This window comes from Mesocricetus auratus, unplaced genomic scaffold (assembly GCF_017639785.1).
Source record: "Mesocricetus auratus isolate SY011 unplaced genomic scaffold, BCM_Maur_2.0 Super-Scaffold_100045, whole genome shotgun sequence".
In the NCBI taxonomy this organism is placed as follows: domain Eukaryota; kingdom Metazoa; phylum Chordata; class Mammalia; order Rodentia; family Cricetidae; genus Mesocricetus; species Mesocricetus auratus.
The window spans coordinates 2,239,363-2,383,541 of NW_024429222.1; the positions used below are offsets into that span (position 1 = coordinate 2,239,363).

General features: G+C 45.2%; 2 long non-coding RNA genes across 2 annotated transcripts; both read left to right on the forward strand.

Moving 5' to 3' along the window:
* Positions 1–7,480: 7,480 nt before the first annotated feature.
* Positions 7,481–21,478, forward strand: LOC110342635. Its single transcript, XR_002384762.2, has 3 exons — positions 7,481–7,624; positions 8,567–8,708; positions 21,329–21,478. It is a non-coding gene; the product is annotated as an uncharacterized LOC110342635 (long non-coding RNA).
* A 3,013-nt stretch (positions 21,479–24,491) lies between these two features.
* Positions 24,492–99,304, forward strand: LOC110342642. Its single transcript, XR_002384768.2, has 5 exons — positions 24,492–24,536; positions 45,410–45,611; positions 47,564–47,672; positions 50,742–50,796; positions 99,104–99,304. It is a non-coding gene; the product is annotated as an uncharacterized LOC110342642 (long non-coding RNA).
* The last annotated feature ends 44,875 nt before the right edge of the window (positions 99,305–144,179 follow it).

The following is a 144,179-nucleotide window of genomic DNA, read 5'->3' on the forward strand; positions in this document are numbered from 1 at the left end:
AGGGGAAGGCACACTCGGTGGGTTAAGTGGGGCAGATCTTAACCAAGCAGCTAAGAGCCCCCGAGGAAACTCTGGGCTCAGCCACGTGGTCCAAAAGATCGGTCACCACAGCCCCTGCTCCCTCACTTCCCCAAGTAAGGTGAGGGCACATTCATTGTGTTTTTCTGTTTAACTTCAAAACTCAGCACTTAAAAGCAATAATCTTTGCTGTTGCTTCCAGGTGTCAGGAAACCACTGTGCTACCGTGAAGGTTAAGCCTGGTGATGGCTGACCTGCGCTGCCACACCTGGCCTGTGGGGGCGCACTCCATCAATGTAGCTGCTACAGTTGTGAGTTCCAGGTGCTGACACTGATTAGAACGAACAAAACTTCCTCTCACTGAACTTGCTTCTTAACCAAGAACGGAAGGATATGTTATTATGCAGTGTTAGTGGTTCCTTCATTTTAGGTGAGTTCTGAGGAGATAAAGTGTAACGTTTACCTTGTTTTTCTATAGCATGCTGCATAAGGGATTGGGGAGACAAAATGACCGTGTGATTTTAGGAATTGGCCTCTCTTGTTTCTTGCTCATCGTTCCAGGTGAGGATGACTCCTTGGCTTGGCTCCTTACAGGCCAAATGAAACAGGGATGAACAATACAGTTGAGTCAAAGCCTCGGAGGCAGAAACCTGAAGGAGGCATGGACCCTGGAGGCTGGGGCAAGAGCCTCCAGGGTCTTCCCTCGGCAATAAATAATATCCCAGGGCCTCTGAGCACACGGGGCAGAGGTCTATCCTAATTAACTTCCAGAGAAAAATGACTGTTTGCAGGTGCCCAGGACCTTGTCAAACACGCCCTCTAATGGATTTCTTGGAGGAGGAGGCACAGAGGTGTCCTAGGCAGTGACAAAGCAACCTGCACTGCCTTTAACCTTGGGGCAGGGCTGGTGGCCATCGTTGCCTGCCTAGAAAAGAGCAGAAACTAGGGCCAATGACAAGCACACAGGTCAGGCGAGGAAGGGCCTGCGGGGCAGGGGAGGAAGGGCCTGCAGGGCAGGGGAGGAAGGCTTCCCAGGGAACCTTTCCTTTTCTTGTTCCTCCTCAGGCTCTATTGTTCTCTGGGTGGCTCAGACCAGCTCCCATGCTGGTGACTTCAGGCTTTTGTCCTCTGGGAGTCACTGGCACTCTTCTGAAGCAGTGGGTGGGGCCTGTCCTTGCTGCTTGAGCTACTGGCCAGCCTTTCATTGTCCCGGGTTCTGTGTGGGGTGAATTCTGGTCTATAATGTATAAGAAGCTGACTCCTCCCTTGTTTCATGTGAGTGTCTGTGCTGTCCTAAAGGGAGCACTCTGGTACCCACTATGATGGACGGTCACTTCTGTCACCTGCTTCCTACCTCAGACTCCAAGAGCTACAGGTGCAAGGCTAAGAATAACACCAGCCCAGTCCCTTGAGGTTGAGTTTTCAGTCCCTTTCAAGCTGGTTTTCGGAGATTTGTTTATTTATTATTATTTTTAGTTAGCGTCTAGAATGATGGGCTTTCTGGGAAATTTCACCCACAATCATCATTGTGCTTTGTTTGTATGCTCCCAATACCCCTTGTTCCCCTGCCCCCACCCTCCTCTCCTGGCTATCTTTGTCTTTCCACATAGTTTAAGGGTAGAGTTTAATCATCTTTAGTCATCTTCCTATCCCTATGTTGTGCTGTGGAATGTTACTTTACACTGTGTGAAGATGGGTCACTGTGGTTGGTTTAATAAAAAGCTAAACAGCCAGTAGCTAGGCAGGAAGTATAGCAGGGACTGCTGGACAGAGAGAGCTCTGGGAAGGAGAAAAGTGGAGTTGCCAGGCAGACACAGAGGAAGCAGGATGGGCAGTACAGAGTAAAGGTAACTGAGCCACGTGAAAGAACGTAGATTAAATAATATGGGTTAATTTAAGTTATAAGAGCTATTAGGAAAAAGCCTAAACCAGGGCAGAGCATTAGTAATTAATAATAGGTCTGTGTTTTTTTTTTTTGTGAGCTGGCAGCCCAAATTAAAATCTGCCTGCAATGCTGTGTTTCTACATCTGACCCAAAGAGTAGTTTGCTATTCAACCGAAGCACTGTCTCCTCCCAGACACCTTCATAAGCCTCTCAATGTCCTACGTCTTCCCTGGGACAGGTATAGATTCTCTCTCTCTCTCTCTCTCTCTCTCTCTCTCTCTCTCTCTCTCTCTCTCTCTCTCTCTCTCACACACACACACACACACACACACAGACTCCATGTGTGGAGCTAAAAGTGAGTGGCCTGTGGCCTGGCTCTTCCGGTGAGGCTACAGCTCAACATCACAATGAGGACATGCTCTCTGTGACATTTTGAAAGAGTTAAGAGAAATTTGCTCTTGGAGACAGAGGACAGGGCACACTCACTACTCTAGAGCTTTGCCGGTACAGTTCTTGGCAGAATCAGGAAACTGTGGGATCTGACTCCCTGGGTGGCTCCTGGTCTCAGATTCCTCAGTGAGGGAGGAGGATGAGAAGATCTCTGTTTCTTTTCCCTCTGGCATTTTTCAGTTTTACGTGTACCTCATGACAGCCCCTGGGACTGATCTACTCCGTCTGTTAACTAGATAAATTACATCCTCCATGGAGACTTGAGAGCCAGGGTTAGAAGGCTGCCTTGGACACCTGCTTCAGTCGTCCTCCTTAAGGGGCACTGGAGGCTTGCTCTCTCCCTTTGACTCACATGGTTTGGGTGAGAGTCATCTCTCCTGAGCTCTAGGTTGGATAAGATTAGGTATAATCCAACATAATTCTGTTGCATTTGTGGATTGGCTCACGAGATGTTATATTAGTTACTTTTCTGTTACTATGATAAAATACCATGATCAAAAGCAACTTAAACAAAGTTTATTTCCCTTAGGATTCCAGAAGGCTAGATAGATATCCACAATACCAGGGGGTATATGGTAGCGGGAGCTCAAAGTTGAGAGGTTACATTTTAGCTGCACACAGGAAGCCACGAGCACAAGCAGGAAGTAGGGAAAGGCTATAAATCCCCCAGTCCTACCCCTAGAGATATGCGTCCTCCAGCAAGGCTGCACCTCTGTAGGTTTCATAGCTTCTTCAAACAGCACCCCCAACTGGGGGACCAAGTGTTCAAACACCTGAGTCTATAGGGGACATTTCTTTCTTTTTTAAAAATGTTTTTAATTGAATTTATTTATTTTACATCCCAACCTCATATACTCTGTATCCTCTCCCATATCCCCTCTGTCCCCCTGAACCCACTGAGTGGGATATCCACCCCGCCCGCACCTGTCACTGACCACGCCTAAGTGCAGAGTTGGATATCTCACTACAATCCACTCCTCCCCCATTTCTGCTCAGAAAAGGTCAGGCCTCTCATGGACATCAACAAAACATGGCGTATCAAGCTGTGGTGTGACTAAGAACCTCTCCTTGTATCAAGGCTGGGCAAGGCAGCCCAGCATGAGAACTAGGTTCCCAAAGTCAGCTAAAGAAAGAGTTAGAGACAAGGCCAGGCAGTGGTGGCACACGCCTTTAATCCCAACACTTGGGAGGCAGAGGCAGGCAGAGTTTGAGGCTAGCCTGGTCTACAAATTGAGTTCCAGAACAGCCAAGACTGTTGTTACATAGAGAAACCCCATCTCTAAAAAGCAGAACCAATAAACAAACAAACAAATAAAAAGTTAGAACAGCCCCTGCTCCCACTGTTAGGAGTCCTTCAAGAAGACCAACCTGCATAACTGTCACATATATGTAGGGTCAGTCCTTTGCTGGCTCTGTGAGCTCCTATGAGCCCAGATTAGTTAATTCTGTGGGTTTTCTTGTTGTGTGTGGGGACATTTCTTATTTAACACACAACATCTGGTTCATGACATGAGTCAGTTAATGAGAATCCATCTATTCAAGAACTCTGTGCTGAAGATGCTTGGAATAACAGGTATGTACACCATTCCCAGCTCTTTGGAGATTGTATAGAACTCTATAGACCTGAATTCATCTGCTATGGCCCAGTGGTATCTAACTGACACAGAAATGCCTCCCTTGGTCTTTAGGTAACCAAGTTAAAGCTGAAGCTGGATTTCTCCTGCTGCCTGCCATGGCTTCTTTGCTTGTACATGGATGCCTTGTACAATGTTCCTGTTTCCTTGTAGACATTTACAGGTGGTCTCACAGGTCTCATTCCTGAGCAATTTGTCAGGGTGTCACTGACTTACTGGGTGGGAGATCATAATGTCCATAATGATGCCATCAGCTGGTCCAGCCTCGCAGTGCTGAATTTCTCGGAGTTCAGTTTTCCTCACAGGTAAATGGATCCCAGTTCTTGTCCAGTGGAAAATGGGATCAGCCTGTGTTAGCTGTGAGAGGTGACACAGAGGTTATCAAACAGGCACCTTAACCATTTGGTGTGGCAGGACTGTGTTTCCTAAGGGCTCAAGGGATGCCATAGAGGCCAGGTGGGCCTGGGGGTTTGCAGCTCTATTTACCCATATAGAAGATGTCCTGGCAGCTGAGGGGCATTGGCAACCAGAGTCTTGTGCAGGGGGGCCAAGGCAGGGGCCCTGGGAGAGGTGGTTGGACAATGTTGTTGCAGAGTCCCACCAGGTCAAGGAACAGCCAGTATCTCCCTGAATTACTCCATAAAACCCTAAAGAAAGCCAGTGTTGAGAGGCCTTTGGAGAAGTGTATGGAATAGAGAGAGATTGCATTACCCCTGCCTGACTGTGGGGCCTTGAAATGTCCTCCACAGACTTAAGGTTTGAACTCTTGTTCCCTGGGTGGTAGCATTTTATCAGATTATGGACCCGTTAGTCAGAAGGACCTGACTGGTGGGAGTAGGCAGGACTTTGAAGTTGACTGTGGAACCTTGGCTTTGCGTGCTTCAGGGTCAGCAGTGATGTCAGAAAGGAGCTGCTAACACCCACTCTTGCTGTTGTGAATGCTGCCATGCCTCTCCTGTAACATCCCTGGGTGAATATTCATAGAGATCAAAGTCAGCACATTGAAGATAATTGCCAATTCTAATTTATTTCTGCATCACTCACAATAGTTAAGAAATGTAACCAGTTCACAATAGTTAAGAAATGTAACCAGTTTAGACAACACCAACAGAAAAATAAAACGTGAATACACGCCCACACAAACACACATACACAATGTACACAGTGGTGCTTTGTTCAGCAAGATTGGTCCTGTAAATATGACAGGGAAGCTACACCTATGACATCTCAATAATATGGCTGCCTAAACAAGACCTGAACAGTGACAAAAACCAGTTGACAGACAACACAGATGGGGAGAATCTCACAGGGCTCCACTCCTAGATGAAGAGAGAGAGAGAGAGAGAGAGAGAGAGAGAGAGAGAGAGAGAGAGAGAAGAGAATTAGTGAATTAGTGAATTAGTGTTCCTTAGGAATGAGCCTCCTAAGTGGCTATCCAATACCAAGTAGTCAGCTCTTAAAGGATATACACATAAACAACACTGAACAGATTCAGTAGGGTTGTATTTATGTATTTATTCATGCACACATATATAACAATAATAATTAAAAAAGAGGTCATGAATTTGAGAGGGAGTGTGTGTGGGGAGGGGATGGAGGGAGGAGAGCAAGGGGGAAATGACATAATTATATTTCAATTTAAAAAGAAGCAGAAGAAAAAGACATAGCCAGCAGTGGTGGGGAGAGGAGATGAGAAGGGTTATGCTCAAGTGCATTTGTATATATATATATGAAAATGTCATAATGAAGCCCGTTATTCTATGTAATGAATATGTCTAATAAAATCTGCAAGACTTTCCAGTGTAAGCAGTTTCCACAAGAGGTGATCCTGGGATCTCAAGAAGGCCGAAGAACTTAGCCTCCTGGCAGTCACAGGTAAGAAGCCAATCAAAGGGCTTATGCAGCAGGGTGATGTCTGGTTCACACTGCTCAATCAGGTACCACGGTCAAGGTACCTCATTCTCCAACTCTATCTGTCACTAACTGAGTTGCCCGCCCTTTCCCACTTGTATTGCGTTTTATAAGTGAACTGCACAGGAAACTGACCCTCAATAGATTCTAAGATGTCAGCCAATCTCAGGTCTGAAAATTGAACCATGCTTTGAAAAGCTAGATGAGGCAGGGTGTGACGGCATAAACCTTCAATCCCAGCATTCAAAAAGCTAGATGAGGCTGCACATGGTGGCACACACCTTCAATCCCAGCATTCAAGGGGCAAAGGCAGGAAGATCTCTGTGAGTTTGAGGCCAGCCTCATCTATGTAGCAGTCCCAGGTCATCCAGGGATACACAGTGAAACCCTGTTTTAAAACCAGCCAACCAACTGGCCAACCAACCATCTAAACATCCAAATAAATGATAATAAGAACCTCAAAATCAGAAAGTGAGATGAATCACATGCTGAATCTTCCTTAGATGTCTGAGTTAGACTTACAGTACCAACAACATGCAGGGGTTAAACAAGGAAGGCACACGTTAGAACAGCACAGCACATTCTTACCTCACTAGGCGGCCAGCACCACCTGGCCAGGCTGGGTATCTCTGTAGAAGAGTTAGCCAGAACCTTCTGTAAGCATTCTCTCTGCTCAGACCAACGTGTACCTGAGCAGGTGGCTGATATTCAGTGAAGTATGGTCCCTTTACAAGCTGTGGAAGTGACTTTATTAACACTGTCCTCCGGTAGTCATGGTTCACGGTGCCATGGGGCAGATCTCTTTTGTACTTTAGACATAAGAGAAACAAAATATGAAAATGAAAACAGCATCAGTGACCCAGGCATTCTTGCCAGGCAGATGTGCAACCAGAAAATCCAAGAAATAAGATGCAAAAAGAACTTTTGAGCTGGCCATTGGTGTCCCACACCTTTAATCCCAGTACTCAAAAGGCAGAGGTAGGGGGATCTCTGTGAGTTCGAGGCCAATCTGGTCTACAGAGTGAGTTCCAGCATAGCAAGGGCCATTATACAGAGAAACCCTGTCTCAAAAAAATAAAACAAAAAACAAAAAACAAAAAAACAAAAAAAACCCTCTGAAACAACAACAACCAAAAACAAACAAAAAAAAGCTTTTGCAGGAAACAATTTCTGAAGAGGAAACACACATATTTGACATCAGTACTAATTCTTTGACTCACTAACTTGAAGTGACTGCTTCCAGAAAGAAGAGACAGTCATATCTGTGGCTTCCTGTCAAATTTCAGAATTTTAGATTATTGGAAAACATTGAGACCTTTTTTTAAAACTCATCAGAAGGATTTTTAAAAGAAAGAATAACATAATAGATCCTGATAGTCTAAGCTCCAGTTACCCAGAAACTAGGCGCTGAGACACAGGCTTGTCATTGAAGCTCGCAGGAATGCCATCCCAGAGAGATGGGTTTCAGGAGGGCAGTCCAGCCAAGATGAGCTATTGAACTGCTGGCTGCTACAGTTGCTTTACTGTGCATGGGGTTCTGAGGCACTCTGTGGGGTGTCTGCCCGAAGGACCAAAGACAGAAGCGTTAGGCCACTATCTTCCTTGCCTCCTGCTGGGTCAAGATGGTCTCTGCTGCATTTCCGGGCCACATGTGCTGAGAGAAGAGCAGATGTGAGTGGCTGCCCCAACTTCAACATTAGAGACACCCTGGGCACGAAGGACCAAGGTGAGACACATGGTCTGGCTGCTCCTACACAGAGGGGGCCAACCCAGGAGACACACTTCTGTAGTGGTGGCTTGGAGGTGGAGGACAATCTGTGCTCACTGAACTGTGGGTGTGGGGTCCAGGGAGGGCAGGTGCAGCATCACACAATTCATTTCCCTTCATAGATATCCATATTTCCTATAATATGAGGGTATCGTCTCTCCCCCGCGCCCCCCCCCTGTCTTGTGCTGAACCCAACACCTTGCATGTGCCGGACCAGTCATTGGGCTGCATCCAAAGCTCTGAAAATATCTTGTCTATATTAAAAGATTGTTTTCATAAAAATTAAACCACAATGACCTCAGAGAGTTATGTGTTGAAATTTAAATTTGCACCCAGATAAGAATGATAGACGTATTTATTCCCTCCCAAAGCAGGCTCTGGAAGCAAGAGAAGGATGTGTGCAATTGTCAGAGTCGAATGTGAATGTGAATCACATTTTCCAGCCTTTAGATTTTTTTCATTATTGGCTTTGCTTTGCACAGTGCCTATCATCTTTGAGGCTGTCCTAGAGTGTCCCCACCCCCCCGCCAGAGTGGCTTTTCCCCTAGTCATTCTCCACTGGCTTTTGCCACCCGGAATCTGATATGAGGAGAGAACTCAGCAAATATTCAAGTAAATATTTATGGAATGATATGAATAAATAGAGTTAAAAATAGAACATTTTCTTATTCTACTCTTGGAGTAGATGCATAAACAAAGCAGGACGGATTTTGCACAGACTGAATGTCACCCTTCTGACCTCACCAATCAAGTTCAGCACCAGCCTCTGTGTTTTTCAGGACCACCCCAGGCATTCAGCTGTGGTAGCCTTTATTCTTGGTTTTATTAATGCCAAGATTGCTAGAGTGTGGGCTTCTCAAGGGCAGGGACCGTTTCTTATTAGTCTTTCTGGTGTTCCAGGGAAAGTTCTATGCCCAGACACACCGCGTCAATTAGACTCCACTGTAGACTCTGCCGTGACATCCTCAGCCATGCCACCACAGTGAAGAAAAATCAGCTGCAGAGTGAAATGGCTAAGAGGACATGCCCTGAGCAGCTGTGGGTGAGTGGAGGAATTCAACCTTGCCTCAGTTTCTCTAAGTCAAAACTGAGAGCTGAATTAAGTTTTAAGTGGGTTACCACTCTGCCTTCTGTGTCTTGACATTTCTAGTGGGTAGAGATCCTTTTTTCACAGTCGGGCCATATGTGGCTTGAGGATCCTTCACTTGCTTTAGTCAGGCCCTACTAATCCACTGGAAGCATTTCTAAAAACATTCATCAGCAATGTCACGACTTTCTCAAAACCCTTGGAAGCACTCGGATTGCAGCCCGAGAGGCAAGGTGAGATCACTTGGAGAGCTTGGACTGTTTACATTAATGAATGTGAGCTGTGCCATAGCAACAAGGTCAACCGGGGAGTGTAGCAAGGAGAGGAAAGGTGCCCAGTGGCAGAGCATAACAAGTGGAAAATCACAGGTGAGCAGATGCGCAGGTCCCCAGAGAGAGAGGGCACTGAAGGGTCCAGCGCAGCAGCCACCTGGTAATTGTTCAGTCAAATGAGAGGATGGGAGACACTATCTCGGGTATGAATGAGGCAGAGAGTTGGGATTGAACAGTGCTTGAGACAGGTGTTTGAAGAAGATCTATACAACAGCAAGGAAATAGAACTTGCCTACTTCCCATCAATACCTCCATCAACAGATGAATGAGCGGATAATGAAAGTATGCTAATGCACATAATTGGATTCTATTGAGCCATAAAGAAAAACAGAATTAAGTACTTTGCAGGAAAAGTGGGCATGGTGGTACATACCTTTAGCTGCAGCAGTTGGGAGGCAGAAGCCAGTGGATTGCCACAAGTTCAAGGAACTACACAGTAAGAGCCTATCTTAAAACAAACAAAACAAAAAACCAAATTAAAAAAAACTCGGTAGGAAAAAGAATGGAATTTGAAAATATTATATTGTGAATGAACCTTGGCACAGAAAGACAAATGCTTCATGTTCTCTTTCATTTGGAGCACCTAGCTTTGAATTTTTATGTACATGCAGTTACGTGGGAGTGAGGGTAGGCACAGGTCGTCGCTCTAGAAAGAGGCATGAGAGGGGAAAAGAGGTTTTAAGAAGGGAAGAGAACGTGACATGAAAGGAGAGAGGGGGTACTGGCTGGGGCAAAAGGGAACTAGCAGAAGGGGGAGACAGGGCTGGGGAGGGAGGGAGAGCCCCCCACAATATATAAAAGAGCAGGAAGGAAGCCCGCTACTTTGTATCCTAATTGAAAAAAATAAAACTAAAAATCCAAACCAAATGATAAATTAGTGGGTGAATTAGTACGATACAGCAGCTAAATGAACACACCATAGAGATGGTTTATTCAGCTAGATTTCAGCTGCTTAATGTTGAATAAAATAAAGGCTGATTTTAGAAGATGTGTAGTGTGAGTCTATTAATAGCAACTTAGTTTCTCATATTTACTCTTTGAAACATATAGACTTTGTATTATAAAAGTTGTTATTAATTGAAATTGTCCCTTGAAAATGTCATGCACATATGTAACCTATTTTAATTACTCCCAGCCCCAGCCTCGCTTATCTCCCTCATACCCTGCCAACCCCCACCCCCAAAAAAAATCTCTGTGCAGCCACTTAGGCTCCCATCAACATTGCAACCATAGCTGCTGTAATTTTGAATTGCATTTATTACCTAAGATATCAAAACAAGAAATGTTAATAATCCTCGTAATTTATGCAGAGGTGAGATTAATTGTAGAATCTAAAGCAGTTGTCAAATAATTTAAGTTACTGAGTGATGTCAGGACTTCTTTAGAATAGAGTTTTCAAAATTATACTGTGTTTTGTACCAATAGCTCTTTCCTTCTCATGGGGCGCCACAAGACCTCTGTGCACAAAGGAATAACACCCCTGTGTTTTTCTTTACAACAAGTTTTATATTTTCATATTTATTTTGGGACAGTTTTACTATGTAGCTTTGGCTGTCCTGGAACCCTCTATGTAGACTATGCTGACTTCGAACTCACAGAGATTTGCCTGCCTCTGCTTCCTGAGTTCTGGTATTAAACCATGCCCAGCTAATATTTTTATACTGTCCTTTTGCTTTCAGCTTGAAAACTTCTCTTTAGCATCTCTTAAAAGGCAGGTTTTGTGATTGATAATGAATTCGTGAAGACTTTATTTACCAAAGTCTTTATTAATTTCTGTATTAGGTTTTTTTAGAGGAACAGAATTTATAGAATGAGTTTCTATGTATAGAAAGAGTTCACTAGACTGGTTTAAAGGCTGTGGCCGAGTTAATCCAACAATGGCTGCTTTGAACTAAAGGTCCAAGAAGTCGGTAGTTATTCAGTCCACAAGGCTGAATGTCTCACTGGTCTTTAGTATACTCTGGAATCTTGAAGAAGTAGGCTCTGATGCCAGTGAAGGAATGGACTTGCTAGGAAGAGTGACAACAAGCAGGCAAAGATTGAGCAAGCTTTCTTCTTCCATGTCCTTTATATAGGGTGCCAGCAGAAGATGTGGCCCAGACTAGAGGCGGGTCATCCCACCTTAAAAGATCTGACTTAAAGGTTGATCTCTAACTCCTAGGGTTTGGTCTTCCCACTTCAAATGATTTAATTAAGACAAAAGTCCTCACAGGTATGCCCCATCATTTGAGTTTTAGTTAATTCCAGATGTAGTCACGTTGACAACCAAGAATACCATCACAGTTCCTGAAAGACAAAATTTTGTCAGATAATATTATTCTGGACTGGTGGTTTTCTTTGCATGTATCATTTCTCACTCTTGGCCTACAAGGTGTCTTCTGAGAAATCTCATAAGGGTCCCCTTGTATGTTACAAGTCACTTTTCTCTTGTTTTCAGAATTCTCTTTTTTGAGAATTGGACTACGCTGTGTCTTGGTGAGGATCTCTTCATATTTAATATTTGACATCGTCTGTCTTCATGGATCTGTATGTTCATTTCCCTTTCTGGAGCTGGGAAGTTTTCTGCCATAACTTATCTAAACAACCTTTGTATTTTCTGCTTTCTTTGGATGCTACAATATGATTTTTGGTTTGTCTTATTGGTTTCCTGTAATGTCTGTAGGTTCTTTTCCACTTATTTTCATTTTTTCTATATTCTGAGAAATTTCAGACTGTTTTGTTTTCAAAGTCATTGACCCTCATCTTTGATAGAATATATTCCTGAAGCTAAATATGGAACTTTTAATTTCAGCTATTTTATTCTTTAGTTCTAGGGTTCTTTTCAATGGTTTATACCCCTTTGTTGAGCTTCTCTTTTGGTGTATGCGTTGTTTCTCTGATTCCATGTAGTTGTCTATGGGTTCCAGTAGCCCAGTGAATTTTTTTAGAAGACAATTATTTTGTATTTTTTTTGTGGGAAGCTCATAAATTTCTGTCTGGTATCAGTTATTGGTTCTTGTATTTATTTCACCCATTTAGAGGTGATGCTTTCTTTTTTCTCCCACAAATTGTGGTATATTCATGGAATCAAATGTTACTCAACAATGAGGAGGAACAAATGACGATTGGAGAGGGTAGTGAGGGCATAATTTGGAGGTAAAGATGCTTAAAATATATTGCATGAAATTCTTTTTTTTTGTTTTAATTCTTTTAACTTTAATTGATTCTTTGTGGATTTCATATCATGCATTCTGACTCTGCTTAGCTCCTTGTCCCCTTGCATTCACCCTCTGCCCTTGCAACTTCCCCCACCCCCAACAATTTTTAAAAGAAAACCCAAAAACCAAACAACCAAACCAACCAACCAACCAAACAAACAAACAATAAACAGAAAGAAGAATCTCATAGCGGAAGCTATAGTTTGGCCCATCGAGTCACACAGTTTACCATTTAGTCCATTCATCTTTACTTGCAAGTGTTCACTGCCATGAGTCATTGGTCTGGCTCAAGGTCTCTGGCTTCTGCTATACTACTGGGACTCCTCTTGGATAGCCTGTTGTTGTCCTGTGTCATGGAGATCTTGCAATTTTGGATCTGTAGGTTTGTTCCCTTTACATGCTCCAACAGTTCATAGATGAGGTGAATGTTGGGGTGGGCTAACTCATAGCCCTGGTTCTGGGCCTGGGTGGTCACTGGGTTGGTCAGCCCACCAGCTTTCCCTTATCATCACTTCCTGGGTGAGCCCTCCAGCACTGCCTTGGCTAGCTCACCCAACACAGTCTACACCAAGAAGAAGGGCTGGTTCACAGGTCCTCACATCTGGGCTACCTGCACTTATACCACCAGGGGCCAGCTCTATTGTTTTGCTCAGGTGAGGTACAGGGCCCTCTCTCCTGATTGCTGTAGGGGACATACAAGGAGGGGGGCAGGGTCAGCTCTCCTGCTCTCACCTGCACCCCAATAACAAAGCGAGCTCTAGTGTGCTGCCCAGGCAGGATGCAGGAGGACCAGTATCCTGTGTGCTGCTGCTGGTGAGGGTCAGGGCTAGCTCTGCCATTCTCATGACCCTGGGGTTAGCGCTCTCACCTGCTGCAGGTGGTAATGGGTAATGGGAGGCATCTTTCTCTCATCTATGGTACCACGTGGCAGGCGAGGATGTGGTCAGAGCTTTTGCCCTCATAGCCTCAAGGTTTGCTCACCTGTCCCTGACCTCAGAGTCAGCTCTAGTATGCTGCCCAGGTGGGTTTCATGCTTATGATGAGGGATGGGGCCATCTTTCCTGAGTGTGGGGGCCAGATCCCCTACTGCAGTGTACAGTGACGTGCAGGATTGGCTATCCCAGGGCCATCGAAGGGTGGGGCTGGCTTAGCAAAACATGGTTCCAATGACCACCCTGTGCTGACACTGGCCACGGACATCATCACAGATTCCAGCTGCAGTAGGACCAGGGGTCCAGATATGGCTCTTGGCAGCAGCTCCAGCCTAGTCATCACCATGGCCCCAGTGGCAGCACAGGCCACCCAGATCAGTATGGCCCCAGCATCAGAATGGTCCTCAGACACTAACATGGTCTCAGTTGGGTGACCAGATCCCTGTCATCCTCATGGCCCTTGGTGGTAACAAGAGTCAGAGGTATCAACTCAGACGCTGGCTGTTATAGGTCCATGGACCCAGATATGGCCCTTGGCAGCATCCCTGGCCTAGATGACACCATGGCCCTGGTGACAGCACAGGTCCTTCAGGTCAACATGGCCCTAGTGGTGGCACAGCACTCAGGCACCCTCATGGCCACAGGTTGCAGCCTAGACCCCAGGCATCTGTGTGGTTTTTGGTGGCAACATGGGTCCTGAGCATTAATATAGACCCAGGCTGCAAAAGGACTATGGACCCAGATATCGTCCTAGGCAGCAGCCCAGGCTCAGATGTCACCATGGTCCCAGGTGGCAGTGCAGGCCACTTGGATTGGCAGCATGGTCCTCAGATACCAACATGGCCCAGATCCCTGGCACCAGCATGGCCTTTGATGGTATCAGGAGCCGCAGACATTAACTCAGACCCTGACTGCAGTAGGACCATGGACTCAGACCTGGCCCTTGGCAACAGCCCTGGCCTAGGTGATGCCATGGCTCCAGATGACAGTATTAGCCATTCAAATTGGCTTGGCCCTGGTGGCAGCACAGCCCTTGGACACCAACGTAGTTTCAAGTTTCGGCCTAGACTGCAACCTGTGTGGTCTAGGTGGCACCCACGTGGCCTTTGGTGGCAACATGGGCCACATATATCAATACAGACCCTGGCTGCAGTAGGGTCATGTACCTTAGCAACAACCTGGGTCTGGATGTCACCATGGCCCCAGGCGGCAGCACAGACCACTCAGATCAGCATGGTCTTGTTGGCAGCATGGCCCTTAGATACAAACATGGCTCCAGGTGTTGGCCCAGACCTCAGGCCTCTGCACAGCCCTCAGTGATGACGGGAGCCACAGACATCAACACAGGCAGCACCTTGGCTGCTTCAGGGTCTTGAAGGACCAGACATCACTTTGGACTTGGGTGGCTAGCTGGCCATTCACGCCAACCTGATTTTTACTACCCTCACCTCTTCAAATCTCCCTCTCCCCCCAGCCCATGAAGTGTTCTGGTCCCCCTCTCTCTTCCATTTCCCCACTCTGTAATCGCTCACCATAATTGTGCCCAACTGTCCAGTGCCAGGGCTCCTGGTTGAATCTCAGGTGGCACTTGCTGAGTCCTGCCTGTACCAGCTACAGGGCATGGCACAGAGCTGTTGCTTTTCTTTTGTATTTCGGGGTCTAGAAACCACAGGTGGTGCACTCAGTGTGATGGTGCTCCTGGCTGATTGTGCCCCACCACCTCTCTACAGGCCAAGAGGACCAGTGGGGGAGCATCTCCATCCTCTGCTGGCTCAGACCTCATGGTGATGCTTTCTTGATGCGTGTGTGTGTGTGTGTGTGTGTGTGTGTGTGTGTGTGTGAGAGAGAGAGAGAGAGAGAGAGATCCTTGTAACTTTGTGTCTCTACATATTTGAAGAAATATGAGTACTTTTCAGTTTTTATAGACTGGATGTTTTAAGGAAAATCCTTCTGCTGTAGAACCACCCAGAGACTATGTGCTGGCTGCAAGATGCATTCATAGATAACCTTATGTCTAGAGTCTTTTTCTGGGGTGTCTGGTAGCTGGTAAAGTTGATTCCTGGGCCTACAAGGGCAAAACCAGGTGTTTGGATCCATTAGGGCAAGTCTGGAGCTTATATCTATGGGGCTGAGCTTGGAGTCTGGAATTGTACATGGGGGTACAATGCTGCAATCTAGGTCTGGAGCCCAAGATCGTGGGTTCTGGCCTGGGCTGGTCTGATGTTGAGGACTTGCTTTGGGGCAGGGTGTTGTTGGTGCACGCCTTTAATCCCAGCACTCGGGAGGCAGAGGCAAGCAGATCTCTGTGAATTTGAGGCCAGCCTGATCTACAGAGCGAGTTCCAGGACAGCCTCCAAAACAATACAGAGAAACCCTGTCTCGAAAAACCATAACAAAAAAAAAAGTACTTGCTTTCATGTCATCTTCATATGGAGGGTTATTTCTTCCTATGCTGCATCCCTGTTATGGAGTGGGCAGGGTGGGTAATGTGAAACTCTCCCTGTACCCTCTTTCAATCATTGTTTTGGTTTCTGTACTGCACCAGGTCTAAACTCTCAACTGAGGTTCTATAACTGTTCTTATGTCTGAATGGTCCTTCAGATTGCTGTTTCTGCAAGGATATAGGAGCTAGAATCTCCTACCATCCCAATGACTGCACCTCATTTATAGTAAATTTAGATCAAATGAAACAATATTGTACATTGGTCACAGTCATATAGATACACACAGAAAATAGAGAAACACACATTTACAAACAGCCTTTAACACCAGGTCATATTTACTTCTAAGCAGGCAACGAGAGCATCTTACTGCTTCTTAGTCACATTGTGGGTGCACAGTCCTGTTAAATTATCTTTACTCATTTAACCAGAAACAAGTAGTTAATCCTCATCACATTTGTAGAAGGTAAGCATCAAATGAAATGTATTTATCAAGAAGAGGAACAGCAGAAGTAACCAAAACAAATAGAAAGCAATCGATGAAGATACGAGCAAAAATCAGAGAAAATGTGGAAAATTTGATTAAATTAAAATAGAGTAAGTGAAAAGTCTTACTCCAGAGAAGGGGACTAGCTGCTGACCAAGGGCAAAAAGACAAAACACAAGAATGAGCAGCATTTATAACTTTGGAAATGTACATAGAGTAGATGTCACAGAAATAAAGGTCAAATAGAGACCCCTGAGTAGACAAAACCATTAGAGATAGAAATAAGTCATAAAAGATCTACTTACTTAAAAATTTTCTGTAGTTCAATTGTATTTATAGGCTAATTCTGTGTAATTTTAAGGAATATCTGGCTCTGTTTTTTGCTTATGGAATCAGATGAAAATCCATCCTTGTTACTTTCATACCACAGAACAGAAGCAAAACTTTACAGGTTGAAAATGACTAGAAACTTAACCACAAACTGTGTTTATTTAGAAATTGTAAATAAATTATTAGCAATACAACTGAGATCGAGCAATAAGTATGTAACAAAATAAATTATGATAAGTAGACATTATTTCAGGAATTTAATGAAGATTTAAAATTAGGAAATCTTTAACTTAATCTAGCACATTGGCAGAGTAAATAGGAAGATTTTCATGAAGGTCTCAATTGGTGGAGAAAAGGCATTTAATAGAAACTCAGTGGCTGCTGCTACAGAATTAAAGCCAATCTGTTGAGTCCTGAATCCGAAGTGATGGTATTTATTCATGGAGCTTTGGGGAGGTAATTAGAGTTGGACGACTCATGAGAGGGGGGTGCTCATGCTAGGATTAGGGACTTTATGATCTCTCTCTCTCTCTCATAAATGAATATGAAGAAGGCACTATCTATAAGCCAGGAGGAGAGATATCACCAAGAATTAAATCTCATGATGCCTTGATCTGGGCCTTCCAGATTCTCAAACTTTGAGAAAATTAATTTCTATTGTTTAAGATGCCTACTGTATGGTCTTCTTTTCCTCCACCCCAGTTGTTATGGCAACACAACATGACAAATACATTTGTTTATAATAAAAGTTGGAATTAAGCTGCATGTGGTGGCTTACACTGATAATCCTGGTGCTTGGAGTCTGAGGCAAGAGTATTACTATGAATTTGAAGTTAGCCTGGACTACGTAGTGAGTTCCAGGCCAGCTTGGGCAAAAGAATAAAGTCTGCCTCAGAAAAAAATAGTATTAAGCCAGGAAACGAAAACCAAAAAATCCCCTAAGTGATACGTGTAGCATTTATATTAACATTTTGCTTGTGTGGGGAGCATGCATATGTGGGATCGTATGGTGTTAGAATGTTTGATTTGACAAGAAACTGCCAAGTTATTTTCTAAAATGATTCTACCATCTTGCATCTATTGTATGAGAAATCTGGTTGCCTCTCATCCTTACTAAGCACCTTGAGCTGTCAGGTTTGTTTGAATTTAATTTTGGATCAGTTTAGGTTCAAAGTAAAATCAAGACAAGAGCACAGAGATCCTCCAAATACCACCCCCTATGCATACACAGATATGTGTTTTCCTCCTACGTTATCTATATTCCCCATTTGCTACAACTGGTAGATGTACATCAATCAATTCATTGCCACCATCCAGTATTAAAGACATGTGTTGGAGATTTTTCTTGGTGTGTGCTTACTATGGGTTTGAACACATTTCAAATGACAGGCACCTAGCTATCCCTTCCACTCCTTACCCTGGCAATCTTTAATGTTTCATTGTCTACAGTCGTGGTATTTTTGTCTGCTTGTGGCTGTTATTTTGAACCCCTGATTTAATTAGGGTTGCATGCTCTCCTTAACTAAGTTTAATTAAGATTACATGTGTGAGCATGGATGGAGGGTTGTGTACTTTGGAAAGAACAACTTACTAGCGACTACACCACTAAGGAGTACAGCTCCCTGTCTCCCAACAACCGTTCACTGCCTCCAGCTTCTCATAGAGGCTGGACCTCGCGAGCCCTACCTGTACTACGGTAGATATATTTATATTATTTATTGCTTCTTGTGGGTTTTTGCATATTGCAAAAGTATTTTAAGTATTGGGTCTGATTCATCTACTTTATCAATATTCCTTTTTAATTTTTTGACAAAGTGTCTGCCTATGTAGACTAAGCTAGCCCAGAATTTGCTATAAAGTCTAGGCTAGGCTCAGGCCTATAATGTGATGTAATGCCCACTCTAGCTGTGCTGAAATTATATCCTTTTCATGCCCGGGGAATCTAGAAACTTCTCTTGTCTGTTTCTGGTATTCATAATTTTTGCCTTAGTGTGTGTCTTTCTTACTTAGGGTAGCTAGAGGCCTCTCAGCTTTATTTAGCTCACAGAGAACAGCTTTGGATTTTATTGATTTGAAAAGACTGAAATTATTTTATGTGTGTGTCTGCTGTGCTTGTATGTATCTCTATGCACCATGTGCAGACCTGATGCCTGCAGGGGTCAGAAGAGGATATCAGGTCCTCTGGAACCGGACTTAACGATGATTGTGAGTTGCTGTGTGGGTTCTGGGAATCAAGCATGGGGCTTCTGCCAGAGCAGTCAGTGCCCTTAACCCCCAAGCACTCTCTCCAGCACCCGATTTTATTGATCTTAATCTCTTGATTTCTAGTGCTTGATTCCACCAGTCTTTGCTCTGGTTTTATTTTTTATGTTTTTTCTACTTATTTAGTATTTATCTTGTGTTTTTGGTTGTTTATGTTTTCTGAGTTTGGGATTTACAGTGCTGTTTTTTAGAAATTTCTCTCTCCCTCTCTTTTGTTCTGGCAGGTTCCTCTGCTCCAGGACCCCTTAGCATCTCTGTATGATATGGCTTTTGACAGGCTTTATCTTCATCTACTTACAATACTTTAAATTTTAATTTGAAAAATTTGACCTATTATTGGGGAGTGTGCTGTTTATTTTTCTACTGTTTTGGGATTCTTCAGAAATATTTTTATTATTTTCTAGTTTATTAATTAATTAGTTATTAATTTCTAGTTATTCTACTGTGGCCTGAGACTAGATATTATGTAGTTTCTATTACTTTAAATTTGTTAAGGTGAGCTCTCTGGCTTAAGATGTGACATCTTGATGAGACTCCCATGCAAGCTTGAGGATAACATGCATTCTGTTGCTAATTGGGTGAAGCAATGTGTTGGGGGATGAACCCTGGTGCGCACACTCCTGTACCCCAACACGCTTAGCTGTTCTAGCAGATGCATTGTTTACCTGGCTGTGATCTTGATTTCACTTCCACTGTGTGTCTTTTTACTTACTTATTTGTTACTTTGTTTTCTCTTTTAGTACTTTAATGAGCGTGTAGTGGCTGTCCATTAAATTGGATTCCGTGTAGCATTTACGCACACGCATGTGTCTTGTCTGCCTCCCACCCGCCCCAAGAATAGTTATCACTAGTCCACTTTCCTCTCCTCATTTTTCCGCTTACGCATAGGACTCAGGGTACTTGTCTTTCAGTGTCTTTCACTTAATGTTATTTACTCTTTATTTATTTATTTATTCATTGACAAATGGCAGGGCTCCAATCTCCTTTACGGCTGAACAACGCTCCATTGTATGTTTATATCACATTTTCTTTAGCCAGTCATTTGTTGTTGGGCATCTCAACTTTTCTATACTGTATCACCATGAATAATAGCACAGCAACTTTGGGCACTCAGGCAGCTCCTGAGCACACATTGCTTTTATTGCCTTGGTCATACACACAAAAGTCGGACAGCTGAATCATGTGGTTGTTCTAATATGGAGCTTTCTTTGTAGACCAGGCTGGCTTTGAACTCACAGAGATCACCTACCTCTGCCTCCCAAGTGCTGGGATTAAAGCTGTGCACCAATATGTCTAGCTTATAGCAGTTTTCTGAGGACCCTCTATATTGTTATCCATAATGGTTGAGCCGATGCAAACCTACAGGCATAGGTTATTTTTTCTGCATCCTCACCAGCAATCATTCAAATTACCCTCCTTTTTGCTTTTCAAAAGACTTAAAGGTTTTAAATTTTTTTATTGAATTGCAAGTTTTCTTTCTGTATTCTGAATAAAAGTCCTTAACCTGATACACCTGATATTTTCTCTGTGTATGAGTCATGTGGTTGCATTTTATTATCAGTGTCTTTGGAGGAACAGAGATTTATATTTTGTTGTAGTTCAATTTGTCAAATTATTCATGAACTGTGGTGTTATATATATATATATGAAATGTTTACCTGGCCCAACAACCTAAAGACTTTAGTATTTTCTTCTGGAAGTTAAGGTGTTATGCTTCTATCTGTGATCCAATTTGAAATTTTCAAATACACTGCAAGGTGTGGGTTGAGGTTCATTTAGTTCTCTTGGAGTCTTGCACCAGTTTTTGTTAAGACAAACCTTTTTCTATTGAATTATTTTTTTGTCACTAACCATATAAGGATCTCTCTAGAACTCTACTCCATTGATGGATGTGTGTCTGTCCTCACCTCAGCAACCCTGAGCCAGCAGCTGTACCTTCAGTCTTTTAATTTGTGAAACATTTTATGTAATGAGTGTTCTACCAGCGTGTATGTATGTGTATGTGCATGCCTGCTGCCCTTGGAGGACAGAAGGGGGCATCAGATCCCCTGGAACCCGAGTTACAGATGACTATGAACCCACATGTGGGTTCTGGAACACCTCTGTAAGAGCAATTGGTGCTCTTAACCACTGAGCAATCTCTGCAGCCCCACTCTCAGCCTAACTGCCACATAGTAGAGTCCACCTTCCAGAGAACTGACTTATTAACAAGTTCGAGTCTTCCAATCTTTGAACACATTTCCATTTTCAAATGTTATTTAATTATTTTCCAACAAGTCGATAAATTTTAGGGAGAGGAAGGAATTATTATCCAGAAGCAATAATGATATGAAGAAGCAATAATGATATACATCTGCAGTGTCTACTGTTTCACACCTGGAAGTTGGGATATAGCCTGGATCATTTTCTTGTATGCAGCTGACATTCTACAACTCTTTTTGAAGAATGAGTTGACATGCCGACAAAGCTTGTTATTCTATGAACACACTAACACGCAGGCCACGAGACTGTTGAACAAAATAAATAGGTAGCAAAAGAAACACTTTTTGATACTTGGAGCATATGTTATTCCATAACTATTTATTATTTTCCAGAGAGAATAAGAGATTAACAATCATCTGAGACAGACAAATGCTGAAGCTGAGTTGTAAAACCACTTTGTTAGCCGGGCGGTGGTGGCACACACCTTTAATCCCAGCTCTCGGGAGGCAGAGGAAGGCAGATCTCCGTGAGCTTGAGGTCAGCCTTATCTACAGAGCGATTTCCAGGACTACCAGGGCTACACAGAGAAATGCTGTCTCAAAAAACCAAACCAAACCAAACCAAACCAAAACAACAACAAAAAAAGTGCTTTGTTCCAAGTTGGATAAATGTGTTAGTTGTAGCTGACTCCTTGTTGGATCAGGAGACTGGTCCACAATGCAGAGCGGGGGCTGTACCTCTGTGGTCAACAGTTGACAGTCTGTGTGTCTGCAATGGAAAGATGCTTATAGAGGGTCCATATCCTCCTCACAGGCCATTCTCCATGGTATCCTCCTCAGTGACCCTTTGAAACATCCAGGAAAGTCCATCTAGCACAGCTGGGAAAGCAAAGGAGTCAGAGAAGGAACACAGTTCTGAAATACGAAAAATGGCATCCGAGTTGTGACTCAGCACTTGCCATGATGGTGCCATGGAGAAGTTCCTTAACAAATTACATGAATTTATTCATTGTGTGCGCACACACACCCGCACATGCACGCACATAACATAGTGCACACGTGGTAATCAGAGGACAACTTGGGGAAATTGGTTCTGTCTTTCTACTGCGTGGGACCTGGGGATCAAACGCAGGTCATCGGGCTTGGCGGCCAGAGCCTTTAACCTCTGAGCCATCTAGCTGCTCCTGAGAAGTGACTTTTTATTTCCAAATCTCAAGTTCCTTATCTGGAAAGCAGGGAAGCTCATAGGGACTCTGAAGCCTGTTCCAAGTCATAAATGAAACAAGATATGAAAAGAGCTCAGAAGATAGCAGCCACTCTGTAGTGACACTTGAACAACATTGGCACACATCGTTCTGGAAGTCTGACTACACTGTTCTCTGAGATCCATGACTAAGGCTTTATAAGAGTGTTCTGTTGACTTCATTTGCATTGTTACTCTTTCTTGGCTTGTTAAATGATCTGCTTCCTGTAAATAAACCTTGACTGAAACAATCTTCTGCTTGTAAAGGCAACAAGCAACCTAGGCAAAGCCTTGGTGGCTTCCCAAACCTGCGGAAAAGTCCCAAGGAACAGCAGCGTGCCTCTCTTGATGCAGTCCTCAGTGACTTTTCTTCAGCAAGGTCCATAAACAAGCTTTACTCCACACTTAAATTTTAGTGTCTGTTTTTCTCAGTGCCGGGTGGCACGTTTCCCTTCATCCTTGGAAGTGTAGTCATTAAATGCTGGAGATGGATAGGTCCTGGGCTTGTGCATCTGGTGCGCCACCTCTGCCCGCTTTGCTTAAGGCTGTTAAGCTTTCCTAGGGGCCAGGAGCTACTGGGGGGGAGGGTCGAGGTGGAGCAGGTCTGGGGAGAGTCAGTGAGCTCTTGGGAATGAATCCTTCCCACTAGAGGGCAAAGGTGGATTCCAGTACATTTAAGACTGTTCTCTGAATTACTCTTAGCAGTCCTTGGAGGAGGTTTATGAAGAGACATATGCTCTCAGTATTTGACTAAACACACAGACACTAAAATGTGGTGTACTCACAAGCTGTGCACAGGTACTGAATGCTAAACAGCTGGAACTCTTGGGCATCTGCTCAAGGAGAAATCTCAGCCCTCAGTACCACAACCTTCCTCGTATAACACCGGAGAGCAGGACAGAGAGTCTCAGTAGACAGGGGAAGGGTGGAGAGAGACGAGGGGAGAGCAGAACAGGTGTGGGAGGGAGGGGAAGAAAGGAATAGAGATGAGAAATAAAGGAGAGACAGAGGCAGACAGAGAGCGACAGGGGTGAGAGGGGAAGGGGATAGCACAGTAGAAGCTGTTTACAGCATCTGGCTGATTTAAAGGAAAAGCACAACAAAACACATAAGGATCTAGCCTGGGCACGTGCCCTCCAGGACTGGCCCAGACCTCCCCTTAGCCAGATTTGCATTCCTCATCTTCCCTTGAAGGAGGTGCGCCATTGGCTCGAGCTCCTCCTGCAGCCTTTTGTTGCTGCCTGCTGCGGAACCCCAGACCTTACTGTCTCAGATACTGGGCTTGGAATGACCATGTGGCTCTGAGCCTCCGCTTTTCTGTCGGGTCCCATGTGCTTGGCCAGGAGACCCAGGTTCTGCTTCAGACTCGTTTCTTCCTTGAGTGAGTGACGTGACATCCTAAACGCAGATGGACTGCCCTGAGCTCCACAGCTGTGAGCAGGCCACTGTGGACAGCTGAGGTGTGATACTGAGGTAGATTTTTATCATTTATCTGGGGAAGTTGCAAATTGTCTCAGTCACAAAAGCTGATATGACAAATTCAAACAACCAGGCTCCACAGAATCAAGGGGCGACCCTAGCTAGTTCACCGATGTCTAAGTGTTGAACTGTATGATGTCTAAGGATGCTTTTGCGCCCAACTGTACAAGTGAAGCGCTCTTATGCATAGGCAGTGATTTTCCTCCGAGTGAAAGCTTACTCTCTCCATTGGCACAACCAAAGAAGACCTGAGTCTGCTGCTCAAGAATCTTACCTGTGTATTTACCAAGAGTTGCTCTGCTGCTGGGTCCTGAGACAGACTAACAAAAAAGGTACTTCATCCGGGTGTGGTGGTACACACTGTTGACTCCGGCACCTGGGAAGCAGAGACATGTGGATCTCTCTATGAGTTTGAGGCTAACCTGGTCTACATAGTGAGTTCCATGCCAACCAGGGCTACATAGTAAGACCCTATCTCAAAAGAAGGGTCTGTGAAATAAGTTGTGTGCAAGGGAGCACCCCCTGCCCCCATCAGCATTTCCATTAGTTAGTTGAAGAATGTCTTTTCGTGTGGAATTAATATTTACTAATAATTCTACTTTACTGGGCAACTGCTTCACTCCTCTGTCCCTCGTTTTCAGTCGGGCAGTCATGGTGGAGCCATACTCCCAGGCGCCTCCATATTTGCAGCCCAGCTCAGAGGCTCTGATGGGAAGGCTTATGATGTGGGAAGTCCTGTGATTATGTCAATAAAGCACTGTTGAGCCAATAGGGAACCAAGATAGGAGGGACTAGGAGACCGGAAGGACTCTGGGTAGGAAAAAACACAGAGAGTCAAGATGTAACGCCATGGGGTAGGAAGCCTGGAACTATTCTCCGGTAAGAGAAATACTTAGATTAACAATTATGGGGTAATTACTTAAATCAGAGCTAGCCAGTAAGAAACAAACAAGGCCAACAGCTTCATAATTAATATAACCTCCTGTGTGTTTATTTGGGACTGATGGGGCTCTAGAACTAGGCTGTCGGGAAGGCTTCTCTTTACAGGCTTACATGAAGCAACACAAGCTCCACTTTCCTTGACTGTGAAGCCAGGGAAGTGGGAGCCCCAGGTCTTTGTTACAGGCTGTGGGAGAAAGCCACGCAGAGGATAAGCTAAGCAGACAGGTAGGTGGATCATTACCGGAGCCGGAAGGTCCAGCTCATGGATTAGAGCAGATGCAAGGAGACGCAGAGGCGATCTGTGTTACCCTCCTGTTGCTGTCACAACAAATGAAGATAATGTAGTGGGTTAGGGCACCATCTTCTCTGGATTCCCCATCTTTGGCTCCTTCAGTCTTTTCATGCCTCCTAGATACAGATGTCTCATATATGGTTGAGCACTCCACTGACACGAGTTTACTGCTCAGGGAGTAAGCAGTCACTCAGAGGGAAAAAAACCACTGCCTAGGGTGCAGTGGCATGGCCACAAGAGCTGGTATGATGGGGGTACAAATCCATTCTTAGATATCATGTCATTCAATACGTTGAAATCAGTGAAGGCCATTCCTTTATTCTGTTCAGCCTGGTTGTTGGATTTGTGCCATTTAACTCTTATGCCCTCTGTGTGTATGTGTATATGTGAGAGTGGGTGTGCATGTGCCAAGATGAGCACATGCCAAGTGAGACCCTGTCTAAAAAAAAAAGCCTTTCAAATAATTTGTGTGCAAGGGAGCATCTTGGCGTGTGTCGAAGCAGTCAGAGGACAGCTCCCAGGAGAAGGTTCTCACCTTCCACATTTATCCAATCAGGAATCAGCCAGTTACTCCACACTATTTGCGACAACACTGTACTCATGAACTTATCTTGCCATTCCGGTTATTACTGTAGTTCACAGGGTTTGTAGCTGGGTAAAATTGTTGATGACATCTCCCCTAGTGATCTATATAGCACCTGGTACTGTGGAACGTGCCAGCAGGGAAGGAGGTTCCTGGTCAGTACCAATTTTATATCTTCCTGTCCTGCGACCAAAGTGTGTGGTGTCTTCGGCAATAGGGTTTCGCCATAGAGTTCTGGTGTGCAACCAAGAGCAAAGGCGATAGTGTGTATCGTTATGGAGGAATCTCCTTTTCTTCTGGCTTCTACAGGATGAGTACATTTCTGGCTAATGATCCCTTCAATGTTCAATTTTTGCTTCCTCCATTCCACCTCTCTGAAATCCCTCCCCTTCCCCTTTGTGATCACTACTTAGTGTCTTCAAGGTCATGTCAAGGTTGACTAGCAATTTGCCTTCTATCACTGTCACCTGTCCTTGCTGTGTAACACACATTTTCAGTTCCTGGGGATAATGCTGCGGCTGTCATGGGATCTTTACTCTGTCTGTTATGCCAGTAGATAATAATGAGATAGCCTGAATTAATATCTCCCAGATAGTCAAAGTGCAGGGTTATGGGGGTTGAAGTGGGTTTAACTAAAAGGATCCCAGGGGTGAAGGCACAGTTGATTCGAAGTCCACTCATTGCTGGCTGGAGAATATGCTGTATACACTTTACAGTGCTTAGGTCCTGGTCATTCAGTTCCCCCGGCTTCAGAGTCCTTCGCATTTGCCACTCATTTTAATGGTTAAGACACTTTTGTGTCTTCCCTCTTGGCTCCTCAAACCCTCACACATTCACCATCTACTGGTTTGGCAGCCAGCACCGGTACTCTGATGGTCCAGATGTCTTTGGGTCTGGTACTCACTCATCTTGCCCTTAGCTATTTAGGCCTCACCTCTAACCACCAGTGCTTGTTCCACGTGCTCTAAGGGGTGAGGCTGGACCAGGCCAAGCTCCTGCACACGCCTGCTTTCCCTCTGCTCTATGCTGTCAGGGCAGCATCAGCTCTGCCTGCTCTGTGCTCATCACAAGTTTGTCTTGATCCAGATGGATTTCAAAATCTTCTGTTCCCTCTTCACACACATTTCAATCATAAGAAGAGCTCTTTGTGACAATGTTTGTGTTTGTTCTCTGTTACCCATTCTTCCTCTTATATCTTGTATGTGTCCTTTTGTAGTGTTGTTTTCCTCCTAAGTACCTGGATGTGCAGCGGGAGGGGGAGCAGCTCATCTCCACTCTCCCAGTCCATCCACAGACTAGCAAGCACTCAGCGCAGCATTCAGAAGCAAGGAGAGACCTACTTATTGGGTGCAGGGGGTGCTCTGCACACAATTGCCATCATTCTTTGTGTCCTTATGTCCGACTTCACACTTGGTGCTGCATATATTGTTTATTAAAACTTCCAGCGACAGGAAACACTGTTGATCTCATCCAACATACCAGGAAACTGAGGCATAAGAATGTTTAATTTATCTAATGTCACAGAGTATAAAGTGACACAATGGGGACAAAAACTCAGCCAGCTTCTCAAACATGTAAGCAATCCCCTTGTCTTAATTATTTTCTACTGCTGTCATAAGACCCAATGACCAATACAACTTATAGAAGAAAGGTTTTCCTTGGGAATTACAGTTTCAGAGGGTTGGGATCCATGACTCTCGTGGCATGGAAGCATGGCAGCAAGACCAAGCACTAAGACAGTAGCTTAGAGTGCACATCTTGAAATACAATCATGAGACTGAGTGCTAACTGGGAATGGCATGGTTTTTGAAACCTGCCAAGGCCTGTTCCCAGTGACACACCTCCTATAATAAAGCCACACATTTTAACCCTTCCCAAAGACTTCCACCAACTGGGGACCAAGTATTCAAACATGTGAACCTATGGGGGCTTGTTCTGTTCTAACCACCATGCCTCTGTACTGCCCTAAAGGGTCGACAGAGATAGTATCTGTTCTTAGTGGAGGTCCCGGGCATTCAGATCTTCTTTCTGGGAGTGAGTCTGACCCTTTGGGGGTGGGTAGAGAGTCTTGGAACTCATGATCCTCCTGTGTCAGCCTCCTGAGTTCTGGAATGGTAAGGTGTGCCCTCACATCTGGATTCAGGTTGAGATGTTTGCAGTATCATTGACTCTCTCTGGCCTATGGTCCGGTTGAGCTGGATTCTTCCAATGGTGCTTCTTTAGGGGAAAGACAGGGGCAGGATAGTCTTGAACATCTTTACATACAGAGCTGGATAGGGCATAAAGCAAATCGCAGCTGCGGCCATTGCTTTCTGTTGAAAGTGGGGGAAGTAGGCAGTTTCTCAGCTGTCCAGCCTTCGCCAAGGTAAAAGCAAGGTGGACGCTTGACTCCCGTCACCTTCACCTATTCTTGCTTATTTGCTTATAGACTATTTTAAATCATACCTTATTTGTTTAAAGACTCACTCAGTAGAAACAAATAGAAGTTATTTCCCTTCTATTTATCTTGTTTAGGGGCCAGAATTAATTGACAACTGCATTTGTTTCCTAAGACAACCATGAGAAACACAAACTGAGTGACATAAACAAAAGAATGTCTATGTCTGGCATTTTGGAGGCTAATGTCCTGAGCCTTGGCAGTGCTGTCCCCTTTTAAGGCCCTAGAGGAGAATCTAGTCCCTGGCTCTGCTTTACGCCACAGTCATTGGCATCCCATAGCCACACCCCTCAAATCTCTGCTTCCTCTGTTACATAGCCTTCCCAAGCTCTCCTCTTAATCTCTCTTCTAATAATTCATTTGGCAACATAGAATCTTTACATTCACATAGAAAGTGCACATACCTCTCTCTGAACAGTAGAAGCCTGTTAGCAAACTAGGACCCCACTTGTATCAAGGTATATGCATAACCCTCTCTGGATTATAGAATGAATATCTTCTCTCCTTAATGATCATCAAACTTAGACAGATTCTATTCCTAATACCTCCACGTAGAAGGCTAGGAGGACCAGTCCAGCCTGCATTAATTTTTGGGAGTGTGTAAGGCAAAGTATATCCTTTGAGTGAACTTTTAGAGAAAAATCCCTCTTTATCGTCTTATGCCTACATATAATTGGGCATGCACGTGATTAAAATCAGATGCATTATGGAAAGGGACACGTGCAATGAGCAAATCCTACAGAATTCAAGTTTGTCAATCAAAACAGAGAACTACCCATGCTATGCCTTAGCAGCCAAAGTTGTCTTTCCCTTGAACCCCATAAATGAAGCCTGTGGAATAACCAGGGTCCTGGAGTACCCTCATTCATATGGCCCACTGTCACTCATGAAAATGTATTTGGCCTGTATTATCACTTTGCTTTGAAAAAAGTCTCCTTACAAACCAGTGAGCCCTTACTTCAATCCTTTGACTTAGAGGTCAAGCGGTTAGAAACACCTATCTGAGACCCTGACCAACAGTAATGGCATCTTGGGAAGGGTAGTTTAAGGTATAACCTGGCAAACAAGTTAACACAGCCTTCTCAGAAACCTGCCATTACAGGCAAGCTTGAGTGTATATTTGATCGCATTAAGACATGGTTAGGGGCTTAGTAGAACACACTTCTAGGGCTGTCTTTGAGGGTATTTCCAAAGACAATCAGATTACAAACAACTGAACTGATTCTTTGATGTCAGGATCGGGAGTTGGTGAGTTGGAGGTGGAGCCTATTTAGAGGAAGTAGGTAACTGAGTCGTCCTTGGGGTATTTCTCACTGTGGCTCCATACTGTAGACCCCTTTTTTCTGCTTCAGAAGCGAACAGCTCTTGCCAGTACATGCCCCGCCACTGTGATGTTAGGGTACATGGTGCCAAGCAGCCATGGACAAATCCTATGAAGTCATGGACCACAATAACTCCTCCCTCAGACTGTCACTGTCAGGTAGTTTTGGCCATGGTGATGGAAAGCTTCTTTGTCACTTTCTTAGTCTCCGGTTCTTCAGATGTCTACACTTTTCAGAGGTCAACATACTTGTCATCATCAGACTCATTCAGCCTGGGGTCTTAACTAGGGGCTTCAGGTGCTGACTGCTGAGTGAGCTGCCTTATTTGAATCCTAGACCTATTGGCTATGTGACCCTGAACAAATCTCCCTGCCTCAGTTTCCTCATCAGTAAAATGGGGATGTTAGCTCCTTGTGCAAGAATGAAAGAAAATCACTCCTGTAAAGTGCTGAGAACAGATCCTTTCCCACAGCAAGCCCTGGGAAGCACCAGCCTCCACAGTGTTTTGCTGTTCCCTCAAGACCCCTAGCCAGCTCACATGCAGGTGACAATTCTTTGTCTCTGCAATTTCCATGGCTGGCATCAGGGAATGTGCAATCACAATGCCCCCCATAGTGCCCCAAACACCTACAGTCACCAAGAAACAGCTATGATGTGGAAGGCTGAGGAGGGGATGTTTGGAAAAGTCATCTCAGTAGACAAGGGGGTGCTCTCTTCTCTCTCACTCCAGCCCAGCTAGGAGGACCGCCAAGGCACCCTGTGGTAGCAGGGAGGCTGGTCTTGCATAGATGGGAAGGCCAGCTCTGATGCTGGGTTTGTGCCTGATTAGTAAAGGTGACAAGCTACAGTTCTCCGTCCAAGAGCTGAGAGCAGGCTGTGCCGTGTGAGCTGTATTTTTGGAAGGTTGTGGCCAGTGGATGGATTTTCAGGAAACCAAATGTGACTTAGCCAGGTAGCTTGATAACACTCTAAAAATCAATGTCCCGGGCACATAGAGACCCAAGTAGAAGGATGGCAATTCATTTCTAATGGTTGTTGTAACACATACACCACCATACTCTTTTTGTTGTACTTCCCAAGTGTGCTGGTTGTTTTTTTCTCCAATTTAACACAAGCCAAGGATGCCTGAGAAGAGGGAAAAATATCTCCATCAGATTGGCTTGTAGGAAAGTCTGTAGTGCATTTTCTTGACCGGAGATTGACATGGGAAAGCCCAGTACAACGTAGGTGGTGTCAACCCTGGGTCATATGAGAAAGCAGACTGAGCAAGCCATGGGGAGCAAGCCAGTAAGCATCTCCCCCCGTGGCTTCTGCTTGAGTTCTTGCCTCCAGGTTCTTGCTTGAATTCCTGCCTTGGTTTCCCTCAACAATGCCAAATAAGAATTTCCTTTCCAAGTTGCTCTCAGTCATGGTCTTTATGGTCTGAAGTGAACCTACAGGGATGTGTTACTTCTGGAAGTTTCAATGGAGATTCATGTCTTTGTTTTCTTTCGGATCCTAGAGGCTACCTGCAGCTTTGGCACAGGGCCCTGCCCTCCTTCAGAGCCAGCTACGCAGCATTTCCCCATCTTTCTTCAGTCATCACATCTTCTCCTTGATTAGTATGTGACATTGCTCCCAAAAGACAATATAGACTCATCTCCTCATCATCTCAAGATCCTTCATCCTATCAACTGAGTCCCCCTTGCATTGCAAGAAAATACACTGATAGTGTTGGGGCGTTGAGGGGCACATATTTATAGCTGACTATAGGAAACTTCTGGGGACCAGGCTAATGCTGTAATTTAAGGGTAAGGAGAGGTACTGTCTAGACCAAAGGAGAGGAATATACCCCATTCCTCCAAAAGTGGATGGCAGGGCGGGGAGAGAGCACTTGGTTGTTGGTCATTTGGAATGTACCAGTTATGTAACCACACACAAACAGTACTCATTTTTCTTCATTTTCTCTACTTTTTGGCACCACTCTGCAAGAACTAGAAATTTTACCTAGCAATTTCCAAAGATGTTCTGGGCAATGGCTTTTATTAGGTGACAGAAAAATACAAGTGATCTAAAGTACCTGCTTGATTATCCTGAGATAGAAGAAAATGAATCAGAGTCCACAAGAGACGTGGGAGTCACAGAAGAGAAAAGGAAACCAGCGTTTGGTTCCTGACTTCCAGCCCCAGCTTGATGGATAAACAGGCTGCACCAGGAGATTAGGGCTCCTGGCCTCATCACTGGGCCAGAAGCCCCCGAAGACAAGAACGGACTCTTTCATTTCTCTTCCCTTGAGTTGGTGCCTGGTCCACTTGACCTAAGGAGTGTCTCTTTGGAGATGATGAAAGCCATGTGCCTTTGGGAGATAGAAGCCAAGTCTATTTTCAGCTGCCTCCTCTGGCAAAGTCAAGACTGACTGGCTTTTGTACCTGGAAGCCACTAAGCAAAGCAATGCAGACGGATATCACACGCAGCACAGTGACTGAAGGGACAGATTTCTCTGTGTACCAAGGTTATGTGGCTTCAGAACACAGATGCATTCAACCCCAGCTGTTGACCTCAGCTACTATTGGTCTGTCTTTGACAGAAATAGGCAGGAGTGGCTGAGTGACCCATCCTGGCTTGTTACTGGTGGTCAGAGTAATGAAACCTTGAGTTAATCTGTGTGGTGAACCAAGGGACCCAGATATTCACCCTTCTACACTTCCTCTCTGTTATCTCCCCTGCAGAACGTGCTGTTGGGAGCTCCCCAAGCTGAAATGTTAATGGTGAAGGCTGTGGTCAGAAGTCAGACCCACCTGGGTTTTTCACCTTTCATTAGTCAACTAATACTTCTGTGACCTTGGGCAAGTTCATGTCTGCTAGAACCTCAGTTCTCTCTACGGTTAAATAGAAGTGATGAGGGAAACCTCCAGCAGCAGCTGACCTAATGCCACCAAGCGGTAGGTCCCAGACATGTAGCTGCTACTGCTCTCATCAGAGCATGTCCTCAACTAGAGCCCGCAACTTACGGGACAGCTGCGAAGGGTGTAAGTGTGCACAACAGGAACACAGGAGGAACAAACAATACTGAAGGAATCTCCCCAAATTAATGTCTCACTCCAGGATTCTCAGAGAACATCAGGCCAGAGGAACTGCTCACAAATGCCATGTAGCGTATCGCTTTCAAACTGTAGAAGAAACAAAGATTTAGAAAATCTTTGATTTGAGAATTAAGAAGATGAAACCCCAGTTTTCACTCTCATACACATCACAGTGAAGTCAGTGTTCCTGTATGAAAATAGCTCTGACTGCAGCAGGAAGTACAGACAGCAATCTGCCCGTGGTTGCCCAGTTCCATGTCCAGGGCAGCCCAAGATTGAGGTCCCTCATCTGTGCACATCCTGAGGTGGCAGAGGAAAGTGCACACCTCAGCAGCCATCACCCCTGAAGATCCTCGCAGTCCTAGTGACCACTGCAGGGGTCTTCCCAGTCTTCACTGACCAGGTTGTCTGGAGCCAGAACCATTGCCTGATCTGGCCTTTGTAGCTACTGGGCACACCTTCCTATACTGGACTAGGAGCCACTGCTCTCCCATCAAGTCCAGCCAGTTTATACACAACTAAGCTCTTAGGTGCCACTCCTAGTATCTGCTGATGATACTGCATGTGTGCCACAGGGCTGCCGTAGTCCCTGCTGTGTGTAAGGCTGTGGGATTGGTGATCCTGGCAGCTTCACATGCACGCCCACGGGACATTCACCACAGCTGTGCCTGCCATATCTACCATGTCTAGCTCCTGACCAGGAGTCTTTTGCTCTGTGTGTCTATGTGTTAGCAGACACAGTCTCTACATGCACCTCGGAGATGGCCCCACACCCTCCAGCATAAGCATCCATGCCCATCTGGGTTTGGACCCAAAGGCATGCATTCCTCACTCTGCTGGTACCTTCGGATCCTAGGAGAAGGGCTTTTTCTACCCAGGCCAGACTGTGACATTTGGAAGCAGACACTAAAGGAAACAAGGCAGAGCTACAAGAAGCATGGAAAACCAGAGAAGCACAGCACCTGGGAACACAGGATCTGCAGTCACTGAGCAGAGAGAAGGAAGGGTCTACAAACTACTGGACAGTGATTGCAAAGTAATCATTCCAGAGAAGCTCAATGACCTATGAACACAGACAGGCAAGCAAGTGACCTGAAGAGATTTGACAATGAAACTGAAAGATCAACAGAAAAGAAAAAACCGTGTAACTCAACAAGAAGAAATTCTGGAGCCGAATAACATAATTACTGAAATTAAAAAGCAAACATACAATCAAAAAGCCCAGAGAATGTCAACAGCAGAGCTGGTCTGGCAGAAGAACCTGAATTCAAAGACAGATTGGATTGAATGATGCCGAGAGGAAAAAACCAAAAAAGCAATGAAAACGGTGAAGAGGCTACATATGCACTACAGGGACTTAGGGAGAAGAGAGAAAAAGGATAGAAACAGTGACCGAGAAGTCCTCAGGGTTGGTGGGAAACTCAGCAGTCAGACCCACAAAGCTCACATGTCTCCCACAGAACCACCATAGGGCATGTAGGACCACCGAAGGAAAGCCCATTGCCATTAAATTGACAGAAGTCAAGAAGATTGGAAGTGACATGGAAGGGATGGCCTGTGAGAGACCCTCAGTGGCTTGCCCATGCCCAGACAGGATAGACCATACAGTCAAACTGCCAAAGGAGCTGACCGCAGAGGTGCACACCTGTCATCCAGCACTTAGGAGGCTGAGGCAGGAGGATTGTGAGTTGGAGGCCGCTGTGGGCCACATAGAAAGACCTTGTCTCAAAACCAGCCCCCCACCCAACCCCTCCCCACTAAGTCCAGACCACCAGGAATTCCATGCTGGACAAAGTTCTATTTCCTAAAAGACTCCTGCCCTAGACAACAGCTAAGAATGGCCACCCCCAGATCTGCCTTCTAAGAAAAGCTTCTGCGACATTCTTCAGACTGAAATAAAAACACGAGGACAGCAACATGGATGCAGATGTAAATCTCAGGGGCAAAGGTCAGTGTGTGGTTACTACAGAGTAACGCCACCTCACAGTAGCTGTAGTGCGTTCATCAAGATGGCTATTTACAAAAAGACCAACTTTAGTAAGCGTTGGTGTGGTTGTAGACAAAAGCTAACTCTCAACATTGTCACTGAAAATGTAAATTGGTGCAGCCATTATGGGAAGCAATGTGGAATTTCCACAAGAAGTTACACATAGTATTATCAGATAAAAATTATGGAGAAGGCCCAGTGGGTAAGGTACTTGCTGTTCAAATGCAAAGGCCTAAGTTCAAATCTCCATAACTCACGTAACACCGGAAATGGAAGTGGATAGCTGATACCCAGCACTTCTACCATGATATGGGGAGTGGAGACAGGAGAATCCCTGTAGGCTAGCCTGTTAGCTAGCCTGGCGTAGGCAGTGGACAAAGTTAGAGACTTTATCTCAGAAAGGTGGAAAGACACCCTGTGTCCTTTGATCTCCACGTGCATGTATGTGTGGCTCATGCATGCCCACACTCACACACACAAGTGTGGACACACGTATGTACACATAGACACACCATGCATACACACAAAGATGATAAAAATTACTATATGATCTAGCAAATCCCACACTGGATATGTTCCCAAAGGAAACAAAATCAGCATTCCAAAGGGGGATAGCATGCCCATGCTCAGCTCAGCACTGGTGACAGCCGTCCAGATGGGAAACGACCTACATTCCCACTAACAGAAAGGAAGTGTGGTGAGTACGCAGTGGAATAGTATGCAGCCCTTAAAAAGAAGGATAGCCATCAGTTTTAGCCAGCTTTCTAGCACTTTGAAAACTCTTGGAATGAAGTATAAAGAGGAAATGTTTACTCTGACTCATAGCTGCAGAGGTTTCAGTCCAGTCTCCTGTCTCTTACCTTCGAACCTGTCATGACACAAAGCATGTCAGAGAATGCAAAGACAGACATGATCGTGGGGAACATTTTGCTAAGTTGATAAAGCTAGAAACAGTAGAACAGGCATCACATGATCTCACTTATTTATGTGTTGTACCTACAACAGTCAACATAATAGAAGCAGAGAGTAGAATGGCAGCCTCCAGCACTGGGAGTAGAGGGAAGTGGTCAGAGTGTGCAGTCTCTGCTTTGTGGGGTGAGAAAACGCTGATGTTTCCCTGTATGGCATGGTGTCTATGTATGTGGGGACACCAGACCTTGAGCAGAAACCCACTTCCCCTTCGGCCTGGGAGCAGGCAGCTTTGAGATAATGTTTACTGAAAACAATTCAGTGCTATAAAGCTCTTGATAGGGCTCAGATAAGGGCTTACTCACTGAAACACCATGACTTTGACACCCCCTATGGCTAGATGCCTCTTCCTGTCCCCCCTGCAGTGTCTCCCTGATTCTGGGGCCGGAGATTAAACCACCAGCCAGGAGGGTGAGAAGTCTGGAAAGAATTGTATGTAGATGGATGGCAGAAGTCCTTAAAAAGGGAAGCTCTTTTTTCTTGGAGACTTCTCCTAAGTGGACTTCTCTCTCCTAAGCGGATTTGGGGTGCTCCTAAGCTGACTTGGGAAGCATAACGTTTTCTTAAAGCAACCGACTGGTCTCTGTGTCATCTATCCCGACCAACTCGCTACATTCTCTGATGCAGGCCGCACAGCAGGTGCGGCATATGTACTCTTGTATGGATCTCGAATGACTTCCAAAGGTTCATGGTGCTATCGGAATGTGGTGGCGTCTTTAAGAGGTGGTGCCTAGTGCCTATTGGGACCCCAGTCTTGTCTCTTTCTTTGCTTCCTCAATGCCACGAAGTGAGCATATTTCTGGTCCACACTTTGCCATGCTTGGCTTTGTCACATGCCTGAAAGCAAGATGCAGGGGATTAATGAGCTAAACCATCTTATCTTTGTAATCATCTATTTCAGGAATTGTAAGTGGTGAAAAACTGACTAAAACTAAGAAGGAAGGGAACACTGCAATGTATATAGTGTATTTGAACTCATTGAGGATAGATATGTGCTCTGACTACACACACACACACACACACACACACACACACAAAGTAATTGTGAGGTGACATATGTGTAAGGATAATTGATGTAGCTATCATTTCACAGCACGCATATCTAAATATCATGTCATGTGCTTTATATAATTTTGTTTTAAAAACTCCAATGATGACATGAGAAAAACGTTGTTGTTTGTTTTACTCTTTGCTCTTCTGGGGGTCCTTCCACCCAGCTCCCAAATAAATCACACATGGATACTTATTCTTTCTTATAAATGCCCAGCCTTAGCTTGACTTGTTTCTTGCCTGCTTTTCTTAACTTTAAATTATGTCATCTACTTGTTGTCTCTGGGCTTTTACCTTTCTCTATTTCTGTATATCTTTTCTTTCCTTCTTATTCCATGTCTGGCGGTGTGTCTGGGTGGCTGGCCCCTGGAGTCCTCTCCTCCTTCTCTAGTTCCTTAATCTTTTCTCTCCCTTTTTCTCCTTCTATTTATTCTGTCTGCCTGCCAGCCCTGTCACTCCTTGCTCCTGCCTCATTATTGGCCATTCTGCTCTTTATTAAACCAATGAGGTGTTTTAGACAGGCAAAGTATCCCAGCTTCACAGAGTTTAAAAAATGCAACATAAAAGAATGCAACACATTTTTGCATCGTTAAACAAATGTTCTACAGTGTAAACAGATGTGACAAATCTTAAAATAATATTCTACAACAGAAATAAACTACCTTTTATGTAGAAGAACAAAGCTAAAAATCATATCCTACTTCTCAGAAACCAGGAAAGCCAAAAAAATTTCTGTAGTTGGTATAGTTTCTTTCAGAAGCAGAGGGGGAATGGAGAGTATTTTTATTTAAAGAAAAAATGTTTCTTGAAATTTATGACTTGTAGATATATGCCTTATAAGAAACGCCGAAAGAAATTCTTTAGAGAAAAGGGGAAGGATGTGAATTCAGCTTGCACAGGAAAAGGCGGGTGAGCAAAGGTTAGGTCAGAAGTGGAGAGGAAAGTTAATTAGATCAATTGTATTTCCTTTAAAAGATTTTTATTATATTCTCTCTCTCTCTCTCTCTCTCTCTCTCTCTCTCTCTCTCTGTTTTGTACTTATGTGGTGGCTGGAAGTTTTTCCTACCATGAGTGTTTCAGGGATCAAACTCAGGTCATCATACACGATGGCAAGTGCCTTAATACACTGAGTCATCTTGTCAATTCCCACTTGATTTCCTTACTCTTAATTGATCTAGTAATTTGTTTAAACTAATGATACTAACTCAAGGTTATTTATGCACATGTACTTATGTGTGCCTTCATGTTTATGTATGCACATGTAATTATTTAGATTCAAGTGAAGTCAGTGCAGCAGTGCTATTAGAGATGAGAAGGAATTAGGATTATCTTGTCACTGTAAGATTCTCATGTGGTAGAGGGCTATTTCAAAGTAGAGTTGGGTTAGCCACAGTGTATCCTGAAAACTGTAGGGTAACCATGGAATAAAGCAAAAATAAAAAGAACATGAACATAAATGTAAGTACGCATTTGCTAAGAACGGAGAAACTTGATTTACACAAACGCAGACAACCACAAAGAGCAAAAAACTAGAGGAAGACAGAAACAAGAGAGAAGTAGGGCCAGAGGAGAAAACAGGACACACATGCTGGATAGAACCACTCAGCCCAAACCATTTTCAATGTAAATGTCATCACTGAAAGACAGAATCTGGGAGCAAACCAGGAACCAACACTCAGCTCTGGGTTGAACACAGGAAAACCTAAATGTGCCTTATGTTTGTATACATATTTGAAGATAGATCAAAAGCAAATGGACGAACAATGTGAAGCTAACATCAGTGAAAAGAAAATGGGTCTGTGGACGCAGTTCAGTTGGTAGAGTGCTTGCCTAGCATGCACCTAAAGCCCTTGAGGTCAGTCCCCTGTATTGCAAAGAATCACATGTGAGGGTGCACACTTGTAACCCTACCACACAGAGGTGGACACAGGAGGACCAGAGAGTCAGAATCATTCTCAGTTACATAGTTAGAAGTAGTCTGGGCTACATGAGACCCTATTTTAAAAATACACACAAATGGCTCAATTTAATTAGAAACCTGGAGAACAAAGAAAGTTACAAGGACAAAGAGGGTCACAATATAATTTCAAAGGGACAATTCTCCAAGAAAATATATTTTTGCATGTATACTCATATTACAGCAGAGCATCAAAGTATATGAGGCAAAAGCTGGGTTGAGCTTCAAGGAGAAATGGATGAACACACTCAGGCAATTGACAACTTTAGAATCTCCATCAGAAATGCACCAATCTAACAGGCAAAAGTCAATACGGACACACTGACGTCCACAGCAGCATCAGGCAAGTGGACACAACGAACATCCATAGAGCAATAAGTCACAAACAGCAGAATAGCTGTTCTTGTCCAGTTCAATAGACACATTCACATTCTCGGCCACATTAACATATCTAAGAGACTGCCCTCTTACGATGCCTGTTGTCAAGCCGTAAGTAAATGACCTAGAAATCAGTTACAGAATGATATCTGGGCATTTCCTATATACGTGGAGATTTAACAACACACATTTAAGTAACATGTGAGTTAGAAGGCACAACAAGAAAAATTTCAAGGTATGTTTAACTAAATGAAAAGAAACACAAAACTTAGAGGTTGCTGCAAACGTAGTGTTTAGAGAGAAACTTAAAACACCAAATGGCTGTATCAGGAAAGATGACAGAGCTAGAAGTAGCCAGCTCAGTTTTTGCTTAGAAACCTTGAAAGAGAAAGCAAATTAAGTCCAAAGTAAGTAGAAGAAAAAAAGATATCAATCTAATTGCAAACAAGAAATAAATACAGAAAAATCAGTAAAATCGAAAGCTAGTTCTTTGAATATATAAATTAAATCAACAAGCCTCTAGCCAGGCTAACTTAAAGAGGGCACAAATTACTAATATCATTTATGTGGGAGAAGCCATTTCTGCAGCTACCATAAACATAAAAACGAAAGAATAGCATAAATAATTCTGTCTATAAATTTAATAACCTCGATCAATTTCTAGACACATATGTTTGCATTTAGCAAAGCAATGCAATGCAAAAGTAGCAGCTTGAATGAATCTGTATAATTTATAGAAACAGAATCATTAATCGATAGCCTCCTAAGCAGCTCTGGCTCAGATAGTCACTGGAAAGTTCTACCAAACATAATTGGAAAAAATTTTTCTGTAAAAATTTTCAGAAGACAGAAACAGACGGAATTTTTCCTAGCACATCCTATGGTACCAGCATTGCTCTAACACTGAGGCTAGACAAATACACAATGAGAAAGAAACAGATGACCAGCATTTCTCATTAAGTCATACAAAAATCCTCAGCAAAATATTGACAAATTGAATACAATGATGTTTACAAGATTTCTACATCAAAACCAAGAAGAATTTATTCTAGACATGCAAGATTGATCTAACACATTAATACCAGCCAATGTAATTCATACCATGTGCAAGCTAAGGAGAAACATCATATTATTGTTTAATAGATGAAGAAAAGTTATTTGACCAAATCCTGCATTCATTCATGCTTTTCAAAAACACAAAAAGGAAAATAACTGAGAATGTCATCTACATCATAAGGAATAGCTACAAAGCCTCCAGCTAGCCACAGTAATGTTAACAAACTAACTTTCCTCCTCACAACAGGATCAAACAAGAGTCCCCAGTCTCATGCACTCCTTGTCAAAATTATCCTGATAGACCTAATTCAATAAGACAATAAAATAAAAGGCATACTTACCGAGAAGAAATTAAACTGTAATTAGTCACATATTACTAGTCTGGAGGCATAGACAAAAATCTTCCAAGAAAGCAACATATGGCAAGGTTATGGAGTGTAAACTTAAAGTGTTAAATCAATTGCTACATACTGCATGTTAGTAACGAATAAATGTACCTTGACATTTAAAAACATATTAACACACAGGAATGAAATATTTATCCATAATTCTAGCAAACTATACATCTAGCAGGAGATCTCTCTGGATTTGAGGCTAGACTGGTCTACATAACGAATTCTAGGCAAGCCAGGGCTACTGTGAGACCCTGTCTCAAAATATTATATGAGGTGGCAAAAGACTCAGAAAAGTCAACTGAATATCAAAGGGAAAAAGTCAGAGGACTGATGCTATGTGATTTCAAAATGAATTATTAAACAACACTGGTCACAAGACCATGAGGCATTGAGGAACGGAGAGACAGGTAAATAGGACAGACTAGAGAGCCTTTAATAACTATGCATACATAGCCACTTCCTTTTTGACAAAGAGCAAAAGATTTTTGTCTGAGGAGAAAAGATGATGTTTTCAGCAAATGGCACCAAACAACTGGAGATCCACATGCAAAATACACACCTGGGCACATATCTTACATCTGCCATCTAAGTTAAATTCAGCGGGTCACGAACATAAATGTAAAACCGTTAGGAGATTATTCACATGATGCTGAATTTGGCAATAACTTTTTATAAAATGTAGGTTCTCATATAGCCCAAGAGTCACTCTGTAGCCAAGAATGGTCTCAAACCCCTGATCCTCTCACCTCAGCCTCTCAAGTATTGGGATTAGAAGCACTTGTCACCATGCCCAGTCATGGATGGCAAAGACCTTTGAAAGGCATTGCCAAAGACATGGTTTATGAAGGAAAGAACTGATGATCAGGTCTTCATTACAATTAAAATTTTCTGCTCCATGGAAAGAAGAGAAGGAAAAGGCAATCCACAGCCTGGAAGAAAGTATTTTCACAACATGTATCTAATGAAGTACTATTATCCAAAATATAGGAATAATTTTCAAAAACTCATCGATTAGACTAGAAGCAACCCCATTAAAATCAGATAGGAATATATGAAGATGACAATAGATATATAAAAAAGATACTCCATGTCATATGTCCTTAGGGAAGCGTAAATTGATGAGACACCACTATACAACCGTTAGAATGTCTGGGTCTATTAACCCCCAGAAACAGCTGACCTGACAAGGGCTAGCTCTTGAATCCCAGACTGATGTCTGGGAATCCAGCATGGGACTGATCAAGACCCCCTGAATGTGGGTGTCAGTGAGGAGGCATAGGTAATCTATTGAGCCTTGGGTAGTAGATCAGTATTTATCTTGGGCATACAAATGGACTTTGGACTCCCATCCAACAAAGAGAGATGTACTCTCACCCTGAACTCTTGGGGGAGGGTCTAGGCCCTGCCCTGGATGAAATGACAGATTATGGACACCCCCATGGAGGGCCTCACCCTCCCTGGGGAAATGAAGGGATATTGGGGGGGTTGGTGGGAGGGCACGGGAGGAGGGAAGGGAAACGGAGAGGGACCTGGAATTGACATGTGAAGCAACCTTGTTTCAAATTTAAATTATATATATATGTATATATATATATGTATATATATATATCCACATCAAATGCTGATGAGAGCAAAACTTGAGCATTCGCTTGGTAGCTTCTGATAGAAGGAAGCCTATAGTTGCCATATGTGAAAGGCAGTGCTAGCAGAGTGACAGAATCTAGAATTAGCTAGGAAGAAAGCCTGTGGGCACATCTGTGAGGAATTATCTAGATTAAGGTTAGCCTCCGAGAAAGTCATTGAAGTTTTATCTCAATGTGGACTTTTCTTTATTATTTTATTTAACTTTTTACACATATTACTCTCAGTATCCTTTCCCTTCCCTCCCCCCCCACCCTCCATTCCTGCCAACCCCTCATTGCACTCCATCTTCCTTCCCCTCCCCAGGGAGGGTAAGGCCTCCCATGAGGGATTTTCAGAGTCTGTCATACAATCCCGGGCAGGGCCTAGGTCCTCCCCTATGTGTCCAGGCTGAGAGAGCATCCCTCCATGTGGAATGGGCTCCCAGAGTCCATTTGTATGCTAGGAATAAATACTTATCGACCCTCTAAGGTCCCATAAGTTGCCGAGGCCTCCTCTCTGACACCCAGGTTCGGGGAAGCTGGTGTCTGGATCAGCCCCATGCTGGTCTCTCAGTCATCAGTCTGGGGTCCATGCATTCCCCCTTGTTTAGGTCAGCTGCCTCTGTGGGTTTCACCAGCCTGGTCTTGATTCCTTTGCTCATCACTCCTCTTTGCAACTGGGTTCCAGGAGTTCAGTTCGGTTTTTAGCTGTAGGTGTCTGCCCCTGCTTCGGTCAGCTACTGGATGAGGGTTCTAGGATTGCATATTGAAAGACCCCTACCCAGGACCCCCTAGGAAAAGAAAAGCAAGGCCAGGCCTTTGCCTAATGAAAAAACCCAGACCAGGTGCCTCGCCCAGCTGGCAGGATGTCAAACAGGATCTGTGGTTACCAGAGCAGTCATGGGACCGGGATAATAATTGCTGAAGCGTGCCAGGGTCTTTTATGTGGCAATACCAAGACACCTAGTCCTTGGCAACTACCCCTGCCCCCAGTTGTGTCTATGATCACCATAGTAGTCATGGGACCCGGTTAATAATTGCTGAAGCGTGCCGGGGTCTTTCATAAAGTAATACCAGGAAACTTGGTCCGTGGGAACTACCCCTGCCCCCAAGATGAGCCAATGAAATGCCTGTTACTTATGCAACCATTAAAACTCTATAAATATTGTGCTCCCTGCAAGCCCGGTATGCTCTGCACCCAAGTTGCAGCAGCATCCACAGGCTTGCTGGTGGTAGTGGGATTGTAGGCTAGCAATCCCCTGCTCCATGTCTAAAATCCATATATGAGTGAGTACATACCATGTTTGTCTTTTAAGACTTATCTTTAAAAAGCTATATTTGGTTAGAGTGTGTGTGTGTGTGTGTGTGTGCGCGCGCGCGTGCGTGCCTTGGTGCAGCTATGTGCACTGTGTGCATACAGTGCCCGGATAGGCATCAGATCTTCTGGAACTGGAGTTACAGGTGGCTGCGAGTCACTTTATGTGTGTACTGGGAACTGAACTTGGGTCTTCTGAGAGCTGCAGCAAGTGCTCTTAATGACCCAGTCATCTTATGGGCAGGACCATTCCCTGGGCCGGGATCCAGGACTGCACAGAGTGGAGAAAGTGAGTTAAGCACTAGCATTCCCTGCCCTGTTCTTCCTGACTGTACAGGAAATGCAATCAGCCGTTTCAAGCTCTTGCTGCCTCTGCCTCCTCACTGTGATGGGCTGTGAGCCAAATAAAGCCCTTCTTTGCATAAATTGCCCTTTCAAATGTGTGTTTTTTTCACAGTAACTGAGACATATATAACCCAGTAATCATTCCTTTTGGTATTCCCCCAAAAGAGTAAGGTTTAAGGTTACACAAAAACCAGCTTTATTTGTAATTGCCAATACTTAGATGGAATCAATGCCTTATTTAGTAGGATGATGGTTAAATTACCCGTGGTATACCCAGACAATGGAATACTACTTAACACAAGAGAGAATTGAGTTACCGAACAATGCAAGGATATAAAGGAATTCCCATACATCCTGAAGCAAAAGAAGGCAATCTCAGAGTGTATCACCACATGATTCCAATTATACGACATTCTGGAAAAGGTAAAACAGTGCTGACAGTGAAAATATTGGTGGTTTCTGAGTTAGAGGGGAGGGAGGAATAAACAGGAGGATCATGGGAGATTTGGAGGACCGTGAATCTACTCTGTGTGACACGGTAGTGGTGGAAACATATAGTACATTTATTTGGGCACATAGACTGCATGCCAAGAGTAAACCTTAGTCCACAGTCCACAGGCTTTGAGTGACAAGTGATGTGTCAATGTGGCTTTGCTGTGGTAGTCTATTCAGGCAATCACTTGCCGAGACAACAATAGAAATGTATTGTTCTGGAACCTGGAAAGTCCAAGACCAATGCTTCCAAAAATTCATGTATGCAAGTACACATTCCTCACAGCTGGCATCTTCTGTGTGCAGTCACAAGGCAGATGAGGCAAACATGGATCTCTCACGAATCTTTTATAAGACTACTATGAAAGCCAGGAAGGGGAGTCCTCATGACCATGGTCTTTCAAGGTCTCTACTTAATGCTACTTAATGGTATATATAACAGTAACTATTATATAGATTAATTTGCAGCACATGGCCTTAGGAGAGGGTCACAGATGTTAAGACCGTGCAAACTGTAGAAAAGTAGTACTGTGGTCGGTGTTGGCTATGGGGGAGGCTATGCTTATGTGCAAGCGGAGAGTGTGTGAGGAGTCCTGGTGTGTTTTGCTTGGTAATGTGAACCAGAATCTGCTCTAAAAAATGACAATGCCTATTTCAGAGGAAGAAGAAAAAGGAGGAGGAGAAGGAAAGGCCATTGCCTTATATTTGAAAATGTCCTTGTGCTTAAGCTAGGAAATGGACTTGTATTGAATTTGTAACTGAAATAAACAACCCCAGAGGACAAAAGCCAAACCAAACCAAAATGAAACAAAAAACAGCAAACAAACAAAAACTTCTCAACCCATGTTACTTTCCAAGAGAAAATGGATGAGAAGAGACGAGGGGAGAAGGAGGCTCCAGGATTCTAGTCTCTTCTTTCTTCAGATTAGGGTATAGGACATAGCTCCAAATAACTAGACGGAAAAGTCATTTGGGTTTGGACTATGGCTCCTTTCAGGTGACAGCATGCAAAACCTCCCCAGGCCTCTATTTTCCCATCTGAGAAATGAGATTGAATTATAGATGATCCTCAACATATTATAGTTTGACTTAAAACTTCTTCAAACTTAGGATGTTACGAAAGTGATGCACATTCCAAAGAAATTATCTAAAAAAAATTGAAACTTGACTTTTTCTAGGCCAGGATAGGCAATGAGATCATTAAAGAAAATACCCAATGCAATACAGGGCACTGTGCTGTCTGTCAGCAGGTTTTGAATGCTGTGTTTTTCTTTTTGCATAGCCTGTCTATGAAACATCCATCGCTGAGTATGCATTGAGACCTCAGCTGTTACAGCCAGCTTCCTGTTAGACGATTTTGCTCAGTTTGCCTAGGTTAATGTAAGCATTCTGTGCACGTTGAAGCCACACCAGGCTAGAATGTTTGGTAGGTAGCTATAGTAAATGTATTTCAGGTTGACTGTGTTTTCAGTTTACTGTGGCTATTTCCAGGTAACCCCATGGCAACTACAGTCTGCTTATTGCCTCTCCTGCTTTAACCCATTCTAGACTGGATCCAAAGCCGTTATCAACAGCTCCGGTCTCTCTGTAAGCGTCTGCTCTCACCAAGGCTCTGGCCACTCCTGTGATCGCCCTACCTACCTAAGATGACCAAGTCGGGTTCAGGACCCCTGGCTCTTCGCTATAATTGTGAAAAGGTGTTTCCTTCACCGTGAAATAATCATAACATCACCTGCGTGAGACTTGCTATGTATGTGCCCATTGCCAAAACTGGTTAGCATCGTTATTGGCTCCTATTCGTTCCCTCGTGGGTGGACGGAGGACAGCATTAGAGCACAGTTGTGATGACTTCCTGCTACAAAGGGCACAAGGTTCACATGCTTCGAGGAGCTGGCAGAATTTACTGCCCTGGAATTTCTGTGACCGAACAAACTCAGAAGGCAGTGTCTAGCCAGAGGCATAGAGGCAGGATCCTTTGGCTTGGGAAGGGAAAGGGTGAACGCAGGGAGCGGGATGGGGACACAGTGGCCTAGGCAGGGAGAGGCCGGAGCCAGGCACGGTGTGTGGCCTCCCGGGGCCTGCGGGCGGCTGTGGGGCTGGCTGCCATGGGGCCGGGACATGCTCTGCCGCGAGCCTGGCCCATTTAGACACTCAGCTCTAATTGCGCCGAGCTGAGCCCCCGGCACCCGCGCCGAGAAGATGTGCCTGGTCGTCGCCAGGCCCAATTGCTCCCACTTATCGGGCCTCGCCGGCCCTGTGGGGAGTGCGCGGCAGCGCAGGCCATCGATCTGACGCCCAGGATCGAAGCGACCACAGAGGCTCCAGTCCCGAGGGACTCGGTCGATGAGTCTCTAGGCTGTGGGCACCAGGGACACCTGTCTCTCAGGTCGCCACATCTCGGCCTCCCCCTGTCAGTGGTCTCCCTCTGCTGGCCCTTGGCTCCTTCTTCTCCATCGACTCTCCAGGTCCCTCTGTCACTCTCCAACAAGACTCCAGCTCTGTGCACTGCAACCCCTTCTCTTCCCAGAGGTCTGATTCTAATTCCTGTGGCTGCCAGGGTGGGGGCTTGCCAGAAGATGGGAAACTTCTCCCTCCCATTCTTAGGGAACCAGAATAAGACTGTCAAAAACATCCCACTCCCCCACTCTCAATTCATGTTTCCATTCGAGTGCATGCTAAATTGGCCTGTCACAGAGAAGCATCACCACAGGCAGCTATAGAAATCCAAAGGACAAGGGCGAGGAGACCGTATTTTGTTTAGATTCCAAAATCCTTTGGCAAACCCCTTCCCATCCCAATTCTACTTCCTGTCCCCCATAAACTTGCATAAAGCACAAGAAGATACCAGAATGGTCAGTAACTGGCAGACTCGACCTGAAAAGCGCTCCCTCCCCAGGGTCTAGGGCCCAAAGCCCTGGTCTACTCTCTTCAGGGGAAAGAGGTCTGTTAGGAGGTGTTTCTCCTGGCAACTCGTGCAGGACATTCAGCTCTCCACCTGCTAATGTGTCCCCATTGTGAGCCCCATTGTGAGTCTTAAAGCACACCAGTGAAGCTGCCGCCTCTTCCTCTTGGAGCTGGAGCAGCCTTGGGCTCTCCCTGTGTTAGATCAATCTGTTTCATTATCTGCAAACCTTGCGGCTTCACTAGTTGGGAAGGCTGCCTCTGTCACCCCTCAGGGTCGCCATTGTGTTCAGTCAGACATTATGGACTTCTTCCTCTTCTTGTTTCAGTTTATTTCTGACCTTGCTTTAAAGAAAATAAGAAAAAGAGTAAAAGAAAAACAAGAGCCACAGCATTAGTGGCTAAAATCACGCTTGATCAGTAAGGACATCGAGGAGAAAACCCTCTTTTACAAGAGAGCCTCAAAGCCGTGTATGCGTGGTACTTACCTGGGTCCTCCATATTTGCAGGGCTGAGGCAGGGTCACACGTTCTTAGCCAATATAGATTGCATAGTGAAACTCTGTTTTTGTTTTTAACAAAAGAAAGAAGAAAGGAGAGACACAAAATTACATTTTTGTGGGGTGGGGACTCTGCCATCCCCCATAGGTGTGGGTTTTTTTGAGACAGGGCTAGCCTGTCTCATGATTCTTCTGCCTTCCCCTCCAAAGTGTTTGGATTACAAGCATGTGCCACCACTCTGGCTCTGAAACTGTAATTGAATTTTAAAAAATTATTAATTGTGTATATTGGTCTTTTACAGGAGTGTATGTCTGAGTGCCATGTCTGAGTGTGCAAAGCCCTTGGAGGTCAGAAGAGGACAGTGGATCATTCCCCCTGGACTGGGTTTACAGAAGGTTGTGAGCTATCATGTGAGTGCTGAGAATTGGATCTTAGTCTTCTAGAAGAGCTGCCAGGCCTTTTAACCACTAAGCCATCATTCTAGCCCCCTCTCCCCAAACTGTACTGTTTATACAGCCTGCTGAGATTATAGACACACTGCTATAAATGCAGAACCACTTAGTACGCCTATGGAAAGGTCTCACTTTGGCATGACAGTTTGCATTCTGTAGGCAGAAGTTGTCATGAACCAGGCACAGTGGCTCCTGCTTGTAATTCCAACACTGAAGAGGCTGAGACAAGAGGACAGCTGCAACTTCAATGCCAACCTGGTCTACATAGCTCCAGACTAGCCTGGGCTACTGTGTGAGAACCTGCTAAAGAATTGTTGCAAACCCCAGAAGTCTCTACAACAGCACTGATGACAATGCTCTGTGACTCAATTGCAGTAGGGATTTATCCCCACCACTGAGAAAATGTGCTCCTCCCTCAAGTGTAAATGTGCACACCACTCATGAAACACACAGCACTGTGTATTTTCACAGGGAAATTGTGTGGATTCATGTTTCTGATCAATTCTTCATTTTATTTTGTGATTAGCAACATTACATTATGTTGGTGTCTCGGTAGGAAATCATCACTTTATTGAGAGTTTGCATCAGGAAGATCTCAGTATTTACTGAGTAGTAACTGATGTATAGAGTCAACTGAGGAGTCTAATGACAGGGAAATGGATAAAGGAAGTATAAAACACACACACACACACACACACACGAACGTGCAAGCACTCACACAAGTTCTCTAGCTATGAAGAGGAATGAAGTTATATTGTTTGCAGGAAAATGGAGATAATCATATTAAGTGGATTAAACTAGTCTTCAAGACACAGGTTTTTCACTCATCTGTGGATCCTAGATTTTATAGGTACATAAAATCATGCATGTTTATTTGACACGAGAATAATAGCTAAATTGTCTAGGGGAAAAAGGGAATGAATGGGATGAAGGAGAGCAAAGTTAGAGGAGTATGGGGATATTCAATATAAAACATGAAATGCTCTTCTACAATAGCGTTATAATCAATATAGAGAATGATGTAAAGGAAAAAAATATAGATTTAAGATGGAAAAGGAATATGTCATATTATAGTGGCTTGTGCCAATAGTCCTGGCACATAGAGGGCTCAGGCAGAATTGTTTAAGTTTGAGGCCAGCCTGGCGACCTCCCTGGTGACAGAGTGAGAGTCTATTCCAAAAACCAGATGTGAAACAAGGCAACAACAAACCCCTCATACTTTTTGATACTATCTTTTGGCATTGTTCAAAATACAGCAGTATACATTGTTATATTGTACTTTAATGTAATAGAACTCTCACAGCACCAACTCTACCTGATGCTTCCCAACTCTCAGGCCCCGGGGAGTTATTCTTAGTCTCAGGAGTCCAGCATCCATCCATCCCTTCCAGAAATGCTGTTAGAGAACTTCCTTTCTTTCCTCCATACTGTCTTCTTTTGGGGGTGGTGGATATGGTGACCAAGTTGGAGTTGTACTCTGTAGCCAAGGCTGGCCTTAAACTTCTGCCCCAGCAGTATGATCCATTGGCATTACAGTAAGAATCATGCCAAACTTTCATGTCTTTTTGACATGGAGTCTTGAGATATAGCTGAGACTAGCTTCAGACTTGTGGCAATTCTCTTGGGGTTACAGACATGAACTATCACACCTACCTTAAGAACCATTTCCTCCTAACTTTCAGCCTGTGAGACTGTGAAATGGGTGAATCTTGCCATTGCTGGATTTCCCTTAGCATGTGACTAAATTTTCTCTCAAAATGTTTTGATTCAACTGCATCAGTGACAACTCCAGAGTATCCAAAATGTGTTGGTGTTGTGTTAAGGAAAGAAACAGTTCACTTTCCATTGGAGTAGTTTGTCCAGATTTGAATTCTCTCCTTTTCCCCATCTCTGTAGTTCATGGTTTCTTGCCTATCCCCAATCTGTCTGTTGCATGAGTCTGTCTCTGTGTCCTATGCCTAGCTTAATACTGCCTGTCTCCTCTACCCCCGTGTCTGTACCTAACAAAGGGCTATCACATAGGGTAGGACAGACGGATACTTCACTGAAATGTTTAACAGGGTTTTTACAAAGGATTGAACTCTCCTGACCCCAACAGCAAACAAACAATACAGCACACGGACTTATCAAACTGTGTCCATCTACATTGGATGTTTGATTTGTAAGATTCTGTTTTGACCCATTTGTTGTTTTTATCATTTATCACCATAATGTGCCTGCATGTACACACACACACACACACACACACACACACACACACACTACTGTTACTCATGGGTCAGGGGCATGGGGGAGTATATAACTTAAGATCACAGCTATGCATTAGCTTAGGTTGTAAGGGCTGATTACATGAGAAATCCAAGGCCAGTAATGTTGACCGTCACATTGTTCTCTTAAAGGCAGGTTAAACAAACTGTCTGAGTACACAGTAGGACAGCAGTCCGAAGTCTTAGATGACTGTAAGAAGTATTATTAACTCTGGCTGTGAGGTCCAGCAGAAGTTCCAGTTTTTCAGAATGCAAGATATTTTCACAATAATATACTACTGCAGCATGTACCCATACCTGCCTTGAAGAACCATTGCTTTCCAACTCTCAGCCTATGGGGTTGTGTTATGAGGGGGTTCTCACCCTTGCTGGCCAATCAGAGCATTGCATTTAGTCACGACTGCATCTGGTTCTTGACTTTATGCTACTGTGAAGATGAGAGACTATCTGTCTAGTCAGAAAAGGGCTTGAGTTCTGGGTAGCATCCTGGCACCTGGAAATGATCACGAGAATGGATCCAGCAACAGAGGGGCAGAGAGGAAGCAGTGGCAGTCGGCCATCTTTCTCCGAGCACTGTGTGGGTCTCATTCTGAGTGGCTTGTCCTCCTAGTCTGAAGGACTTGGCTGACAGGGCTTTTAGAAGCCGGAGTCCAGGAGCCTCATTTTGCAGATGAAGAAGTCAGGGCCCAGAGAGACCAGGAACCTTAGATAGAACCAGAGCTATTCTGAGTCTGAACCTCTTTGTTTTCTTTTTTTGCAGGAAGCCCAGACTAGCAACCATGATGGAGAAAAGGGAACACAGGAAAGCCTGACAGGTACAACACCTGACATTGAGACTTAAATCACATAAAACCATCAAATATATATTATATATGCATATACATATATATGTATGTTATATATTACATATGTATATAATATATATTTTCAAAAGTTCATGTGCTTATACAGATGTGTGACAGGCATATGTTGAAGGCCAAGCATGAGCTGTGCCCAGGCATTGTGTGTGCAGCAGTAAGAGAAAATAGACTCCAATGTGGGAGGCCCAGGCTGTGGAAAACGGCTGTGTGGGTTGCTCACTGCCCAACTCAGTCAGGATCAACAGACATAGATGTAAATGGCGCATGCTAACATTACACAGGACGGAACAGCACACAGCTCCAAGGGCTCAGGCCGAGTTTCTCTTGACCCTGGCTCTATGCTTTGCAATGCATAGAGACAGTGACTGCATGAGCCCTGGGGAAGTCTGCAGCATCTCATCTCCATGCCACTTGTGGGATGTACCTTCACAAGCTTGAGTTCCCTGCCTTTAAAGGCACCAGAGGTAGCGCCAGGGGCACATGAAGTAAGCTTGCTGTGTTCTGCCTAATGCCAGGCTTTCTTAATAATTTCCAGTAAGTGGGGAGCGGGGGTGGTGTGAGGAAGAGCTGGAAGGGGCTGAGGAAGAGCTGTGCATAGCCAGCCAGCAGAAAGAACACAGTCAGTGCCCAGCTTAAGGGGCTCATTAAGCCACCGAGATCTTTGACAGGCTTTGGTATAGCTGAGGACAGTCAAAGACCCTCTGCTTCCTCTGTGTGGCTGGTCCTATGCCTCTGAGCATGCAGGTCCTAACTGATTCAGGCCCCTGCATCCTCCCTGTGTGTCATCTGAGGGGGGTCTTCCCCCCAAGTCTTTCCCAAAGACCAAGTGGCTTCCTGCATGCACAGATTGCATTTTCCCCTTGAAAGTTTAATAAGAATGCTCAATGTTCACTTGCCAAGGGCCATGAACTAATTTTTTTGTCATTGCCACTTGGTGAAAATGTCATCATTAGTGAAGCAGATATGTTAAAGAAGGAAGAAGAGGAGTATGCCGGGGCGTCTTAGCCCTCCCGAAGGCTCCAAAACCCACGGGACTACAGACCCCAGGATGGCAAAGGGAGTGGTCTGTTAGGGGTGAGCATCACTAAAGATGTGCATCTGGGGAGATGCCCACAGACCTGTGCTCCTGGGTGGAGCAGGGCTTACTCCATCAGTCACTGTGCCCTGGGGACAGGCTGCTAAAGCCCTGAGTGACCCCGGTAATGAGAAAATATTCCTGAAGGATGGTTCTGCGTTTTGCTAAATCACAGTTCACCCTGTGACCTGGCTTATGTAAGGGTCCTTGCAGCAGGGACTCTCTGCAACCAGGCTACAGTGACTCTGCGAACAAGCAGCCTTGCTCCTTGTTGCTGGTCAGTGAGAACTCACCTGGCTGCGAGGGTAGACTCCAAGCTTACTTCCCCCTTCAACATGCTCCCTATCTTGCGGCAGCTCGTGCTGCTGTTCGACTATCCTCGTTGATCGTTTGTGCAACCTGCCTTCCATTTTGTGTAATTTTCCTTTGTTTAAGATGATGACAATTTAAAAAGACCAAAGCAGTAGGAACATAACTGTTGGCACCTTCCTCCACTGACCTTTGTCCTTGACGCACGGGGACATGGGGTGTGCTGCTAACCCTCACAATATGCCTCACATTTGCTTTGGGAAATATGAGTCATAACCAAACACAGCTAGATGTGAAAATGTGCTAGACACTTCCATGACTATTATTCCCAGGCCTTGCAGATGCTACCCAGGTCTCTAGCACTGAGCTACAGACCCGGTCCACAGTCAGCCCTGCAAAGCGGGTTCCATGGTCTTCATGTTTCATGTGAGGGTCAGAAAGGGTCTGTGATTTGTCTCATGGTCTATAGTCTAGTAAATGGCTGTGTTGGGATTTGAACTAAGGTCAACTGACTAATTGTATTATTTATATGAGGCTTTCTGCTAGCAGTTATAGCTTGGGACATATGCTGGGATGGGTAACCTGTCACTCTTTGGGTCTTGGTTCCCCCATCTGTGTCCTGACTCTCTTACTGTCTTTTGTGCAGACCAAAATAAATGATATATGAGGACATGGGTTGAGATCTGTGCTAGGGCTCCTGGGATGTCAGGAGTATGGTGTCTCTCCCTAGCTAATTTTGCAACAAAAAAGATTGATGGCATCACTAAGGAGATTATCCTCTTTATTTTCTTTTATGTCAACTTAACAAAAGGTTTTTTTCAATACTATATTAAGCCCCCTCAACCCTGTGAGTGACCAGGGATGAGAATTTCCCCTCATTTTAGGTGGTGACAGCCCACCAAGACCAAGTGACTTCTGCAATGTGACAGCCACTACAGGAATTAAAGCCAAGGCTTCAATATATTTGAATGTATTTGTCTATCCCCAAGTTCACTCAGGGCCTGCCTCTAGGAATCAATTTTGCATTGGAGGATTTTAGAAGTGCTAGTAGGAGGAGGGGGGAGGAAGGAGAGAGAGAGAGAGAGAGAGAGAGAGAGAGGGAGAGAAAGAGAGAGGGAGAGAGAGAGAGAGAGAGGGAGAGAGAGAGAGAGAGAGTTACTTCTTGAAGGAAGTAACCCAGTACCCAGTATGGGCCTTGGACAAAGAAGAAAAGGAGGCAGGCAATGACCTCTCAAGGTCATTCCCTGCCCAAGGTCTCTCTGATTTTGCAGGATCCAGATGCCATCCTCAATCCTCTCTCCACCTCTCTCACCAGGGACCAAAGGCTCAAAATTAAAAAGTCATCATTTGCTAGAACAAGGCAGCTTTGGGCCCTAGGGCTCAGCCGATGAGGACCACACTTGACGCTGCCTGTTCACAGCCTGCCTGGGTTGGGGGGATGGAATCATCCTTGCCATCTGGCTGCTGAGCCACACTGGTCAGAAAGGACACAGCACTTGGCTGGGGTCCTTGACAGTGGGGCTGAAGCTGCCACTTATGCCTGGAATTATCTTATATCTTCCCACTACTTCTTTTATTATTTATTTTAAAGATTTTTTAAAAAAAGTTTCTAACTGTGCATGCATGAATCTGTGCTTATGTTCATGTGAGTGCAGGTGCCCTTAGAAGCCAGAGAGAGGCCTTGGAAATTCCTGGAGCTAGAGTTACAGGGGGTTGTGAGCACCCCACCCCCAGTGTAGGTATTGTGAACATAACTTGGTTCTCTGCAAGGGGAGTGTGCATTCTGAAGCCATCTGTTTATTTATGTATTTATTTACTGTGCATATATACCATGTATGTGGAGGGGATACCTATGTACAGTGTACGGAGGTCAGAAGACAGCTTTGCGGGGTAGGTTATTTCTTTCCACCTTTGTGTGGGTACACAGAGAGCACTTTAACCGACGGAGCCTTCTTGCTTGTTTTTGCCACATCTTTCTAATCTCACTTAACTCACAGTCTGGTTCACTGCTGAGCCAGGGCCAGGCCTGAAGAGTCATTGAATCTACAGAAGAGAGCAGGGTGTGTGGGGTGGGGAGCAGGAGGACACAGGTGAAAAGAAAATGAAATGTGTTTTCAGTGACACAAGAGACATTCTTATTGGTTTTTTTCCCCCAGCATCACGGTTTCCTGAACATCTGCTCTGGGCCAGGTTCATTGAGGGTGCAGAGAGAAGTCAGAAACTGTCCCTCCCTTTGTAGGAAGCCACTTCTGCTGTGTGTTGTATGGTACAGCCTTGACTGAGCTGTTCCTGACTTGCTGAAACCTGGGTTCAAGAGCTCAGACATAAAACAGGAGCCATGGGCAGAAAAGACACCAGTTGGGTGTTCACAAGGTGCACACAGCGGATTCGAGTGGTGAAGTAAGCCGAGTAGAGTAGTGGGGAGTGTGACAAAGGAGGCCCATCCCCCAGAAGACACTGTCCTCAGCTCCTATCTGCTGTCACGGAGGGAAGAGACTGCAGATGGACGTATCTCCTCATTTTTCAGAGGAAGCTAGAAACCTGTATTTTAAAACACATAAATGTGTCAGGCAGTTGATAGCATTTTAAAAGCATGGTGAGGGAAAACACACATTTGAACTGAATTGGCCGGTCATCTCTAGAGTAGGAAAGATCTCGTGTGAAGGAGAGGGTGAGAGTAGGTTGGTCAACAAAGCAAGGGTCCAAGAACATCAGCTCTGTAGAGAGGAGGAAAGATGCCATTAGCTCTGAAGAGGAAGAGCTGGTGTTGCTTGCAAGACGTTTTGCAACAGGAGTTAGGAGCAAGCAATGTTTGGAATGGAGGCATCTTAGTTACTTTTATATTGCTGTGACAAAACACCATAACCAAGGAAGCTTATAGAAGAGTTCATTAGGTGTTCACAGTTTTAGAGGTTGAGTCCATGGCATCATGGTAAGGAATATGGCAGTGGACAAGCAGGCAAACATGAAATTGGAGTAGTAGCTGGGAACCTACATATTGATCTAAAAGAGTGAGAGAGAAAGAAAACCGGGAATGACATGGGCTTCTGAAACCTCAAAATCTACTCCCAGTGACACACTTTCTTTAAGAAAACCACACCCCCCAATCCTTCCCAAACAGTTCTACCAACTGAGAAACATGTATTCAAACACATGATCCTATGTGGCCATTCTCATTTACACCATCACAGGAGGGAAGGGGATTCTGGTTTATTTTAATTAGATGTTATAAATTCCACTACTTTTAATATATGTGTGTAACTAGTGCTGAGAGCCATGCTGACTACACAGGCCCAGCTCAGGAAGTTTCAGAAGGGAACATTTTTAGAAACTAGGCTAGAGACGAGACAGTTTTTGTGATATTTTGGCAAAGATTATGATTGCTTTCTGCCTTTGTCCTAAAAGTCTGCCTGAGGCTAAATTGAAAGTTTTGTACTAATTTTGTTGGCAGAAGAGACCTCAAGACATTCTAATATTGACTTTGTCATGTGGTTATTAGTAATCACTCTTATGCAATTCTACAGGGTAAAAGAGCAAGTGCGACAAAAAAAAAAAAACCCAACCAACCAACCAAACAAACAAAACCAAAATGTACAGTTTGAGGAGAAAGGGGGCACCAGAAAATTTAATGTTGGAGCCAAGGCCTGTACTAAAAGAGATAAGGAGAAACAGAAAAATGGAGGGATGCCCTCAGGGCAAGAGAGCATCAGGTTAAACCCATGACTTGTGAAATGAAAAGGCCTGAGGAATTTTATGCTCCTAAAGAGCAATATCAAACCAAAGGGGTGGCAGCATTGGCTACATGGTTCTCATTTTAGAGTCATGAAGGATAAACAAGGAAAGGGTTTGTAGAATCTTCCTCTGCAGTTAAGCTAAGCTTCTGAGGCCAGGTGTGTGGCAGGGGAATCCTTGCACAGAGGCCCTGAGAGGCCATTGCTCAAGGCTGTAAAAGTGAAGCCTGGATTGTAGTGGAGACCTCAGGATTTTGGAGGTGTCAGAGTCATGGGACAACTGCCAAGGAGAGCTGCTAATAGGGTGTAGAATCAATCCAAGAGAGAGAAGCATGTTGCAGAGAACAGAGACAGGAGGGTGAAGCCATCTCAGCCCTCTGATACCAGACATGGAACTCCAGGATTTGAAGTTTACTTTGCTAGGTTTTGGTCTTGCTTTTATCCCTTATTTCCCACAATGTCCCTTTCCTCTCTTTTGGAATTGTAGTGTATATTCTGTATCATTGTATGTTGGAAGTATATAATTTGCGTTTTGATTTTTGTAGGGGTCATAGAGACTTCAGATTTTGGAACTCTGTTGAAACTGTGAGAGACTATGGGGACTTACAAAGTTTAATTAAATGCATTTTGCCTTATAAAATGGCCATGAGTCTATGGGAGCCAAGGGGTGGGCTATGCATGGCTCCCATTTGGTGGAACTGTTTGGAAGAGATTAAGAGGTGTGGCCTTCTTGGAAGAGGTGTGTCACTAGAGGTAGACTTTGAGGTGTCAAAAGCCCACAGCACTCCCAGTTATCTCTCTGCATTGTGCTTGTGGATCAAGATATAAGCTCTTAGCTAATACTCCAGAGCTGTGCCTGCCTGTATTCTGCCATGGTCTCTGTGATGATGGCCATGACTCCAGCCCTCTGAAACTGTTAGCCCCAAAGAAACTCTTTCTTCTCTAAGTTGCCTTGACCATGGTGTCTTATCACAGCAATAGAAAAGTTACTAAGGCAGTATGCCAGTAAAAGACATTGTTCTGGGGGAATTTCTATTTGGCTACAACCTCAGGGTTTTTTTTGTTTTGTTTTGCTTTAAAATTTAAAATCATAGTGATCTATACATCTATATACATGCAGGTGTGGCTGCCATGGTGCACAGGATGACATGTGGAAGCTGTTTCTCTTTCTGTCATGTGGGTCCTGGGGACTAGACTCAGCTCAGCAGTTTGGGAACAGCACCTTACCTGTGAACTATCGCTTCAGTCCTGTTTGGTTGTTGCTTTAATGTAAATTCTGAGAAGCCTGGATTACACAGAATCCTAGCTTATATTGAGGCTGAAGTACCATGTTTGATGCATCAGGATGTTATTTCTACAGATCCACTATCATAATGGTTGGTGAGGTGGGTGGGCCTTGGCAATTGTTCCTTTGATTTAGTTGGTGAGGATGATTTTGCTGACTTATTTACCCTAGAGCTCCGGGGAAATGAGATGGGGGGGCTGAATTTTTCTCAGTTGTCTGTTTCAGCTCTCCTGTGCCTCTCAAGAGATTTTCTGAAGTGGATGCAATTGTAAATACTATGTGTAGATTGTGTGACATAGATCCTGAACACAAGCCAGTTGTTTGTATATAGCACCCAAATAAAAGGTGACCTGCTCTCAAACTACAGGAGAACATGATCATTGAATGGTGTAGGGAACACACCATGACTTTATACCCTTCTGAGGCACTGTGTGTGTGTGTGCATGTGTGCGTGTGTGTGTGTGTGTGTGTGTGTGCATATGTGTGTGTGTGTGTGTGTGTATGAAAGGCACAAATATATGGGTTTGTGTACATGTGGAGGTCAGAGGTTGATGGATGAAGTCTTCCTCAATTGATTTTCTATCTTATGTTTTTGAGGCAGGATCTTCTACTGAACCCAGAGCCCCCTGATTGACTAGCTGGGGCTGGCCAGCATCCCCAGGAATCCTTCTTAGTGCTGGGGTTACCAACATGCCCCAATGTGCCTGGCATCTTATGCAGGTGCTGAAAGCTGAACTTGAGTCCTCATGTCTACATAGCAAGGATTTTAACAATTCAGCCTGGCATCTTCTGAGTCACTTTTCAAGGGGGATTTTTACGCTGGGCAAGTTTTGCTTAGTGTGTTAATGTTGCAGTTAACCATGCACACATTATGCTGTGGGATACCAGAAAGGCCAAGAAAAATACTGTGACTGTCTTGAGGGAGTAGTAACATCCACCATAGGACTGGGAAGGATTCAAGAGGAAAAGAACACCCAGAGGCAGTGTAGACAGTGAGAGGTCCTTGTGCACACAGATAAGCACTGGGGAAGCCAGGAATGTTAAACACATAGGGTTATCTTCTTAACAGAGGAGATGCATACTCTCTTTTCCTCCCGGAAGGTTGGGAATAGATGTAGTTAACAGCCTGGTGATCTGTGCTGTCTATAGGGCCAGGCCACACCTAAATCTTCCAGACTACAATATTTATCCCAGACTCTTCCTCTCTAGACCTTTATCTTGAGCATTGTTTCTCAGTCAAAAGAATCCATCCTTATGGGAGATGTTTCATGTGCTTTATAGATTGGTGACCTATGTGAGACCACACCGGATCCTCCTCTTGGGCCTTAACCTATAGAGCCCATCTTTATAGAAAAGGTCACAAGCATTCTGTGAAAGAATTTTGGTGTAGTCATGCCTTAAGCTTGTTGTGCATGTGGGATTGCGCTCATTGTTACCGGGAAACCATTTCCAAAATTGTACTTTACTTAAATATGTCTAAAATAAGCTGTCCAGCTTCACATTCTAGAAATTTGAACCAGCATCGACTACTGAGTTGTGTTGAACCAGAATTCTTCTTGCTTCACAGCAATTGACACTCTGCTGGCTGTGGTGTGTTGACAAGCTTTCATAAGACAATAAGTAGAAGTTTGCGATGAGCTGAGGAAATGCTAATATAGGGGGAAAATCACCTGGGGTTTGGTCTAAGCTGTTTCCATACTTCAAGACTGTACACAGTGAACCACAGCCTAGCAGAGGATCAATGAACTGGAACCTGATAAGAATGTTTTTTAACAAGTGGTCTACCACAGGAACAAAATTCTGGGCAGTCACAGATGCCAACCCGCCACACCACATCATGGTTAAGTAAGGCAAAGCCAGCCGGGCTTCTGTGCCATTTTTTTCCCTGTCTGTGAGTACCAACTCTGGGTGGGGCTCTCCTGATGTTGGGTGTTGCCTGATTCATGAGTCTTTTGCTCAGATTTACTCCACTAAATATAGTTTGTCTGATATTTCATTATTAATAGAAGTATTACTAAGTATTTTAACAGAGTGGAGAGTCATCCCAGGCGGAGGGAACATTGCACAGAATAGCATGAAATTTAAAAACACCTGGGTTTATCTGGGAAATGCCATGTCATTTGTTGTGGGGGGTGGTGGTGATAAGTACAATTGTCACCTGCTGTCATATGCTGTATGCAGAAGTCTGAGTTTTAGCTCACAAATCTGCGCTGGAGCAAAGTGGGAGCAATATGGTATTTCAGACTAACGTTCGAGTTCTGTTCAAGAAACTGGGAATGCGGACAAGATGATTCTAATGGAAGTTTCTTTATTGGTACACAAATTGTACTTATTGTTAGATTTTCAGTGTGATATGTCCATGGGCTAGTGCAGAACACATCTTCTCTCAACATTTCCAAGTCTCTTCTAATCCTTATTTTACTCTCAGGTCATCCGGCTCTAGCTTCCATTTATATGAGAGAACACGCAGCACCTGACGAGATGATCTGGAAGGTTCTATCCTTCTCTGAGTTCCCAGATTGTTTTCAAAGTCCTTTCCTTTTTAGGAAGCCAGGGAATGAGTGGAAGTGTTTGCCCATTGGTAGGGCTGTAGATACAGATCTATCTGTCTGTCGGTGGACATTCCCAGGGGCTTTGCTTACGTATCTGGCATGCATTTACTGCATTTACTTACTCACTTGAGAAATAACAACCAGTACTTTCCCTGTGATGCACAATGTTAGATTTTTTGGGGTGGGGGTAAAAAGACAAATAAGAGGCAAAAGACCTCTGCCAGAGGTGGTGCACCACTGCACTGAGGAAATGTGTGGTGAAGCAATGAGAGACAGAGAAGGAGCGAGGTTCACGTGCTGTGGACAGGGACAGAATCAGAGACGCAATGGCAGCGAGGAACAGTCTGATACAAGTATCAGTCTGATACAAGACTGCGCCGCCACTGATGGCCATGTCTGGGTCTGTGGCTCTATGCAGCTGGGGTCTGTATTGATAGCTATGGCCAGGGTTACCAAGAGTCTGAGGGTCAAGGTGAGCAGGCCTTCCCCTTGCTGACCCTGAGAGAGCTGGCTTCACCCCTCAATGGCCACCTCAGCAGCAGGAGAGCTGGCCCATAGGTGGGAGAGCTGGCCCAGGTGGCCTGGGAACCAAAGAGATGGCCCCGCCCTTCGCCTGCTGTCACATGATTAGCTGCTGCTTGAGCAGGAGGGGGGTGTCAATGTGGCAACAGGTCCTGATTGGGTGGATGCAGGAGAGCTGGCTCCACCCCTTCCCTGAGGGGATGAGGGTCTCAATGGAGGCCCAGGCTAACCAACTCAGCTACCACCCAGGCCCACATCCAGGGTTTAGAACTGGCCCATCCCTACACCTGCCCCATGGCTGCAGGATCTCCATGACTCAGGGCAAGAGCAGGACTTCTAAGAGCAGTTTTGATGAGGGTCCAGTATTGATGGTGTAGGAGGAGTCAGAAGCCTTGAACCAGACCAACAACTCAATGCAAAGAACATTTGCAAGTAAAGCTGTTTGGGCAAAAGGGGATACTGCAAGACACATTTCAGCTCCCAGTACCACTATGAAAAACAAGTATGTGGTGGAAAGGTGGGAAAGATGGAGGAACCAAGTGGGTTTGGTTTTGTTTTTTAAATCATTATTATTTTTAAGTTCTTTTTACTTAAATTAGAAACAAGCCTTTTTTACATGTCAATTCCAGCTTCCTCTCCCTCCCTTCCTCCCCTGCTCCCCACCGGCCCCCCTATCCCATCCTCTTTCTGCTCCCCAGGGAGGGTGAGGCCTTCCATAGGCGATCTTCAGAGTCTGTCACATCATTTGGAGCAGGGCCTAGGCTGAGAGAGTATCCCTCTATGTAGAGTTGGCTCCCAAAGTCCATTCGTGTACTAGGGATAAATACTGATCCACTACCAGAGGCCCCACAGATTGCCCAGACCTCCAAACTGACACCCACGTTCAGGGGTTCTGGAACAGTCCTATGCTGGTTTCCCAGCTATTGGTTTGGGGTCCATGAGCTCCCGCTTGTTCAGGTCAGCAATCATTATTATTTTTTTCTTTCCTTTTGTGGGGAGGCTAAAAGGGTTGAGTGCGGACACGGAAGAACTGGGGAATGATTGAGGTTTGCTTGGTCCAGATAGCAAGATCCAGTTTCAAAACCATCCAAACAAGAACTGCAAGCAAGAAAATGAAAAGATGAATAAGATGGATATAATATCTGTTTTCATGGAGTTGCCCAGAAAACCATCTAGGGACAAATGCATTGGAAAGAGACTTGCAGGCACTAGGCATGGAATGACTTGACTAAGGGACCAAAGCTGACTTTGTTCTGGTGTAGTTTTTATCTGAGATTAACAAAGTAAGCAGGAGGAGAGGGCAGAGCCCTTCAAGTGTTCAGGAGAGTGTGGGCCAACCATGGAGAAGGGTGTGTGCAGCTGGCAACTGAAAGGGCAGCCTAGCTGGAGAGAGGTTGGGAGGCAGAGAGAGATAGGTAGAAGGAAGTTAGATTGCCATCATCATTCAGGTCACTGGGGAGGTAGGACTTGCCTTTGTGGTAGTAGGAAGTCTTAGAAGAAGGAGAAAATGTAACCATTCAAAGAGGAGACTGGAGTGGAGGGTTTAGGAAGCCCTTCCTGGGATTAAGAGCAGAGCAGGTAGAGGTAGTTAGGTTTAGTTGTGGAGGAAGAGATGGTAAAAATATAGTCAATATTCCTTGATTGGCTATAGCAGGGGAGATGGCGTGGTCAAGATGAGCTTCTGATTCATATGTAGATGTCACATCCCACCAAGGGACCAACAACTTCAGAGGCTCTCTTGTCTGTGCAACTATTAGTTTCCTGGTTTACCAGTGCTTAGTACATCTTGAGAAAAAACAAGCAACAATTCAGTTTTACTAGAATATCATTCCTATACTATAATTACTACCATTTAATTAGCAAGTGTGAAGTACTCCTTTCCCCCACGTGCAGGTATTGAACTCAAGGCCTTGAGTATGCTAAGCATGCATTCAGCCCTGTAGAGGTTCTGTACACATTGTAGATACAAGCCCTTTATCAGATATATGAGTTGGGATTTTTTTGACTATGTACCTTTAAAGGCATAAAAGCTTTGAATTTGATGGAGTTCAAGTTATCTCTTTATGCTTTTGCTATCACATCTAAGAAATGATTGGCTAATCCAATGTCATTAAGATTCCTACCAACTCTCTTGTAAGCATTTTTGGAATTTGAGGTTTTATATTTCAGCTTTTGAACCACTTTGAGTTGGTGTCTATGTGGTTTGAGTTGGGGGTTTACCTCATTCTTTTGCACATGATTTTCCAGTGACTCCAATACTGTTTGTTGACATCTGTTTTTGTGTCATCGAAGAGCTTTGCCACATTTTTATAGGCTTATTTCTGGAGCCTCTGTTCCATAATGGGTGTATGTGTGTGTGTATGTACACATGCGTGTATTCATTAGGTGATATAAAAATGTGTCTTCATTACACTTAAATAATATGGGCCAAAGAGGCCATTTTTGTTTCCTATGGGTTTGTAGTAAAGTTAAAACCAGGAAGCATGATTCCTCCAACTCTGTTTCTTTTTTACTTTTAAAGACTGACCTGGTTATTTGGAACCTCTTGCAATGCGTCACAAATATGAGATGCACTTTTTCCAGTGAATGATAATGACTCCTTTGTTGCCACAATTGTTTTCTGAGCCAGAGCTTAGGGTGTTTTTCCATTTTTTTAGGTTTTTACTTAAACTCAGCATTTTGTAGTTGATGGAATATGAATTTTAAACTTCTTTTATTAAATTTATTCCAAGGAATTTTGTTCTTTTGATGCTATTATAAGTGAAGCTCTTTCCTTAACCTTGTTTTTAGATTGTTCATCGTCAGTGCAGAGATGCAATTAGCTTTCGTGTACTGATCACATACTCAGCAGCCTCGGTGAGCTCTTTATTGTTTCTAATAGGTTTTACTGGGCTCCTTCACATTTTCCATATGCAAGATTGTGTACAGACAGAGGTAGTTATGCTTCTTCCTTTATAATTTATTTACCTTTATTCCATTTTATTGCCTGCTTCCCCAACTTTAACCTTTAGTATAATAGAAATGGCAAGGGCTCTCATGTTTGTTTCACTTGTAACCAGTGTTTTGCTAAAAAAATGAATTGTTGATGACAAGTTTCTTGAAGACATCTTAAATAGAAAAATAAAGAAAATTCAATCATTAACCAGATAAATAAAGACCAAACCTGACATCCTCACTGTATGCTGGAAGATGCTTCTGCCCTGAAGTCTCTTCATCATGGTGTGTGAATATTGAGTGTCTTAGTCACCATTCTATCTCTGTGAAAAGATGTCATGACCAAGGCAACTCTTATTTAAACATTTTTAAAGAGAGCTTTTACAATTTCAGATACTTAGGTCCTTTATCATTACGGTGGGAGCATAAAGGCATTCACAGCACCAGAGCAGCAACGGACAGTACTGCCCCCGTGGGCTTTTGAAAACTCAAAGCCCATCCCCAGCGACACACTTCCTCCAACAAAGCTACACTTCCTAATCCTTCTAATCCTATAGAGGAGTTCCACTCTATGGTGACTAAGCATTCGACTATAGGAGCCTCAGGTATGTCAGAGGACACATTCTCTGAAAAAGAGGGCACTGTGGTGCATGGCCAGGATTCCTCGTCAAGGAAGGACTCATTCAGCTTAGCTCTGGGGCAGCATCATTAGCTAACACTTACTGTTGTCCCCATCAGCGACTCTCTTACCTCAGAGAGCCACATTGCATGTGGTCATACCTCTTCCTGGGTGGATCATGTCCAGTGACCACCTTGGGCCTTGGCAGACCCAGAGGTCCTGTGGGCTTGGCCAGTGCTGATGTTGGCAGTTACAGACACCATCCGGACCTTTCCTTGCTTTACCTGCTTCTTCTTTTCCTCTGCCAAAGGCTTCTCAAAACAGTGTAGAGGCCAAACTTCATTCAGATTCCTGCTTCAGAGGACTGTCATCTACATCATGCATTCCTGCTTATCCCTATGCTAATAGAACCCCAAACTCATCTCCCTCATAAGGAATATGACACTAGAACAGTATCTTGTGGGCCACTGAAACACTGTCTTTTTCCACACGTGGCTCTGGGCCATCTCTCCTTTGCAAATCAGTTCCAGCTCCAGCAGTGAGTCCCTAGTCAGCACTTGGCATCTAGAAGGGTATATTAACACTTCTTTTGACTCAGGAGCGATTATCCTAGGACGGTAGATTGTTGTACATGTAGGGTTCTGATACTAAATTTATGCTGATCGACATTGATTCCAAGTGTGAAAGAATGAGAAACAGCTAACCAAAAAAAGAGTAGGGCCCAACTCCCCAGAAGCTGTAAATATGATTTTAAAGGAAAAAGAATTTTGCAAATGAAATTAAAGGTTTCATTCTAGGGAGATTATTTTTACATTTTCTAGGTGGATCCTAAGTCCAAACATGAGCATTTTTGGGAAATACAGTGGGAGGTCTAATACCCAGAAGAATCAGTAACATGCTACAAAAACAGATATTGGAGCCATCTGGCCACAAGGCAAGGAAGCCAGCAACTGTAAGAGACAGGGAAGACAGGCTGATGGCTGGGAATCCAGCATGGGACTGATCAAGAGCCCCTGAATGTGGGTGTCAGTGAGGAGACCTAGGTAATCTATTGAGCCTTGGGCAGTAGCTCAGTATTTATCCCGGGTATACAAATGGACTTTGGACTCCCATCCAACAATGTGAGATGCACTCTCACCCTGAACTCTTGGGGGAGGGTCTGGATGAAATGACAGACTATGGACACCCCCATGGAGGGCCTCACCCTCCCTGGGGAAATGAGGGGATATTGAAGGGGCTGGTGGGAGGGTGTGGGAGGAGGGGAGGGAAATGAAGAGGGACCTGGAACTGACTTGTGAAGCAACCTTGTTTCTAATGTAAATTTAAATTTAAAAATAAATAATAATAATAATAATAATAATAATAATAATAATAATAATAAAAAGAGACAGGGAAGATTCCCAAAGATATGTGAACCTTGTAGCATCTTGATTTGAGCCCAGTGAAATTCATTATGGACTTCATTCTCCTGAACTATAAGAAAACAAATGTCTGCTGGCACAGGACGTCACGTCTGGGGTAATTTGCTATAGCAGCCCTAAGTGGCCAATGTCCTGGCTTTTACTCACTGTGAGATCTGCCACATCTTCAAAGATATTACCTCAGAAGGGAAAGGTCAACCATTGCCTGACCCAGGGTCCTTCTAAGCAATTCCACTGAAGATATAGATGTGTGACTGAAGAAACTCAACCCACTGGGGAAATAGGTGTGCAGGCTCAGCAGGATGCTAGCTCATTTTATGTCTAATATATGTAATTTAAGTGTCTGTCTTTATGTCCAGGAGTAGAGTTCACAAAAGTCACTAGACTGACTGTATGGTTTGAATTCCCTCTTCAGCATGCTACATAATAAGTATGTTTCATTGTTGCATGCTTATTGGTGACTGGGACTCTGCTTCCTACGAAACTGAGTGATTGCACGGCAACTTAGCACACAATCCTCATCTCGTTAGACAAAGCTAGCAGTGATCTTGGCATCTGAGTGCCCTTGTTGGTAGTCCATGTCTGTGGATCCAATATAAGTTATCAGTTATTGACTGCTTTAGCACCTTGGCTTCCAGTCTGCTTCCAGGCTCCATGCAATGATAGTCATCAACTTTAACCCTTTGGAACTGTAAGGTCCCAAATAAATGTTGTCTTTTATAAGTTACCTTGGTCACAGTATCTTATCACAGATTATAAAAAATAACTTTAACAGGGCTGCTAACTCCTGTTCCCTAGCAGTCCAATTCCTCCAGGCAGGCCCATTTCCCAAAGGTTCTACAACCTTCCAGTGCAATGTCATTAGCTGGGTTCTAAGCATTCTGACATACAAGACTGTGGGAAAAACTTCACATCCAAACCCTATCAGCACTTTTCCTTCAGCTTAACAACTAATTTTATTTCCATTGGTCTTGATAGCTTTCTTTGCTTAGATACAATAGATTTTTTATAGGTCAATACTGTCAACTCAATGCTCTTTGCCCAAGCAGTGAAGGTTTGGTTAATAAACTCATGGATGCTACAAACCTGTAAGGATGCTCCCAAACCTAGGGCGAGGTGACAGACTTGGGGTCATGAAGATTTCCTATGGTTTGAAAAGAAGGTTCCAAAATGACATACTGAACAAGACAAAAATATAAACACACGCATTTAGTTTCAAAACAATCAACAGTCTTGTGTATAGAAATGGAGAACAGTTTATTTTCCAAATGAAAGCCGTTTGTGTGGGAAAGGCTCTATAAGATTTAGTTAAGCACAAACACAGAACAAAAAGTTCTGTGTCCCCCGAGGAGTTTGCATAGTCATGGTCTGCATTAGTTGGAGTTCAGTGAGCAGACTGGGGGGTGCTGTGAGTTCTTGATTGGGCAACTTGCACATGGAATTATGTTCTCTTCTGGTACCAGATGGGTCTACCCTCCAAGTGAGGAGAGCCCTGAGTAAGATAACAAAGAAGCAGAAACATGAAGAAAGAAACATGTCCACGTGTTGGGGACAGAGGTAGCTGCCCTGGAGATGGACAGATCAAACACAGGCAGAGCACTGTGTTCAGCTCCCCACAGAGCCATTGTGTGGACAACATGCAGCCCAGTACCTAAGCTGGGAGAACTTAGCTCCCCCAAAAGAGGCAAAGTCAGAGCTGTCATGTAAAAGCAGTCCTTGAGATGTCTAAGTTTTCTTTATGTAGAGGAAGGATGAGCAATCTACCAGGAATGCTCTGGAAAGATTTTCTGCTATTGGAAAGAAATTGGGGCAGACAAGCACTGCTTGGCCCTGATGGTGCTGGCTTCTTTGGCATCCATTCAGGCCTCACCGGAAGTGAAAGGCAGGGAGTGGGATTTCTGCTGCAAAGATGAGAGCTGTGGCGGCTGGCTTGTCCAAGATTTGCTGGTCTGGACAGGGGGAGAAGCTCTGACTTCCTGACTAGGACCCAGGAAGAACTGAATGGAAACCTGGGTTTTAGTTTATGCCTGTTGTAGAAGTCTTGAACAAGTCTGGAAAGGGCCCCAGGATTCTTCTGGGGACAGATTTGCCATCCCACTGCTCAGCTTTTGAAAAGTTAGGTCTCCACAAGTATGTGCCTACCCACATACATCTGGATGAGACAGAAGGACTGACAAGCTTTGTTGAGCCGCTCCTAGGGAGAGATTGAGGGAGTTTGCCCAGAGCGATCAGGTATCCCTTCTGAGTGGCCTTGCCATCCTGCATGCCCTTCTGCCCTCAGGAGGCAGCCAATTGGGAAAAGGAACTTCAGAAAAATGTTCAAGTTTAGTTGGCTTCTAGCAGGCACCGAAAACTAAGCACACTGTGACGATGGACTGCAGGACCAGGATGTGTGAGGCAGAGAGACTGTGGCAGGTTGTAGACGTGGCTACAGCAGATTTCACTGTGATAGGGGTCATGGGGTGAAGAGGGAGATGAGGACTCAATTAACTAAAAATGTGTTACATGTTTCCAGATATCTTCTTAGTAACTCAAACACTGGAGGATTTAACATTTTTTCAAAGCACATGGGAAGCTGAGGCAGGAGGTTTATAAACTCAAGGCTAGTATAGGCTACATAGCAAGACCCTTTCTGAAAACCAAAATGAAACGAATGTAATGAAGTCAAACCAATCTAACCAGATAGAAACAACCAAACCCAAACCAAAACGATTGTTCAAAGGCGGGCTATTAGACCTCTTTGGGCCATCTGATGGTGGCCATATTTCTGACTTGGCAACCTTGTTGTGCCTTAGTGTCCCTTCAGTTTCTTCTGTGAAGATGAGGTGACTCACGGGGAGAGCGTTTGTGACATTCTTCTGCCAGTGCCCGCAGGCTGGGAGTCAACCTCCATGTTAAGTACAGGCACATTAACCCAGGCCTAGACAGCCCCGTCTCTTCCAACACAGAGGGACTGAAGTTACATCAGAGAGCGCCTCACTCCCATTCTCTGCCTGTTACTTTTCTCTAAGAAAATACCTCACATTTGACTTCTAGCCCAGGCAGAACCCATCTACCTCTTCCGCAAGACAACTACGGGTTGTCACCAGGCTGCAAATGAGCAGCTTCGATTGCTCAGGAAAAGATATTACAATTTTTATCTCCTTGTACTGTTCAATAAAACATTAGTATCTCAGCATTTTTATTTAACAATAGGCAACCTTAGGCCAGTAATTATGCAACAATTATAATCATAAAAACTGTCCCCTGCTGCTCACCTAGAAACAAGAATATATTAAACCAAGACTAACCATCTAAAAGGCAAGCAGCAAAGCCCCCTCATTTTTAATGTCCCTGCAGTGCACCATGGGAAGCTAATAATTCACCCTCTAATTAGTATCCCTTCTGCTGCTGTTGGCGCTGGGACAGACAAAGAGGGAACGGCTTCGTTACAAACTCGCCTTGGTAATCTTTAAACGTCGTCGGTACGCGCTGCGGGTTGGCTGAGTGGAGCTGGGCAAATGGGGTGTGCAATTAGAGGCGGGCAGCACCTCACCTTGTCCTGACTGGGCATTCTTGCCCTAACAAGCTCTGGGCAAGCACCCCGCCAGCTTGTCCCTTTCTTTTTCAAGCCATGCCATGCTCTTGATCCGTCTTTAAATCTGGCTGTGACTGCATTGGCAGTGGTGGTTGAGAGAAAAAAAAACACAAGGAGTCCTTGGCCCTGTAAGTGCTACCATGCAGAGACCCCGCTGGGGCTGTAGTTAGTGATAGCTGCCCCAGCTGGCTGGAGAGGGGCCACTGGGCTGTAACAGATACGCACTGGGCATGAGGAGGGCACCTTCTCCATCTCTTCTAGGGTAAGCGATCTGGCTTAACTGCACCAATCCTCTGGCCTCAGTCCCAACGATCATGCCTGTGACTTCGGGAGGGCTTGTAGAATTGTGTCGGGGTCCGTCGGGAACCCAGACTCTTTCCCATGCCAGTGTGCTCCAGTCCCAAATTAGGAAGCAGTCATCAGGGATCATATTCATGAGTGTCAAGAGAATAAGCAACGGAGAGCAGTGGTGACTGTGGCTAACTGGTGCACGTGTCCTGTCTTCATAGAGTTGTTCCCAAGCTCTAGCCAGTTAGTAATGCTGTGTTCAGGGCTTCTGCAGCAGGTAAGAGAAATCTACCCTTTGTGATGTGAAATCTGAAGTAAATATTGCCAGGGCCCATAAAAGTAGTTCCATTTTGTCTTGACTTAAAGGTCAGAGAGTTCAAGCCCGTTATTACTCCTCCAAGGTTAAATGCACAGAGTGTTTGACCTAAGGTGTGGTCATTGCATGTCCTGCCTAAACAACACACTACTTAACTTGGCATATAGTTACTTGATGTCTTGGGTATTGAGGAGGTAATTATGTTTGCTTGTTCTTCGAATCTTGGTAAGGAGATCTTTTGCCTTCCCCTCTTTTGAATGGGGTATAAAAGAGCTTTGAATAATAAGCTTGGGTCTGGTCCTGGTATTCATCTGGTTTCCTTCCAACTCTCTTGTCTCTAGCTTGTTTCTTTCCTCAATCCACACTCGTGCTCTCCCGTACAAACCCGGACCAGTTGGCTGGACCGACAGATGCCCCAGCAACGTGGGCTACTACAAGATATTTTTAACATCTTGGGATTACACAACTAGGTAAATCTATAGAAACTTTTTTTTCTAATTCATTGACTATTTTTGAGCTAGGCCTGACTGGAGGACCTCCAGGTTGGGATTCTGGGTTACTGGCTAGCATCTGCGGACACTTAGCCAGATGACATAGATTCTTCTGTGCTGAGTTGTGGATTTAATTTGACCAGTAATTGGCCTTCCCTGTACCCTGCTTGTGTGGCCAGCCAGTCAACCCTGTCTCTGGATAGCTGAAAGCAGGCTGGGATGGCATCAGAGAATGGCTGAGTGCAATTAGGCAGCCAGGATTAAACCTGAGCCTAAAACGATGGGGCATTTTTCTCTCCATCACCAACTCATTAAGGGCCTGCTTGACAGCTGAAGCATTCCCAAGGCTGGCCACAGCAGATTTCTTTCTCCAGAGCTGCAGAGAGAACCTAAGACTGGGTAATGAGATGTGCGTGAGCTGAGCAGAGAGGGCCGCAGAAGGCTGAGTCATGAACTCCTGGAAATGACTCTCCTAGAGAACCAATGGCCTGTCCAGAGGAGAAAGGGTAGAGTCAGGCTGGGAGGACAGGACTCCTTACTTGAAAAGGGAACAAATTCCCAGCACCAACTGCTGTTGAGGGTCCTCTTGGCCTTTGCCACAATACTCTTCTGAAGACCAGGAGGAAGGTTGGGAAGGAAGATCAAGTTTAAGGGAAATGTGGTCTTTCCTTGGAGCCTCAAGGGACCAGAGATTTAAAATATTTTTAGTGCATCCTCTGTGCCGCAAGGGTCCCACTGATTTCTTTCCCAGGAACTCCCTAGCAGAGGGAGGATTGTCTTTTATTTGACCTTTTAGTTTTTCTCAAACAATGAAGGTGGTAATAGTATTGGCAATGCACCCCACCCCTAGTCTCTCTCTGGCTGCTTTGGTTAGAAAAAAAATGAGAAATTTGTTCTAAGTGAGCTGGTTTTATTATGTTTTTTTCTTTTTGAACATTGCTTTTAGACCATCTATGATAGGTTTAGATTCAAGAGAACAATTGCTCTTGGTAATCACGGAAGCAACTACCACACACTTGAGTTCTTTCAAATAGTTGTTGTCCAGTGAACTTAGGGTCATTTACATCTGTTTACTCTTTCAGAGCTTTAGTTAGATTTTTCTCAGCACATAGTGTTGATCTGATCACCCCCATTTGCAGGTGAGGAAACTGAGGCCCTAAGGTGAGGTGGCTTTTGAGTCACACCTTGCAGTTAATTTGGCATTCAACTTCAAAGCCTTCTCATGGTCCTGGCCTCCCTTTGCCTTGTGATTGGAGATTTTCAATTTGGAACATGCTTCTTCCTCCTCTCCTTCCTCCTCCAAGACCTCCTCATCTTTTTTTTTCTTAAGCCATAACAGATCCTTTTCTGTGTGTGGTTTTTAGAGACAGGGTTTCTTTGTGTAACAGTCCCGGATGTCATGGGATCTGCTTTGTAGACCAGGCTGGCCTCTAACTCACAGAGATCCACCTGCCTCTGCCTCCTGAGTGCTAGGATTAAAGGTGTGTGTCACCACTTCCCGGCCAGCTTTTTGTTTGTTTGCTAAAAGAAAAACAAAATGAACAAACCAACCAACTATGAATTGTATGCATGTCAGAACATGAGAAACACTTTGAAATGGCTTGTAGACAGAGACGAAAGTGGGGGGAAATAATGTGTGACAGAAAGTTCTCCTGAAGTTTTTTTCTGCCCTGATACCTGCCCAACAAGGCTAGGAGTGCTAACATGATTGGCTTGAGTCTTAGTGTTCTATTGCTGTGTAGAGACGCCATGACCACAGCAACTCTTAAAAAGGAAAGCATTTAATTGGGATTTGCTTACAGTTCAGAGGTTTAGTCCATTGTCATCATGTTGGGGAGCATGGCTGCATGAAGGCAGATGCGATGCTGGAGAAGGAGCTGAGAATTCTTGGTCTGGAACTGCAGGCAACAGGAGAAGAGAGAGACTTTGCGCCTGGCTTGGCCTTTTGAAACTCCAAAAAAGTCACACCTACAACAACAAGGCCACACCTTTTATTCCTTCTCAAGTAGTGCCACTCCCTGATGACTAAGGGTTCAAATATGTGAGCTTTATGTGTGTGTGTGGGGGGGGGGCGGGTGTTCTTATTCAAACCATCATGGTTTGGAAACGTGGTTATGCAAAGGACACAGCAATACAAGGACGTCTGGTCTACCTGATCATAGGGACCAGAAGAGATGGGAAAGCGAATCCTACCCAGAGCAATTACCAGGTGGGAGACTAAACAGTCATTGGCACTTTCTTTGCATCATGCTGGCTAGCAGCTAGAGAGACTGCCCGCCTTTCTACTTTCCACCCTCCTGACTTTCCAAGACGCCCCTGCCAGGACCAACACAAACTCAATGGGTCCACAGCTCCAAAGTGGATGAGCCCCTGGGCCTTTGACTTCGGACCTCAAGCCAAGGGTGCTGACCAGAACCCTGTGAGAACTCAGTAGACAGGGCTTCTTTTGTGTACATAAAATCAAAACTGGGGAAGGTAGCAAGGGTGGGTCCTTCTAGGGTGACACAAATGACTCCCAGCAGTCTACAGTATGGCCTGAGTCATTTTGGATTGTCCATACCTCACACTATCTGTATAGCATCAACTGATCAGCCTCATGGCTGTCCCACCTCTACTCGGTCCTGTGGCTTGGTAGAAAAGTCTTACTGAGGCACTGAGGTTTGCATCATGGGAGAAGTGATGGTGGTCCCCTGCCCAGAAGTCACCCGGAACACCAAAGAAGTGCTGCACTAAAGGAAGAAAAGGGAGCAGAATTAAGTCTCTTTCCCTCCCCTTTGTGAAGTTTAATCTTTGAAACAATACATAAAAGCTTTCTGGGCAGGGATTCCTACTGATAGCTGTTATAACTAACCGTCACCTGGACTTCAGGTTAATCAAAGACCCAGGGCACACTAGACTGCAGGTCAGGCCAAGAAGCCACATACATTCCCACCAGGCAGGGCTCCTACTAGGAGGGGCATGATGCTCACAGGCAGGACCTCAACCCCACAGCAAGAGAACAGAGATAGCCATGAACACCCAGCCCTAAACTGGGGGCTGGGGCTGGAGAGATGGAGGACAAAAAGCACAAATGTGGGGACAGCAGGGACCCCATTTCCCCTAACTGTAGGTGATAGTTTGGAGGTGCTCAGTCCCTGCACTGGGGTATTAACTGGGTCAGGGGTGTGGGCCCTCTCCAGGCCTGCTCTGCTTTTCCAGTGTGTGTGTGTGTGTGTGTGTGTGTGTGTGTGTGTGTGTGTGTGTGTGTGTGTGTGTATGTGTGTGTGTTCAGCCCCAGCACAGCAGTTGGGGTTCTTTCTCTTAGACTTGCTTCTGAGTCCAGATTCCCATTGATTGCCCTAGAGATAAGGAATCACAATAAGAACAGACTGGAGTCCTGGGTCAGAAAGATGGAGAGAGAAAGAAATTAGAGGACTTCATTCAAGTCCTGCCTGTGTGTGGTCCCTTCTTATGATTCACACACATTTTGTCATCTTACACCAGATTTAAGAAGTGCATGACTGAGGGAAATGGAATTCTGCACATGTAGGTACTTCCTGAGGGCTGGAGTCACTGTGCACATGTGACTCTGTACATCATTCTACGGGACATACTCAAACCCAAGCTCAGGCTTTCTCTCCAGCGTTACCGGAAGTTTAGTGTTGCGTTGGAACTGTTAGTCGAGAGTCCTTATTCGAGACTCCCACAGTACCACTTCCTCTTCCTGCAGCTGTTGGTTGATGACTAAATTATTGTTAAGTAGGTTCTACTCACAGCATAATAAAACGCCATTAGCATGACTAATCACACACCTGATTATATAACCCACTCCTTCTCCCTCAACCTATTTTCTGCATCCTACACCCAATAAATCCAGTGCTGACAGAAAGCTCTTGTTAAGGCTGATGAATGGGGCCTGGGGAACTTTGCTGGGAGTGCCTTATTCCTCCCACGATAGAAACGACCTTTGGAGACGGCCACAGGAATGAAAAGGGTGCTTAGGTGCCAACTCTGCCTAGTTCATTTGTCCTGGGTTCTGGCATCATTGTTAGTTGTTGTTATTCATCTAATGGGGCACTAGCATTGTTTCAGCACTGATAAACTCCCTTATGTTCTTTATTTTGCCTGTGGATGTTTTACTTTTACTCCTTCAAGAAACCTTATGATGTGTGGATTACTATTATCTCCCTCATTTTATGAATGAGAACACAGAATGGGAGAAGTTAAAGAACTGGCCCACAGGTGGAGTGTTCCCATTCGCTTTCCATTGCTGTGATAAAAAAAAAAAACACCCTGACCAAAAGCAACTTGCAGAGGAAAGGGTTCATTTATGCTAACAGGTGACACTCCATCACAGAGGGAAGTCAAGGCAGGAACTCAAGGCAGGAACCTGGAGGCAGGAGCAGAAGCAGGGACCATGGAGGAGTGCTGCTTACTAGCCTGCTCCTCATGGCTTGCTCAGCCACCTTGCTTATATAGTCCAGGCCCATCTGTCTTGGGATTGCCCTGCTCATGGTAGGATGGGACCTCCTATATCAATTGGCAGTTAAGAAGATTCCTCAAGGAGTTGGCACCAGGCCAATCTGATCTGGGAAGTTCTTCAGTTGACAACCCCTCTTCCCAGCCAAGTCTAGGTGTGTGTCAGGTTGACGGCCGAAGTCACACGGAGTCAGACTTGATACTGAAGTCAGTTTGATTCAAAAGTTGTCATCTCATCATGTGTCACTTGCCTCCCCTGCATGGAGAAGCACTTCCCAAGAACAGTCCTGCTGGCGTGGGGGAAGTGCGGGAGAGTGAAAGGGCTGCAGGCGTGGTGAAGACGGACCAGCCAAGGCTCTGGGGAGTTGGCAATTGTCTCCCAAATTGCCCGGCCCTCTGCTTATTGGCCATGTGAAATGGCTGATGACCTGGTGATGCTAGCAGTGGCTGTGTGGCATGGGCTTGTGGTGTGACAAGAGACAGGGTCTCAGTGAGCAGAGTTAAGGTCCTGCTTTGGCCCTTCCTTTTGTCTTTGGCCCAGTGTTCTCATCACAGGGCTGTTACGAAGATCAAACGAAATTAAGGTTGTGAAAGCACTATTGCAAACTGCGAAGTGATTTCCATTTGACCGTGCCCAGCCTTCCTATGAAAGAGGACCCCAGCACTTCAGATGTAAAGATGGGAGTCCTTTGCAAGTAGAGGTGAACTTTCCAGTTAAGCAAATAGGTAGGCAGCTGAGATAGACTAAGACAGATGATACATGCATTATATCCCGTATCTGAGGCGCTCGAGACTGACATGTTCTTGGTTTTAGCTCTTGTAACGTTTTAGAATATTGCACATATTTAATGAGGTGTCTTTGGGATGAGACCCAAAACTAGCCTGGAAATACATCTTTGTTTCATAGGACCTATACACAGTACCTGGAAGTAGCATTACATGTTTCTAAAGCTCCTGTGTTTTAGCCATGACCTATGAGAAGTCAGATGTGGAGTTTTCCTGCACTATATAACCAGACTTTGTATCAATCAACTGATCAATAAATCAATCAGTCAGTCAATATCAAAAGTAGTTATTAAGCATCTACTATGAGCCCAGTAACAAGGCCCTGGAGATAACAGTGGTGAATGAAGAAACAGCACCTTCCAGTAGACCTTGTACTTTGGCAGGTAAGATATTCCAGTTGAGCCTTGTAGCATGATATTAGATTGTTAATTTTATTTTTCTTTTCAGACTACAGGGGCATGAATAGTATTCTTCTTTTTAAAATTTTTTCCAAGGGTTTGGCATTATCTTATTTCGTGTATAGTAAGTGGCATGCCAATGAATGAAAACACGATAATACCAAAATCATTCACCATTCCAGGCTGTAGCTTTCCTGCCAACAGTTGCTGGGCACAGACTCCACCTCCCATGGGAAAGGTCTGGAAAGAGCACAGAAGTGGGAATTGTGGGCCAGCGATGAGACCTGGTGTTTGTAGCTGGTAAGAACTCTGGGACAAGGGAAGGCTTGTCCTGACGCTGTCTTGGGGAAGACTCCCCTGTTCTTGTGTTGCGAAATACAAGCATATCTCTAAAATTGAAAATGCATAAGGGGGATGCCATGGGGACTTGGTAGCTTGGTAATTGTAGTGCCTGCTTTTGAGTGCAGTAACCATTGTTGACCTCTTCATGACATTATCAAATTTCTCCTGCTTTCTCAGTTTTAGCTTCCCCATTTGAAAAGTAAGAACTAGCTGAGTCTCCTTTCTCTGCTCCTTTCATTTTTCATTCCTTGGAAACGTTATGGCTTAAGCGTTTCTTTTCCAAGTAAATTCATGTTTAGGAATGTTTCCCATATTTTTGGAAAGTGAGACTAGAAACTGGGGCTTCTGTATGCACTCTTTGCCTTCATTACTTCCTACTGTGGCCTGATAGCACTCCAAGAAGTACCCTACGGAGCCCAGGATCGCAGCAAACACAGCAGAAGACCCATGCTCCTTCAGCTCAGCCTTGGGCTGAAGCATCTATGACTCAGGGCAACAGAACCCACAGCCTTTAATTAAAATCACTTCAACTTATCCCCATTAACTATGATTGATGCACCAACCAGAGAATAAGTGCATTAATGCTATAATTATCTGTTAAGGATGTTTTATTGATTCTTCAATGATATTCTAGTCAGTTTGTATTATTTAGTTTCTGGCTTAAATCAGGACGAAATGGCTATTGGTGAAGAAATTAATCATCTAAATCAAATTGCCATTGATGCTTTCAGAACTAAAACTCTGGGACCACGTTAGTTAAGCCGCTTACTGCCTAATGTTGGTTGCTGTGATGATTGATGGTGTGGCCTGTGAAGGGTTGAGTGCATAGCTCAAGGCTGCGTGTGAAACACCAAGGCATCCAGGGCTTCTATCAAAGTCTTTTCTCCAGCTCGATCTACTCTCCGATCTTCTGGGTCCGCTAACTGTGAGTCAGTGGATAACCGATCCCAGGCTGACCAGGTCCTGGGGCTTCAGAGACTTTTGGGTCCTTGGAGCACTTATGCTTTAGGTATGGTCCCATGGATGGCTCCTTCATCTCTTGAGAGGCAAAGGGAGAGGCTGAGAGAGGAGAGCAGAAATCTTTTAGTTACAATGGACAGAAACTCTGACGCCAGCAGTCCTATGTGAAGCCCTGTAAGGTAGGGTATGCTTTTCAGGTGGCTTGGTGAGGATTAGAGATGCCACAAAGGCAGGCTTCTGTGTGCCTCAGCTCATGTGCCTCGACACCTGGATCTCAGCTTAAGCCACAGGGTCGCAGGAAAGAAAAGCAGATGCATGGACCCTGGCCCCACCTCACACCGTATGGAGAAAGCTACCACACCTTGCTTATTCCATTGTGTTTTGGTTAAGTGTGGATAGCTCCTGGGCTTCCTATCATGGGTCGTCTTGCTCAGACAGCATGCATAGTTTTTCTTTTCTCCTTCCTTCCTTCCTTCTCTCCTTCCTTCCTTCTTTCCTTCATTTTGTTTTTCCATTCCAATCAAAGCTTCCCCTCCCTCCCTCTTTCCAGTCTCCCCCTTCACTCCTCCTCCACCATTTCTCTTAAGATACAGGCAGGCCTCCCATGGATTTCAGCCAGCCACAGTATATCAAGTTTCAGTGAGACTAAGCACTTCCTCTTCTGTTAAGGCTGGATGAGGCAATCCAGTTGGAGGACTGGGTCCCAAAAGCGGGCAACAGAGTCAGAGACAGCCCCTGCTCCCACTGTTAGGAGTCTCACATGAAGACCAAGTTACACAATGGTAACATATATGCAGAGGGCCTAGGTCAGTCTAACGCAGGCTCCCTGGTTGTCGTTCAGTCTCTGTGAGCCCCTGTGAGCCCAGGTCAGTTGATTCTATGGGTTATTTGTGGTGCCCTTGACACCACTGAATCCTTTTTTTCCCCTCTCCACAAAATTCCTCAAGGTTCATCTAATGTTGGGCTGCAAGTCTCTGCATCTGTTTCCATCAGTGTTCCTATCAGTTTCTGGGTGAAGCCTCTCTGATGACAGCTGGGCTAGACACCAATCTATGCATATAGCAGAATGTCATTAGCAATCATATCATCGAGGTTCTGTTTTGTCATTTGTGATTGGTTCTATCCTAGGTCTCTGGGGTAGCCCGCTTCTGGGTCCTGGCCCTCAGGGGTGAGATCCCTCTCAGGATATGGTCTCCAGCTGTTCCAGTCATTAGTTGGCCATTCCCATAATTTCTGTGCCATCTTGTAAGCAGGACAAATTATAGGTCAAAGGGTTTGTAGCTGGGTTTGTGCACCAGTCCCTCCCCTAGAAGTCTTGCCTGGTAATAGGAGACGGCCTGTTCAGGCCCCATATCTTGTATTTCTAGAAGTCTTAACTTGGGTCACCCTGATAGTTTCCTGGAAGTTTTCATTGCTCTAGGCTTCTAGCTCATCCTAGAGATGCCCCCAGATTCGATGAGTCTTGCAGTACTCTCTCCCTCCATCCTCCCCTGACCTCATCCCTCCTGTTCCTATCCTCATCCCCTCATCCAGGCTCCTCCCCTTCCACTGGCGATGTCCATTCTATTTCACCTTCTCAGTGAGATTTGTGCAGCCCCCACCACTTGAGCCCTCCTCGTTACTTAGCTCTTTTTTTGGGTCTGTGGGCTTTAGCATGATTATCCTTTACTTTGCAGCTAATGTTTGATTTTCTGGGTCTGGGTTACCTCTCTCAGGAGGATTTTTTTCCTATTTTCGTCCATTTGCTGGCAAATTTCCTGGTGTCATTGTTTTTAACAGCTGACTACTACTCCATTGTGTAAATGTACCTCATTTTCTTTATCCGTTCCTGGGTTGAGGGGACATCTAGGTTGTTTCCAGTTTCCAGTTATTAACAATAAAGCTACTCTGAACACAGTTGAACAAATTTCCTTGTAGCATGGTGGAGATTCATTTGGGTGTATGCCCAAGAGTGGTATAGCTGGGTCTTGAGGTAGATCAATTCACAATTTCCTGTGAAACCACAATATATTTTCAATGTGTTCTAGAAGCACTCTGAGGACAGACAGAAAGAGCAGAGGGCAACGGTGACCATCCATTGAAAGCTTCTATTCACTCATGTTCTGGTCAGGATCACTTGCGTTCTACTGGCCAAGGCTAGTCATACGACTAAGACAAGCAGTAAGCGCTGGTGTCCATGTGGCTCCCACGGAGCTGGGGTGAGCGGCACTTGAGACATCTCTCATAAGATGTAGCATGACTCCCACTCTAGATAAGCTGAGAGTGGAGAAGGAGCTTTCTCCAAAGAAAGGGTGGCGTTGGCAGAAGAATGGACAAGAGCAGACAGACAGGCTCCTGGATAGTGACATCCCCATCCTGGGTTTGAACACCCTCTGCTGCCCCCTGCACAGGGAAACTCAGCCTGCAGGTACAGCACTCTGCCTCTTTCCCAGAAAAAAAGGAATGAAAAACACTCTTCTTAACCTACCACTATAGAAGCTATTACCACAGAGGAAGGGGAAAGATGAAGACACAAGACTCCTCTGAAAGAGGAAGAGAGAAGCGGGGTGTAGAAGAAGCAAACATAAACATCTCTCAAGCCCTCCTCACACTAACCCATGTGCAGCCATTTAAATGCCTGCCACCCTGTGCTTCCTTCAAGTAGGTGACTCATTTGTGACTCCAGCAGAGAGATATCACTGACTGGGACAGAGGGCAGGATCCTCAGCCAACAGGAACAGGACTTGCTCTCATTCACGTCTTTGGAAGAACTATTTACTCACACTATGCTTTCAATTTACCAGCCAACAATTAGAGCTGGCTAACAGGCCAACAAGCTGGCATGGTGCACCCAATTATCTTCTGAAAATGAATTTCTATGACCGGGGCTTTGAATTGCAGCTTAAATCAAGAGCTCATGAACCCAGTAGTGGATGAGGGAACAGGCTAGCTGATGAGATAATGAGGGCTCTGACTCCAACTCAGAGGTAAAGGGACACAGGAAACGACAGTGCTCTTTTTTTCCCTCTCTCCCACCTTTCTTCTCTTTGAAAACTGCCTTTGAAGATGCACAGTATCTCCCATCTCATCTTGAGGTAGTAATGTGGAAGATGGCAGCTTGTTTAACGGCCCCAGATGAACAGGAGCCCTTTAGCTTTCAGGACTTCCTCAGTCCAGCCTTTGCCTGCCCTGGTTGATGTGGGTACCCAGGCTAGCACTCCCCAGGGACAGCATCAGCAATTCAGGGTTATAGGAGGAGGAGTTTGTGTCCCAGGGGCTGATTTGTTTATGCAGATATGGCTGGAGCCCAGAGCCCAGAGCCAAAGGCATCTCTCTGCTCACTCGTGCCACTTAATTCAGATTACTTCCCTCTTATGAAGAGCCAATTTGCCCATTATCCCTGAAATGTTTGATTAGGTGGCTTTCACCTAAGATGCCCTGCCATGGGCTATGGCCTTCTGAGGTTCAGTCTCTTTGGAAGATGGGGGTAGAGCTTGGCCGAGAATCGCCAGACACAAGCAAGCTGCTTCTCCTGTGGTATCCACACAACTCGAAATTTGCATCTGGAGAGTGTGAGTTTTAAAAAAGCAACATCCACAGCCACAAAGCCCTATTTCCCTCTCCCTGATGCTAATTACAGTCACCTTGGGACTTCTAAAAAATTGTTCGCATCCAGACTCCCACTCCCAGGGAGGCAAACTATCTGAGTCTGAGATGGGGCCCAGACAGTCACAGTCTTTAAAGCTCCCAGATGAGAATCACACACATCTAGAGTCAGGGAGAACTGATTTTATGCCTCCAGTATGTCAGAAATGGTGCACAGATTCGCAAATGCGAGCCCGGGGAGGAGGAAAGCAGTGCCTTTTTGTGGCCTGGGGAACCATCTCCAGCAAGTGTCCTGTAACCCACCCAGGGTGGCTTGGAGAACAGTCAGGGAGGGAAAACTCTGCAGATTAAGTACTCTATGGGGTAAGAGATACCTAAGGGCATTTGAATTGCAATTGTAAAGGGAGGGTGGTGGCATACCAAGGAGGACATCTGAGAGTGAGTCCCTCTCCCCAGAGATAAGTGTGGGGCCTGGGTGAGGGACACACCTACCACTGTGAGAATTATCATTTACTAATGCTCAAAATTACTTTACTCATATCCGATTTCTAATTCGTTTCTCTGTATATAGAAGCTATACAAGTATGCATACATATATACACTCACTATATATATGTATATATACATATATATATATATAATGTGTGTGTAACACACACATACATTTGCACACACATGGGGAGGTTATAGTCTCCTTGACTGTAATCTCCATGAAGTCAGGGAGCTCTCATACTTAGCATCCACGGGCCTGGCAGAGCCGAATGACTTGATCTGTGTGTATCAGTGAACATCTGTCTTTAGACTCCCACAGACCCCTTGAATCATCTTCCAGAGCTTCTGGAACGTAGAATTTTTGGTTATAGGTTGAGAGGGCTTCATCTGACAACAGAGTCAAAGTATCAGCCATAGGAGCAGAGCTGACAGTGTCCTTTTCAGAGCTGGCCCAGAGCATCTGATGAGAATACAGGGAGATATCAGAGCATGGTCAATCATATTTGAGAGAAAAATCTCTTTTGAAAAGCTTAGGAGAGGTCATGTTTTTTTCATGCTTGTCAACTTGGCTGAATAATTTGCTTAAAATAAATGGCTGAGAGTGGTAAGTTGCTTCGTAAGGGGAATCAGGCAAGCTCTGGCTCTGTGAACGTATCTGTTCCAGAGGGCCTGGCTTGGGTGGTGCAAATTTTGTGGGTGGGGAGGTAGTTTATGTATTCAGACAGGCTCAATGTCTCCTTGGCATCAGCACAAGCTTTTTAGGCTGCACATTAGCCAATTTCCAAGGCAAACAGACACCATCCATCAGCGCCACTGAAAGGGAGTCCTGTATCTACGGTGTGACAGGTTCTCAAACAGGAGCCAAATGAGTTAATATCTTCTTATTGTCATCTTTATTAAGCCTTTGCTAAACTAATCTTGGCTAATGATGTGTCTCTGTCAGAGGCCTTTTAATAAAGTAAGTGTTCATTCCATAACCTCCACAGAGAGAACGCTGTAGCTTTGGAAGTACATGGAATGGCAATATCCAAAACATAAGTAATGTGGCCAACCCTTGCAGCATAGAGCCTGGGATTCTCACAGCAAACCCAGGGAACCACTCAGTTTTTGAGGGACGGGCTTTGAGGACAATAATTATCATTTAGGCAGTTGCAGTTGGGTGTTCTTTGGTCTGTGGTGGGAGAATTGGTGAGTTTGGGATCAAACAGGCAGAACACCAATCTCATCACCAAGTGCCAGAGCCATGGCACAAGAACAATCATTGTAAATGACGCAGATTGGCTTTGTTCTCTACCGTTCACTAATAGCGTGCCTGGGCTCAGGGAAGCCTCCTTTAGTGCTGGTGGTCCAAACCTTGGTCAGCTGGCTCATCCTGCCATGGAAGAGCCAAGAATCCAAAACTTTCACTCTTTCCTCTGCTTATCAAAAAATCTCTCTTCCTCTTTTTTTTTTGTTTTTTTTTTTTTGGTCTTTTTTGTCATCTAACCATTTTTCCCCACAAAAAGCTAATCAACTAATTTTTACTGATACTGTAATAGTCTATGCAGTAGCTCTTAAGATCGCTGTGGGTCCCTGCCTCCTGGCAGTCACAGTATATACCCTGGCTTCTGGACAGTTTGCTCGGGACAAGCGGGGGCATGTCAGAATATCTGAACGTGGAGGGAAATCACTTGTGTGATAAGTTACGAAGGATTCCTAAGCTCTGTTTGGTCAGCAGACTCTTCATTCCACTCTCAGCTTGCACAGCCTTGGTGAGGCACAGGTGACTAGGGACTGGGGACATGAGGTGGCAGGTGGCAGGGAGGAGAAGCTGTCTGCCAGTCATTCTTTGCAGAATTTGGAAGTGGATTCTTCCTGGGTGAGCTTTTGGATGAGGCTTCATTCAGCTCTGGCTGATTTGTTGCTGTTGACATCATTAACTCTTTAAAATTTAGAGTTATTCATTTTAATGCATGAGTGATTTACCTGCATGTACATGTGATTACCATGTGTGTGTCTGGTGCCCAAGGAGGCCAGAAGAAGTCATCAGATTCCCTGGAACTGGGGCTATGGACGGTTGTGAACCACCTTGTGGGTGCTTGGAAGGAGCAGCAGTTGATCCTAACTACTGAGAAATAGTCTCAATTACCTGCACACATCAATCCCAGAAGACAATGGGTTTCAATGCACGCGTGTGCACACATGCACACACACACACACACACACGACACACGATTATATTCACTTCCCTCAGTTACTTCCCCACTTCCCCACGTTGGCTTTCTTCTTCTTCCTGCATAGTTCACCTTTTACTGTTGTGTCATTTCTTTGTTAAATCTAGAGTCTGCATATGAGGGAAGACAAACATGACTTTGCCTTTCTGAGTCTTGCTTATTTTACTTAACATGATGATTTTTTCATTTCCATCCACTTTTCTATAAAAGCCGTGATTTCATTTTTCTTTGTGGCTGAATAGTGTTTCACGGTGTGCATGTTTCTTATTCCATCCATGTGTTGATGGCCATCCAGGATGGTGTCACATCTGATGTGTAAGTCCATCTGTGGTGTGCCGACTCAGCAGGGTCCTCGCTAGGTCTGTGCTCAGAAAAGCTGAGGCATAGGGTAGATCTACTTTTAGTTACTTTTCTGTTTGCTTGTCTTGAGACAGGGTCTCACTGAGTATCCTTGGCTGACCTGGAATTCGTTATGGAGACTAGGCTGGATTTGAGCTCACAGGGACCTACGTGGTGCCTGTCTTTGCCTCCCAATGGCTGGGGTTGACAATGTGCACCACCATGCCTGAATAGTCTTAATTTTTGGAGGAACCTTTATGCTGGTTTCCACAATGACTAATGTAATTTCCATTCCTGGCAGCAGGTTACCCCAGCCCTGGATCCTCATCAATGTTTATTTCCTTGATGTTCTGGCTGTCAAGTAGACTGCAGCTTTCAGAGGGGTGCTGAGACAGATGGACACCCAGACTGCTCAGTCCTATCCATGGGAACTATGGGACTTCTGCAGTCATCTTTTGTGTGGTAGTACAGAGCTTGGCCACTGAGGTTCAGGGACCTAGTCCTCCATCAAAACTGCAGAGTCTGTTACAGAGAAGAGCGTCTCAGACTATGTGCATGATAGAGGGTAGTTGGTCTGACTATGGGTGTGGTAGAGTACAGTTGGACTGACTATGCGCATGATAATGGGCAGTCGGTCTGACTATGTGTGTGATAGAGGGCAGTTGGTCTGACTATTTGTGTAATAGAGGGTAGTTGGTCTGTCTATGTGCATGATAACAGGCAGTTGGGCAATGCTGTATGTAGGATATTTCTAGAGATAGGCTGCAGGGTGCAGTTCTAGAATCCCTTTTTGAGGTCTCCCAAGAGTGTTACTTCACTCAGGTGTATGAGTCTCTGTTCCTTTGTGCCATCTCTCTGAAGAAGGCCTTCCTGGCCACTACCTAGACCCTACCACCTTGTTCGATGGAGGTAGGACAAATGTACCATCCTGATTTCTCTTGAGGACAGCTATTTGAACAGTTCCATGTCTATTTATTTGCCAATTGCCTACCTGTGACTCTATCTTCCTTATGGCACCATATTCCTTCAGGACAGGAAGACATGTATTGACCAGACCATAGGCCAACACAGTTAAGAGCATCAATTCAGGGGCAGGTTCCCTGATCTGCCAGTCCTTCTCCTTCCAGCTGTGTGACGAGATCTCTCTGGTTCTCACTTTCCTCACTGCAAAGTAGGACAAGAGCATAGCACTCTCCATGCAGTTTTCCGGTGACTAACTGGGAGCCCTTGGGTCTCTGAGTAGCTGTTAAACACTAGGTCATGTGAGCCAATCAACCTGAGCAATTATTTCACTGTTTTTCTCCTGAAATGCTTGACTTTCTTCAAAGCTCTCACAGTAGAATTCAGGTGCCATCCCTGGTCCTCTGTCTTGGTGTCAGACCGTGACTTTTTCACGGATGTCAAGAACTATCATCCCAAGGTCACTGTCTCTTTCCAGAGTACCCTGCTGTCCTTCATGAGGCCTCCTTCCAGCTCTAGTTGTCACCTTGTCACGTAAGGAAATCACTTTCTCAGTTTCTTCGTCTATAAGATGGGACTAAAGGCAGTAGATATTCCTGAGGATTTGTGGTCAGAGCTAAAAGGATAGGAGCTAGAGAAGGGGTAAAGGACCGAGAGTCCCTCCAATAAAGTCAGAAGAAACACTGGCGAAGGAAGCTGATGAGTGGAAGGATGTTTCAGGCCCTTGTCTTCTCTTCTTGACCCCAGAAGGAGTGTTGACACTCCCATCTCCTCGTAGGCCAGTGCGTGCTTGATGCAGAGTCTGGGGTTTCATCCATTTCTCAGCCCAGAACTCAGGCAACATTTGGTAGGTATGTGCTGAACGAATGTGTGAGGGATGGAACTGGGTTCCTAAATACTTGTGATTGACACATGACCATATTTCTGAAGCACAGGGAACTAGAGGGCTGAAAATTGAAGGTCAGCAGACCTGCTACAGGTCTTCTGCATATCTGTCTGTCTGTCTATCTATCTCTCTATCTATCTATCTAATCTGTCATCTATCATTTATCTACCATCTATCTATCTACTATCTATCATCTATCAATCATCTATCTACCTACTATCTATCGAATCTGTCTATCTATCCATCTATATATCTATCTACCTTATATTCAGACACAGACAACATTATGAGACAAAGAACTTTAAAAAATCCTACTGGGTTCATTTTGTGTTAGCTGGGCATGGGACCTGGCCTTAAGTGTAGCTTGTATAATCAATGAGACACCACTGGAGAAAACTACCTTTTCCTTTGCAAGTGGTTATCAATTGTAGATAGCTTCTGGGTTAGGGATGGGTGCTTGTGCCCACTTCTCCTCTCAGCTGGGACCCCATGAGACTTAGACCAATGCAGGCACTGTGCATGCTGCCACAGTCTTGCCAGCAGGCCTTTTAACCTGGATTTGGATCAGAATCCCCTTATATTGAAGTCATACTGGGATTTTGGTCTCAACCCTGGCTACAGGTCTGAGCCTTGAGGGTAGTGGGAGAGCTGGGTGGATCTGTTCATTCTGTTCCATGCTGGAGTGAAATGGCGGTTTTGTTGACCACTAGACCCTTCTTCTGGGGGCTCAGGAGACATTTTGATGATGGCGTATGCTTAGGTTCATCACTCAGGGGTGGTGCATGGGAGACTATCTGTCTAGGTGACAACCCAAGGTCAAAGAGAACTCTGTTAGGCCAAGACTGAGGTTCCAGCAGGTTATAACCCTGCCCTGCAGTTGTCACACTGAATATGAATAGTAAGTACCTCATGACCTTCCAGAGCCAGGCCAAGTGTCCTGGAAGGGCAGAGGTCTTGGTTGATTCATCTGGATCCTCCAGACCAGGGCAGGAAAGGCCAGGGCTGAGTGAGTCACTAAGTACACCAGTGAATGGCAAATTCACAGCAGGGTGTCAGGAAGCAAGCGCCAAGCTTCAATGTCTAAAAACCACCAAACCGGGAGGCCAGGCCAGTCACTTTGCCTTCTCTGGTCCTTGATTCTATCCCCCGTCAGCTTAGACTGTGTGCGGAATTAGGGTCTCTAGAGCCATATCAGGTTTAATGTGTTTTGTTTGGCCAGCATTAAAATGTAAAATTAAAGAATCTGAATGCATTTAGTTAGGGCACAATGCTATCCAGTGGTCTACAGAAGCATCACCTACTAGCACATGTGTCCTATCTGTGTGTGTATGTGTGTGTGTGTGTGAGAGAGAGAGGGGGGGAGGGAGGGAGGGAGAGAGAGAGAGAGACAGACAGACAGACAGACAGACACAGACAGAGACAGACAGAGTCAGAAACAGAGACAGACAGAGATCTGTTAGCTCAAGGACACCTGGCTTACTAACCCTGGCATTGGAAACCTCTAGAACTCATTTGCTTTGATGTGCTAACATTTTATTAAAAGAATAGGGCTAAATAAGTGAAGCAAAACAGAACAAAGGGAACAGAGGAAAAAGAGAAAAAGGAGAAAACAGGGAATGACAAACAGGCGGGGAAAAGTCAGCAAGAAAAAAAAAATGTTTCATTCCAAAGAGTCACTCCAACCTGTCCTTTGAATCAAAAACAAATCCATGGCCACTTAGGAGAAAATGTAATCAATAGACAGACACTGGGAGAGATATTTTCTGGATATAGTATTCAGAATGCCTGGCCATGACTGAGTCCAGGAATGCACCCACCTCTGCTCATGTAAGCACAAAGACTTAGCCTTAAGCTCAGCAGCCCCTCAGATATTGCCCTAGGAAACAGCTCACCTGGCCACAGTGGTCCACAGGTCTCTGCACCCCCAGCTCAGAAGGAGCAGGAGGCTGGCGACAGCGCTGGCCATGGTGCTGAATTATTAATGCTCATTTCAGTTATCCTTTGCTCCAGCAGAAATATGACAAAGCAATCACAGATAATGAAATCAGCCGCATTTCTGCTGTTCACAGCAGGTTTTCAGGGGGCAAATTTTGCCCCCACAGTCACGGTGCTGATTGAGTTACATGTTTGTGGGTGGGAGCATGACTGCCTGTGTTATCGATTGGTATGTAGTACATAGATTAGAGGGACCTGAGGCCCTTTATTACCGTGGGTCAGTGACTGCTCATAGCCAGATGGGAAGGGGGGGGGGAACTCTGCAGAACCAGCAGCTGTCATTTCTGAGAGGGACTCTGGGGAATGGCAGGAGGCCGCACAGCCCTAGTCTAACCAGACAAATCTTTGCCATCCCTGCCTCTATCTGTCACAGAAGCTTCATGCTTTGAATGGCATCTGGGCTTGTGGAAGTGATTCAATATGAGGAATGAGATCTGAGATCCTGCAGCTCTCCAGCTCTCCCTTCCTCTCTGCCATCCTCCCTCTCTTGGCTAGGTAATGTTATTTTTTTTCAAAACCCAAGTAATTAGAAACTAAAGATATATTCAATCATCCAGCAACTCCAGGGCCTCAATCCAGAGACAGTAGACCTGTTACAAGCCAAGAACACCCAGGCATGTGGACACGCTTTGTTTTTCATGCTGAACAAATAACTACCATGTGATTTAGTTGCGTATGTATTAAAATTAGGAATGTGACAGAATTCAGGACCAGGGGCTTCCGACATATTAGACCTGCAGATCCCAAGCCCACAGAGAGACAATTGTCATGGTAGATTCCTAGTTGCTACTGTGATTTCCCTCAGTGTTTTGTACAGTGATGTTGAACACAGCCTCACAAAAAAGAAAGAAAGGAAAAAAGAAGTAAACAAACCCACCACCATATACCATTTCCTGATTTCCTGGTGCCAGAATGCAGGCAGAAGAACTTGACAGATTTTGTCATAACTGTAATTGGGATTCACACAACATCGTTTCTTAAGGCATTCATCTTCAAAGTGCTATTTCCTTTTGAAATGCTTCACCTGGGTCACTGTCTTTCATTACTCCAGTCTTAAACCTGAACGGGAAATAAGAACACTCCTATTCAAAAAATGAAAAATAGAAATCCTTTCTGATCTGTAGGACAGGTACAGTGCCTAAGTTAATGTCACCCTGGACTATGGGGTAGAGTCAAGTTGACAACATTCGTGGGCTGGAACACATTTGCTCGACAAGTTTCTGTAGGCTAGCCTGTGGTGGTTGGCACCATAGTGATATAAGTGGTCCTTGGTCATTATTAGCTATTGGGTAAAGCTATCAGCTAGTATTTTAGAACTTGGTCATTGTGTATTGTGGCATCTACATGGAGTTTGGGGACACTCTCAACTCCTTTTCATCTTTTATCCAAGGACCCTTTTTTAGATAGGGTCTCATGTATCTCAAGCTGGCCTGGAATTTGCTTTGTAGCTGAGGATGACCTTGAATTCCTGATCCTCCTACCTTAGCCTCCCATGTTCTGGGATTACTGGCATGTACCACTACGCTTAGCTTAACCCAGGATTTCTTAAACTTTTCCACTTTCATGATTCACTTACATCTGAGAAATTTTCATGTGTTTGGGGTATGTATCTAAAACATTTGCTGATAATATATCATAAGGAGATTTATTTTTAAATAATTATTTGGCATGCATATAATTTTTCCATTTATTATAGAGAGAAGAAATTTTTGTAATGAATGTGCCTCTTTATTTTTATGTCAAGAATTAAATCTTGGCTAAATAGTTTATACTGTGAGGCACAGAGTGTCTCCGATGTTTTTCAAGTAGATGGCTATTATGATTTTATGAGTGTCAGTGCTGAGAATGTCACTTCACATGAATACATAGAACAAAATGACAGGAGTTTGTTTGGGGCCATTTCATAAATGGTTGGAAATTTTGTCCTAATCAGGTCAAAACTCATTAAACATTTTTAAAAATGAAATTCAAGTCAGAAACCCAAACAGCATTCCCCCTCTGTCTCTCTCTCTGTCTCTCAGTCTCTGTCTCTGTCTCTGTCTCTGTCTCTGTCTCTGTCTCTCTCTCTCTCTCTCTCTCTCTCTCTCTCTCTGTGTGTGTGTGTGCATGCCCAAGCCCAAACATTTTACTAGGAATTGATCTCAGAGCCTTACCCATGCTGGCAAGAACTTTACCATTGAAATATCTCCTGAGTCATATTTTTGCCTATTTATTTTGAGAGTCTCATTAATTTTCTAGGTTGATTTTGAACTTACTCTGTAGTTCAGGAAGACCTCAATTTCCTGAATGGTGAGATTGTAAGACTCAAAAAGCATACCAGAGTCAAAAAGCAATTTTTTGTTTTGTTTTGTTTTTTCAAGACAAGGTTTCTCTGTGGCTTTGGAGACTGTCCTGGTACTAGCTCTTGCAGACCAGGCTGGTCTCTAACTCACAGAATCTGCCTGCCTCTGCTTCCCGAGTGCTGGGGTTAAAGGCATGCACCGCCACCGCCTGGCTCAAAAAGCAAGTTTTAAAATCAAACATTCTATAATAATGTAATCCATAGACACACTAGCTTGATACCTACATGCTAAGGAATAATGATAGGAAAACATTAAAGGCATTGTTTTCTGTAATTAAACCATTAGGTTTAAGAGCATAAAACCTTGTGTGTGCAGCAAAAGTGCCGCAATTCATGACGTAGAACAGTCTGGAATTTGGTCCCAGGTGTTCAGGAAGTGTTTGTTGTCATTGCATGAAATGACAGCATGCACAGCACAAAGCAAGCATGTTGTGTGTTCAGAACCAAGGCTGCAGCAACGTCTGGAGATGCAACATGAATCAGAAGTACAACACTGTCAGAAGTGCCTTGAATTCATGACATCTTCAGCTTTGAGTTAAGTTTTGGCTGTTATATACTCAGAAAACTTACTGAGGCCAAATTTTTAAAAATTGTTACATTTAATTACTATGTGAGTGTAAATATGTATTTATGTATGCAGGCATGTGCACCACAGCATACAAGTGAAAATCAAAGGACAGATCTTTGTTTATTTACTTATTTATTTATTTTTTTGAGACAGGGGTCTCACTTTGTAGCTCCGGCTGGACTGGAATTTGCTGTGTAGACCACCCTGGCCTTGAACTTGAAGAAATCCTTCTGCCTCTGCCTCCCAAGTGCTGGGATTAACAGTGTGTACCACCACCATGCCCAGCCCCTCCCACCCTATGAGAATCAAGGCTAGACCTCAGGCTTGGTAGTTATCTGCCAAGCCATCTAGCCATCGCTGTTTTTCATGATCCCTCCATTCAGTCTCTATCTGGGGTCATGACCCGCAGGTCTGGAAGCTGGTGACCCATCTCGAGCGTTTGTCGAAGGACTCTCTCCTTCTCTGTCTCCATAGGGCTCTAGGGCTATGGACGCCCTGCGTCACTAGCTTGGGCTCCACCATGTCTCTGGGTGGGGCTGAGATGAGCAGTTTATCTTGAGGCCAGGCATATGGATTACCATGACTTCCCCTACATCATGGAATATGTGGTAAAATGACAGGAAATACAAAAGCATCCGCATTAAGAAACTCAGAAGCTGAGTTGGATGCAATAACACTTGTAGTTCCCATGACTGGTGATGCTGAGACAGGAGGATTGCTTGAATCCAGGACTTCAGGCCCAGTCTGAGCTTACAGTCTCTTAGGGGAAAATGTATTAAAAACTCAGGACTGGTCCATTGGCTCACTGGTATTCGGTATCCCCAAAAGCTCTGGCAAAACCATTCACACAGAGAAGGAAAAAGCTATAAGAGTCTCAAATGGCACTAGACCACATCTCTCCTGGAGGAAGCTTACCCACTGGAGGCTTCATTGAGCCCTTGGCCTCAGGCAGGTGGACTCTGGACCTTCCTAGCCCCATGGGAGTCTGCTTTCTTTGCTAATCCTGTTCCCCAGACTCCTGTGCCAGTGTCTCCGTGGTCACAGCTGGCAGGCCACATCCCTTGGCCAGCATGGTCCCTCTGGCTGCCTCTCTGTGTGCTGAGCTTCCACTGGCCCCTCAGAAGCGCCTTTCCCTTTCCGCTCCCTGCTGCTGCTCTTTATCGGTGACTCAGAGCATCTCTGGCTTTTATCTTCTCCCTATGAACATTATTGTCCAGTTCATCCTAAAATAGCCAGGCCCAGACATCCCATGACACCTAGTCCTGGTCACTCAAAACAGGACTGGCAGGGGCTCCAGACTCTTCTGCCTGTCCCCTCCTCTCCTGCGGTAAGCATGCCTCTGGCTCCAGCCAGTGCTTCCTCCAGATGCATGAGCTGGCTGCTTAGGCAGCAACCCCCACATCCCGGCAGGCAGTTCTCTGTGGAGCTGTCAACACGGACAGAGGGGGAAAGGCTGGGCACAGTCCTCAGAGAAGCAACCGCAGACACCAGACTTATCACCCCACCTGGCCCCTAGAGTGCCACCCTGACCTTCAGAATAGAGCAGAGGTCAGCATGTGCGGCTTCTTAATTAATACATTAATTTATTTTTAAATTTTTAAATTTTTTGGTTTTTTATTCTTTCCTGTGAGAGACTAGATGCTAAAGGTGCTGCCTCCAGAGATCCTCTCTCTCCTTTGTCCTTGGTGACAAATGGAAAATTGTGTCCCCTTTGTCCTCGGTGACAATGAAAAGCCTGGTGTTAGAACTTGGGAGGTGACGGACTCTTTGGCTCCCCAAGGAAGGACTGACTGTGCAGCTGGGCTTGTGGAGAATTCTTGGCCATTGGAGGGGAATGTGGATTGTAGCCTGTCCTGCAGGGTCACTCTGGGTTAATTTTAGCTGCTTCCATGCCCATGGATGGACCACACATTTTTCCTCCTTAGCCATGTCCAAGGCTCTCATCCCAAGCAGCCTCAGCACCTTCCCAAGTGAAATTGAGACATGTGCTTATGACAGCACATCTCCATGAAGATAGATCACTCTCCCTCCAAGGTCAAAGCCCCTGCTGGCCAGGCTCTTTGGCAAATGATTCCATCAAACAGGGCAATGCACAGCAGACAGCCAGCTCTCCAGCCTCGGGCCACTCTGCTCGTCAAAACCTTTCTGTAGATTCTTGTGCCCTGTGGAACTTTTCTCCTTCCGCTGCTGTCTGTCTGTGCCTCCCCTGACATCCTCAGGCCCCAACACAGAAGGATGAGTTGGCAAAATATCAGAAATGATGACAGGGACCCAGAAGGCAAAACAAATCTTCTGAAAAAAAATGGGAAATTTCTCAGTCATTTTATAAGACAAGAGTCAGGGTGTCTCATTTTTTTCCCCCAGAATCACAAAGTCATTGCCTGCTGTGCCTGTCCATTCCTAAATTATTTAATTCAGGGGGAAATTTTCACACTGGGATAGATTACCAACGCAGGCATCAGATGGAATTTTCTGATAAGACTTAGGACGAGTGGCTTGAACAGAGTGCATTGCTCTGGGTGCAAAGCTAGAGGAACAACATTCTGGGAAGGGGGGTAGCTTGGGTGCCCGGATGCTCAATTAGAAGCATTCGGCTGAGGAGGGAACCTGCACGCTCTGCCTGCCTGCATTGTTAGCTTCTTCTGTCTTTGTTCTTCAGTTGAGCTTTGGAAAGTAGGCACTAGAACCCTATCCCTTGTTAGGAGGACCAAGGCAGCTTTTAGTCGTTAGCCGGGGTCACACAGCGGCGAAGGGGCAAGGTGCAGATTTGAGCGGAGATTTTTCTGCATACAGATGTTGTGGATTGGTCTGCTTTGTAATATCCTATGACTTTGCCTGGCCACTTAGCAGATGGCCCCTGCTCTCCTGCAGTGTTCTGAGGGCTCAAGGCTCCGGGCCAGCAGGAGCTTGCATTCTGGAGTGGAGAGTGGCAACCACTAGCGTTTTCAGTTGACTTCTACTCATCTGAAGGCAGTTTGGAGCGGAAGAGTCTACCATTGTTCCCACATGAAAGGGAGGCCCAGAAGTGAGAAGTGGGTAACTCGGGGGCGTTTCTGTGATACCCAGTGAGTGAGGTACTGAATTCTGGAGCTTCAACCTGGATTCTCATCCTTTTCCCCAGCCTGTCTTGCTGTCTTGTGAGAGCTGAGAATCCTCGCTGGAGTTAGTAGTCTATTTCCACGGGTCAGCTTTTGGGCAATCCTGGCTTTTATAAAATCACTGTTGCTCAGGTTGGGGTGCATGTGTGTATGAAAGTTCTCGCCTAACAGCTGAGTGGGGAATATTTATGACGCACGAAAGTCTTTAACTTCACAGTTTCCACTATTAGCTTCATTTAAATATCCAGACTTTCTGGTTCATTACTCTTAAGGACTTGAGAGACAGGCGAACTTTGCAGGCCGTGTATGTCTCTCAAAGTGAGTGACGGATCTTCCAGCGTTGACTCAGTCTACTGCCATATAGTCTTTGTTTAATCGTGACTGCTTCAGAAAAGACTTGTCTGGCTTTTGGTCCTGAATTGGGCACCCCTCCCCCATACACTCTCATGTAGTGCTCTGTGACCATCCGTTTTAGCTTTGATGAGGCTAGGTGAAAACAACTCCCTCAGCAGGTTAAGTGCCTGTCCTGCAATTGTGAAAACTGGAGTTCAGATTCCCAGAACCCACAAAAATGCCTGGGGGACATGGCAGCCCAGCTGTAATTCCAGCCTTTAGAAGGATGATTCACTTGGCTGCCTAGCTGTGCCAGCAAGCTTTGGGTTCAGTCGAGACCCCCACCTCAAATAATAAGGTATAGTATAATCAAGGAAGACTGTGTACATGCATGTAGGTGGACCTTGATGCAGGTATGTTCACACACATGCAAATACACGTGCACGAAAGACCACTACACATGATATAACCCCTCCCCCAGAGATCCCAGAGACTTTTTTTATGGTGTAGTTTCTCTGACGGAGTCACACCTCAGATCTTCTGTGAGTTAATCTATTTCCTGAGATGTCAGGAAGAGAACACAAGGCGGCCTGCCCTCTCGGAGACCTCCACTGGTCCTTGATGGCTGGACAAAGGCACTTCAGAGAAAGTCCTTCCCTGCCCTTTGCTTTGGAGAAAAGGAGAGTGGAGAGTTGGGGGTGGGCCCCACATAAGGTCAGAGAGATCTTGAGGCTGAGTTTTTAGTTAAAAGAGCTCAGCACTCAAACGCCACCTTCCGTGTTTGTTCTGGAGCCCCTGAAGCAGCATTTGGAGATAAGGTAGAGACTTTGTAACATGATTAATTAAAAGATCCAGAGGCAGATATTGGGGTTCAACCTGAAGACCAGGGAAGCAAAGCAGCCAAGCTACTAGAGAACTCTTACTTCTGAAAGACCTGTAGAGTTCCTATCCTCAATGTGGTTGGAGAATGAGTGTCTGATACAGAGACTCCGTTCCTGTCTTATATACCTCTCTAATACTGGGATTAAAGGTGTGTGATCCTAAGTGCTGAGATCATCTTTGTGTGAGCTGTTTCTCTTTAGGACTGGATCAATCTTGTGTAGATCTGGGTGGCCTTGGACTCACAGAGATCTGTCTACCTCTTAATCCTGAGTCCTAGGATTAAAGATGTGTACTACCTCCTCCTAGCTTCTAGCTGCTGGGATTAAAAGTGTGTGTCTGGCTTCTGTGGCCTGTGGATGACTTTGCTTTCTGAATCCTCAAGCAAGCTTTAATAAATCATAAATAATATATTAATACAATTCTCCTTTTTTGTTTAATACAAAAAGAAGGCTACAATTGATATAAGAAAAATGATATACAATAAGTACAATAAGTAAATACAATATATACAAGCAATAAGTTCATCAATAATGTCTAGTCCATTTGCATTTGACAAATTCAGAGAAAATACTCCATTATCTATCCTATCTTGGCGAGTCCTTGTACCTAATTTATTTTCTATTCTAACTTGCATTATCAGATTATCTTTTAATGTCTCTCAAAGTTTTACACTTTACAGGACTTGGCGATTTTCTTAGACTGTTTTATGGGGTTGGGTTGTGGGTCAGTAATAAAGCATTTGTTTACTACACATTAAGCACTGGGATTCAGTCTCTAGTATTCATCTTTAAGAAAATGGTGCAATGACCCAACAGAAACTTATGGTTTGGATGCAAATGTTCTCCAAGGACTTGTGTATCGAGAGCCTGGTGTCTAATGCAATGTTCACAAATGAAGCTTTTAGGAAGTGACTGGATCACAGGGAATCTAACCCATCAGTGATGAATACCTAATTTAATATCACCCCTCTTTTCCTCTATCCCATCATCTCCCTCGTTTCCCCCTCTCTCCTGCCTCCTGCCATATGCTTCTACTGCCATCATGCTTGGTCTCCTCACACACCCACAGCAGCAGAAGCCGCCAATCACTGAAGACTCAAAACTATGAACCAAGTAAACATTTCTGCTTTAACATATTTTTCTCTGGTGTCTTGTCACAGCGATAAAATTCTGACTACATGAGGACGGAAGAACACCTTCAGACACCATCACACTGGGACATTTGAGTGTAACAGTGACAACAGTGCAACCATGGCAAACACATATTAAGCATGAATATGTTTGCACACGATTGGTTTTAATGCAGAATGCTTCACAAATTTGTCTGCCTTCTTGGCACAGGGGCTGTTTTAGTCAGGGTCACTACTGCTATGATGAAACACCATGACCTAATCAAGGTGCAGAGGAAAAGGTTTATCTGGCTTACATTTCCAGGTACAGTCCATCACAGAAGGAGATCAGGACAGGAACTCAAACAGGGCAGGAACCTGAAGGCAGAGCTGATGCGGAGGCCATGGAGGGGAGCTGCTTACTGGTTTGCTTCCCCTGGCTTGCTCAGCCTGCTTTCTTATAGCACCCGGGACCACCAGCCCAAGGATGACCCCATCCACAATGGAAAGGGCCCTTTCCCATCAATTACTAATTAAGAAAATGCCCTACAAGCTTGTCTGCAGCTTGATCTTATGGAGATATTTTCTTAATTAAGGTCCCCCCCTCTTAGATGACTTTGGCTTGTGTCAAGTTGATATAAAACTAGTCAGCACAGGGACCATGCTAATCTTATTTGTGTAGCTCTATTTTTAGCATGTGTTCTGTGGAAGGGAGACCCCTTAAGGTTTTAAACAAATCACATGATAGTATCAAGACCTGACATAGAGACAGTTATTTTGTACACAGATTTTCTCACATGCAAGTGACAAGGTGACTGATCTGTCCTGGTGTACTGGAGACTGTCTAGTCTTAAAACTGAAAGCACAGCATTCTAGGAACTGTCCTTAAAGCTGACTCAAATGGGGTGGTTAGTCATCAAGTGAGGGCAAGAGTCAATGGGCTGTGACTCAAGAAATAGGAAGCCTGAGAGAGGTTAGAGAGGAAAACAGTGAGTGAGGAATCTAGAAACAATGAATTTTATGCTTACATTTGGCATTGGCAGGGGTGGATTGTGTGTGTGTGTGTGTGTGTGTGTGTGTGTCTGTCTGTCTGTCTATGTATCTAGGTTTATGTGTGTGTGTGTCTGTGTGTATACCTGTGTGTGTATGTGTGTGTTTGTGTGTCTATGTATCTGGGTTTGTGTAGGTGTATCAGTGTCTGTGTGTCTGGGTTTGTGTGTGTGTGTGTCTGTGTGTGTATGTGTCTGCCTGTTTGTCTATGTATCTGGGTTTATGTGTGTGTGTGTATGTCTGTGTGTCTGGGTTTGTGTGTGTGTGTGTGTGTTGAGATGAAGGAGGTGGTAATCTAATTAGTTGAAACAAGAAACAAGCTTAGGCTATGCAGACCAGAAAGGGCTACCATAGAAGACAATTTAAGTTTCTTCAGTTTCTCCTTGAGCTCTGCAGGGTGTGGCTACTGTTCCAGGATATGCTGACTGACTCCTTCCCTCAGGTCTTCCATTGGACTCATGAAGGCCCTCACCATTTTCCTTTTCAGGATCTGGAGGTCTGCTGAACAGCATGAGCCCCAGGCTTTGGGGAACACCACGCTCTACAGCAGGGAAAAGCACATGGCAGGGGAAAGTGTTCACCTTCCCAGGATCTAAAGACTTAAAGACTTCTCTAGCCAGGAAGGCACCCTGTCCCTAGGAGATGTCCCTGTGGGTTGCCCACGAGGCTGAATGCATCTTTCTGGGACTCACATTTTCTTGAGTTAGTTATGATCACTTGCAACATTGGTAGATGAAGGCCCTGTGGTTCTGATAGACATTTCTAGACACAGGTACTCTTGGATGTCACAGAAAGACTCGGTGACTCCAAGCAGCAGATAAATAGAATCTGAAACCAATTTCTCAATGACCAATCCAAGGTCTTGAGGATGGAGGTGGTGGTGTGGATTCATTGATATGACAAAACATGGCCTCATTCCCACAGCCCCCCAGGAGCTCTTGGCTTTTAAAAGAATGTTTTGCTTAGAGGAGGAAGTAGGACCAAGAAAGACAGTCCTTCCTATTTTGATTCCCAAAGTAAAGCCCTCCTACATGTGCACATGCACACACATGTGAACACACATACACACATATGCGCATACACACACACACACACACGTACATGCATGCTCATGCACCTACACAGAACCTCTCTGTACAATCCAGATAGACAATGAGCTCTTCTTGCCTCTAGCTCCCAAGTTCTGGAATTATTAGAACATGTACCCTACTCTCAGATCTTTCATTTTGTAACTAACAAATTGTACTTGTGTATATTTAGAGAGTACAAAATGCTGCTATGATACAATATAGGATGGTTTAATCAGGGATATTAACATGTTGATCTCAAATTTCTATTTTTTGACATTTGAAATTTAAATTGAAATAGTCAGCTTTTTGCTAAATTTACTATACTTTGCAACTGATCTGGAAAAAGAGAAACCAAAGATGAAAACCCCACCTTGCTCCTGTCTGATGTGCTACCTCCTCCTCCCCCCTGCCCTCAGATTCTGGCACCTTCTTCTTTACTTCTATAACTCTGTTATAGACTCCACATGTATAAATAAGAATAGACAGTACATCTTTCTGTTTGGTTTATTTTATTCAGACAGAGTCCCCCAATCCCATCTACATTGTTGCAAATGATAGAATCTCTTCCCCATTTTCAAAAATGTTATTAACACCTGTTAATTGTACAAAGCAATGCTCTTTTATAACAGTTCCATCCATGTGTGACATGGACTTTCATCATATTCACCCCCTCCTGCCCTCGCCACACCCTCCTTCCTCTTTACAACCCTGATAGTACTTTCATGACCTCTCCCAAGTCCACACAGATGGAAAAACAGGTGACCCTTTTCCTTCAGGGCCTGGCTTATTTCCCTTTACACAATTCTATAGAATGTCCTGGAAACACTGTTTTTTTTTCTTTATAACAGAAAACCACTCCATTGTGTATATACGCACCCAATTTCTTCGTTCCTTTTTCTATTGATGGGCATTTAGATTGATTCCATAACCTTGCTATTGTGAATAGAGCAGCGTTGAACACCGGTGTGCAGGCATCATTTGAAAATCTCTTCCTTTTCAAAGACTGAGGAGTACCTCATTGTGTACACAACACATTTTCCTTATAATTGATCCCTTGATGGGCACTTAGGTTGATTTTATAGCTTAGCTAACTGTGCCTAATGCTGCAGCCAACATGGGAATGCAGTCTTCAACACAATGGTTTCAAATCTGCACTCTTCATCCCTTCTGTTTATTCACTTGCTGACTCAGTATTTCTACATACTCACGGGCACACATCATCTTTTAGCTGTGTTCATGTCTCCACTCATTCTTGTATGTTTTCTCTGTGTGTTCTAGGTTCTGAGTGGTCTCTGCATCTAGAAGTGTTTCCCCCATCAAGATGACAGAACCTCATTCTATGGCACATGGGCAGCCAGCATTTGGACTTGTGCAGTGTGACATCTATTTGGGAACACAGCCCCCTGCAACTCTGTGAAAGTCCTAGACACTCTGTCACGCTCCCTCTGGGAGGCCAGTAAGGTGGTCTGGTCCCAAACTGGGTGATCTTCATGATGAGTGTATGGGGAAAACCAACTCTTTGATTCTTATTTGCATTGGCCTGGCTAAAAGGTGAGACAGAGGCAGATGCGGTTTGAGTTTACAGGCCACCCTGTCTAGAGAGCCACAGGATTGGAAGGCTCCAAAAAGAATTCTGCTTTTCTCAGATTTCTCAAAACAACCTATAAGAAAGCAGCTCAGAGGGAAATGTCCAAGGATAGCTTGCCTAGGCTGGAGGCCAGTCTTCTGTACTTGGCTGAGTACTGTACAGTGCTGGCAACTGGTCTTCAATGAGGCACTGGGAGCCAACACTTCAGTGAGAGAAAAGGCAGCAGCTCTGCCCCTGTTGTTGGTGTACCAGAAAGTAACGCAAAACACATAACCGGCCAACACTTGTCTGCCATTATCAAAGGGCCTTGGTATCTACCGAAGTTGTGTAAAATACAACTCCTGTGGTCACCTCACTCAGGCTGTGTGGAGGTGGAACACCATTACTTTCACTAACAAATGAGAAGAGCCAACCTATGAGTTAGTTACATTTCTATTGGCTGTGATAAAGCACTATGGCCAGGTCAGCTTTTTAAAGGAAGTGTTTAATAGGGCTTATGGTTCCAGAGGGTTAGAGTCCATGGTGGTGGAGCAACGGCATGGCTGTAACAACAGCTGGCTAGCACTCACTTCTCAGACTGCAAGCAGAAAGTAGAGAAAGCACTCCCTAAGTCTTTTGAAATCTCAAAGCCAGTGACACGCCTTCTTCAAACTAGGTCACACCTCCTAATATTTCCCAGACAGTTCCACCAATCGGAGTATTCAAACATACAAGCCTATGGGGGGTGTTCTTATTTAAACCACCAACCCCATTAAAAGAGAGTAGAGCCAGGGTTAGAACCAGGCCTGTTTGATTCCAAATGCGTGTGGGTGTCCATGGACACAGAGTCAAGCCTGTCACAACCGAGGACCCAGTGACAGCCTTCTTGGTGGCACTTTGGCAATAGGGAGAGGGCACTGTAGCCATGCTTAGCCAGAGATGGCATCTTGTAGGAAGCCTGGGCTTGTGGACTCTGAACTAGACCTGAATTTACCCTTCCCCTCTCCTCCCAGCAGCCTTAGAAGCGGACATGGTCCCACCTCAGCCCTCCCTGCTGCCTGGGGAAGAGAAAACTGATCTTTTATTCCCAAATGGCTCTGGAAGTGCAATCTTAGCTTTGCCTAGGAGCAGAAAGAAGAACCGCATGGGTCCTCCCTGTGGGTAAACAGAATTAACCTGGGTTACAGACCAAACCCTCCCTAAATTCTGACCCTCCACTGCTAAGGGACCTGCTAACCCTGGCTTTTGGCAGCTCTAGAACCCAGGACCTTTGCTGGGGCCATAGTAATTTGATTTATCTAGGAAACAAGGCAACATTACCAGACAGAGTTTGCAGTTTCAATATGCAGAGATTAATTTACATGCAGAGCTAATTAGGCAAGCGAAACACCCACGAATTGATTATTATATGAAAAAGAACACATCTATTTGGAGAAATAGGCTCTATAAGGTTGTGCAGTATTTGCAAACTTAATTGCCAAGTGGAAATTCCCCTTCTAGTGGTTAAGAAATTTAAGCAATTAACCTTTGCTGGCAGGGCTCTCACAGTCCTCACACAGCACAGGGAAGCTCTGGGCTCTGCCTTTGTAGGAACATCTGGGCCCCTTCTCAGCCCCAGCCTGGCTCGTGGTTCTGTGAACCAAGGCTCCACATCTGCATGGCTACTTCTTACAGTTTTTTCTATTAAAGAAATTCCCGTGAAACACGATCATCTCTTTCTATAGCCTTTCTGTAGGCTATATCAGCCCAGTCAAAGTCACAATGCTAAGGGTGGAGTTGGGCCTTGACCCCTGGTCTCCTGTTTTTTCTCTAGAGCTAATGCATCTATTTACTCATTTCCTTTTCTGCTCTTTCCTGTGTCAGTGAACATGCTGACAGTGTGTGTGCCTAGCATCCATGGTCTGGGGTGCACTGGGTCCAAAGGCCTCTACTCCAGAATACATGTGTGTTTTACACACACACACACACACACACACACACACACACACACACACAGAGAGAGAGAGAGACAGACAGAGAGAGAGAGAGAGAGAGAGAGAGAGAGATCAGCCAATCAAAAGAGTAACTTCTAGGACCCTATGTCAGCTTCCACTTAATCCGTTGTCCATTAACTTACCTACCGTCTCTCTAACCTGCTCTGAACTTTAGCATGGGTTTTCTTGCTTGTTGTGGATGACTTATCACTCCATGTGGAAAATATGGACACAGCTCAATTGGTGGAAGCCTTCCAGAGAGAATCTATTCTTTCTCACTATAAGCCTCAGTTCCAAGGCAGGGATGATTTCTGATAGCTTCCTTCTGTGTGGGCTAATTCATGTCCAGTCAACTAGAAGCTGAGCAGTAGGTATGCCATTGCAAACACGACTGCTTGACAAGAGGGAAGGAAGGAGAATCAATTCCCAGAGGTGGAGATGGGATCAGCCACCCCAGGAGTCTAGCACAGAGACCAACAGACTGTCTGGACATCTTGTCCTCTGGGAGAAGAGACAGCACTGAAGCAGACTAAGGGCTCAGCACGTCACGGAAGGCCTGGCAGCTGAACTGAAGAGAGCCTCACTGGGCCCCAACTCCTCCAGCAGGAAGGTGGGAATTCCGCGGTGATGTTATGAAGCATGCGCAGGAAAGAGCGCATCAGAGAGTCTGCAGAACTCCTCCTCCATGGTGACCAGCTCCCTACAGTGCCATCAGACTGTCCGGGGTCCTAAGAGTGCAGCAGGACCCTGTCTGGAGGGAAGCCTGGGGACCTTCTGCAGAGTCTCTTTCCCTGATAGCAGGCCTTTGGCACTCTCCCGTTCAGGACTCAGATACCATGAAGAGCTGTAGTTCTGATCAGTACTCCTCAGCCACACACACAGGCCTGCATACACATGCACACACAGGTGCGTAACACACACACACACACACACACACACACACACACACACACACAAGTTCAGCTGAGTCTTCAGAAGGAACTACCTTTGCCTGAGTTCTGAGGACAGCTGGAACCCCAGCAGAGGCCATTCCCAGAATGCTGCGGGTAGGTTTATAGCTTTGTAGACGCAGGCTGGCAGATTGGCCTGTCTCTCCTCACATGGCAGGGTGTAAATTTTTCTGGGGAAACAGAGCCAAGCTGTTTGCTGCAGTCATCACCTGGGATCCACAGTGCAGAGGAGGGAGGTTGCTCACGCCTTAGCCTCCGCCATCCACCTCCTCACGGTGGAGTCCAGCTCTCTCTCCATTTGATCCTCTGGGTCTTGAAGAAGCAGAAACTTGAAAGTCATTTCTGATATTTTTTTAAAAAATTAGTCTCTCCTCCCCCTCGTGTGTGTGTGTGTGTGTGTGTGTATGTGTGTGTGTGTGTGCGCGTGTGTATGTGTGTGTGTGTGTTTGTGTGTGTGTGTGTTTAGGCACATACCTGCCACAGCACACAGAGGGCAACCTTCAAGTGTCAGTCTTGGGCTTTCTGTTTCATCTGAGGCAGGGTCTTGTAGCTGCTGCATACACCAGGCTTACTGAATTTTGTCTCCTGGAGACTGTCCTGTCCCTGCCTCTCATCTCCCTCTGGGGACACACTGAGTGTCCAGCTTTCTCCTGGATCCTGGGGATCCGAACTGAGTGCTTTATTCTCTGAGCTATCTCACTAGCCCCGTCTTCTTTCCTTAGCCCAAAGCCCAGGTTTTCCTCTAGAGCAGCGGTTCTCAACCTTCCTCTCGACGTGACCCTTTAATACAGTTCCTCATGTTGTGGCCACCCCCAAACACAAAATTATTTTTCGTTGATACTTCATAACTGTAATTTTGATATAGTTATAAATTGAGGTAAATATCTGACATGTGGGATATCTGATATGCAACCCTGTGAAAGGGTCATTCAACCCCTCAAAGAGGTTGTGATGCACAGGTTGGGAACCACTGCTCTAGAGCGGATCCCTCCCTCCCTGATGATTTGTCCCCATTGTCATGGCCCTGCTCAGGCCACTAGTGTCTCTCTACATTGCTGTATCTCTGTATCTCACCTCTAGCTGTTTCCTCTGCCTTTAATCTTCTCCCAAATTCAATTGTTTTGCTCCCTTGACTAACCCTGTTGTGCAAACTGTTGTGAGAGGCTGATTTACACGTCTGCCCAGGTTTGGGGAGTCTCTGTTGGTGAGGATCAGAAGTCATCCAGCAGCTTCGGAAAATAGCTGGATGTTTCCTGAAAAGTTAAATTTGCACTTAACACACAGCCCAACATTCTTACTCCCATGTGTTCCCTAGAGAAACTTAACACTCATGCTCAGACACAGATTTACATACAAAGGTTTACAGCAACTCTAGGAAGCATAGTCCCCCACATGCAGCAGACCAAACGACTCCCATCAGGGAGATGCGTGAGCATCCATATAATTGGATACAACGGGGCAATAAAAATGAGTAACTGTTGGTACAGGCTGCCACATGGTTAATTTTAATGTATCATGCTGACTGAAAGCACAATCTTACAAGGTTACATAGTGCAGGATCCCATTTACGTGACATTTACAGAAAGTAAAAAGTAAAATCGTGCTGGCAGAGTAGCGATCCCGGGGGAAGATCCTTAGGGCTGGAGGGAGAATGTGACTGTGGGTACAGACTGGTCTGCACCCTGACTGTGGTTGTGGTTACACAGATCTCCAAATGTGCTAGAACTCATAGGAATGTTTGAGGAAAGCAATATTTTGCTACTGGACAATTGGGAAAATATTCTTCTTCAGGATGATTTCGGGGTGTATGGTCTAGCCGCTGCTTCCCTCGTCCCCACCTTTGGTCCCTCTCCTCTTTAGTGCACTGGAAGTACCAAGTACCTCCAGAGCTGTTGACACACTTTCCAACTTACTCTTCCATCCCAGGTGACTGGTGCCAAGCTTGCATAGCTGCCCAAACTCAAGTCGTTGGGAATGCTATTTTCTGTAACATCTCTGATTCTTAAAAAGTCAAATATAACACATCTCCATGCCTCTAGGATCCCGTGTCTGAACTCAAGGTTAGCGTGCATCCCGGGGAGTCAGGGAGGAGGAAGTTTGCGGTTTTCCCGGCTGAGTCCCACAGAGCTTCAGAGCTCTTGGTGGATGAGGCTTGAGGATCAGTGGCCTGTGAGAAATGAGGCCACATCTTCTCCTGCACACCATAATTACCCTTTCTCCGGGGCTGGGGGTGTGGGACTGCAGGTATCTGAGGTGGCGTGGAGGGTCCTGACTACTCACCCTTGCTAATGCAGCAGGCCAGGGTTTTAATTCCATGGGGTCAGGATTCTGCCGGATGATTTCCCTGGTGAGTACTGCAAGGTGGATAACCAGTTAGTGGGAGGAACTGGCTGGGCCTGGCAGCCTGAGGAGAGATGGATGCATGGCAGGTCTCAGCCAAACACAGTCGCCCCTCTGGGCAGGGGCTACAAAAGCCACAGGGATGCCCAAGTCTAAGTGAGGCTTGGAGTGTTGGCCAGTGGCTTACTTATGAAATGGACCCCATGCTTCTTTCACTCCTTAGAAAGACTGATGAGATCGACAAGACCCCCCCTTGCTGTCTGCAGGTAGAGTGACTGCTTAAGCAATCCTGGTCATTTCCGGATAATCTGCTCGCCTGATGGGTATTGTTTCTGAGAAACAATTAGTGTCTACTGCCATGCTGACTCCCGGGACTGGAAACAGAGGAAGAATTTAGGCTTTGTTGAATGAAGCCTCTGGACCTCTGACTTTGGGTATTGCTGAGGGAGAAGTGTGTTGCTTGGGAAGTCAGTTCATGAGACACGTTGGTTAGTAACATGGGAGGGACGAGGTGTTCTGCCGTGACAGCAGCTGCTGTTGGACGAACACCCTATGAACAGTGAGGTCAAGCAATGACCATGTCTGCTCATGTTCGATGGGTCATGGGCCTGATAATCTACAGTCACCTGGGAGGTGGGTCTCTGGGAATGCCAGTCAGGGATTGTCTTGATCGCATGGAGGTGGGAACCATTTCTTGGACTGAGATCTTGAACTTTAGGAAAAGGAAATGAGTTGAACACAAGCCAGTGAGAGATTCTGTCCCAATAAACAAAATAGGTAGCGTTCCTGAGGAATGGCAGCCAAGGGACAAAGTTGTCCTCTGATCTCTACCTGAATGGAGAAGAGAAGGAGGAGGAGGAGGAGGAAGAGAATAAAGGAAATAGTCTCGGAGAGACTGTGGAGGAATAGAGCAGGAAAGGGAACAGGGTCTTCAGGGCTATTGGCTGTGGGGCTGTTATTAGAACATATTCAACACAGCATGAAATTTGAAGGCAAGGAAGAGCCCAGTGCTCTGGTAAATGCTGGCTTGTACTGTAGAAGAGCTAACCCAAAGTGACTGAGGGATTCCTCCAGCAGAACCAGAAGAGATGCTATAGGGATTTGTTCTATTTGCTCCCTAATAAAACATGAAGTGGACATGAAGCAAACAGGACACAAGAAAACAAGACTACTGATCAGTCTCCTCCAAAGCAGGAAAAACTCCTGTTATAGGAAAGAAACTGTTCCCCCACTCCAACCACAAACATAGACCTCTGGTGTGTCAGCAGTGGTCTTCATTATCACCAAATGGGTGTTCACATTCAGGGTTTTCTGACTTTCAACTAAAGAGATCTATTGGATATTTAATGCCACCATTTACGTGGCAGGCCCAAGACAACACAAAAGCAAGAAGACCATAGTTGTTCAATACAGGTTTCATCTAGGGCACATCTGATCCAATGTTTTGTTGTTTTGAGACAATGTCTTACTATGTAGCCCTGATCTGCTTGGTACTTGATATGTGGTCCAGGTTGTCCTCAAACTCAGATCCACCTGCCTCTGCCTCTTGAAGTTATGATGAGTGGTCACTATGTTTCCCTTTCTATGAGGCAACTTTAAAAAATTATCTCAGCTGCAAAATATTAAGGAAAGAAATATCAGAGAATTCTGTCTGTAGTGGTTTGAAGGAACATGGCCCTCATAGGCTCATAGAGAGTGGTATAATACATTTGAAAGGATTAGGACATGTGGACTTGTTGTTTTGGTGTGGCCTTGTTGAAGGAAGTGTGTCACTGGGGATGAGTTTTGAGGTTTCAGAAGCTCAAGCCAGGCCCAGTGACTCTCTCTATCTTCCTGCTGCTGTCAGATCCAGATGTGGAACTCTCAGCCGCCTCTCCAGCACCATGCTGTCATGCTTCTTGACATGGCAATAATGGACTGAATCTCTGAATTATAGGCCAGCCCCAGTTAAATGTTTCACTCTATAAGAGTCGTGGTCATAGTGTCTCTTCATCACAATAAAAACTCTAAGACCTTGTCACAACTGGATTGGCCTAAACACGTAAAACATAATTGCTAGTCCTCGGTCACCTTTTATTATTTGTACAATTATAAAATAATTATAAAACGTTCTCAATCTTGACTGATGCACAGGTATCAGAACTTACTACTAGAACTGAAAAGTGTGGAGAAGTTTTAAATTAACACAATGTCAATGCTGTCTTGAAATGACATATAAAGATTGCGTACACTTATGTACAGTGTTCTGAAATATTCAGAGTAGAGTGGCTGGAAGAAGATCATTAACATATGCATTTCCTCAGGTACTTACTGCTTGGTCAAGAATACTTGAAGGTTCTTTCTTACCAAGTTTCAAACTATGATACATAAGTAGAGACATCCTGCTGTACACTAGCTCTCCAGAGCTTATCCGTATTAGCTGAAACTCTACATCTTTTGACTAATGTCTCTCCAGCCCCCACTTCCCCGTCTCTGGCAACCACCACTGTGTGTATATATAAAATACATTTTATGACTTCCACATGTAATATCATATGGTAGATATCTTTCTGTGCCCGGTTTTGCTGTGTTGTCAAAAATAACACAATTTCCTTTTTTATTAGAACTAAATAGTATTCCATCGATTCTGTTTATACTAGACTTGAGCCATATGTTTTCTGGAAGTAGCATTATGCTTGTTGATAGCATAATGCATTGGAAAGCCAGATATTAAGTCTCTCCTTATTTCTTTTCGGTTTTTTGAGACAGGGTTTCTCTGTATTGTTTTGGAGGCTGTCCTGGAACTTGCTCTGTAGACCAGGCTGACCTCAAACTCATAGAGATCTGCCTGCCTCTGTCTCCCGAGTGCTAGGATTAAAGGCATGTACCACCAATGCCTGGCTGACTAAAAGGTGTTTTTTCCTTTATATTTTTACATTTTTATTTTATTTAAATAACATTTATTTTTCATGTTTTGCATAGTGACCACAGTTTCCCCTACCTCCTCTCTTCCGGGTCCACCCTCCACCATTTCCGGTCTACCTGCCTCCCCTTCCACTCCTCTTCCATCTCCATTCAGAAAGGTGCAGGCCTCCATGGACTTGAAAAAAGCACGACACACCATGTTGAGGCAGGACAAAGTTCCTCCCTTTATGTCAAAGCTGGGCAAGGTAATCTAGCATGAGAAACTGGTTCTCAAAAGCCAGTTAATCACCAGAAACAGGTCCCGATCTCACTGCTAGGAGCCTTGCAAAGACAACAAGCTACACAACCGTCACACACATGCAGAGGGCTTAGGTTGGTCCCATGCAGACTCCCTAACTTTTGGTCCAGAGTCCATGAGCTTCCATGAACTCAGGTCAGCTGCCTCTGTGGGCTCCCTCATCACGAGCCCCCTGGCTAGAACAATCCCTCCTCCTTTTCTTCAGCAAGACTCCCAGAGCTCAGCCCAGTGCTTGGCTGTGGATATCTCCTTCTGCTTCCATCAGTTACTGGATATAGCATATCTGATGACGATTAGGGTAGTCACCAGTCTGATTATAGTTGATGGACAGTTAAGGCACCCTCTCTGCTATTGTTAGGAATCTTAGCTTAGGGATTCCTGGGGGTTTCCCTGTGGCCAGGTTTCTCCCTAGCCACAAAATGCCCCCTCCATCAAGATGTCTCTTTTGTTACTCTCCCCCTCCATCCTGCCTCCAACCTACCTCCTGCACCCAGCCTGCCCAACCTGATCCCTCAAGTTCCCATCCCTCCATCCCCCTCCCTTGCCCTCAGTTTACCTAGGAGATTTCTTCTATTTCCCCTTCCCATGGAAATCCATTAAGCCCTTAATTTTTGGTGGCTGTGTCCATCTGGTGACTTGGGCAGTTCATTAATTTACTTCCTTTTCCAGCAACCACAAAGGCAGGGTGGAACTCTACAGTCTTCTCTGGGATCGTGTATTTTGCTTTTTTTTTTTCCAAATAAACACAGAAAAAACCTTCAGAACTTTGGAGTTATTTCATCAGTTCACCTAGCAGGTTGTTTTTTTATTACCCAGAGGATGTGTGGGTTTTGTGTGAGGATCCCCTGTAGAATCCCAACTTTCTTAATAGGAGTATTAGGGTCTCAGTTGTTTTGCACTTGGGAAGAATGCTGAAATCCAGAAACGTCAACAACAAAAGTAGTTTTCAATTCTCTTTGAATGCTTGAGTAAGTGCAGTTTTCCTTTGCTATTTGTGCTCATCCCTTCAAACCCAGTAGCTCAGCAATGATACCACAATCACGGCACATACCCCTCTCAAGACCAAGCTCTGGTTCTATAATGCAGCCTGCGGCCTGCTCTCAGAAGCGTCTTGTGAGAAACCTGACTTAGCAATGGTGCTTTTCCAGAATTTGTGACTGCTCCTAGGACAAGTCAGCTTGGAGTTCAAAGACGACCCTGGCCTTTGAGAAGTGAGAAATTTGTAAGTAGTTGACCACTGAGACTATGCTAGGCCATGCAAACCCTGCCTTGCTCACTGAGTTTTCCTGTAACACCGCCGTCTTCATCAGCTGCACAAATACCCATAGACAAAGTACTCATAGCATTTGCCTCGGCAGCCTTTTTGTGCACTACCCTACAAAACATTTTGTTGCGGAATATTATGCTAAGATGTGTTACATTTGTTCATGCTGTGGAACATTTGTTCTAATGATGCAAAGATGCGTAGCATTCTTTTATGTTACATTTGTTTAACTCTGTGAAGCTGTGATACTTTGCCTGCTAAAACACCTGACGGTCTAATAAAGAGCTGAAGGGCCAATAGCAAGGCAAGAGAAAGGATAGGCAGGGCTTGTAGGCAGAGACAATAAATAGGAGGAGAAATCAGGGAGAAACAGAAGAAGGAGCAAGAAAAGGAGGAGAGGAAGACACTAGGGCCCAGGCACCCAGCCACTGCGTAAGAGTGAAAGTAATACATACAGAGTAAGAAAAGGAAAACATCCAGAGGCAAAAGGTAGAGGAAGGTAAGAAAAGCTAACTGGAAAGAAGCCTAGCTAAGGCCAGGCATTTATAAGTAAGGATAAGACTCCAATGTATGATTTATTTGGGAGCTGAATGGCACCTACCCCCCACAAAGCCAACCAACAACATGTTGGTGTACCAACGGGGGCTAGAGTAAAAGAAAATCCAACCACAACACTTCAATGATATCTGTTTTAAAGTTTATTTTAAAGGTCTGTGGGGGTCTGTGCACACGTGTGCTGGTGGAAGCATCAGCTGGAATCGCAGGTGTCTGTGCGGTGTCTAAGATGGATGCTGGAAGCTGAACAAGGGTCCCCTGTGAGAACAGCAAGCACGCTCAACCACTGAGCTGTCTCTCAGGCCCCTCGAAACCATTTTTTTTATGAGCTACAACCTACACATCACTACCTTGTCTGCCTCCTCTCTCCAAATGAGGACAACCCATCCCACTACTCCTGTGAAGAGGCTGAGGTTACAAATGAAACTCCCATACTTTTTGAACAATGCATGATCAACGGTGAACCATGATGGCCAGGGGCTGGAATTCATTACCATTTTTTTTTTGAGGAAGGTCCTTTGTCATCTAGAGGTCAGGTTGAAGCTGAACTTGGCACTATGAACACATATGGAATCTACGGTGGTACAGAGAACTAGCTAGTCTTCAATTGACCCTCAATAGCACCCTTATATTAGCAGATGCAGGGAGAGCTCTGTACCCAAGCTAGGGGAGCTAGAACCCAGAAAAGAATAGAAATGTCTCTGATTGGGTCTTGTCCTTCCTTCTCCCCATAAGGCTTGAGACTGAGTGGGGAGGGAGCGAGAGGCACTTTGAATCAAGCTGGAAATAGGAGAGAATGATTCAGAGGGATGGGCGTATACTCCTGGATCACTATGACACCGGTAGCTGGAAGAGGCTGAAAAGTTATAGAACTGAAGCAAGAATCGTCAGTGACTAAGTTTGGAATGATATAGACGTGGCATCTGCTCAAGCTGCCATCCTATGGGTTACTGCAGAGAACAGGCACGTCATGTGTGAGGCCAGTTTCCCCCCGTGTGCTGGATCCCATCTCTTTCTGCTTCAAAGATGTGTCTCCAGCCATCCCGCCTGCCATCTCCTATGCTTCAACATTGTCCTCTCTGCTGGGTCCTCCACTACAGCACACAAGCCAGGCTCTCTCCCCACTTAAAATACCCCAACTCCAGTTACTCCATCAGCTGCCACCCCATCTCTCTGCTCACTTCTGCAGTACTAACCCTTCCAGGGTGGTGAACATTTGCTGTCCCTCTTTCCTTCCCTCTCGTTTTCTCTTAAACTTAAACCCAACCTGACATTTGGACACACACATGACTGCCACCACTGGCATATTTACCATTGAGATCCATGCAACCAAGTCAAGGGGTTGGTTCTGGGTTCAAATGTTGGCAGCATTGGCCACAGTTAATCACTTCTTGACGCACCCCACCACCCCAGGCTTCCAGGACACACACTGCCCACTCCTCAGATCTCCACTGCCCGGCCTCACACAGGTCTTCCTTACGGTTCCTTGATAGATTCTTTTTGCTTCTCTTTTTGCCAGGAACTCCACGGTTTCTATCTCCTGCCTAGTTTCTCTCTCCCCGTAACACACACAGGTGCCTGCTGACATCCAACAGGAGGTTGTATCAGACCTCAAATCATGATGGCTTGTCGCCAAAAGGTTTCTTTCTCACTTGTGCTGTCTGTCCCCCACGCTCGGTCTATGCCATCCTCACTCCTGCTTAATAGACCGGCTCTCTGTCTGGAACTCCACTGCTCACAGTGGGACAGAAAATGAAAGCAGCAAACTGTAAACTGACTGGCAACTCCTGCTCACACTTTGTTGGTCACATCAAGCCCCATGGATAATCCCACAAAGCAGAAGACCACAGCATTTGTCCACACAGCATGGGGGCTAGCAGACAAGCTCAACAGACACCCTAAACTCATTTTGTCCTAAGCTAAGTCCTGTTTCTCACAGACCTGTCTCCCTAAGCCTTCTCTGTGCCATTTATGGAAGTTCTGTACTTTTTATTATACGGGTTACGATGCTTGGATTTCTTGGGTTCTGTATGTCGCCACCCATGTTCAGTTCTTCCTTTGCGTTGTCTACACTCGCCCCAAAACTGAGTCCTCCCTCATCTTTGCTGCCAACACACACCACTATGTCCTTCTAGGATAATTTTTCTTTTCCTGTAAGTCAGGGTGGCCTTGAATTTAATATGCAGCTGCGGCTGACCCCGGACTTCTGATTTTTGCCTCCGTCTCCTAAGTACTGAGATTATAGATACACACTACCAAGTCTGTTTATGAGATGACTGCTAGGAATCAAACCCTAGGCCTTGTGCATGCTAAGCCATCATTGTACCAGCTGAGATACGTCCCAGTTCTATCCCTGAAGTATTTCAACGGTGGCAGGCGTTCTGTTTCTCTCCCCCAACCACACTTGCATATTAACCCTACCTGGCATGAATATGAGTGAATGCTTTACGTTGGAAGTTTTTCACCTCTCAAGACGTCAATATCCAGCCATCTTTATTTTCCTCATCTTAGGAACAGCCTTCCTTTTTAATGCTTATAATCTTTTAGTTTACTGTCAAGGAATTCACTCAAGTCAGCCTTGTGTCTCATTTGGGAAAAATGACATGAAGAAGGGAGATGGCCTACTCTTGCTTATTTTCTCATCCCCAGCTTCTCTGTGTTTGTCTTAAGCACTTCCTTTGGTTTCCTACTCCAAAACAGTTTAAGATGATTTTGCTTCCACTCATCCATCTATCCATCCACCCACCCACCCATCCACCCATACACCCATACATCCAATTTATTTGACAGCAATTATTAATGCCATTACTATGCACACACCATAACTGCATAGGGTAGGTTACTATGGAGGGAAGGATGGAGGGGTTATGTGGAGACAATATTTGTAGTCTCACAGTCACTTCTGAGAGAAAGCTTGCTTTGTTCTTGTACACGTAGAAAACATAAGGTCAGGTGAGGAGGAAAATGTACCAATGTCACATGACAAGTGTGTGGCAGAGCCAGCCAACAGTCTGGGTCTCCAGTGCTCTGTGCCCTCAGTCTGGATTGGTGACTTTCTGCTGAGGAGGAGGAGGGGACAGGTAACTGGATCTCCGTTCCAGAGGAGGGCGGACAGGTAACTGGATCTCCATTCCAGAGGAACCTAGGCACATCTTGTCCTTCCGGCTCACTTCTTTGCAATGTATTGGCATGGCCCCACCCAGTGAATATTCATTCTGACCATGTGCATTTATGTGAAGCCCTTCCATGCCTCTCAAGGAAGACTCATTTCTGATACAGGACATTAACACTATGGGTAGAACTCTGTAATTCTAAATCGCCCATGAGAGATAAGAAGGGGCAAGTCCCCGAGAGGCCTCTAACTCTGCTGTCAGCAGCTCCTAGGCTTCACCTATCACAGGAGCAACAGCTATTTGGAATTTCCTCTCTGTGAGACAGGCATGAGACACATCCATGTGTGTTGCCCAAAGCAGCAAGGCTCTCATTTTTCTTCTGTTCTGTGTGATAGTTCACGCAGGGTCTCATCCATGGGGCTGATGCAAAGGATTGGCCTTAGCACACAGGGCCCCTGAAAACTGGCATCCGCGAGTATCCAGGAAAGCAAAGCTTGGAGAGCAGCACGTGAAGACTGTGGCTTCCCCCTTTGCCACAGCGCCTCGTTCAGCTCCACCGACACCACGGTGATTGGCCTGCTCTGCAATCCATCCTCCTGTCCTCCTCTGCTTTCACACTTGTTTTCATCTGCACCTTTACTGGAACGAAGCTCCACGAGGACCAGAGTCTCCTCTGTCTTGATTGTGCCTTCTAGAATAGTCTGTCCCCAGGGGAGGCCGATGTGAAGTCACTTAGAAGTGAACAAAGATGTGATAGCTGGAAGGCCACTGAGGTCAGTCACCAGGGCAGCAGAGCAGACGATGGGTATTACCCAGGACACGGTGACTTTACTAACAACAAAGAGATCCTAGAGGGAAGAGCGTGGTGCCTAGACTCAGCATCAAATCCCAAGGCCTCCATTTCCCACTGTGCCTCACTGCCCTGGTTTGGGTTATGGCACTGGCTGAACAGATCTACCCAATGGACCTTGGATAGAAGTCCTCCCTTGCAAGAAAGAGTGTAAATAATCGTATCAAATGACAGTGTGAGAGATACTCTGTGAACACGCACTGATAAATAACTAAAAGAATAACAAATGCTCCCAAGACTGGACGGAAGAGCCAAGGCTACCTAGGAAGATCTTCAGAGGAATATCAGGGAAACTGGGCAGAGTGTGCCAAGGACTCAGGCCAGAAGTTGCAGTCGGGGAGGAATTATGATCACACGAAAAGTCTACAAAATGGTCAGTTAGAGGCAAGAGATGTGTGGGAAGAGATAAACACAGGCTGGGCATGTCACTCAGATTGTGGGAACCCCATAAGTCATTCATTCACTCATTCAGTGGTCCAAAAAACCATCCATTGACTTCTTTCTGTTGGTTAGGAATTGCACAGATTGTGGGAATCCCACAAGTCATTCATTCATCCATTCACTCTTTTATTCAGTGATTCAAAAACCATTCATTGAATTCTTTCTACTGGTTGGGAATTGTCCTCAGCTCAGAGATAGTGAGGTAGAAAAGCTGGTGAGCCCATTGTTCTAAGTGCCTGCTGTAGATCGGAAAGAAGACAAGGGGCAACTAAGAGAATTTCTGTCTACGTTAGGGGTACAAGTGTGAACTTTCTGGCTGTTCCCAATACAAACAACACATCTTAAAGAGAAGGTTTTCTCGTTACCCAGAGAGGATCATTACATTTTGTGTACACGTACACAAGTGTCATGTATCTCCCGGTAAGTATGTACAGTGCAGGAGTCAATGAAAGCACGTTTTAAATGGCGACAGAGAAAAGCAAAGCAAAGCAGAGGCCGCATAGGCTTTGGGGGAAGGGCTTTGCAGCTTTATGTGTGCCCCATCAGGATAGGTCAAAACTTAAAGGAGGTAGATTTGTGAATTCCAGCTCAGTGCCTGCATAGAAGAAGGCATCAAGAGCCAATTAACCAGTTTACCATAATGATGGTGATGGTGGTGATGGTGGTGAGGAAGATGATGGAGAAGAACAAAGAGGAGGAGGACTCATCCTGAAGTCTTTGCAAGAAACCTGTGATGGCCAGCCTTCATCCAGGTTCCCACCCATCGAGCCTGCTCCAGGCCTGAGTCATCAGGGCGGCAGCCGGCCATTTCCAGCAGCAGAAGAGGTGCGCAAATGGGAGCCAACTCTTGGAAATTCATCTTCCAAAAATTGCTTTCCATCCATTTTGCTCCAATTCTGTTTTATTTATGACCCAGCAGTGAGCAGATGGAGCCATTTCTCCTCAGAGCTGCTTGAAAGAGGCGCACTGCAATTGTGCAGCCGGCTTTGGCTGATTTATGGGCTATGTGCCTTGGGAAGTAGGCCCATGCCCCTGCCAATCTCTGAAGCTGGCAGAACAGAGTGCCTCCTGGGCCTGCTCTTTGAGTCTGCTATCTGGGGACAGGGGCCATAGGTGCTGACGGGTCAGTTGGGCAGAGAGGCCTCTTCCTCGATCACCTCATGTCTGCAGTGCAGCCAGTCACAAGACCTCTCAACCAAGGTTTCTCCCCAGTGATCAGGGCACAGAAAACATTTCCCAAGGCAACGGCAATTTCCTTCTACCTCAGGGAGCACTGGCCACCTCTTTAATCACCCGACTGACTACCCAGAGCGATACTGGCTCTGGCCATTTGGAAGTTATTATAGAAGCTCATTTGTTCTTTGAAATTTTCTGTTGGATTTTCAGTTCACCCACTCAAACATGAAGAGATTGTGACCCTGCCATGTTCCCTGTCAGTCTATCTTGTAAGTACAAATTGGAACGAATCTTCATTCTTCCTATTACCTGTGGTGAGACCAAAGGTAAACTTTGGAACTTCCTGGAGCCTTAGCTTTTCCATCTGTAAAATGGGGTGTCTCAGTGCTTTTCTCTGAGGATCATGGTGAGATAAAGTAAGGCGAGTCCTGTGAAAAGTTAGCTCCCATCACAGATCTAAAAATCAGCCAAGAAATTGCACCTGATAATGCTATAGCTCAAAATATTTGTGTCTTCCTCCTAGAGCCCAATCCCCTGTGTTAATTTGGTTGTGGTTTGGGATATGAGGAGGCCAGCCAAGCTTCTGCCTGAGTGAGAGAATGGGTAGCTTATGATAGCCATAGTCTATAACTGAGATGGGGCACACACTGGCCTCTCAGCGCTCTTGAGATGGAGCTCTGTGTGCAGATGCTCTTGTCAAGGCCAAACCCATGCATCAAGGCCAGTGCCATCCCTTTCTGTAGGGGTCTGAACTGATCTTCATGGTGGGTCTATAACAGGAGACAAGACATGGGCTTCTTGCAGCTATCTGCCGGATCCCCAGGTGCCTGGCTTTCTTCTGGATGACCGCTGGTGTCATGGTGAGCACATAATACCTCTCTGCCAGTCTGTGTCTGCCCAGTGGATCCTGTATGAGTTGAATCTGGGGCTCTCTCTTTGGTTCAGATGACTTTAGTATACTTGGGGATCTTACAGGAACTCCCCACTTCTGAGTCAGAACTGCTCCAGACTGACAATTTATTTTCCTGGTATAGTCTTCTGGCCTTCTCTCCAAGCTAAAGCCTAGACTCTACTTGGTATTTGCTTGCTGACTAAATAAAATTGAGGACAGGACATTGTGCGTCCTTGGTACCCTGGAGGATGCTGAAGATGCTGTGCTCAGAGGCCCCAGTGTGTGCCTCAACCAGGGATGCTTAGGCGGAGCCCACTGTGTGGAAGCTGCTTCTTTCTCCTACCGTCTTCCCATTATCATAGGACCACTCCTAGGTGTGTGTGTGGGGGGGGATGACAGACTAAATCTTATTGGCTTGGACATTCAGAAGACCGGCAGGAGGATTGTCCTGATGAGATGACGTGCGACGTGCTATTACCTCACTAGAACACGAGAAACTATTTATTTTGGCACTTGGTTTAAGAAGGAATACAGTCTGTTATGGCTAGGGAGTCGTGGTTGCAGAGGCACCTGGCCACAGGGCATACATAGTTAGTTAGGATTACAGAAAGCAGCCAGTGGCCCATTTTTTCTATCAAGGCCCTACTTCCTGAAGGCTCCACAGCCTTCTAAACCAGGGACATCCGCTGCTGACCAAGAGTTCAAATGTGTGAGGCTGCGGAAGGTGTGTATGGAGGGGAGGTATTTCAGATATGGTCTGGCAGTGCCCACTGGCATTACTCTACCTGGTTTCTAGCCTGGGAGGGCAATCCAGGTTTCTCTGCTATCCCTGGCTATGTTGGGGTACAGCTGGCCTCGCCCACCCACCTCTGAGAAGGCAACCCGGAGTACGTTGCCACGCTGACTGCAGCCTGCAGTGAGGCTGCCTGCCCTGCTGAGAAACATTTGCTTCTCCTTGTTAATTTCTCGTTAGGAATTTTGTCAGCTTTTCTTTTAAACCATTTCTTAGGTTTTTTTCAAGGTCAAGAGGGAGGCTGTTGATATAAATACATCACTGAGGGAGGGGGGAGTCCCACCCTAATCAAATTTGAGCAGAGACAGGATAAAAATTAACCTTCATTGGAATATGTAAACAAATACGGCCTTTGGTAACTTCCAGCTGTCCTTGGCCTGGGCTGCTCGATGGCAGCAGGAAGTGATTCCTCTGCCAGGTCTCTTTATGGCAGGGAAAACTTTATTCTTAAGGGCTTTTTATACTTGAATAAGTGCTAAATAATAATAATAGACCACGACGGAAAGAAACTCTTGGATTGGAAGGGCGTCAACGCCAGCGGGATGAAGAACTCCTCTTCTAGGAGTTGAGGGGCTGACAAAATCCGGGTTGATGAATGCCGACATTCTGAATAAAATCACTCCATGCCTTCACCTAGGTCAAGAAACAACATTGTTTTCCTGAGCCGTGGTGACAGGGAGGTGACAGAGATTAATAGCCTGGTATTGACTGAGCAACTTGGAGTTCCTTATCTCTGTCAAGTCAAGGCTGTGTCCAAGGGCTGGAAGTGTTATTAGACTTATAATTGCAAAGACATTTAAAGGGTTTCCCCTTAAGGGACTATGAAATCCAATAAACCTTTCAAAAAACCTGGAGTGCTGGAGTGCAAAGCCCGTCTGGGAGACCGGTGCTCCCAGCCAAGCGCCGGGAAACCTTGAAGCCGCCAACATGGAATAATGTTTGATTTATGAAGTTGGTTTTGAATTTGTATCAGTTGTTTTATTAAAAATATATGGAAGGCAGTTTTAAATATGAGCAAGCCCTGTAGGTGCTGCCTGCATTACATACCCCGTATTGTTGCACCGTGTCCCTTTTCCTCAGCCCTAGCATGGACGAGGGAGGAGCAGGAGACTGAGTTGTGGGGTTCATTTTGGTCCACCAAGGATTAAATCTCAATTTCTTGACTGGGTTCTGCAGAAGGAGGAAGGCCTGATGCCGGAGTGGGCATGCGCAGAACGGGTTGACCGGGTGACGCTCAGGTGGCAGTGGGACTCACTCCAGAGCCCGGATTTACTTGTCAAGTGTATCAGCTTCTGGAAAAAGTATACCTGCTTCCTTCTGGAAAGCTCCAGCACTGGAGTCTGTGGGTAGGCTGAGGTGGTCTGAAGACCAGTCGAGGAACCAGATATGGGCTCGGGATAGTGCAGGGTTTTGGAGCCAGGCCTCCATATCTGCCATACACATGGAGTCAACGTTCAGGCCTCCTCCATCTTCCTAGGCAGCCTGTCCTTGGGTGTTCTAACTCAGCACCAACCTACTCAGTTCTCAAACAAGCACCCTTTCCCCTTTCGGGGGCGGGGCGCAGGGAATGAAGGAGGACAGTTGCTGATCAGGGGTCCCCTAAAACCATGGTTCTGCCACTTCAAGTGTGGAGGAGCGGCTTCATCAGTGAGCCCGAGTGTTCTTGTCTGTAGAACGGCGATAAGGATTCGAAGATGTCTTACGGGATTATTTAGGATCAAAGGGGTGATGGATGCTGCCTCCCAGGATCCCTTCTGAGATGTGAGGGCTCTCCTGGATGGGCGAAGTTGTCTGAACAAAACTGTGCGGCTCACAGGGATGATGTGGGTCTCACGGAACTTGAGTCCGACAGCAAAACCCGAGTTCGTCATCAGACTTCCTCCAGTCACCAGCTACTGTCCGCAGAGTGCTTTGGGCGTGGCCCCTGGGTGCCCAGCAGCAAGGGAGGGGTGCAAATCTGTGGTGCCTGATGATGACTAGTCATCCTTTCAGCACTCACACTGTGAGAACTGCCCAACAGACAGTCTTCTGCCTGGGCTTGCAAGTTGCACTTTGATCTGGAAAGGCTCACAATCAGTAGCAATAAGCCCAATCAAGTTTTCCTTCTAAGCCCTGAGGATTGATCGTGTGGGAGTAGGGACAACCTGAGTGATGGAAGGTAAGGGTGGAGGATTGGAGACAGTGGAGGACTGCCTCAGGAGGTGGAGGGTTGCTTTGGGGAGGAGCAGAGTGATGGGGGATGTTCTTCTGTATGCTGTGAATACATGTTTCTCTCATTGGTTGATAAGTAAAACTGTTTGGCCAATGGCTCAGACTTCTTATTGGCCAGCTCTCTCTTAATTACTAATCCACTTCCATTAAACTATGTATTGCCATGAGGCTGTGGCTTACCTATAATGCTACAGCATGATACTCCTTCGTCAGCTACATGGCGTTACACACACACACACACACACACACACACACACACACACACACACACACTCACTCTCTGTATTCCTCTTCCAGCATTCTCCTAGTCTGGTTGCCCCACTTCTACTTCCTGCCTAGCTACATCCTGCCTGTCCATTATCCAAAACAGTTTTATTCATCAACCAATAAGAGAAACATATATTCACAGTATACAGAAGGACATTCCTCATCATCTCTTCTTTTTTGTCTAAATAAAAAGGAAAGTTTTAACTTTAAAATAGTAAAATTATATATGCAAAAACAGTTATCAAGCAACAACTATAGTTAACAATATTTAGTCCATTAACATTTGGCAAATTTTAAAGAAAATATTCTATCATCTATCCTATCTTTGTGAGTATAAAGTTTTATATGGAACTTATGTTTTATCATAACTAAGGAAAACCATAACCATAACTATCTGTCTTCAAATCCATCAAAGACCTCAGAAGGATAATATATAAACTCTAGAATTGACAGAGACATCTTGCTGCTTGGACAGTCACCCAAAGTTTCTCTGGAACATTGAGGCATCTCTCTTCAGCCTATAGGCCCAGTGTCTGTCAGACTTTTCTGTGATGCAGGAATCCTGAAGGATCATCCTTTCTCTTGGCAAGTTCAGCAGTCATGTTCCTTTGTAACCTGCTTGTCCCGTTTGGACAGCATACTGTCAAGCACTCCAGGCAAGAGCAGTTTCTTGCCCAAATGGCTATTTCTGCTATGTTGAAGGCAAACTCCTTAATGAGTTTCTTTGATGAGCATCTTCCTCTCTGATGTAATTAGTGTTGCCAGGAGCAGTTGTATCTCATTGTCATGAAAACTCTAATAAATGCCGTATTCTGTAGGTCTTTGAAAGTTTTTGAAGAATACCTATCCATTTGAAATATATCTATATATAACTAGAAAACCTATTATAAGTTTTGACTATTATAGGTGACTATCTATAATCTTTATTTAATTATACATTACATTTTAAATGAGCTGTATAAACATAATACCTAAACAAGAGTAGAAATATACATATAACAAAATTGAACTTAAATTTGTATCAATAAACCAAAATCCATACCAATGCAAAGTATTCATTTCTATATAATATCCCCACTTTTGTTAAGAAAGAGGTTGACTGTGATCATTAACCATTTATAAATAATCCCATTTAAATAAAACAAATATTTATAAATAATATTTTGGAATGTGGGCATAATTCTCTCCAAACTGCTTCCTGTTTTGGGTGGGGGGCATTGTCAATCCCAATCAAGCCAACTCCTGGCTGTAGTAGTCTGCAAGGCTGCATTGTCCCAGATGTCTTGGATGTTGGATCACAAGGGCCACTGCTTCAGGCAATCTTGTTTGATTAAACCATATTAGTCTGGAAGGAATCCACAGTTTTCCATCTTCTGTGGAAACAAAAGCACAACCTCTTTTCCAAAGTAATATGTCCTTTGACTGAAATTTTGAAGTCAAGGCATTTTCAAAATATGTAGGCTGGATTAATCCAGCAACATTTATAATCAAATGTATTTTAGCAGCTATTGCTCCTTCTCAGCAATCAAACAATTTAAAGACAAACAATAACATACAGTATCCAGACTCTCTGTGTATTTTCCATCTTTACGTGAATTTTTATTACTCTATTTCTTTTAATTTGTTTTGTTTTTGAGACAGAGTTTCTCTGTGTATTTTTGGCTGTTTTGTAATTCACTCTGTAAAACAGGCTGGCCTTGAAATCACAGAAATCTGCCTGGTCTGCCTCCCAAGTGCTGGGATTAAAGGCGTGCGCCACCACACCCAGCTACTCTGTTTCTTTTTTACTACTTTCTCTATCCATTTTCTTTTCTCCCCCCAAACCTACGTTTGTTTTTAAATATACTGTATACTGTTTAGATGTTTTGTTCCTCTGAATCTGTCTTTACTGTATATCTCTATCTTTTTCTGACCACAGGAGTCTTTAATCTGCTAAACATTAAGGCTAAAATTAAAGTGGCAGCTAGCCCTGCCCTATTCTTTGGCTTCCTGAGAGTCTAGCTTCATGGCAGAGTTGCTGATGGGAGCCATGCTTATTGCCACAACTCTGCAGAGTTTCTAGGTCCCTGTCACCACCAAGAAGCATGCCATCAGCTGTTCATAAAAACTATTTAATTGTTTGTAGTATGGCCCCATTAAAAGAGCCTTGTGGGTTTTGCTGCTAACGCTGAGTCAGGAAGCCTATTTTAATGGAACTGAGAGCCTCTGCTTGCCTCTAGCAAATAGAAAATGCTGCTACCAAGAAGCCATGCTTGCCTCTGTTCTTTTATGTTTAGAATCCCTTCCCAATAGACAGGCAGGATGTAGCCAGGCAGGAAGTATAGGTGGGGCAATCAGACTAGGAGAATTTGGGGAGAGGAACACAAACAGTGAGTCTCAGGGGAGATGCCATGTAGCCGCCAAAGGAGTAACATGCTGGGGCATTATGGGCAAGCCACAGCCTGGTGGTGATACATAGTTTAATAGAAAGGGTTAATAATTAAGAGAGAGCTAGCCAATAAGAAGTCTGAGTCATTGACCAAACAGTTTATAATTAATAAAAGCCTCTGTGTGTTTATTTGGGACTAAACAGTTTTGGGACAGAAACTTTGCCAACAGAGGAGGTTGGGTAGGTCATGGTGCAGCTGGTTCAGCATTCTACCTCCAGAACTAGAAAATACAGCCTGGTCTTCCTCTCAGCATGGTGCAGAACTCCCCCTCTTCCTAGGCTCCCTCAGTGTGGGATGCTTGAGACTGCGTGGACCTAAGGCAGAAAGCCAGGGTTTTGATCCACATCTAGGAGTCATAGTCTGGGCTGCCCTTCAGGGGACAGGAGTGAAGCTATCTCATCAGGACACTCCTCCTGCCGGTCTTCTGGCATAAAGGGCTAACCTGTGTCAACAGAGGCCAGTGTTCACGGAAGATGGGATTGGGGAAGTTTCTTACCCATTGTGTTAGGGTTGGTAGGTCCTTCTGAGAATCTCTGCAAAACATACAAAGTCTTTCTAGCTCAACCCTTCCCTCATTGCCCACAAACACCCCCTTTTTGATCACATTCATTTCTGATAGGCTCCTGTGATGGCTAGGGCTATATCAGCTTGCCAGAACCTAGAATCATCTGGGAGGTGGGCCTCTAGGTGTGTGCCTGTGGGGGATTATCTTGATTGCATTCATTAAGGATGGGTGATGCACCCATTGTGGGTGATAGAATCCCATCACTGGCCCTGGATTAAGTGAAGACAGGTTGCAAAGCAGACTGCAAGCATTCATTACAAGCATCCTGATTCTGGATGTGACCTGATCAGCTTCCTCAAGCTCCTGGTGCTGTGACCTCCCCACTGTGATAGACTGCAACCTGGAACTGTGACCCAAAATAAGTCTATTCTTCCTTAAGTTGCTTCTGTCAGGGAATTTTGCTATAGCAACAGGAAAAGAAAGGATGACTGCTCCCTAAATCACTGGCCCTGTCCTTCATTTCCTTGTGCGTTCAGCACCAGTGCCCTGCTACCCTCATGGATGTAATCTGAGAAAGGGTCCCTGCAGATGGCACCGATTCCTGCCCAGCCACACAGTCACACCCGACCTTAGGACAAGCCCTCATTGTTTCAATGGCCTTCTTGGGCCTTAAGAGCCCCTTCATTGCTAATATTTCCCTCCTACCCATTCCCTGTGGGCTCAGTTTTGCATGGTTAGGCTCCCATGACACTGGATCTAGGGACTGCAGGCTCTATAGATGTTTTTCTGAAAGACAGTCTTCACCAGTCTGCTATGCTTTGTTCTGCTCCTGAATTTGAGTAAATCTTTGTAGAAGTGTTTAGTCCTCTGTAACTATGGCCACTGGAGACAGTGAGGATTGAGAGAAGGGAGGGGCTAGACAGGATCAACAGAAACAGAGATTTGCAGATGGTTCTTACCACAGAATTTCCCAAACTGGCTGTATTTGTAGATAACCCGGGTCTCATTTGTCCTAATAGACTCACAGGTAGAGCCAAGGGTAAGGCAGGATGCAGCCATATGCCATCAAAGAGCCCATGGAGAGCAGGTCAGCTTGCCTGTGGAGACTTACAACATCCTGTGGGTTCTCTTGGGATTTCTAACTTTCTGAAGGCATACATGGAGCGTCAGTGCAGAGGGGTAAACAGAGGCATTCCTTCTCTCCTCTTGGGGAAGCGAACTATTGCTTGTTGATAGACGGGATCTCACTATGTAGCCCAGCTGGCCTCAAGCTTAGTGTCTTGGTGTGGAGTACATGCAAGAAGCAAATCAGCTGCCCAATAGAGGGCAAGACAGATATCTGAGTGATCAAGCCCAGTACTCCTTTCTTCTCCATGTTGACTTCTTCACTTCTGTTCTGATGTTTAATTGTTAATTTGGTGCCTCTTGTAGAGATCCTTCCCCATTATATCCTTCACTTATTTATGCCATAGAGAGCTCCATGGCTCCTTCCAGAATGAATGCTGAATATAGCTTCCCTCGGCAGTGCTTAGACAAATTGCCATCTCCTTTGGTGACGACTCTCCAGCCAGCACAACTCTGTTGCCTGCAGACTGCAGACTGACTGCTCAAGTCCATGTGCTGTGTCCCTCCTTCCGGAGGGCATCTTGCACTGTAGGGAATAAAGCTCTGTGTCTCACTCTGTACCTCCTGGATCTCAGGCAATCAGGAGGTTTGCTAAATCATGGCAGCAGATTTGTGCTCGTTGGTTTTAGTCAACTTGATATAGACACAGACAGGGAGAGGGACTCTCAGGCTGGAGACACGGCTCAGTCACTAAAGGCTAGGCTCCCAACCCAAACTAGAAGAGGGTCTCTAGGTGAGGAATTGCTTGCAGTAGGCTGCCTTTTTGGTAAGTCTGTGGGGGCATTTTCCCGATTGCTTTTTGATGCAGGCCCTGGGCTGTATAAGAAAGGGAGCTAGGCAAGCCCAACAGCACCCGCCCACAGTTCCTGCCTCTGCTGCTGCTTTGGTTCCTTCCCCGACTCCCTTCAGCGATGAATTATGACCCAGAAGCACAGCATGGAATTAACTCTTTCTTTCCCAAGTTGTTTTGCTCATGATGTTTACCACAGCAACAGAAACCAAACAAGAAAAAACACGGAACCACATTCTTCTTGAACAGACCAGTTCTTTGATGCAAGAGCAGTAATTTACTCTGCTGAGCAGTTTCTATGAACTCAAGATGCCAGAACTTTTATGGCAAATGTGAGGCAATTCCGAACATCCGATACAGTGCTATGCTAATTGTGGTTTGTTCTTTTTTTGTTTGTTTTTTTGTTTTTCGAGACAGGGTTTCTCTGTATTGTCTTGGAGGCTATCCTGGAACTAGCTCTGTAGACCAGGCTGGTCTCGAACTCACAAAGATCCTCCTGCCTCTGCCTCCCGAGTGCTGGGGTTAAAGGCTTGTGCCACCAACGCCCGGCTGCTAATTGTGGTTTGAATGCTGACTACTCATAACCAGGCCTAGTTCTGGTTTGGGCTGTCACAGGCAGTGCCCCACAATGCAGTTTGCTATCCGCAAAGCAATTGTGGGTGTTTTAATTAATTTTAAGACAGGGTTTCATGTATCTTAGCTGGCCTTGAGCTTAGAAAGATCCACCTGTGTCTGCCTCCAAAGTTCTGGGATTAAAGGCACACCCAACAACTCTTTATCTATTATTATTGTACATGTGTGAGTACAGACATGCATGTGCCTGCCACCTCACTCACATAGAAGCTAGAGGACAACGTTTAGCAGTTGGTTCTCTCCATCTGCTGGGAGGGAGGGCTCAAACTCAGGTCACCAGGCCTGTGGCATAAGAGCATTTACCGGCTGAACCATCTCACCTGCCTCAGGGATGCTTTTAGACGATCATTCACAGCACATACAGTGGGTCTGGCCAGGTGGACCATGTTTGATGTTGAAGCTTGAGTCTTCTCCTATCCCTGTTGCATGTGACTTATGTGTCATTTCCTCTTGTGAAAGTCTTGGGTTCGAGGCCACCCAAGTAGTTTCTCCTACAACATGTTCCTTCTCCCACCCACACCTGCAGGATGTGTGATCACGTGGGCCTGCAGAATTACCGAGTGCCACTAATTCAGAGGCCTAATAGTATGTTGGAGATTTGGGGACAGACGGGGTGGGGTGCTGGGCTGGCCAACATGGACACATTGTGTAGACAGGCTGTGATGGCACAGCGGGTGTCTGGACAACCTTCTTGGCCATGCATATGCATGACACAGGCCTTGGGGAGCTGGGGACTTGGCCAGCCTCCAGGAAGGGCACCATATGGAAAGTGTGTGGATTTTTTTTCAGAACTTCAAAACAAAAGAAGGAAAAAAGAAAGATGTAAAACTTGGAGAAAGGATCATGCAAGGTTACTGATGAGGAGACTCGGAATAGGGCTTTACTAATTGTTCCAGGCTCATGGGCCCAGAGTTGGAAACTGAGTCATTAGGAGTTGGGAGCCTGAGTTCAGAGGGGTGGGAGGAGCGTGGTGTCCCCTGAGGCCTCTGGTGAAGGTAGCCTCTGGTTTCTGGATGTCCTGCTGGTCCTTCTGTGAACTTCCTGCACAGAAGTCTGTGGCTTTGGGTTTCTGGTCCTTTCTGATAATTAGACAAGCTCCTGGCAGCTGGTATTTTACATAATGAGTTCTCCAAGTGTATCAGCCTAGATCATTCTTTTTTTTTTCTTTTTTAACCTACAAGAGCCTTGAAATTTTCCTTTTGGCTTAAACCATTTATAAAAATTTAAAACCATGGTAGAAGACACCTAAGAGAAAATGTGCTGTCTTAATTATGGTTTTTGCAGTGTTTATTGACATAGAAATATTTGTATCACTTTTCCCATTGTGACAAAAACAGCATAAATTCATTTTCTTAACAATTTCCAGGTATGCAACAGAGCACTATCAGCCTCATGCTCTTGCCAAGCTACAGGCCCTGCAAAAGGCCTTAACCTTTCGTGATAGCCCACAGCCACTGAGCAGCCGCCCCCTGCAGCCCCTGGCATCCCCCCTTCACTGAGCAGCCGCCCCCTGCAGCCCCTGGCATCCCCCCTTCACTGAGCAGCCGCCCCCTGCAGCCCCTGGCATCCCCCCTTCACTGAGCAGCCGCCCCCTGCAGCCCCTGGCATCCCCCTTCAGTTTCTCTACTGTGACCACAGTCCTTCAGACTACCCATGGAAGCGGAATTTTGCAGTGGTTGCTTATTTGTGACTGACATTTTTGCTTAGCAGGATTTGCTTCTTTTTTAAGGCTTAATGATATTCCATTCCATGCAGTCACTGTTTTTCTTTGTCTCTGAATGGGCATTTAGGCTGTGTCCACCTCTTAGTTATCATGAATGATGCTTCAGTGGATATAGCTATACAAGCATCTCCTTGAATCCTGGTTCAAATTCTGATTACCACACCAAGGTGGGGTTCGCAGGCTGTATGGTAGAGGTGGTTTTATTTCTTTGAGGGATCTTCACACTGTCTTTTGTGGCAGATGTGCCTTGTGACAAATCATCAGTGTGTGGGGTTTCCACTCCACCTTTTCCCTGTCTACACACAAAGTTCAGCAGCGTCAAGTATTTTCACGTTGCTGTGTATCTCATCTCCAGAACTTTCTAGCCTGCAAAAGCTTACACTGCGTGGCTTGGGGTATCTATTACTTGCAGTGAAAGAACCACAGCTACACCCCGGCATAGAGTATACTAGCTCCCTGCAGAGAGAAGCGTGAGCTCAGTCTTCCCAGCGTGTCTCAGGCATCAGTGGGCAGATATTGGCATGGTAGAGATAGTTGTACCCTGGGATTCCTGAGATGAGATGGTAACAGTCGCAGGAGATGAGATGAGAGATGTTCCAGTGTTCTGGAGAAACCTATTTCAGCCAAGCAAAAATGTTTTCACTCTCTGAATCACTTGACTGCAAGCCTGGCATCTGGTGGGCACTTAGTAGGTGCTTAGATTCCCAGCCTTGTCCTTTCTTGGCAGTGCAGGGGATTCCTTCTAAGATGCACCTCGGGTTCACAAAAGGGTCCCTGGTACAGAGTTGAAGCAAGTTGGGAACCCAGTGCCTTTCCAGATGTCTCAGGCCTGGAGCAGGCTGGGCTAAAACTAGTGTTTTCCTATCCTTTCTTTTGAAGGGGGGCAGCTGAAGGTCACACTACAAGCCGGCTGTATGCCTACAGAGGAAACCCTTCCCAGGTGGTTGGGGGAACAAGTGCTTGGCTCACCCGCTCAGAATGCTGTAGTCAGTGGACTGGCCAGGAACTTGAGAGCATGGATCTGAAAAAACTGGCTGTTTGCGGTGTTCTCAACTCCTGAGGGAGCTGAGAAATGCCAGGCCTTAGAACTCAGTGACTCTGTTTACCCAAGAGAGGTACTATATATGGACACATGATCCAGGGTATTCTTTGCAACGCGGAATTATCAGCAAAGGACAGTGCACAACTTAACCAAGGGACAGGGAGAGAGCTGAGGAAAATGTGTCCCCTTCAAAAGCAGGGACCAGGCAGATGTGAAGATAAGCTTAGGACTTGTTTATGGTAAGAAATTGATATGAAAAATGACATTAGGTTTTTCCATGGAAAAACCAAATCTGTGTGTGTGTGTGTGCACGCGTGCATATGTGCACACACCTTTCTCATATGCATGTATATGTGTATATAGGTATGTCTATATACAATCATACACAAATCTTGTTTGGTGATGGGTCTGTAGTCTAAGAAATGTGTCACTAGACCACTAAATTGCTGTGTGACCATCATAGAGTGCTTTCATATTCTAGAATGGCATGACAGATCAACCACTTGATAGGACCTCAGTACAATCAAAAGACACAGTAAACAGAGTAACATACAGCACAGTGTCACAGGTAGAGGGCTATACTCTAAAATACAGATACAAATCTAGTGTAGTAAGGACATAAATGAGAAGATACCATTCACAATGATTACCTAGCATGCTGGCTGTGGTTGCGTGTGTTTCTTTGTGTCTGCACCATGGCAACTCTTCAAATGCATGAGTCATGTATCAGATATTTGACTGCATGTGTCTAATTGACGATATATATACATATTATGTATTTGACAAACATGCTATAAATATATAAATAAATGGAATATAACTGATTATAAATTTGATATCCTGTATTGAGTATATATATATATATATATATATATATTTGTATCATGATGAAAGACAGCAATGGCTCAGAACTGCATGTGAAATGGGTAACTCAGAAGCCTCAGGCTCTTGAGGACCAAAACTCTCTGGTCACTTGTTCTCACATGCTACTCCCTGATGGAGCATGGGGCCAGATTTGGGATTCTCATAGAAGAGACTTTGCTTTGTCCAAATCAGATGTTCTACTTATGTCCCGGATACAAACTCTGGTCATCTGCTAAGAGGGAATTTCAATTGAGAAAATGCCTCCATCAGATTAGGCAAGCCTGTGGGGCACTGTCTTGACTGATGATTAACGTGGAGGGATCCAACTCACTGTGAGTGACATCACTCCTGGGCAGGAAGTTCTGAGTCCTATAAGAAAGCAGGCTGGGCAAGCCACAGGGAGGGAGCCAGCCAGCTGCATTCCTCCATGGCCTCTGCATCAGTTCCTGCCTCCAGTTTCTGGTCTCCAGAGTTTCTACCCTGACTTCCATTCACGATGAGTGTGATCTGGAAGGGTAAGCAAAATGAACCCTTTCCTCCCCAAGATGTTTTTGCTCCTGGTGTTTTATCACAGCAGCAGCAGACACATGGAGAGGGTTTGTTAAAGGCGTCTATTTAGCAGTTACAGATACTAGTCCCCAGCTTGCTTCAGATGCTCGCTCTGTCCCCCGACTCTCCTCCAGGGCTCCACCCTCGCACCACCAGCTCCGCCTCTCTTGTCTAGGACGGATTTTAATAAAGCTGCTGCATGTGGCTGAGGATGTCAAGTCTGATTTCCAATGTTTGGAGTCCTGGGGGAAGGAAAGCCTTGTTTAATTCAATTCATAACACGATTAATCCAACCATAAACCTGATGACTTGAAAGGACAGAGGAGGATGGACCAGAGCCCAGTCAAGAAGTGGGGAGGCCTTCTCTGTCAGCAGGTGAGGCTCTTAGGGGCCTGGCTGGGTCCTCTGCTTCTCTGAGGTCACTCGCTCCAGAAACCTGTTTCTATCCCAACATTCCCCCTTTCCTCCAGTGCTCTGCACTTGCTAGGTGGGTAGCCAGTTCAGACATGTTTGGTAAACTGTCTAAAATCACAAGGCTAAAAATTTATTTTAAAAAATCTGGAATAACTCAGTTCTACCGGTTTTATGTCAAAAGGAACTAGCTATTGTTTAAAACATACAAACAAAACCCACTTGACACACGGTTGGCTTCCACTTGATTACTGAATATTTGCCAGCCGAGTCCAAGGAAATAATTCTACATACATAAATGGGGAAAAATCTCCAGTCCTTATGCATTTATCAATGCATAATTTGTAATTTAACATCTTGAATCACATTAAATACATACTAGTTTGGAGATAGATTGCAATCAATAACAGAATGATCATTACAAACTGTTTAAAAAAGAGGTTGCATGGCTCAAATAACACTAACACCCACAGACGCTGAGCAACACCCAGCTGACGGAAAATAATTGTTCGAACAAAGTTGCTGATTATAACTTTATGGCAACAGATACATGAAAAGTAGAAGAGTAGACTGTACAGGCGGGCTACCCACTGTCTCCATGCTCACCCGCCCAGCTGTGTAGACGGGCTACCCCAGTCTCCATGCTCACCGCCCAGCTGTGCAGATGGGCTACCCCAGTCTCCATGCTCACCCGCCCAGCTGTGCAGATGGGCTACCCCAGTTTCCATGTTCACCCGCCCAGCTGTGCAGACGGGCTACCCCAGTCTCCATGTTTACCCGCACAGCTGTGCAGTCGGGCTACCCACTGTCTCCATGTTCACCCGCACAGCTGTGCAGACGGGCTACCCCTGTCTCCATGTTCACCCGCACAGCTGTGCAGTCGGGCTACCCCTGTCTCCATGTTCACCCGCACAGCTGTGCAGACGGGCTTCCCCAGTCTCCATGCTCACCCGCACAGCTGTGCAGACGGGCTACCCCAGTCTCTATGTTCACCCGCCCAGCTGTGCAGTCGGGCTACCCACTGTCTCCATGCTCACCCGCACAGCTCCGGGTATGCTTTGCATTGGTGTTTGTGGTCGTGGCATTTCCTCATCTTTAGTTCTTGCCCAAATCTTTGGTAAAGAAGATGATTGTTACACAGAACTGAGAGTCGAACCCAGGGCCTCATGCATGTTAGGCAAGTGTAAGTACTTACACTGAGCTATATAAACAGTCTTTCTTTTCACTTTGTATTTTGAGACAGGGTCTCACTGAGTTATCCAAGCTGGCCTGGAACAAATTCTGTAGCCAATGTGTTTTGTTAACCTTTAAGATCCTCCTGCTTCTAGCTGGGTGGTGGTGGTGCATGTTGTTAATCCCAGCACTCTGGCAGAGACAGGTGGATCTCTGTGAGTTCAAGGACAGCCTGGTCTACAGAGAGAGAGTTCCAGGACACCCTGGGCTGTTTCCCAGAAAAGAAAAACCCTATTTCAAAAAGCAAAACAAACAAAAAGAACAGAAAAGAAAAATTCTCCTGCCTCAAACTGTGGCGTGGAAGAGATTACAGTTTACACTTTCAGGCTTGCCTAATGTATCATTCCTAACCCACTCATCCTAAGTCTTTCACAGTGATTTAGCCTGTTACCTTAGGTTACATTCACTCATTTAGTGGGAGATATTTGCATGCTGAAGTGGTTGGGAAGAGCCGCCAGGACCCATGTCTATGACGGGTGAGGAGTGTAGAATTCTTACTTTTTCCTGTGGTTTCCTGTGTATATGCACATATTCTTAAAATGCATATAGACAGAGTTGTAACATGGGCGACTCTGAATTCACCATTGCACTTAATATTGGACAGATCCCCAAATATTGGTAAATGTAGGGCTATTAGATCTAACTTAATGGAAATATTAGTTCTGGTTATTTTAATGATTACTATTAACTTCTAATTCTTAAACTTGTTTAATTTTAATCTTTTTAATTTCATATAGCCTTTGGCTAACAATAGTAACTCTATTCTCACAATGCTGAGAAGAGCACTTCTGCACACATCTTTAAATACATAATCTGAGGGTTAGTTCCTAGAGAGATCTGTATTTTACAGCACAACATAAGGATTTTTAAAAGTTTACAGGGTTTAAGTTTCAGGGGCTGGAGAAATGGCTCAGCAATAAGGAGCACTTGTTGCTCTTGCAGAGGACCCAGGTTCAGTTCCCTGCATTCATCTGGTGTGTGTAACTCCAGTCCCAGGGAATCTAATGCCCTCTTCTGGATGCCCTATTTTACACATGCACACTCGAGCACACACACACACACACACACACACACAGAGGATGTTAGAGGCTTGCCTGTAGCCTGGTCTTATGAGGTGTTTTTCTCAGCTCAAGCTCCCTCCTCTCCAATGACTCTAGCTCATATCAAGTTGACATAGAACTAGCAAGCACAAAGGCAAAGCAACCATACCCATAAAATAATAAAATAAATCTACAAAATTTTAGAATAACAACAACAACAAAATTCCAGCTGGATGTGGTAGCCCTTGCCTGTAATTGAAGCATTTGGGGAGTCTGAGGCAGGAGGGCCAGGCGTTCCTAGGGTATATGAGATTGTCTCAAAACACATATGTAAACAAAAAACAATAAATATATTCCATTATCAAGTTCCTTTACGCTTTATTTCTGAAGCTGTTTCACAGTGAGGTTATTGGTTTTGCTTGTTGTGGTCAAGGTGTACTTTTAAAAACAATTACTTCTTTTACTTCATTTTTTTATTTACTTTTTTGATTTTACATCCCAACCAAAGTTTCCCTTCCCCCTTCTCCTCCTATTCCCCACGCCTCTATCCACTCCTCCTTTGTTTCTCTGCAGATACAGGCAGGCAGCAGGCAGACACGAGCCTTTACTCATAAGATGAGGCAGTGTTTTGTCTGAGAACTGTCTCTGGCTGAGTAGACTGTTATTGACGAGATTATCCTACCAGGGCTGCAAGGATGTGTTTGCTGAATCCTGTCCCATGCCCCCTGCATTCATCTGCTTTGCAGCTGCTGTGATAAAAAAAAACATGACCAAGGCAACTTATAGAAACAAGGGTTGGTTTGGGGCTCATGGCTGGAGAGGGTCAGAGTCCATTACCATCATGGCAGACAAACATGGCAGCTTCAGCAGCAAACTGAGAGCTTGCATCTCTAACTTCACAAATAGGAAGCAGAGACACATAACTGGAACGGTGCATGTCTTTGGAATCTCAGTTCCCAGCTCCAGTGACACACCTCCTCCATCAAGGCTAAACTTCCTAAACTGCCCCCAACAGCTCCACCAACTTGGGACCAAGTATTCAAATTCTTGAGGCTATGGGTCACATCTCTTTCAAACCACCACATCCCTGTAACGGAGTTTCAGAAGAGTTGATGTGGCCAACCCCCAGAGTTATGCATCCCGAGGAAGCAATCTGCCCCTGCTCCTTGACTCTCCAGTGGAGGAAGTACTGACGCCCTATTGGTGGCAGAGGACAAGTCCACCCTGCTTGTAATGGAGCCACAGTTGTCCTCTGTGCTACTCTGCTGCTGGCATCTGGCGCCAGTTGTAACATGGCGGCACTCTTCTAGTTCCCGGGTAGGCATGCCACCCGCAGCAGTGGGAGCGTCTCAGAAGGATGGGCCTGGCAAACGTGAGACCCCTGTCAGGGCCGTGATGTGCAGTGTCAACTGTAGGCAGCATCACTTGCCTGTGTGTGTCAGACGCTCATGATTCTTAGCAAATGCTTTGTGGACACGACTGCACTGTGCCAGTCACTGGTGTAGTTTGGTGGAATTATCTGGGTTTTCTCCTAAGCATATGAGCTCACAGTTCCCTGTCATCTGTGAAATTAGGATGGTCACATGACTTACTTTGATCAATGAAATGTTAGCATGTGTCTCTTCCAGAGAGAAGCTTGGAGAGCTATAACCTATGGCTGGTTCCTTTCCTACTGTGGCACAGAGACCGGCCACATTCCACATGCCAGACACCCTGTCAATCAGGATCTCAAAGTGAGGGCAAATAATTGAATCTCTAGACAATCTGGGAGTCATGGAGGTATGAGTGAGCAAAGTTTGTTATTTTATTTATCTTTTGATGTTCTGATTAACATATGTTAATTGACAGATAGTTGCTATAAGTCATTGATGGTATGGGATTGTCAATATAACACCGCCTACCCCATTCTGATGAAGAACTGACATCAGAGTGGCCATTCATTTCTCAGTCAACTGATAACAATGGAAGAATCGGGGTGTGTCCTTAAATACTTTGGCTTCAGTCTGCCTAGTCATTGGTTCTGCATTGGAATGGAAGGGGCAAGAATCAAAAACTCGGTTTTCTTTGGGAGTAGGGCCCCAGGATATCAGATTGATGGGTATTTCATTACATGGGCTTACTAAGGTGGAAAAGATAGAAACAGCCCATACTGACAGGGCATGCACACACACACACACACACACACACACACACACACACACACACACACACACACACATCCTAGAGGAGATTGACTTAAGCGAGTGAGGCTCAGACAATATCCTCAGGACACTGTCTCTCCATCACTTCCCTCTGCTTTTATTTGTGTGGCTTTAATCTCACACAACCCCATGCCTTAGGGGACCACAGGTTCCATCTGTAGCTTAGCACCCCAGTGGGGATGCGTTTTTTGTCCTCAGCAACAAGACTGTATGAAATGATGAGTGTGAATGTGACTGCGAGGAAATGGAGCCCAACATCAGTGTGCAGCAGTCAGCATCAGCTCTTGAAATTCTCAGAGCTTCCCCTGTCACTGAAGAAGGAAAGAATCAGAACACCAAGGAGAGATGTAGCTTCAAAGTTAAGGTCCCAGTGACAAATCCCAGGGTGGCCTGAGAAATGGAGCCACACCCATGAAAAGTTGCATGGAATACTGGGGTCAAACCCATGGAGCACTGGGATCACACCTTGAGGTACTGGAGGACACACCCAAGGAGCACTGGGATCACACCTTGAGTTACTGGAGGACACACCCATGGAGCACTGGGATCACACCTTGAGGTACTGAAGAACACACCCATGGAGCACTGGGGCCATACCCGTCAAGCTTTGAGGGCCACACCATGGGGATACAGGGGCCAAGCCCATGGCACACTGGGATCCCGGCAGCTGATGTGGCCACGGGGAAAGGAAGCACCTATCTGTGCTTTGAGCTGTGGCTCCTGCATGTGCAAACAGACAGGTGGCTCCCAGTTAAACTTCTGCCCTAGGAGTGATACTGGACCCCCAGGGAACTTCACTGGGTTTGTCTGTGTAGTATCACTCCGACAAGTCTGCGGCAGGAGATTCCATGCCAGACTAGCGCCAGGTTCTCCTGCACACGTGCTACAGAGAATCAGAACTACGCCATGATCATTCTTTTAGCTGTAATGCTTTACTGAGCATACACCTGGGGTTGATATCCTCTGGGGGATGAGGCGCGATAGCAGTGGATGTTAGTGTAGATTGTGAGGTGAGTGTATACGAACATGAAGGCCATTTCTGATGCTAACTACTATAAAGGAAACAAACAAGGAAACGTGGCTAAGAATGGCCGGGTAATCTTGGACACTTCTTAGGGAAGGGCCATTGGAGCTTAGGCACAGGAAGACTTGGGGATGGGGCTTTCTGGAAGGAGGAAAGGTGGAGAACTTGGCATCTGGTAATGCTGGGAAGAAAGTGAGTGAGGGTGGAAGATGGAGAGACATGATGTGGGTGTGGCAAGGCAGACAGGGACGGGACTGGCAGCCCTTGTTGGCCATGGCCCAAGGTTTCACTTTGTCCTCCATGCTCTATACAGCACACAGAACTCATTGCTATGGGGTTCCTGAAGCTGTCCTGTGACCTGTCCTTCCCTGGAGTAGGCTCCTAAAATCGGCAAGTGAGCTGGCCCCTTGCTTAATATCCTCTCTCAGGGTATGTGCACTTGGAGTGTCAGTCAGGTGTGGCTTCTGCAGGAACCAGGCTTCCCTTCCTTCTGCTGAAAACATCTGATGCAGTACACAAGGATGTCTAGTCAGGTTTCCTTACTGTCCCGGAGCCTGGGATGGCAATTCTCATACAAGGATTTTATTGAGTGTCCCCAGAAGACCCGTGTATGGAAATGAGAAAGTCGAGCTGAGAAGGTTCAGCGAAGAACCTTTTTAGCTGACTGTTGGTTCATACAGTCATCTTGAAACATAATATGCAGAGTTTTGCACCTGTTGCCAGTCACTGCCTGAAGGGCTCTGCAGGCCACAGGTAAAGACTCTGAGCCACAGGCTTCTCCAGACAGGTTAGTCAAAGATAGATTCTATCTTCAGAGAAAGGCACAGCTGGGGATGACCACCAGCCCGAGCTTTGAGTTGTAGACCCGTTTTTAATGGGCCCATTGGAAAAGTCTTAGCTATGGTACTGCAGTTTCTTTTATGGGGAGCAGTCTACATTACTTTGGGGGGAAGCTTGGGGCTGTGTCAAAGATGAATGCAGAGATACATCAGGCGCCTCAGGCTGCTGTCAGAAGCCAGTTAGCCGCTGGATCCTTGCTGTTGGGGAACTGTATGAAATGCTGGGCTTGTTGGACCAGTTGGGACTGGAGGGAGGAAAACGGAGCACCTTCAGGCCTGTGCTTTATAAGTGGTGTCACCTCTGCGGCTGCTCAGCCACTCTCTGTACTCTACAGATGGGTAGCAGGCTCCTCAAGGCTGTGTGGCTGACCTGCGGGGCAGGGCTGGCTAGTTAATAGTTCATGATCATCATGGCAGGGGCCATGGTGCTGGAGAAGTAGCTGAGAGTTACATCCTGATCTGCAGGCAGTAGGCAGAGAGACAGACAGACAGACAGACAGACAGACAGACAGACAGAGACACAGACACACATAGAGAGACAGAGACGAGACAGAGAGAGAGGGAGAGAGAGACAGACAGACAGAGAGACAGACAGAGAGACAGAGAGACAGAGAGAGAACAGGCCTGATGAGCTTTTGAAACCTCAAAGCCTAACCCTAATGACACACCCCTCCGACAAGGCCACACCTCCTAACCCTTCCCTGACAGTTCATCCACAGGAGACTAAGCATGCAGACATATGAGCCTCTAGGGGCCAATCTCATTCTAACTACCATAGTAGGAAAGCAGAATTTGCGCTGATCGCCTTGGACCTGACTCCCAGTGGTGACTCAGAAGTGGGCTGCAGACAGTTAGAGTGAATGTCTGCCTCGGAGGCCAGGACCTCCGGACCCTGTGGTGGCCATCACCATCTCCCCTGAGGACTACACAGGCTGCTGTAGTTTGCTTGCTTGTTTGCTGTCTTTTGTCTGAGAAAGGGTCTTAGACATGTAGTGAGTGTGAAGACTGGTCTTGAAGCACTGCCTGGCTGAGGATGATTGATCTTGAAGGCACTGCATGGCTGAGGATGACTGGTCTTGAAGCACTGCCTGGCTGAGGATGGCTGGAGCTTTGATCCTTCTGCTTCCACCTCCCAGATGCTAGGATCACAGATGTGCACCATCACCCCTGGATTGTAGTTTCTCACCTATGTGTTACTCATCTGCCCCTCATGTGGAGACACAGAGGTTCGCTTTCTTCCTATAGTTTTGTGTTCCAGTCTTGTCAAATGCAGGTTTTATCGTGGCTACCAGTTTCAGAGCACCTTATAGGAAGTTGTGGTGGCAGGAATACGAGGTGCCATGAGATATAGTTCTCAGGACTTTCAGGGCAGTTCCAGCCCAGGGGCCTTTGGGTCATGAGTTTGAAGTACATGATGCCTTCAGCAGTAGGGACTAACCTCCCACCTCTTGGGGACAACCAAGGGGAAAAGCAAAGCCTACAATATTTTGGGAGTCTCCTGGACAACACTGACCAACAACTTAAAAAGTGACTTCTCATGCCTGGTGTGGGGTTTTTGCTTGTTTTGCTTAGAGTTTTTTTTTTTTTATGGTCCTTGATTCTTAGAGAAAGATGAGAAATTTTAATTTATTATTTTTCCTTCACATAGTGTTTTTCATTGGTCTTTGGGAATTTCACATCATGCACCCCAACCCTACTCACTTCCCAGTCCTTCCATGTCTGCCCTCCACCACTGTAGCCTCCCTGAAAAAAAGAAAAATTTTAAAAATCATTTTGCTCTTCACCTTTCCTGCTTCTCCATCATATATGCATTTGTCTTAGTGGCCTTGGGAGCTACAGTGTGTCCCAGTATACCCTTTTTCCCAAATGGCTTTACTTGAAAATATTCATTGCAATGAATTGTTGGCCCGGTTCAAGGCCTCTGGCTTCTGGCACACCATCAATACTCGACCCTCGCCAAAACTTCTCTCAGATATCCTGCTGTTGCCCTGAGTCATGGAGATCCTGCATCTATGGTTCAGCTCCCTTCATGAGCTCCAGCAAGTCATAGCTAGGGTAGATATTGGGGTGGACCAACTCAAAGCCCTGGATGTAGGCCTGGGTGATGGCTGGGTTGGTCAGTCTAGGCTTCTGCCAGGACTGCCCCCTCAGGCAAGGATCAGGGCCAGCTCTCCCATGTACATGGTGAGAGACGGGGTCAGCTCTCCTGTTATGGTGGCTGGTTAAGGGGGGGGAGCAGTCCTCCGAGGGTCATTGGAGGTCAGGGCCAGCTCTCCTGCACCCATGCCATTAGGGCCAGTTCTTCTGTGAGGGGGGGGAGTTTTAATTTAGTTGATTACAGACTGGTGTGCATTATGGGTTTCTTTAGTTAGTAGTATGATTACTTACAACCTTTTTAAAGCATCCTTAGTGTTATTTTATCCTCCTTTCTCCTTCTGTATTTATCTGCTACCCTAATTAGAACCCCCATTTTCCATTTTCCTGAGCACATCACGCATGCCCTCCTATTCCCCTCTCTATTGCTCCCCTATCTCCCTTTGCTGGCCATAGTTCCGTTCTACTTTCTTTGTTTCTGGAGTTATTATGGGATACGCACTCACATCTGAAAATTGGAGCTAAAGGCCCCCAGTAAGAAAGAACACTCAAGTTATTTGGGGTCTGGGTTACCTCATTCAAATATGCTCTTTTCTGGTTCTGTTCATTTATCTGCAAAGTTCATCATTTCATTTTTCTTTACAGCTTAATGTTATTCCTCAGTGTATATGTACCACATTTTCATTGTCCCTCCACAGGCTGAAGGACATTTAGGTTGTTTCTATTTCCTAGCTAGTGTAAGCAGAGCAGCAAGGAACATGGCTGAGCAAGTATCTGGAGTAGAATGCTGTGCTCTTTGACACATGCTTTGGGGGTCTTTGCCGTTCTAAAGGGGTAAGGTGAAATCTCAAAGTTGGTTTGCATTTCCCTAATTTCTAGGCATGATGAGCAATTTTTGAAATGTTTTGTAATCTTTTTTCTTTTTCTTCTTCTTTTGAAAACTCTTTGTTCAGATCTCAGGCCCACTTCTTGAATGGGTACTTATTTATTTATTTATTTAACTTATTTTTTAATTCCTTGTATATTCTGGATATTAATGCTTTATCAGATGTGTAGTTGGCAAAGATTCTCTCCCATTCTGTGGACTTCCTTGTTGCCCAGTTGACTGTTTCTTTAGCTGTGCTTTTTAGTTTGATGAAGTTCCATTTGTCAGTTGTTGGACTTAATTCCTGGACAAATGGAGTCTATTCAGAAAGCCCTTTCCTATACTATATCGTGTAGGGTGCTGCTGTTTTCTTCTAACAGTTTCAGTGTTTCAGGTTTCACATATATGTCTTTGATCCATTTGTAGTTAGCTTTGTGCAAGGTGATAGACATAGACCTAATTTAATTCTTGTTAATCCAGTTTTCCTGGGACCACTTAGACAGTTAAAGATGCTTTCTCTTCTCCAGCATATGTTTTGGCATCTTTGTCAGATATTAAATGGCTAAAATTATATGCACTCATTTGAGGCTTCAATTTTGTTCCTGTGGTCCATACTGACACCCACCTTTAAAGTATACTTTCCAAACATTGTCCTGTAGGATCATGGCCATCTGGTTATGCAAAATGCATTCAGTCATACTTTAAGGGTACTGATATTTTTTAGAAGTTCCAACATTGTTCAAAATTGTAATTACAGAGTCTCTTTTCAGAATCAGAGAGTCTCTTAACAGTGAGCCTCTAAAACATCGAGAGCAAGTCACATCATCGTTTTCTTTTCTCCTCCTCCTCCTGCCCTGCCCTGCTCTCTGAGCCAGGGTCTCTATGTAATCCTCCTGTCACTGCCTCTCAAACACTGGGATTACAGGCTTGAGCCACGATGCCCATCTCAGCCACAAACCATTTCTCTGTGGTGGGTAACATGCAGAAACCTCTCTCTCTACTGCTAATTTGAAAGAGTCGATTAATTATAGTCAGCTAGTTGCCTTGCTATACTGCATGGCATTAGATGCTATTCCTCCCACTCTGCTTCCTCCCTGCCTACCCACAGGATTCCAGGAAATGTAAGGAAACCTCAGAGCACTCAGTGCCCTCCTGCATGGGATGTGTCCCACAAGCCCGTCCTGTCTTCACTGTGTACGCTACCCATCTGTGTTCACATAGTGGCTGCCTCAGTTAGCTCGAGACTGTAGACCTGGCACTACCTGTGGTCTCAGGTGTCAACTAGAGGTTTTGAAACAGAGCTACGGTAGACAAGAAGGGGTCAGTGTATCTTCCCAGCTCGGCATTTCTCTTCCTTTCCCATTGCTCATCTCCAGCAATTGCAGAGTCAAGCAGCAGCACGCAGAGGCCAACAGTAGGCACAGAGAACTTGTATTAACTCACTCAGGCTGGACCCTTTAGACCTTTGCTCTGACTGCAAAGGCCACATACATGGAAGGCTCATGGGTAGAGTGCAGGTGGTTCTGAACTTTCTGTTTATTCACAGTATTTTGGATACATACATAATATTTAACACACGCTTAGTTTAAATAATTATCTTGCATTTAAGATCTCAAGACAGTTGAGATTTCATGACTATAGTGGTAAGTAGAAAATAGCATTCGCACGCTATGACTACTTAGCTTGGGAAGAGAGTAAAATCCCTAAGCGTTAAATTCTCCTTGTAGATCGACTGTGATAAAGGTTTTTATTGTTAGGTGGCCATGGGTAAGTACTAGTTTGGGCTTCAGGAGATCACAGTGTGCTTCCAGCGCAGCAATACTCAGCATCTGTTGAGTTGACTGTATACAGAGTCAAGTACTGAGGTAAGTATTCCCATGATGCTTTCGGCTTCATCCTCCCGCCTATCAAGAAGCCAGTGTTGAGGTAAGGCTTTATGGACAAATGGTATCTTTTATTTCAGGAGAAAGTGAGTATCAATGACAATGATATTCCAATTTTACGAAGCCAGTATGAATAGAATTATAGGCTAAGAATATTATTCATGCTTCTCAATTCATAGTAAAATGCATCTTTGTTACTCAGGCATCATTTAATTGAGACAGAGATCAAAGTTGGCATATGTTGGTCCTAAGGAAACTATTTCTTCCATCTAAGAACGCTAAGAGAAGCTTCAGGCATATCAATCATATCCTAAGAGGTCTGTTTTCAACCCTTATCTCCTCTGTTGTGTCCTGTATTTTCTACCAGTACAAACTCTTCCCACATGGTGGCTCTAGGCTTACATCATGCTGGACTCCTTGGTAGACGAGAGACCGTCTTCCTCATAGTCCCTTTGAAAGTCCAGGGGAAAGTGTTCATTGGCTCCTTTAAGTTGCATGCCTATCTTGAAGGCTATCACCAGGGCCCTGGAATGTGGTGCTCCGATTGGCTATATTCAACCACCATATGCATATCCCCAGGTACTGATGATCCAGGATGAATCACCTCACCTGAACCCTTAGTTGGTGCAGACAGACCTAAATGAAGCTGGACGGCAGAAAGCAAATGTTTAGTCCGCCTATGAGCACAGCAGCTTTGCTCTGCAGGTCAGGGGAGAAATGCAGAGGACAGCAATGAACAGAACGTTGTCAAATGTGCTGACGATGTTCGGGGAGGGGTTCCCACTGGCAGCCCTGAATGCAATCAACTGGCTGCATTTGCCAACTCCAGCACCTGTCATATTTCATCTTCTTTGAAATAACTTCAGGGATATGAAAGTCATAAAAGCAAACCCAGGTGAGGTCAGAAGTCACCAGCTCCTGTGTGCAGAGGGCTGTCACTTTTTGGCTCTTTACCCTGCCTCAAACTTGTATGGCCTTAAGGGGGCTGGGCAGAGCCCTAGCAAATATCATTCAAATGAGAGCCATGGGTCCAAGTAGCAATAAATCAGAATGGTTTGTCCACCCCCAGGATGCGTTCAAAAAAGTACGGTGAGATTACCCTCTTTGTCATTGTTCTGTATTTCTTTGACCTCGCAGCAGCTAAAGTTGGCTTTCAAAGAAAAACAGTATTACAGTGCTGGAGAGCAACATTTTAGTGAGCACCATGGGGTTTACTGATCACTGTTAATGAGTGAAGAATGAGCGTCCTGTAGGAACCTCCTGTCTATGTTTAGAAAGCCACCCTGGATGATGGAGGGTGGAGGGTGATGGAGCCACACCAGGCCTGCAAACGGAAAACATACATCATGTGTCTAAGGCCAGGTAAAACGTGCGCTTCAGGAGCTAACCAAAACCCATTTGCACCTCTGCTTGTGCCCTTCTTAATCAACAGCAGCCTTTAAAATCGACACATACCAACTTCTTTCTATAAATGCTGCTGGGGCCATATTAAAGAGAAGAAAATCATCAGCAGACACATTTAATCTCTTGGAGGCTCTTCACCTGATAGTGTGGGCTGGAGTCTACTGGCTGGGGAAGGTCCTTTAGCACCAGGGTATTGTGTGCATGTATAGTGTGTGTGTGTGTGTGTGTGTGTGTGTGTGTGTGTGTGTGTGTGTGTGTGTTGGGGTTGGGGGTACACACCATTATCTGAAGACCCACACATTAACAGGCTCACAGTCTCAGGGCTGAAGAATAATTTTGCCATCCAAAGTTCTTTGTGCTAAACTGGGTGTGTGGTAGCACATGCCTGTCATCTTGGTGTTTGAGATGCTGAGGCAGGTGAGATCCAGGCCTGTAGTTTAATGTGGCTAGCGTGTTTTCTTCTAGGAATAGGAATGTTCACTTTGTTAGCTTGTTAAGATGAAGAGCTGTCAAGATAACAGTCTATTACATGTAATAAATGACACAAAACATGCTTTGGTCATGAGAATGACAGATACAGAACAGGTTGACAGACACGGTAAACTGTTCTTAACATCTGTGGACTTTCAGTTTACTTCAGGAGTGAGAGATAGTGGTGTTTTTCCCTAGTTAGTTAGTTAGTAAGTTAGTTAATCTGTTAGTTTTTGAGACAGAGTCTTGCTATGTAGTCCAGGCTGGCCTGGAACAAGATCCTCCTGCCCCAGTTTCCCAAGTGCTAAGATGACAGGAGTGTGCCAGCATGCCAAGTTTAGGACTACTGTGCCAACATGCCCAGTTTGATGGCATATTTAAAGAATACAAGACAGAAGAAGAGGTGCCATCACAAGTCACTGAATGCTGAGTAGGGCAGGGGCTTTACCTGGATCTCCTTGTCAATGTGTTCTATAACCCAGTGGGATGGCTGCCCCTATGTACTTTCTACAAACGAGGTCTTTGAGACTTGGGAAGTCAATACTCTTCATTAAGACCATAGTCAGTCCCAGTACTCTCTCCCTCCAGCCTCCCCACACCTGGGGGCATCTGGGATGAGCTAGAAACCTAGAGCAATGGAAACTCCCAGGAATCTATGAAGGTGACCCTAACTAAGACTCCTAGTAACAGGGGCTATGGAGGCCGAACCAGGCATCTCCTATAACCAGGCAAGACTTCCAGGGGAGGAACTGGGATACCAACTCAGCCAAAAACCCTTCAACCTACAACTTGTCTTTCCTACAAGATGGTTAGGGGAAAGATGGCACAGAAATCATGTGAGTGACAAACTGATGCCTAGCACAGCTGGAAACACATACCCTGGAGAGGGAGCTCCCTACTGCGAGCCAGGACCCAGAAGCAGGATACCCCAGAGACCTAGGACAGAACCAAACGTGAATGACAAAAACAAAAACAAACAAAAATGTCAATTAAGTGACTCCTAATGATATTCTGCTATCCTGTCATCAGGGAGACTTCATCCAGCAACTGATGGAAACAAAGAGACCCACAGCCAAACATTAGGCAGAACTCAGGGAATCCTGCAGAAGAGGTGGAGGAAGGCTTGTAGGAGCCAGTGGTGTCAAGGGCACCACAAAAAACCCACAGAGCCAAGTAACCTGGGCTCATAAGGGCTCACAGATACCGAACAGACAACCACGGAGCCTACATGGGACCAACCTAGGCCTTCTACATATATGTGACAGTTGTGTAGCTTGTCTTCCTGTGGGACTCCAATCAGTGAGAGCAGAGGATGTCTCTGACTCTGTTGCCTGATTTTGGGGCCCATTCCTCCTCCCAGATTGCCTCATCTATCCTTGGTGATGAGTGGTCTCATTGTAGCTTGATATATTAAGGCTGATTGCTAGTCATGGGGTGCTCCCTGTATCTGAAGAGAAACAGTGGAGGAGGAGTGGATTGGGTGGGGCAGGGGGACCAGGAAGAGGGGAGGGAGGGGAAGCTTTAATTAGGATATAAAAACAAGAAAAAAATCATAGTACATAATGATCTTGCCCGAGGTATCTTGATACCAAGGCCTTCTTTCTTGATTATGTCCAGACGATTTGGTTTTTTAAA